General features: G+C 45.5%; 5 protein-coding genes across 9 annotated transcripts; 3 read left to right on the top strand and 2 right to left on the bottom strand.

Annotated features, from left to right (window-relative positions):
• Positions 1–5,044: 5,044 nt before the first annotated feature.
• ENTPD5 (ectonucleoside triphosphate diphosphohydrolase 5 (inactive)) lies at positions 5,045–32,156 on the top strand. The gene is given in 15 exon segments (XM_068165611.1): positions 5,045–6,244; positions 9,367–9,413; positions 9,416–9,643; positions 11,249–11,328; positions 14,728–14,871; positions 15,669–15,744; positions 16,659–16,694; positions 17,560–17,648; positions 22,091–22,170; positions 23,760–23,821; positions 25,102–25,203; positions 26,434–26,574; positions 26,934–26,990; positions 27,766–27,881; positions 28,565–32,156. Coding segments are annotated over 15 exon segments (1,410 nt in total). The 5' UTR covers positions 5,045–6,179; the 3' UTR covers positions 28,652–32,156.
• A 473-nt stretch (positions 32,157–32,629) lies between these two features.
• On the bottom strand, positions 32,630–42,117 carry COQ6 (coenzyme Q6, monooxygenase). The gene is made up of 12 exons (XM_068165612.1): positions 41,949–42,117; positions 41,555–41,689; positions 40,769–40,827; positions 39,575–39,698; positions 39,018–39,148; positions 38,528–38,635; positions 38,363–38,425; positions 37,219–37,326; positions 36,612–36,814; positions 35,146–35,261; positions 34,577–34,743; positions 32,630–32,789 (listed from the first exon to the last, which is right to left on the bottom strand). The coding sequence occupies exons 1-12, from the start codon at positions 42,106–42,108 to the stop codon at positions 32,760–32,762; spliced, it is 1,404 nt and encodes a 467-aa protein (XP_068021713.1). The 5' UTR covers positions 42,109–42,117; the 3' UTR covers positions 32,630–32,759.
• A 188-nt stretch (positions 42,118–42,305) lies between these two features.
• FAM161B (FAM161 centrosomal protein B) lies at positions 42,306–51,266 on the top strand. Of its 2 annotated transcripts, none has more exons than XM_068165530.1 (9): positions 42,306–42,366; positions 42,450–42,691; positions 43,744–44,294; positions 46,587–46,924; positions 47,303–47,430; positions 47,855–48,022; positions 48,517–48,616; positions 49,984–50,114; positions 50,261–51,266. In XM_068165530.1, exons 2-9 carry the CDS (start codon positions 42,543–42,545, stop codon positions 50,376–50,378), a joined length of 1,683 nt encoding a protein of 560 aa, XP_068021631.1. In that variant the 5' UTR covers positions 42,306–42,366; positions 42,450–42,542; the 3' UTR covers positions 50,379–51,266. The 2 variants fall into 2 exon arrangements, with proteins under 2 accessions (XP_068021631.1, XP_068021632.1); XM_068165531.1 differs by having other exon boundaries at positions 42,308–42,366; positions 50,358–51,264.
• A 642-nt stretch (positions 51,267–51,908) lies between these two features.
• On the bottom strand, positions 51,909–80,756 carry ZNF410 (zinc finger protein 410). Of its 3 annotated transcripts, XM_068165536.1 has the most exons (11): positions 76,796–76,922; positions 75,902–76,026; positions 75,321–75,520; positions 63,790–63,925; positions 63,248–63,481; positions 62,735–62,926; positions 60,455–60,614; positions 59,367–59,548; positions 55,296–55,385; positions 54,057–54,182; positions 51,909–53,481 (listed from the first exon to the last, which is right to left on the bottom strand). In XM_068165536.1, the coding sequence occupies exons 3-11, from the start codon at positions 75,351–75,353 to the stop codon at positions 53,297–53,299; spliced, it is 1,338 nt and encodes a 445-aa protein (XP_068021637.1). In that variant the 5' UTR covers positions 75,354–75,520; positions 75,902–76,026; positions 76,796–76,922; the 3' UTR covers positions 51,909–53,296. The 3 variants fall into 3 exon arrangements, with proteins under 3 accessions (XP_068021637.1, XP_068021638.1, XP_068021636.1); XM_068165537.1 differs by lacking the exons at positions 75,902–76,026; positions 76,796–76,922 and adding an exon at positions 80,737–80,756; XM_068165535.1 differs by lacking the exon at positions 75,902–76,026.
• On the top strand, positions 79,307–101,107 carry FBXO33 (F-box protein 33). 2 transcript variants are annotated; one of them, XM_068165534.1, is made up of 5 exons: positions 79,307–79,432; positions 80,269–80,780; positions 89,967–90,077; positions 93,225–93,910; positions 99,021–101,107. In XM_068165534.1, the coding sequence occupies exons 1-5, from the start codon at positions 79,322–79,324 to the stop codon at positions 99,290–99,292; spliced, it is 1,692 nt and encodes a 563-aa protein (XP_068021635.1). In that variant the 5' UTR covers positions 79,307–79,321; the 3' UTR covers positions 99,293–101,107. The 2 variants fall into 2 exon arrangements, with proteins under 2 accessions (XP_068021635.1, XP_068021634.1); XM_068165533.1 differs by lacking the exon at positions 79,307–79,432 and having other exon boundaries at positions 80,230–80,780.
• Positions 101,108–104,052: the final 2,945 nt, after the last annotated feature.

Raw genomic sequence — 104,052 nt, 5'->3', positions numbered from 1 at the left:
TGTACAGGGGCAGAATGACCTCCCTGTTCCTGCTGGCCACACTGTTCCTGATGCAGGCCAGGATGCCATTGGCCCTCCTGGCTGCCTGGGCACACTGCAGGCTCATGTTCAGCCTACCATCAACCAGCACCCCCAGGTCCCTCCCTGCCTGGCTGCTCTCCAGCCACTCTGACCCCAGCCTGTAGCACTGCATGGGGTTGTTGTGGCCAATGTGCAGAACCCAGCACTTGGATGTGTTCAATCTCATGCCGTTGGACTCTGCCCATCTGTCCAGCCTGTCGAGGTCTCTCTGCAGAGTCTCTCTACCCTCCAGCAGATCAACTCTTGCCCCCAGCTTGGTGTCATCAGCAAATTTACTGATGATGGACTCAATGCCCTCATCCAGATCATCAATAAAGATGTTAAAGAGCACAGGGCCCAGCACAGATCCTTGGGGCACACCACCTTTTTGATAGGTTTAATCCCATGTCAATTTTAAATTAAATGCTTCTCTTCCACCCCTCAAGCTTGCCTACTCTACAGCTTTATGCATGCTCTTGTGTGTTGGCAAATGCTGATAAAGGGAGTGAAATCCATGCATAAAAGCTGAGGGCTGAATCACTTCACTATGCATTTCTTACTTCCACTGCAATAACCTCAACAACATTTTCTATAATTCCACTAATGTAACTTTTGGGATTAATACAGTCTTCTTTTTAATCCCAGGGTGAAATGTTTTACAGGCAACACTACTATGTAATATTTGTTGTAGCTCCCAAGTATGTCTGATTAGGTCATGAGCTGAGTGCTTGGTGAAAGACAGTCCCTAGTTTAATATTCTAGTTTATGTGGTTGAAAAGATGGCACAGTGCTAGCATTCACACCCTGAGCTGACTAGTGAGAGATCAGATGACTTATACTGCTTATAATCAACTGCTAGCTCCTCCATACATACCTTTGAAGTGTGTACTAAATGCTCTACTCCATTCACATATCTGTTTGTATGATTCCATGTTACTCTCAAAAAAAACACAACAATCCCACAGCACTGGACCATTACAGAAAGGATTTTTGGCTACAGGACCTGTATTTTAATACCTAGTGCTTTTCCTCACTCTCTGCAAACTGTAAAGAAAACAATCCAGTACATTGGCCACATCTGCTCTTCTTGTCTCTGAAACCCTGTGCTGCCATGCAGACAGGAAAGTTGTTTTCAAGTAAATATTTCTAATGTGCATTTATGACAAACTCACATCTTCCAGCTCTTTCTCCCTAGCTGCTTTCTCCCTGCAAAACACCTTTGTTAATTTCAATTCAGACTGAATTTGGCCATATTCTCTTATCTTTCTGCAATGTCTCTTCCAGTTCTTTTATTTGTTGGTCATAATAGTCTGCCTGCAAATCAGAAATTCTCAGAAGCAATTAAAAGAGAGAGAGACCAATCATTGACTACTGCAACAAACCCCCAGAGCACACAGAACTGAGCTGCAGTGTTTTGTAAAACACAAAGTATTCCTCATTAGAATACTGCAAACTCAGCAGAAGCTTCCCTCCAGTGAAATAACAAGCCCATAAATTAATAAGTAAGCTTAAAGCAATGTCCATAAATCATTGTAGTTGGGTCATGTGCCAAGGTTTTGGTAGCTGGTGGTGGGGGCTGTGTGTTACAGAAGTGATTTCTGTAAGAAGCTGCATGAAGCTTCCTCCATGTCTGACAGAGCCAGTGGCAGCCATCTTGAAGGACTCTCTGCTGGCCAAGGCCAAGCCTGAGCCCTTCAACAACAGCAGCAGCAGCTCTGTGAAAAACATATTTAAGAATGGGGGTTGGAAACTGCACAACTGCAAGCAGAGAAAGGAGTGAGAATACTTGCAAGAAACAACTCTGCAGACACCAAGATCAGTAAAGAATGAGGGAGAGGAGGTGATCCAGGCACCAGAGCAGAGATTCCCATGGCAAAGACCATGGTGAGGCAAGCAGTTCCCTGGAGTCCATGGAGGTTAATAGTGGAGCAGATACCCACCTGCAGCCCATGAAGGACCCCCAAGCCAGAGCAGGTGGATATGATTGCAGGAGGATGTGACCCCATGGGAAGCCCATGCTGGAGAAGGGACAGGACAGTGCCATTGGAGACAGAGGAGCCCACACTGGAGCAGGCTTGCTGGCAGGACTTGTGACCCTGTGGAGAACCCACACTGGAGCAGTCTGTTCCTAAGGAATTGCACATGAAGGAAGGGGCATATACCAGAGCAATTTGTGAACTGTAGCCTGTGGGAAGGACTCATGTTGGAGAAGTTCATGGAGGACTCTCTCCTGTGGGAGGGACCCCATGCTGGAGCAGGATAAATGTGAAGAGTCCTCCCTCTAAGGAAGAAGGAGTGGCAGAGATGACGTCTCATGAGCTGACCACTCAGGGGGAGGAGGTAATCAGGAGTGAAGCCGAGCCCAGGAAGAAGTGGCCTGTTCTGTCTGGGATGGTAATTGCTGAGTGATCTCTCCCTGTCCTTATCTCAGCTCAGGAACCTTCCTTTCCCCACACCCCCTCCAGCTAAGGAGGGGCAGCGATAGAGCAGCTCTGGTGGACATCTGGAGTTCAGAAAAGGTCAACCCATTTATAATCTATAACCTTTTATGATCTTTATAACCTGAGGAATTCCTTGTGGAATGTGCCTGATGGGAGATGACTGTCACAAAGTGCAGATAAGCACAGTTCTGTGTTTCTTACTGAAGACAGATTTCTCAATTCTTTTAAAGAATTCTTGGTTCGATGGCAATGAAGGAATGAGAAGTATAAAATAAGTCAAGGTAGTTATTGTTTATCTCAGTATACATGCAATGTTTTTGCTGTGCCTCTGGCCTCACTGTTACCCTGCTGGTTCCTAGCACTATTTTAGATGTTATAAAATGTTCCCTCTTCTCATACATCAAGTGCTAAAGCCCCCGACCATGTCGGTGCCCCTCCCCTGAACTCATGCCGGGATATTGCTCCCTCCCTCGTACAGACGGGTGAGCAAAATGGGACATCGTGTTCCTCTGTGAGGCAGAGGGTCCCAGGCAGGGCGGGTCCCAGGGGCGAGACCCTGCAAGCCCAGCCCGCCCAGAGCCTCCCTGCCGCCACTTCCCCCGGGCCCTCCGCGCCGCTGCCCGGCACCGCGGCGGGAGGGGCAGAGCCTGCGGGCAATAACGGCGTCCCGCCCGTCTGTGGCGGCAAGGACCCACCGTGAGGCGTTTCACTACGGATGGCAGCGCACTGAGAATCTGTATCTGGAGACCGAGGCAAGTGCGAGGGGCCTGCTCCGCTGCGCACGTACCTTCCCCGCCTTCTGGCCTGGCCCCGTGAGGCAGGCCGTCACGACCGCCGCCTCACCTCCCGCCGCCTCACCTCCCGCCTCCTCACCTCCCGCCTCCTGCTGCCGCCGCACCAGCAGCCCTACGTCGCTCCAGGCTGCCCGGCGGGTGGCTTTAGAGTACTCAGCCCGAGACGCCTCGGCCGTCGCCAGCCCAGCTTCCCACTGCGTCACACCAGCCGTGTCCCGCTTCTCCTCGCACACCGGGCCCGCCTGCTCCACCGGCGGCAGCCTGCGGCAGGAGGAGCCGACGCGACACAGCCACCGACGCCCGCCCGCCATGACCCGTTGCCGTCGCGTCTCCGCGGCAGCCCGTCTCTCTCGTTACGGCGGAGGCCTCGCCTCACGACCGCAGTTACCGGCCGCCACGCCGCTTTCCTCGGGACGCCCGCCGCAACCGAAGTGAGGAACGCGCGGCGGCCCGTTCCCGTGGCAACCGGACGGCGCCTTCCCGTGACGCGCAAGCTCCGCGACGGGCATGTCAGGTGGGCGCGCTGACGTGACACGCAGGACCGGCGAGATGCGGCTCCGCCAGCGCCCCGAGCCACCGGTGAGCGCGCGGGGTGGGGGGAGGTGTGTGACAGCGCCGCGCTGCCATGGAGACCGCGGCCCCCGCCGCCCTGCCCGCCGCCCCAGGGTGAGGAGCGCGGGCGCTGCCGCCGTCCCGCCGGGGTTCAGCCGGCGCGGCACAGGAGCGGGCACTGACCCGTTCCCAGGCTGGGCGAGCCACCCCCCGCCGCCCCGTGCTTGTTCCTCTCGCCCCGGGGTGGGGAGCTCCGCTGGGAGGCGGCTGGGAGCGGCGTGAGTGAAAGCTGAGAAAGCCCGACAGGGTTGCGGCGTTTCCGTTACTCTCGGCGGCACTGCCGCCTGGGGCGGATAGAAGGATGCCCTGCCTCAGCCTGAGCAGTGCCGTGGGTGGGTAGTGAGGCAAAGACGAATGTGGCTGCGAGTATTTCTGGCTGATGTTACCGGTGTCGGCTTCGGGAGGGAGCCCCAGGATCCTGTAGGCAGGGGAAGTTTTTGAGGTGTGTTCGGTGTGAGGGTTCAGGTTGCGTCTGACAAGGAGGAAGGCGGAAAGCTTTGACGTTGAGGTGCGTAGAAGTTCGAAGCCTTCAGCCCTATCAGTGGCTAGGTTTGGAGGTTCAGCCCTGTCGGCAGCTAGACTTGGAGGTTTTACGGTGCACGCTTCCAAGCTGTTCTGGGTGAAGCTCCGGTTGACGCTTTCAAGACTCGCAACTCAGAGCGGCCTGCTGAAATTTAAACTGAAGTTTTCCCCAGACTTGGACTGGAGCCGGCGCCTCTGCACTCGAAGTTTGCCAACACCCGTGAGAGGTTGCTGTCTGTTCTCTAGGAACACCGCTTGCTCCAAGAGAAGACACTACTCGCAGTGTTCGGTGCGGGAGCTGTGAATGGAGGCAGAATCGCCGGCGTGCTGCGGGGGGTCAGCGAAGCAGCCCCTCGGAGAACTGCCCCATTGTAATTAAAGAGGAAAACGGAAAACCCACTTGGGCAGAAATGAGGAGGTTTTATCTTTATAACTTATTCCGATAACGCATGTTTGTGCGTTGATTCTACTACCCGCCCCCCCCCCCCCCCCCCTTTTTTTTTTCTCTCCCTAGAGTTTAAATTTCTAGATCCAGCATTTCAGCCAAAACGTGTATATGCAAAGAATATTGTGCCGTTTTCTTTACAGAGATGCTGGAAAACTCTGCCAGTGAGTTCAGTTGTTCTTTCTATTGTGATTTTTAAACTTGTGTGCTTCTAAGAAGCTTCTATTTTTGCCAAGAAAATCCAAGAATTCCGCTTTATTGTTTTTTTTTCCCGAGGAAAAAAAGGCCCAGAAAGAACATGATTGCTTTGTTTCTTTGAAGTATTTGTCTAGTCATGACTGTTAAGTGTAAAAGCTGCTCATCTGGGAAACGGGTCTTGTTACCACGAGAGCTGCTCATCTGGAAAATAGATTTTGTTCCTGATTTAGTGCAGGAAATTAACTTTCCATTCGGAATTAGTTTTGGCATGCTTTAGCAGTAAGCAACAATAGGAACTGGATAACTTGACCTATTTTGGTTGCTAGAATATTTTCCTAAATGTTTGTATGCTGTGAGTATCTCTCATTATTTTCCAATATTTTCCTTTGTGCCCACGTGTTTCCCAGCCATATTTTAGGAAATGGAAGGGGAGTTTTTGTGTGTCAGGTAGACTGTTTGTCCTCCCCCTCAGAGCAGAGAGATTTCCATCTGCAGGGAGATGCGCCTCTTGCTGTGTTTTGGGGGTTGCAGCTTCTTCTATCAGAAATATTCAGGCATGTGGGCGAGGCTTTCTTGTCTTGAAAGTTACCAGAGTTTCTCTGTCTCTCGTGAACCCTTAAGTGAGGTTGTGCTTTGCTACCTTAAGGTTTGTTGTTATTATTCTGGCATTGGGTTTACTTTTGTTGTTTAAGGAGAGTTTGGTTGGTTTGGTTTGTTGTTGTTGTGTTGTTTGTTTGTGGTTTTCTTCCTCTGCATGCTTTCCGTCTTGGCAGTCTCTGTGCAGCATTCCGTGATTTCCGGCTTGTACAATCTGTGTAACTCTTCATATTGAATGTGCTTCAGCTTTTTGGTTTAGTATCTACACAGATGATATTTACACATGTTCTTGTGGGTTGAGAAATGAGCTTTCCACCTCATGTCACTGAACTCGAGCTGCTGCTGTTGTGGCCATCTGTAATGGTCATGTAAATGTTTTACTAACTCGTTGAACTCAGTTAACTTCCAGCTTCTTGAAACTGGTCCCCTGTAATTACCTAAGCATGTTTCATTGCTCCTGTTGAGCAATGATAAACTCAAACTCGAATAAAGCAACTTGGCTGATGTTTTATGTGCCTCTATGACCTCATCATTTGCCTGATACATAGTCCACTCCCACTAGCTGAAAGAAAAAGGTGAGAAAAAGAAGTGCAGGCGCAGTGTCTCTTGTGGCAGCCCTCTGGCGTGGTTTTAATTAGGAGTCTCTGGAGTGGAATAGCTGTTGCTTCTGTCCTGCTTCAGGTGTGTACCTAATGTATTCACATTTAGTACTGCTCCTCTATAAAGGCAGTAACAGGAGCTGACTGATGGTGACCTGTGCCTTTTACCTGCTCAACTGCTTGCTTATATTAATGAACTCATGCTTGTGTTACTGTTACCCTGTTCTTTCTCTTGCTTGTTCATTTTCTCCACCCTACTGTATGCTGCAGCTAGGAGTTTAAGTTGTTTTAGGGGAACTCTTCTGGAAATATTTCTCCTTCTCGGTAACTAATCTCTTGTCTGTCTACCCCAATTTTTTTCTCCCATTCTTTCTTCTGTCATTTTCCAGATTCTTTTTCCATTGCTGTTTCTGTTATGTTCTGCCTATTTCCCCTCTGCTCATCTATTTTTGTATTTCATGTGGACACTGTTTTGCTGGTGTTATTGATTAAATGGTCTTCACCAGTCATTGCTGAAGATCAATGTGGTTGGTTTGGTTTTTTAATTCTTAATGGGGGTGGAGAAAAATAAATTCCAAGGTTGGTTGTGTAAGATTTTGGTTGGTTGGTTTTTTAAGGTGGAAAGCAAAAAAAAGTCAGAGGAGAAATAGAGAATGGAAAGTATGAAATAATGGTGGATGTCTGAGAAAGACTAGAGAAGGAGACTTGATGGGGTGCTTGGTGCCATGGGTTAGCTGTTTGGGTGGGTTGGATTGGTTGATGGGTTGGACACGATGATCTTGAAGGTCTCTTCCAACCTGGTTTGGTTTTATTCTAATAAAGCTTATTGAGGGAGTGTTTGATGAGAAGCTAAGGCTCATCCACTAGTAGATTTGGCCAGAAAAGTATGTGTTAACGGTGGCAATTGCTTAGATATTTTTGGATCATCAGAGATTCTGAGGCTTGTGTAAGTGTCACATGCCCTGTTTGTAATAGGACTCTGGAGTTTGTTGTTAACTGCAGGTGCTTGTGTTGTATTTGTAATGATTCAGTAAGCAAACTCCTTAAACTGCATGAGGATAACAGCACCTCCTGTGACCACCTGGAAGATAGTACTAACTATTGCACTTGTATGGTGTTAAAATGCCACAGCTTCTGGGATTTTGCTGTGGTTAAGTAAAGGTGAGTAATGCCAGCTACATCTTAGCACAAATCCACAGCTGTGAAACTGCCAAGAGGCTCGGCACCGTTCATGAAATCTGTTCAGGATAAGGCTTTTAAGTTGCTACTGGTTAGAGGGAAGTGTTTACTCATTTCCACACAAAATGTCAATTATTTGGAAAGTACTGCAGCTGATCTGTCACACAGTGACCAGGGCTATTGCCTATCTGTGGATTTGAAAAGTCATTTCTTCCTCTTCTCAGAGTGTACTTCTAAGGCAGAGCAGTTTGAGAGGCTGTGCTGCTACCTACAGCTCTCTGCGTTTATGAGGAACAGAATAAACATGAAGGTCACAGAAGACATGCAAAGTTACACTTCTGCAGTGGGCTGCCTCTTGGGCTTTTTTTTCCACCCTAGAGACAGCTAAATGCCTGAGTGATTTAGACACTTGAGGAATGACCCTAGCATGATATTGGTTACTGAGAATAGGTAAAAATTAATCTCACTTTGCTGTAACTGGGGACAAAGGTGAAGGACGGAACTAATAAAAGCCATGTAAGGGCTAAATCTGGGATAAAAGGTAGTGGAGGATAAGTGAGTTCCTTGGGCGTGGAAGAACGAAGTGTGGAAATAGAGGTTATGTCAAGTTCACATAGAAAGGAAAGGAGAAAAGTTAGGACTAAGAATGAATTAATATAAAGATAGCAAACAAAGATTTCAAGAAAATGAATATAGTGGGGCTGAGGAGATCACTAGAAGACAGTGACATGTAAGGGCTAGAGGTGTGTGAGGGTCTTGGACAGAGCAGAAGAACAGGTTTATGAAGCAGAATGTTCAGTGCTGTGGACGGTTGGATATGTTACCGAGTGTTTGGAGAATGATAAGGAGCTCTTTGCACCTTCTGCATGCTGAGCACTCAGTGTGTATGCCAGTGGAGACAATACTGCATATAGTGGGGCATCCAGCCACGTGCTCCTTCCTCCTGTTAGAAGGCATATAACAAAGCTGTACATTCTCCTTTCTGCCTGGGTAGCCAATGAACTCTTATTATTTCTGTGCCTGTATCTTTCCTTTGTTAGCATTTCTTAGGAAAAAATAGATGCAAAGAGAGAGATGTAAGCAAAGAGGTGTAGTTGGTGGTCTTGGTATCCAATAGTGTGTCACACAGCTTCGGAGCCTTGGCTTGTTTAAGCCGTTATTACAAGCTGCATAAGCAGCTTGAGTGTTCAGGGCAGTTGGTCTAGGTGTGAGAATGTGGTGGGATTTTGCTGGGCTTTTTGTAATTCTGAAAATGAAAACTGTGTCAGGATAAAATGATGAAAACCCAAAATGAAGACAGAAAAGTATGAAAACACTGAGAGGCAAAGCCTAGGGGCACCCTGTTATTTCACTCTCTAATGCATCACAGGCTTCTCTTCGAGATGAGGATGCTGCTGCAAGGATGTGCCTTTACTCTCTGTGTGCTCATCTATCCCAGCAGCTGTTCCTAGCTCAAGATGAAATTCTCTTTGTTTGTGACTCTGAATAACACTTGTGTTCTGCCACAGCATCTCAATCATGTAAATGTTTGGGTAAAGTGGTTCTGTCCTGAGCTTCCCTTTGGCGATGCTTCTTTTCAGAAGAATTTGCCATTTTGGCTTTTGAGAGGTTCTGGGGACCTTCAAGCCAAATTAGAGAAAAAATTCCCTGAATAAAATCAAAATGAGAAATACTGGGAAGCAAACTACTTTAGCTCTTCTGCATTTGAGAAGTGGAGAAAACTTCAGTCTGCAAGAATAAATCACTTAGATATAATTGTAGCGCTAAGTGCAGTAAATCATGTCTTTTGGATGAGGTGCTGAAAAGCATTTAAAGGGCAGAATGTATCTGTACAGGCTGTGCTGTAGTTAGGGTTTTTTTTCTACAGACTTTTTAAGGAGAGAACTCTTGGTAATGTCCACTCCTGCTTTTCTCTACAGGACCTACTACAGCTCTGTGATTGCTGATCCATGCTTGACTGCCTCCGAAGTCCTGACAAGATGGCATCCTCTAGACTTCCCATCCTTCTAGCATTGGCATTTTCCTCTTTGTCCTTTGTTCTTTCCCATTCAAACAGGGAGATGTGGTTTCAGGATTTCCTTCCACCTAACATGTGCCCTCTCTATGCCAAAGACAACACTTTTTATGGCATAATGTTTGACGCAGGAAGCACTGGGACCCGGATTCACGTTTACACCTTTGTGCAGAAGAGCCCAGGTAATACCCTCTGCCAGTCTGGGCTCTTGGAGTGTGTTGACTTATGTTCATGCTTACCAAAGGAGTTGTTTGGGTTTTTTTTCCCCAACACAGCATTTGGGAAAAACTGAAGACTTCTACAGTTTAGCCTTCAAATGGTCCTCTAACAAATGATTAGAGGACACAGTCTCAAGCTGCACCAGGGGAAGTTTAGGGAAGTTTAGGCTCGAGGTGAGGAGAAAGTTCTTCACTGAGAGAGTTGTTAGGCATTGGAATGTGCTGCCCAGGGAGGTGGTGGAGTCATCAAGAAGGGATTGGACGTGGCACTCAGTGCCATGGTTTAGTCTGTGGTCTGTGGTGGTAGGTTGGACTTGATGATCTTTGAGGTCTCTTCCAACCTGTGATTAGTGTCCATTTGTGGTGGTGTTTTACTTCCAAAATGTGGGTTTGGGTTTTTTTGGTGGATCCTTTGAAACTGAGAGACTTAATTCTGGATATACTGGAGAGTTCTGAATTTCCAATGAATTTTCAACCTATTCAGGTGTTTAAATTGATGTCTCATTGATTTGGAAAGAGGCCTATGCCCTTTATTTTGGTGAAGTTACATGTTACCAGCAAGAGATACTTAAATTCTGCATATGTTTATATGTCACATTTTGTAGCAAGTTAAAATCAGTAGATTAAAGAATGATAAGCAGTGAAGGTCAGAGTCATTTCTAGGAGAGTTCCCCTATGCAGACACACCACACTCCAATGTATCTGCTTCTGACACAGTGTGGAGGTGCCTAAGTTGGCTGCACCCAAGACAGGATTCAAGAGGGTGGATTATCTTGGGTACATATAGTCAGCAAATTTGCAAAGGTTGAAGTTTGGTCATCAGGGCCACAGTATCTGTGTGCCTACACGTGATTTCAGCCTTTGTTTGGAAGGTCTAGTGCAACGTCCAGATCTGATGAACTCAGCCTGACTTGTAATTTGCAGTACTTGGAGATAGGTTCTGCACAAAAGCTGCATCTGTTTGGGAATAGCAACTGTTTGGCTCTGCAGTCAAGTGCTTGAATAGGAATAGGAATGGAATGGAATGGAAAAGGAATTAACCAGGTTGGAAAAGACCTTCGAGATCATTGAGTCCAACCTATCACCCAACACCATCTAATCAACTAAACCAATGGCTTGAGCCCAGTCAACTCTGTTCTGTGTTTCTGAACTGGAAGGATCACCTAAGGATAATCATGAGCTGACTTCATGTGAATTGTGTCTTAATGTGAATTTAGTATTTCACAATTAGCCTGGGGACAGAAGGGCAAAGAAATTTTACTAAGATGAAGCAAGTGTCATCCCATGTTGCTGTAACTCATTGTAGTTCATAAATGCAGAGTGGACATACTTCTAATTATAACAGCCTGCTGTTAACAAATTGTTTATGAACTTGGAGGACACGTGGGTAGCATTGTGTGAGATAGGCTCCTGAAGTGAAGGAGCAGTTGCTGGTTTATGAGGGGGAATGGTGGTGTTTGCAAGGGGAAGTCGGTGACAATCACTTTACAGGAGTTGCAGGCAAACTTCTTTTATTTGCAGCTAAGATTCTAGTGGTTGACTGTTACATGCAATGTTTTGTTTGTGCAGAAAGCCTTCCAGAATTAGAAGGGGAAATCTTTGAGTCTGTGAAGCCAGGTCTTTCTGCATATGCTGATCAGCCTGAAAAGGTAAGGCTCTCCTTCAGTCTCTGCAAGTCTCTTGCTTCTGCTAATAGCAGTTGAACTCTACCAAGTTCAACTGCAGGGAGTCCAAAAAAATGCCCAAGTCCTACTGTTGGCTCTCTAAGCCTATTTTTGTGAGTTAATTTCTACACAGTGAAAAGGGAGCTGTTGGTTTATGTATTACATCAGTGGATCAATGACTTAATTGATTGCTTAAATGCTATGTATAACTAGACTATATGTCTTTCAGAAATTTCAAAGACAAAGTGTTTTGGTTTTGCTCTAGCAGAATTCATATTCAATGTTTATTTCCCCTGTGGCTGCCCCAAATATGAGTAAATATATACTCCTGTCTCATTTGCTAGTAGTCTTCTCCATTTTTCCTTTTTGTTGAAATTTTCAGTGCTGGTCGTGTTCAAAATGGGTTTGGTTTGTTTAGTTTAGAAGTCAGTAAGGGATTAAGACTGTGATGTTGCACTGACAAGCAAAGAAGGTGCATTTCTCTGACTCTTAAAAATGTTCAGGTTTTGGGTTTTTTTGGTTTGTATAAATCAGATCTATGAAAGTTAATTTTTTGTTAATAAGTTATGGAGAAGGGAAAGCATAAAGATGGACTTAGGAGGTTAAGCTAGTCCTTAAGTCTATTTTCTGCCCCTATCCTCAGACTTCCAGTAATTTGTTTTGACTAATTTCTATTATCTTTGAGATCATGGCATAGAAGCAAGTGCTCAGTGGTGTGCAGGACTGGCTTCAGTCATGCTCAGTTCAAGTCTCTGATAACAGTTCTAGCTGAATAATGGTTTAGGTACAGGCAGTTACTCTTCTCCTGCCACAGGACTTTTGTTCTTGTGTTTATATACACAGTCAGACAGTGCCATCTTACACTATCAGATGTATTGATTAGCACATACATTGATAAATTTTAATAAAATATTGGAGTGAGTTGCCTTCTTTATTTTCAGATTGGGCTGGTTGTGAGTTTGTGCACAGCACACTCATTCCATGCCACTCTATTGCGTCAGGAGTCAGAAACTGTTAACAGAGAGTCATTAGCCATTGGAATGGGCTGCCCAGGGAGGTGGGGGAGTCACCATCCCTGGAGGTGTTCAAGAGGGGATTGGATGTGGCCCTTGGTGCCATGGTCTAGTCATGAGGTCTGTGGTGACAGGTTGGACTCGATGATCTTTGAGGTCTCTTCCAACCTTTGTGATACTGTGATAATAAAGTGTGCCCAGGTGGCCAAGAAAGCCAATGGCATCCTGGTCTGCATCAAGAATAGTGTGGCCAGCAGGAGCAGGGAAGTTATTGTGCCCCTGTACTCAGCACTGGTTAGGCCACACCTTGAGTCCTGTGTCCAGTTCTGGGCCCCTCAATTTAAGAAGGACATTGAGACACTTGAACGTGTCCAGAGAAGGGCAACGAGGCTGGGGAGAGGCCTCGAGCACAAGCCCTATGAGGAGAGGCTGAGGGAGCTGAGATTGTTTAGCCTGGAGAAGAGGAGGCTCAGGGGAGACTTTATTGCTGTCTGCAACTACCTGAAGGGAGGCTGTAGCCAGGAGGGGGTTGGTCTCTTCTTCTAGGCAACCAGTGACAGAATGAGAGGACACAGTCTCAAGCTGCACCAGGGGAAGTTTAGGCTCGAGATGAGGAGAAAGTTCTTCACTGAGAGAGTCATTCATCATTGGGATGTGCTGCCCAGGGAGGTGGTGGAGTCACCATCCCTGGAGGTGTTCAAGAGGGGATTGGACGTGGCACTTGGTGCCATGGTTTAGTAGTCATGAGGTCTTGGTTGACAGGTTGGACTTGATGATCTTTGAAGTCTTTTCCAACCATATTGATTCTATGATTCTGATCCTGTTGTTGTCACATACAGGGCCAGTCCTGAAGGAAGCTGTCATTTTCCAGATGCCTTGCACTGACAGTCAGACATTTCACAGGCTAAAGGAGGTGCCAGAGGAATGACAGATTAGATACTCTGCTCTGTGTGCTCTAGTAGTCTTGGAGTCAGGGCCTTACATAAGGGGAGTTTCAGGTTTCTCAGTTGCATTCAGTGCTACAGAAATTTGGGTGTGAAACTGTGTGGAAGAGCAAATGGCTCTGGATATTTTTGAGCTATGAAATCTTCCATCATTTCCCTACATCTTTTGTGGGTTGTGGGGTTTGTTTGTTGGTTTTTGGGATTATTTGTGTGTTGGGTAGGAGAGAGAAAGAGTTCACCCCAAAAGAAATTGCTAGAAATGTCACAGAAGAATATTTTTTTCCTAGTGCCAAACTGCAGTTGTGGAAGCACTGTAAATAACTGAGAGCCCAGCAGTGATAGCTGTAGCTCCTGTGGTAATAATTTTACAGGTAGCATTTTAATAGCACTATTTACTATGGACACACCAGAGTTCTTGTATGGCATTCAGTGAAATCTCCAGACCTTCCCCTTGACCTTTGTAACTTCAGTCAGTAATTGCATCATTTAGTTTCATTGCAAGGTGTTTAGGTTTGTCAGCTAATCAGCTTCCTCAACTCCCTTCATCCTTTCCAAAAAATACCTTCCACAGAGAGTGACATTTCTCTCAGCTGAGAGATATCACAGGTTCTAATGAGATGTGTAGAACAGTTTTTGGTCTTATCTTGGGAGCGGGTGAAGTCTCTCTGTTGAATGAACATTGAGCTAGCAGTGTGCCCAGGTGGCCAAGAGGGCCAATAGCATCCTGGCCTGCATTAGGAATAGTGTGGCCAGCAGGAGCAGGGAAGTCATTGTGCCCCTGTACTCTGCATTGGTTAGGCTGCACCTTGAGTCCTGTGTCCAGTTCTGGGCCCCTCAGTTTAAGAAGGACATTGAGACACTTGAACGTGTCCAGAGAAGGGCAACAAGGCTGGGGAGAAGAGGCCTTGAGCACAACCCTGTGAGGAGAGGCTGAGGGAGCTAGGATTGTTTAGCCTGGAGAAGAGGAGGCTCAGGGGTGACCTCATTGCTCTCTACAGCTACCTGAAAGGTGGTTGTAGCCAGGAAGGGGTTGGTCTCTTCTCCCAGGCAACCAGCCCCAGAACAAGGGGACACAGTCTCAAGCTGCACCAGGGGAAGTTTAGGCTCGAGGTGAGGAGAAAGTTCTTCACCGACAGAGTCATTCGTCATTGGAATGTGCTGCCTGGGGAGGTTGTGGAGTCGCCGTCCCTGGAGGTGTTCAAGAGGGGATTGGATGTGGCATTTGGTGCCATGGTCTAGTCATGGGGTCTGTGTTGACAGGTTGGACTCGATCTTTGAGGTCTCTTCCAACTTTAGTGATATTGTGATACTGTGATACTGGTTTCACTAGTGTTGAGAGGGAATTGGGAGGTCTGTTGTCTGTTGTCCTGTAGGAGGAAATAGTAAGAAATATTTTTTTCTTTTTCTGTTTTTTCTTTTTCATTCAGGGTGCTGAATCTGTCAAAAGATTGCTGGACATAGCTGTAGATGCTGTGCCACCTTATCTCTGGAAGAAGACCCCTGTAGTATTAAAAGCCACAGCTGGACTGCGTTTGCTGTCAGAGGAGAAAGCTCAGGCTCTGCTTTTGGAGGTAATACTAAGATCTTGTGGATACTTTAAGTAATCTTTAGTATTGCTTTTCCTGTTGGTCATGGGTTCAACCAGTTGTTCACACTGTTTCATCTTTCATGGTTCATTTCTCCATTCCATTTACCATGAGAGTGTTTCAGCTATGAAAATTGACTGTGATCCCATCGCAGCACAAACCTCACAGACTTCACAGATTTTCTTGTATGGCCCTGAAATCCTGTGTCTTGATTTGGGTGGAAAGCATGGGGAGAGAGAACTATTATAGCCTGGAGAAGAGGAGGTGGCTCTGGGGAGACCTGATAGCAGCCTTCCAGTACCTGAGAGGGGCCTACAGGAAGGATGGAGAGAGACTGTCTACAAAGGCCTGTGGTGACAGGACAAGGAGCAATGGCTTCAAACTAGAGAAGGGCAGATTTAGATTGGATATCAGGAAGAAGCTCTTCACTATGAGGGTGGTGGAACACTGGAAGAGGTTGCCCAGGGAGGTGGTTGAGGCCCCTTCCCTGGAGATATTCAAGGTGAGGCTTGAAGAGGCCCTGGGCAACCTGATCTAGTTAGGGATGTCTCTGCTGACTGCGAGGAGGTTGGACTGAATGACCTTTGGAGGTTCCTGCCAGCCTGGACCATTCTGTGATACTTCTTTTTTTCTTTCCTGGTCCATGAAAGAGGAAGAATACTGCCTGCTCCACACACTTGTTTTATTTCATACTCTAGTGTAAAAGAAAACTTTCTCTATCACTCTCTGAGAAGAACTAGACTTGTAGGACTAAGAAATCTAATCACTGTTTCTTTCTTCAGGTGAAAGAAGTGTTTGAGGAATCACCATTTCTTGTTCCAGAGGACAGTGTTAGCATCATGGATGGGTCTTATGAAGGTACATTTTGTAAGCAGGAAAAAGTAAAGGCAAAAAGAGATACTAGAGAGATCTTATGAATGTGGGATGGAAAGAGAAATGGTCCCTAAACTGAGGGGAATAAACAGAAGGGTTCAACCCTGTTTGAAACAATGCAGTCTGGCTTTACCTAGGTGGTGTTGACTACCTGGTCATCTGTTAGGCTACAAATGCAGATGCACAGAGATTTATGAATTAGCTAGGGAAGGTTCATCTGAAACCTTCTGAGGTTCCAGAACAGGACCTCATCTCAGAAATAATTATGCAGACTAATAGAGGCTAACTAACTGCAGCCTGCTCTTGGGAACTGGTGGAAAAAAGATGGTGTACATGGCAATATATAGGAAGCTTATGTAAAATGCCTCATGAACTCTGCAATACCAGCATGAAAAATAACCTCCTATGAAGAGCTCAACAACTTTGGGGTTAGAGTTGAAAGCATTGTGAGTGTTAGAGGAGAATGAAGGATAATTGGCAAGTAAAAAAAATTGATAATGAAATAAATAATAAATATTCTGATGAGAAGAAAACCTGAGCTAGTAAAGTAGCAAAAGAGGTAACATAAAATACAAGGTGATGTGAAATATGTTGTAGGTTTGGAGTGAGTGATGGTTTTGCAGTGCAGAACAGGCTGCTGTAAAGTTTGGCTGTGTTTGCAGACGGTATTAACTTGGAGAACAAGGAGGTAATAATCCTCCTGTGTGTCATCTGTGATGTTACATTCATCTTATATCCAGACATATGTGTAAGTGGGAATTAACCTCTGAAGTTTAGGGCAACTGTGTTAAGTTAGTAATGATTTTTAGGTAAATAAATAAGGTGTGAAAGGCTGGGAATGGTGGGGAGGAGGCTGTGGGAGTGTTCAGTGGTGACTTTCTGTTTTCTTTTCATTGCAGGAATTTTAGCCTGGGTCACTGTGAACTTTTTGACAGGTAGTTAATTCTATATAACTTCTCTCTCGTTATGAACTTGAGTCTCTTTTGTGGAGGCAGGCAAACTCACTCTTCCTTGGTTGCCATGTCCTGCTTTTTCTCCCCATTGTGGCACCACTGGTCAAGTGGTGAATTGTCTTGGGCAGGCTGTGTTCCAGAGAGTGAGCCACACCTGTAGTAAGAAGGAGGCCTCTTCATCCAGAAGGCCTAGGAGGCACTGGCAAGCTGGTGCCTCTGACATGCTAGAGGAGTGGTGCTGCTAATCTGTTTTAAGGTGGGAAACAAGACTTTATGGTGATCTTCATCCCACTGTGAACTATGCAACTGCAGTGGTGTAACAGGGAATGCAGTGGTGTAACAGGGAATGCACTGGTGCCCTAGCCCTCTAAGACGTTCTGGGAATGCAATCCACTGAAAAGGAAAGAAAATCAATACTCCAGTAGATGTAGGAGCAGGCAAAAAGGCTGCACTGGGTGAAGAGAAAGGATCATATCTGGTTCTGCTCTTGATATCTTTCTTCTCCTACTGTTCTTGACCAGCTGCCTGCTGGTGTCAGAATTCATGTACTCTCCCTGACAGTCTTCTGCAGCAGAGGCTTTTGTCTCTTCCTTTCAGCTTTTGCTGGATGTCTAGAGATTTACCTGCTTTTGTTGCTTTGGAGGTGAAACTGGAATCAAGGAAGAAAGTCCTGTGAATCTTTTCATAATGCCTTCTGCTTGCCTACCTTTTCTCTGTGATACTTTTTGTCTTTGAAGGCCAGCTCAGCCACCTTGTATTGCTGTGTCGTTGTGATGAGATTGTGGCTGTCAAACATGAAGGCAGTGTTTTGCACTTGGAGCTGTTCTGAGCATGATGTTGTTTGCAGGGCAGCTGGCTGGCCAGAATCAGGATACTGTTGGGATTCTGGACTTGGGAGGAGCCTCAACCCAAATCACATTCCTGCCACGATTTGAGGTGAGGAGTGGTTAAATGCACGTGGATCGGGACCGCAGGGCCAGTGGAAAGACCTTTGAACACTGCTGTGCTCTCTGAGATATTTTTTTCCATCACTGTCACAAGCAGAGTGTCTGTGGCATACAGAATATCTTGTGTTTCTGTTCCCTTTGATATCAGCAGTTGGCTGATAGGCATTTGCAAACAAAGGAGCCTGCGTAGCAAGGAAGAAAAAAGAAAGCAAGCAAATGGGTAAAACCAAAGGGAGGCAGCTGGGAAAGCTCCATTGATGCAGACAATTATTTTCTATTTAATAAATGAAGAGTGTTTCCAAGGACTATTCTTGCATACTACATGAATATTACTCTGAGTTTTGTGGGTTTTGTTTGTTTGTTGTGGGTTTTGTTTGTTTGGTTTTGTTTGGGGGTTTTGTTTGTTGTGTGGTTTTGTGTTTGTTTTTCTTTACAATTTCAGTCTGAGAGCAGATCCTCATTAAGTTTTGGAGGTTGTTGTCTCATGGAGAGGAGAGGCTGAGGGAGCTGGGGTTGTTTAGCCTGGAGAAGAGGAGGCTCAGGGGAGACCTTCTTGCTGTCTACAACTACCTGAAGGGTGGTGGTAGCCAGGAAGGGGTTGGTCTCTTCTCCCAGGCAGCCAGCACCAGAACGAGAGGACACAATCTCAAGCTGCACCAGGGGAAGTGTAGGCTGGAGGTGAGGAGAAAGTTCTTCACACAGAGAGCTGTTAGCCATTGGAATGTGCTACCCAGAGAGGTGGTGGAGACACCATCCTTGGAGGTGTTCAAGAGGGGATTGGATCTGGCACTTGGTGCCATGCTTTAGTTGTGAAGTCTGTGGTGATGGGTTGGGTTTGATGATCTTTGGGGTCTCTTCCAACCTTGGTGATTCTGTGATACGGGGCAAATGTCTGTTATAGTAGCTAGCAGTCCCTCTATGTATTTTTTAGCATTTTCTTTTCTCATTGTCTTTGAAAATTCCCCTCTCTGCCCCTTAGCCTCTCTGCTAGATTTGTCATGTCTATAGTTTGCATGGGAAGAGTAGCTGGGGGTTACAAGAGTGCTATAGTATTCTATACTTTGATTTCACATGGACATTAGAAGAGCACTGTAATATTCTATACTTTGATATCACAAAGTTGGCTTTGTCCCCATTTCTTAAAGGCTTCCTTTGCTCAATACTTTTTTTGTTGTTGTTTACAGATATGAAGATTCTCAAAAGATGTGTGGAGACCACAAAAACCACGTGGTTTTCATGTCAGGTTATTTTTGTTGTGCAGTGGCAAGTCATGTTGAAACATGATGTGCAACCTTATCCTGTTCAGCAACGCCTAAAGTACTCTCGGGCCTGTCCTCTGTTCTGTGTTGATAACACCTGCTGAAGTAGGCACTGGACCAACAGGAAAGGGTGTTGCATGTCAGGGTTTTGGAGAATAAATAGAGCTGTGGAGAAGGCTGAACTGCAGCTCAGGGTTCAAACTTCTCCTTGGAGCCTTGCAAGAAAAGGTCGTGGGAATTTGCTACTGACTACGACCAAGGGTGGGAATTTGTCAGGCAGTATGGAGTCTGAAGGGGACCAGCAGAAAGGTTGGGGAAGGACTGTTTAGAAGAGCTTGCAGTGACAGGGCTAGGGGCAGTGGATTGAAACTGGAGCAGAGTTTAGATTTAGGTTGGACAAAAGGAAGAAGTTCTTTACAATGAGAGTGGTAAAATGCTGGAACAGGTTGCCCAGGGTTGTGGTTGAGGTCCTCTCACTGGAGACGTTCAAGATCAGATTTGATGTGGCCTAGGTGGTCTGCTCTAATTGGAGGTGTCCCTGCTGACTGCAGGGGGGGTGGACAAGATGACCTTTGAAGGTCTCTTCCAACCCAATGCAATATGTGAGTCAAGGGCCATGTTGCCTGCTTGTAGGTTATGTCTGCTTCTTGTCTGTATGAAGTTCATACAGAAAGCACACACTTAGGTTATGTTTCTGAAGAGTTTGTCCCATGTGGCAGAAGTGTTAGGGATTTCTCCCTTGGATTTGCAGGTGGTTGTTTGTTTTTTTCCTTTCCAGCAGTTTGAGGCGGTCACATGTTTGCTCTTGTAACAGAATGCTGGAATAATAAGAGTCATCAATTAGATGCAGATAACAAGCAAAGAGAGGACATGCATTGGTGTTTTGAGATAGTGTTATGCTTTTATGTTGTTATTACCAAAGTTACAAGAAACCCAAACCAAATCATCATTATGAAATTGCCTGTCTGGTGCCTGCCTCATTTGGGAGGGATGTGAGGATTTCTGCATTTTTATGAAAGTAAATCATTTAAAAGCCAGGTTTTCCCTTTTCTGGTTTGCAACCTTCTGCAACCTCCTTGGCAAGCTAATTTCTTGCTGCCAATTGGGCCTAGAGTGGGGGGGTGGGGGGGCAGTGAGTCCTAGTGGGGATGCATTGAGGCTTGATAAGGCTGTCTTGGGTGGGGCAGTTGGCCTATTCCTGGGCCTACTGAAGCTTAATGTGTGTGTGTGAGGTTTCAGAAGGTTTTAGCCTAGCAGTGCTGCCTGGTTGGGCTCCGCCGGGAAGCTCGGCCCAAACTGGTTCTGTTTGTTTGTGTATACACACACACGCACACACATAAATACATGTTCTGTGTGTGTGTGTCTATACACAAACATATATTTGTGTGTGTGTGCGTGTGTGTAGACACACACACATAGAATCATAGGATCAATAAGGTTGGAAGAGACCTCAAGGATCATCAAGTCTGACCTCATGACTACTAAACCGTGGCACCAAGTGCCATGTCCAATCCCCTTTGAACACCTCCAGGGACGGTAACTCCACCACCTCCCTGGGCAGCACATTCCAACGGCTAACAACTCTCTCAGTGAAGAACTTTCTTCTCATCTCGAGCCTAAACCTCCCCTGGTGTAGCTTGAGACTGTGTCCCCTTGTTCTGGGGCTGGTTGCCTGGGAGAAGAGACCAACCCCCTCCTGGCTACAACCACCCTTCAGGTAGTTGAAGACAGCAATGAGGTCACCCCTGAGCCTCCTCTTCTCCAGGCTAAACAATCCCAGCTCCCTCAGCCTCTCCTCACAGGGCTGTGCTCAAGGCCTCTCCCCAGCCTTGTTGCCCTTCTCTGGACACATTCAAGAGTCTCAATGTCCTATATCTCTGTGTGTTTGTGTCTAGACACACACACATATATATATATTTTCCCTTTTCCCCTGAATACCCTTTGTTTTTCTGTATATTTTTGTAAATAGTATTCTTATTTCCTATTTGACCTCAGATTCTGTGTGAGTGTTTTTATTTTACTCCTTTGGAGTAAAATACCTTTCTGTGTGCTCCAACCAAGACAGGTTTACAAAGAGAACTCAGAATCTGGGAAGGCCTGAGTGTGTGTGAGGTCAAGGATGTGAGTGGCATTCCAATGAAAATCTGCTAGACACCCAAAACAATTTCAATTTGTTCTTGTTCAGGAGAAAGCCCAGCTGAATATTGCCACATTTCAGCTTTGAACAGGCTTCTGTCTAAGTTTCTACAGTTCCAGCTCTTACTTGGTAGTGGTTTCTTTGGTTTGGGTTTTTTGGTTGTTTTTTTTTTTGTATGACTGGTTACTTGAGGGGTAACTACTGGGATTCTACAGCTTCAATCCTCTCTGAGATTGTGCTGCTTGGCCCGGAGTAACAGTGTGATATGAATACACGGGGCCAAGAAGGGATGGGAGAATGAGATCACTGGCAAAGGATGGAGAGAAACAGTTTGAGATCTCATAGACTGGAAACAAAGGAACAGTAAATGAGCCCTAAACTGGTTCAGATTTACAAGAATATGAAAGTTGGTCTGGCAAGAAGCTAGGGACTGAGTACCAGTGGGGTCAAGGTGCACACAGAAGCAATGCTTTGAAAGGAGGAACACAAGGCATCGAGACAAGAGGTTAGTTTAGAGGAAGGCACTTAATCCAGGAGGTGAAGCCAGGTGTAAGACTTGGAGTCACAGCGTTTGAGTATCAGCCAGACATTTAGCAGAGTGAAAATGTGGCCTGTACTTTCCTTGGAATTTTTAATTCCTCTGAGTTCCTGAACTGAGATGTCTGCTCTGATCTGCAAAACTTTGGAGTGCTTCTGCTGCAGCTGGTTTTGGCCAGGGCTCTGTGCATTTAAAAGCAGCACATAAGTACTCTGGAAAATTCAGGTACCTTGAACTGGAAAGTATTTTCATCCTGATCTGTTGTGCTTCCCTGTTGTACATTGAAGTAACATATAAATATATATAAGTATATAAATAACCTCAGTGTAAAAGAACTACAGATATTAGAGGAGTTGGAAAACTGCTCTTTGTTTTCAAAGCAGCTCAGATGAGTCTGCAGTAAAGCCTGTGGGTGTATCTGTGGTATTACCTCAGTGTTGGTTATTCTTTATTGCATGCTAGAAGCAAAAAGATTTCTTCTTTTACTTAACTTTCAGGAAACTTTGAAGGAAACCCCCAAAGATTTCATTACCTCATTTGACATGTTTAATGGCACCTACAAGCTCTATACTCACAGGTAAGGAGCATAAAGGCTCTTGTTCCCATTGGGGAGATCAATCTTTCTGCAGCCCCAGAGCTACCCACAGATGGCCATGTCATCCCTATTACCAGCTGTTGGGATCAAGACTACTTCCTTTGTGCTTGAAACATTAGCTGAAGTGGAGCATGACATTAGTTGGTTGGAAGCTTTCCAGGGTTGTAGTTAGTGTCACTGCAAGCACACATTAGTTGGTCTGTCACGTGAAGAGGAAGCTCATGATGAGTCACTGTATTTATGGAGAAGAATGCTTATTGATGGATTCAGGGCAAATATCCTGTACCAAGCAGAAAGGTGGGTATTGTGCCAGTAGTCAGAACTGAACCTGGTCAAAGATTTGCAAAGAGGATCTCCTAGAGACTTCTCTTCTTAGTTTGAAATGGCACATCTCATCAGCATCTGGACCAAAAGTAAACCCTATACTGATGTAAACCAAAGAAAGATGAGCAGAGGCAGCTAAGTCCAGACCATGGAGCTCAACAGAGTTTTGAACCAATTGAAGGGGATGCTTGGCCTGGAATAATATGACTGTGCTTGCTGGATTAAACTGATGAGTTTGAGATGTCTGCAGTGAAACCCAGAATTTACCTGCATGACTTACAGTCCAGTTGAAAACTTAACCATCTGTAAAAGAGATGATGTCAGCCTGCAACTAGTGGGGTGAGGATTATCCTCTCAGTTACAGAATATGTTTACTTGACCACAAAGCTGGTTTCATAGTTGTCCTCTCCAACTGCTTACATTTACTAATGGAGCTGGTTGCTCTGTTCACCACTACACTCCATTAGATCACTTAAAATAATTGAGATTTGAAAATCATCTAATAAAAAATGAGGCAGCTGGAGGTGAGTTTAACTCTGGTTCTTCTGCAAAGAAGAATGTCATGTTTGTATTGACATGACAAAAGGGGTAAGTAACCAAACACAGAGGTGGGAATGAAAGACCAACAGGTTTTTAATCTAGCTATCCCTGGAAGTTTTTAAGGCCAGGCTGGATGGGGCTCTGGGCAACCTCATCTAGTGTGAGGTGTCCATGGCAGGAGGGTTGGAAGTGGATGATCTTTGAGGTCCCTTCCAACCCTGAAAATTCTGTGATGCTGCTGAAGCTAATAATATGTAATGACACTGCCACATGCTAGCTTGCCAAGTGTATAGTGGTAAACTGTGGAGTCACAGGTGACTTTCACACAAAGCACAGCTCCTGTTTAGTGAGAGGTTCTGCAGCTCTCCTGCCCGAAGAGCACATAGTCTTAGTGTGTGACACAGGAATGGCCATCCCCTTCCCCATGCACTTCTCCCATTCCCTTTAAGATTGTGCATTTTCATTACTTTCTTGTAGAAATATCACATCAGCTCTCCCCACTTCCTGCAGTTTTATCCATTTCACAGCTCTGCAATTCTTGAGTTCGTGTCACTCTTTTGGTACTTGGCATTATTTTGGCAAAGGGAACTAACTCTGTTTTGTAGAGGAGATAAATTTAGTTCAAGTATTCCAAGACTTAGGAAGAAGCTATGAGTGAAGCATACCAGATGTGCAAGAATTCAAACTGTAATGTCTTTCATTTGCAGCTACTTGGGGTTTGGACTGAAAGCTGCCAGACTAGCAATACTTGGAGCTTTGAATGTGGAAGGTATGTTCATATGATGAAGCCTCCAAGATACTCGAAGAGATGGTTAGTCTTAGCCTTGTGTCAGCAACCCATTTCCTGTTTTTTGGGGGGATTTTGCTGTTATAGATCAGTCTGGAAACAGAGGACCACTTGTTAAGGAGTTGTCTTGTCAGACAGCTGCTTTCCCCTAGATACAGGTTCAGCCAGCAGTGAGGCCCAAGTGCAGATTCCTGACATGGGAACATACAAACGTTATGTAGATATGGCCAGGCACAAATGCACAGCTTTGCAGGCATCCACAGAAACACAAACAGCATGAACAGATCTTTCTCCTATGGATTGCTGTTTAGGCTAAACCCACTTGATAGGTCTCTCTGGTACCTGTCTGGCCTGCTGCGTTCCCCAAGACCTCCTGTTGCATTCACTGACCGGTCCAGCATGAAGTCCACGAGCATATTGCACACACTGCCTCTCACTAGCCTGCATGTGTACTCACATTCCAGAGTCTTTCCAATCTCTGACCCAGGCTTAAAGTTCACCCAGTCTTCCTGGCCAGACCTTGGGCCTTTTGTCCAGTCTCTGTCCAGGACCTGGAGTCTTTCTTTCCACCTTCTGGATTCTAGCTTTCCATCTAGGTGTGGTTGCTTTTTTTAATCCCCTCCATCTTCCCACACTCATGTTCTCTCATCCCTTGATTCCCCCTTTCCCTGCCTTTGATCCTTCTCCTAAACATCCCATAGTAATCTTTGCACAGTTCCACAGTTGTTTTGCAATCATTCTGTAATGTTTGCTGGTTCTGTGAGAGCTGTATTTGCCACAGCAATCATGTTTTCCTCTCACCAGATGCAGTATTTCTGACTGAAGCCTTCAAGGGTAGTGGCCATTGATTAGTGTTGCAGGAGCTCCTGTCTTCATGGCTCAGTTGCTGTATTTGTGGTGCTTATCAGCTCTTTGTCAGGGATTTCATATCTGTGTGTTTGATTTATTACACTTCTTGCCTGGTGTAGTTTAAGAGCCATTATGCAGATATCTTTGCACCACTTATCTCTCATTAACAAATGACAAGCCCAGCTGCTCTGCAGCTTGCAGGACAAAATGGGCACCTTCCAGATATTTTCCATACTGAAACTGGTCCATAATTCATACTCAGTTTGTGCAGCATCCATTGAGTCAGATTTCCCTACATTTGCTTTGAGACCTGAACGAAGATCTTTCGGCCTTTTACTTCCTGGTTCTGCATACGGACTGACAACTGCGTTAAGTTTTACCCTCTCCCACTCTCCCCTCTGGTTTCATTCCAGCTGTGGATGGACAAATGTTCCGCAGCTCTTGTTTGCCAAAGCAGCTGGAGGCAGAGTGGCACTTTGGGGGAGTGAAATACCGCTATGGTGGCAACAGAGAAGGTAAACCAAGCAGACTTCTTGCTGCTTCTAACTTAAGTCTTGTCTCTAGAATCTGAGTTTTCCTTGGCAAATGCTCCATCAGCTACCTTGGGTTATGAAGGATACCTCTCCAGTCATAGATGTGAATTCCTGACAACAATTCCTGGCCTTCCTGAATTCCTGGCCTTCCAGTATCTGAAGGGGGCCTACAGGAAGGCTGGGGAAGGACTTCTCAGGATCTCAGGTAGTGATAGGACTAGGGGGAATGGAATGAAGCTGGAGGTGGGGAGATTCAGGCTGGAGGTGAGGAGGAAGTTCTTCACCATGAGAGTGGTGAGACCCTGGAATGGGTTGTCCAGGGAGGTGGTCGAGGCCCCGTCCCTGGAGGTGTTTAAGCCCAGGCTGGATGAGGCTCTGTCCAGCCTGATCTAGTGTGGGGTGTCCCTGCCCATGTCAGGGGGGTTGGAACTAGGTGATCCTTGTGGTCCCTTCCAACCCTGACTGATACTATGATACTATGAAGTAAAACCTGAAGCTGTAGGGGTAGGTGGCTTGTATTATCTAGGTTCTGTCTGTGATCTCTTACTACAAGTGGAAACTATATAGTAAAGCTTAAGAGTTACTTGTGCAGAGAGGAGAGCTTTTTCTGAGGCTTGGAGCTAAGTGCAAAAGCTCAGCTGTGCTAGGGTACATCAAGTGTCAGGCCAAAATGTATCATTTGTGGAACTGTTTCACAGGATACTTTCCCTAGTGCTGCAAACAAGGTGATGCTGCTACCCTCAGTGCCTAGAGCAAGGCCCCTTTGGTGGCTGATGGTGCTTTGCTTTGCAATGGGGAACACCAGAGCAGAGTTGGAGGTTTAGTGTATGAAGTGGGTTGATAAAATTCGTGTGATAGGGAGGGCAAATCTAGTAAGTGGCAGCAAAATGAGATTCTGCTGACCACAGAACTTAGCAGTGGAAGTTTTGCCTGATGTGGAGGAAGCTTTTCATGCAGTTAATACAGGTTTGCACAGTGCACCTTTCACGTACTGCCATGATCTGCTCTAACCAGTTCCTCTCTATGATGGTGATTTGGAGTCCTTGCCTGCATGGAAGTGCCATGCTGGATTACAGAAGGGATATCTAAGATCTTCTCATGTCTTCTTGTGCTTTAATCACTGCTTCTTCCCTTTTTCATCCCATGGCTGCTGCTTCTTCCATCTCCTGGATATGCCCCTTCGGCTCACCCTATCGGTGTTTCTCCTGACAGGAGAAACAGGATTCAAGCCTTGCTACTTAGAAGTACTCAAGGTTGTCAAAGGGAAACTGCACCAACCAGAAGAGATCCGTGGAAGTTCCTTCTATGCCTTCTCCTATTACTATGATCGAGCAGCTGACACCAACCTGATTGGTAAATTGGTTTGGCATAACCTATTGCATGTCAGGGTGTCAACCAGAAGGTGGCCAGAGGAACCCTGGAGGCTGGAGCTGTGAGGAGCAGGCAGACAGGGAAGGAGGGAAAAGAAATGGTATTGAGAAAGAGGAAATAGACCATATACCTCCAGGGAATGAGTATGTAGCTGACAGTGTGGTTTGATGTTCTGGTAAGACTTATGCTGAGAGCTCCAGTTATACTTGCAGCTCTGCCTTCTGTTACCAACATCTCATTCCTAGCCTAGCAGTACTGAGTTGCACTCTAGGGTCAGCTCAGATACAGAACTCCAATGCTTTCAGGTCCATAATGGTGTTTTCTCACCCCTTCCTTTTCAGATTACGAAGAGGGGGGTGTTTTGGAAGTGAGAGATTTTGAAAGAAAAGCCAAAGAAGGTAATTGTCACAAGACTTGGGGAACTGGTGTGGACAAAAAATAGCAAAAATCTGAATGTGTAGGCAGCATATAATGTGAGTTTGACTTAAAAAGAGTAAGTTTCCTTAACCTTTATTCCCCTTACACCTTGTTATGTCACTGGCCTTTTGTTAGCCAACACCTCTAACTGCTGCAGAAGAACTATGGGATTATGTTTCATAGTTTCATTCAGGGTTGGAAGGGACCCCAAGGATCATCTAGTTCCAACCCCCCTGCCAGGGGCAGGGACACCCCACACTAGATCAGGCTGGACAGAGCTTTGTCCAGCCTGGTCTTAAACACCTCCAGGGACGGGGCCTCAACCACCTCCCTGGACAACCCATTCCAGGGTTTCACCACTCTCATGGTGAAGAACCTCCTCCTCACATCTAGCCTGAATCTCCCCACCTCCAGCTTCATTCCATTCCCCCTAGTCCTGTCACTACCTGAGATCCTGAGAAGTCCTTCCCCAGCCTTCCTGTAGGCCCCCTTCAGATACTGGAAGGCCACAATTGCTGTAATAGGAGATGTACTTATGATGGAGTTAAGAGAAACTGGAAGTACTCTATGGGTTATTCTCCAACACTTCTTGTAGAACAGTTGTGTAGTATGTATCATGTGTCTCATGTAGCTGTACATAGAAGTGGGTGGCTTGTTTACCCAGGCTTTGCCTTGAGGTCAGCTCAAATGAATGAGGTGGGTAAAAGCTCCTTTATGTTGCTGAGATCCCTTTTTTGCTTTTTCTTCCTTCTCTAGTCTGTGATAACATGGAGAGGTACAACTCAGCCAGTCCTTTCCTCTGCATGGACCTCACTTACATCACTATTTTACTAAAGGAGGGGTTTGGATTTCGGGAGAACACAGTCTTACAGGTGAGAAACAAAGTGAATAGAATAGAATTAACCAGGTTGGAAAAGACCTTTGAGATCATTGAGTCCAACCTATCATCCAACACCATCTAATCAACTAAACCATGGCACCAAGCACCCCATCCAGTCTCTTCCTAAACACCCCCACTGATGGTGACTCCACCACCTCCCTGGGCAGCCCATTCCAATGGCCAATCACTCTTTCTATGAAGAACTTCTTCCTAACATCCAGCCTAAACCTCCCCTGGTGCAGCTTGAGACTGTGTCCTCTTGTTCTGGTGCTGGTTGCCTGGGAGAAGAGACCAACCCCCACCTGGCTACAACCTCCCTTCAGGTAGTTGTAGAGAAGGAATAAGGTCTCCTCTGAGCCTCCTCTTCTCCAGGCTAAGCAACCCCAGCTCCCTCAGCCTCTCCTCATAGGGTTTGTGCTCGAGGCCTCTCCCCAGCTTTGTTGCCCTTCTCTGGACACATTCCAGCAAGTCAACATCCTTCCTAAACTGAGGGGCCCAGAACTGGGCACAGTAACACTTTCAGTATAAATCAACACACATTAGTCTTTTTTTTCCTTCCCCCCCCAGCTAATTACCTACTGAGCCTTCCTAGGGTTGTTGCATGCAGTTACTCTCATCATGTGTAACATGAGTCTAGAGGACGGTTAGAAACGATTTTTTTGTCTTCCTTCATAGCTAACGAAGAAAGTAAACAACATAGAGACAAGCTGGACTTTGGGTGCTACCTTTCATCTACTGCAGTCCTTAGGGATAACCTATTGAGCTGTGACATTCCTGTGGACTTCAGCATTTGTGAAAGGCTGAGAAAGCAAATTGAAATCTTCAGGTATGCCGCTGGGCTGGAGCTGATCACAGAGCAGAACATGGGCCAAAGCTTCAGATCGTCACAGACCCTCACCCCCGATCATGCACAATGAGAGTTGCTGCAGTGTAATTCATAATTGTGATTGCCATAAATGATCCAGAAGCTGCCTTCAGAGAGTCAAAAGGCCTGAACTCCCAACAGAGAATCGGTAAGGGGCTCAAAGCCAGCTTTCACCAGCACATTTGTATAGGATCCTAATGCTAGGAGCAGAGAGTACCTGGCACGTGGTGGCAGACTACAGACCCCTGACTTCCCCTCCCCTTGTGTGTTGTTGTTGTTTTTAAAGCATACATAAGTTTGCTTGTGAAATGTTAAATACAGAAACTGAAGGTAGCAGCAGCAGTCATTCAGAGCAGAGTGAAGCACCTTGGATCACTGCCAGCATCAGTGTTCCAAGTACCTGGCTGTTAGCTTGGCTAATAGCTTGGAAGTCGACTCCAGTCTTTCAAGAAGGGGCCTGCTATAAGGACACTTGAGGCACAGTTTTGGGAAAGGTGTTGACCAAAACAGAGGCTGTAATTTAGCAGCAAGCATTTCTTTAGGCAGCAGTCATTTCCTAAGCAGGAAATGCCTGTTAGTTTCTTTTTGCTGCTCATTACAAGTCTGTGCAGCTACAAAGTCCATCTGGCTTCCCAGCCTGACTACTGGATTCATGGAGCATGTGGTCATAGCACATAGCTGTACTGGCACAGCTAGGCAGCAAGGACAGCTATTTAAACTCCACTGCCAGAAGAGATGCTTGTTGCATTACACCCACAAGGACATTAAGGGTGCAGGCAGATGAAGCAGCTGATCCAGTGGCTCTTTGCTGTGAGAGGCAGTTGTTTCCTTGCTCTCAGCAAAGCACCTCCATAGCCACCTTTCCTCTGATGCTGGTCCTCCTCAGGTTCTTTTGTGAACCAATTCACGATGCCAAAGGTTAGTTAAATCACCTCACCCAAGAATCAAGTCTAGTGCTAGCACAAGGCAGACAGGCATTGCACAGCCTGGGAGACCTGGGCCAGTGAGCTGATAAGATCATCACAGCCTGTTCTGTCCAAGTGAGTTCTAAGGTGTGGTTTCCCATCTGGGCTTATTGCTTCCTGCACTCTCCTTAGGAAACAACTCTGAAGGCAGAGCTGTGAGGAAACGAATTGGTTTTTAAGTTGTTTAACAGATGAAAAGAGGGAGAGGAGCAGAAGTAGCTTGGCTTTCTTATCCTGTTTACCTATCCCTTGTCCATTTCAAATAGTTTTAAACTTCATTTATCTTTAATAGATTGGGAGTTGGACCCATAAAATAGTGTTTGTGGCCCGGCATTGCTCTGGAATTATCTTTAATATATACAACAGGTCTCTAGGAGCAGTGCATCCAATAAAAAGGGTTGCAGCTGTTAAGGAAGCCCAAGATTTCTCTCAGAGAGCAAGAAGCTATTTGAGTAGCAATTTAAAGTGGCTCTTGCCATCTTTTTCACACCAAACACATAGAAGCAGTTAAAGATCAGTATGTATGAAAGTGTTTTGTCCAACAGGCTAAAAGCTGGGCTGTAGGATCCTGGTTTTCTTGTTTAACTGGCTGTGGAGAACATCAAGATTGCTTGAATACCTTTAGTCTCCAAGTGCACACCCTGCATTGTCCTAAATAGAAACAGCTACAGAGACAACAGTTGGCAGCTAGCTCACCAAAAATTTCTATCTTCCACTCATCACAAAATGTAAAGATGAAGTTACTCATCAGAAGAATAGAGAGCTATTACTTGTGTGACTAAGCAAAGCTTTTATCCGCTTGGCACATGTCACTGTCAGGCACTTGCAGTTACCTATTTCATATCACACACCTTTCCTACTTCTGTAAAACCAAAGATTGCCCTCATGCTACCTGCTCTGCAGATTGGACTTGAAAATAATCAATTCCCAGCAAGGGGAGGGGGGAAGTAGCACACTCAAGCCCTCACTGATCTTGCCAAGCAGTTGGGAGATACAGAAGTTTCTGCCCTGCTGTGTACTTCCTCGAGTCAGCAGCACAAGTTTGACTGTGACTGATTAAGATACCCCCTTCTCCTCTCTCAGCTTTTATGGCACTAGGGTGCAAGGTGTGCCTTTCACTGAATAAATTCAGTCAGCAACAGCTGCCCATACTCATCCAACCACTGACATCTTGCTCCACCTTCAGGCTGTTTCTTTGAAATACGGATCCTGTGTTCCTCCTTGCCAGAATCTGTTTTGAGATCCATCTTGGGAAATTCCTCCAAACTTCTGTTCCTTCCTCACTAAGAGCTTCTCTTTGAACACAGAAAAAAAGTCATGGCCTTTTCTCAACCACAGCAAACAGTTGGTATTCCCTTCCTATAGTGTCTGGCAAAACTTGGTATATGGTCTGTCTGCACAAGGTGACTGCACATGCATTTATTTTGTCTTCAGGGAGCCACTCTGTTGGCTTTTGCATTCTCAGAGAACACAAAGTGGGATGCAGTAGTTCCTAGCCAGGCTGTGTTACTCCTGAGAGGTAGCCAGTTGAATAGCCCAAAGGTCATCCTTCAGTCTGATCCAGTGCTGTGACAAACTCTTACTAGATCTTGGGGCTAAAAGCTGTAAGCAGCAAGGCTGTCACTGGAAAGGAAGGTGGAGTGTTACACACAGGGAACAGGCAGCAGCAGATCTGCCAACTGGAGAGATGCTGGACCTGAGGAGTCCTTAGGAGTTTGGTTTTGTCTGAGGGGAAGAGGATGGTCTGGAACATGGCAGGTACCACACAGAGGAAGATTCTTTTCTGCTGTCCTTGCCTCAGACTCTGGTGCTAGAGTAGGGGGTAGCTGCTTCCCAGTACCAAAGTTGCATGAAATGGGAATGCTCAGGGTATTATCTGAACTGTCAGCGGTACATTTCGGTAACTGTAGCAAAACTGCTGCTCTCTCTCAGGGGCCTGAGGCTGCAGGCACAAGAAAAACAAAAACTCTGCTCAAAGCTTGCTGTTGCAAGAAATTGCAGAACTGAGCCCCTGCTGTTTACATCTGAATTACTCAAGGTGGGTGGAGGAATCTAGAGAAGCTAGTCAAGCCCTCACCCTAGTGCAATGAGATTATTTATTAGCTTAACTAAGCAGCCTTTTTAGAGAAGAGTTCTACTCACAGCCCTGGCTTTTAATCTCCTCCTTCATAATGTCTTTGAGCTGGTCACTAACAGGAACTGCCTAATACAAGTGACTGGAGAAGCACAAATAATGGCTTTCAGTTCAAAGCTTAGGTTTCATTCTTTTTGATGTTAATTCCTGATCCTGGTCAAGCATATGTGTAAAGCTGGCCCCTGGGCAGTGCTCACGTGATTTTCTGAGTGTCAAATGTCTAAATGCAGGAGGCTGGGGTTTGGAACCTAAGACAGAGTATCTTGAATGTCTATTTTAGTAATTAAAGCATTTTTAACAATATTCAAGAGAGTGTGGTGCAGTTTTCTTTCCTAGATCATCTTCTTGTCTTGCATCTCTCTCTCATGGAGCCCTTAGACTTGCCAGTTCCACACCACTGTTCCAAATAAAGCACCAAGAGCAAGGAAAAGGGTGAAGGGAAGAGCAACTACAGCTGCCACTGTGAGTTGTCTCCCCCTCATGAAAACTACCCCTTCTTTCTAAGTCCAGTGCTAAGAACCCAGGAGTGAGACTGCAGACCTAGAAATCACATCAGAGAAGCCCAAGAATAACCAATCAGCAAAAGCTGCACCTGGCAAAATGCAGCACTGTGCCAAAAAAAGACAGACAGCTGCTTCCACCTCAGTTTTGACATCAGAGTGCCCAAATTAAAAGCACAATGCACATGGCTCTGTGGCTGAAGACATGGTGCTACAGGAAGAGACTCCAAATCCTCTTGGGGAGAGCAGATAAAGCAGAACTTTTGCAGGAAGGAGTGGATGATGTAATACACAGCTCAACCCTTTGCTTTTATTGTTGAGTTCTGTTATTTAAATGTAAGTCAGTCACAGTCCTTATAATGGCAGTGCATTCACTGGTGACTTGCTGTTCCAAGCTGACAACAGATCACTTGCTGGCAAAAGCCATGATTTGCTCCTGAAAGAGAAGAAAAGGGTAAAGGATTTATAAGTTGGCATGAAGCATACATCCTAGAAAGCTGTTAGTCTCCTTCCCCTTTATATGTATTTGGGTAACAACTCTGGGTCAGCTGAATTCTAGCCAAGTGCAGAGCAGCCAGCCCTCTCTGCTGGGAAAGTAAAGAAGTTGCAGCATTCCTTCCCTTCTCAAGACAGACATCTTGCTAGTGGCAGCTGCTCTGCCTTAAGAATTTACTGCTCTTCAGCAGTGTTTTAACTGTGACCATAACATCAAGGAAAAAGGTCACCCCTGTTTAACAGGAAGTGACTTGAATTTGTGAAATAAAAGATTCCTCATGTCTGCATTTGAATCTATTTTGAATGTGCTTATGAGCTTTGAGAGCAGGTGGCTTAAGGAACCTCATGAAAATCCAGCAGAATTTAGGCAGACAGGCTGCAAAGAGGGGGTCTGTGTTCAAGACTGAACCTCTTCACCACTGCCTCTCTCAGGTAACTTCCATTAGAATAGAATAAACCAGATTGGAAGAGACTTTCAAGACCATCACGTCCAACCCATCAACCAATCCAACCCACCTAAACAACTAACCCATGGCACCAAGCACCCCATCCAGTCTCCTCCTGAACACCTCCAAAACAGAGACTTGGACTTTCTACTTCCACACGAGGCAATACTACTTTATGGGGAGGGTGATGGAACACTGGAACAGGCTACTCAGAGAGGCTGTGGAGTCTCCTCCTTCACTGAATAGAATAAACCAGGTTGGAAGAGAACTTTGAGAGCATGGAGTCCAACCTATCATCCAGCACCATCTAGTCAACTAAACCATGGCACCAAGCACCCCATCCAGTTTCTTCCTAAATACCCCCACTGATGGTGGCTCCACCACCGCCCTGGGCAGCCAATTCCAATGGCCAATCACTCTTTCTGTGAAAAAATAGAAATCCTAACCTCCAGCCTAAACCTCCCCTGGCACAGCTTGAGACTGTGTCCTCTTGTTCTGGTGCTGGTTGCCTGGGAGAAGAGACCAGCCCCCACCTGGCTACAACTTCCCTTCAGATAGTGGTAGACAGCAATAAGGTCTGCTCTGAGCCTCCTCTTCTCCAGGGTAAGCAACCCCAGCTCCCTCAGCCTCTCCCCATAGGGCTTGTGCTCCAAACCCCTCCCCAGCTTTGTTGCCCTTCCCTGGACACATTCCAGCAACTGAACATCTTTCCTAAACCGAGGGGCTCAGCTGTCCAGTCACCTGATCCTATTCTTAGACGTCAGGTGCTTCACAGAGCTGTTTTTTCATAGTGCATTTCTGGAATGCAATTCAAGGTTCCACATTTTAATTCTGTAGCAAAATAAAGATGTCTAATGATTTCTAACCTCTAATTACTGATAGAGTTCGTTAGAATAGAATAGACCAGGTTGGAAGAGACCTTCAAGATCATGATGTCCAACCTATCATCCAACCCCACCTAATCAACTAACCCATGCAACCAAGCAGCCTGTCAAGTCTCCTCCTGAACACCTCCAATGATGGTGACTCCACCACCTCCCCGGGCAGCCCATTCCACTTGGATCCCTTCCTTGTGCTGTAGGAGAAAACAGTTACTGCTGAGCTGTCAGTTGTTTAGGAACTCCTCAGGCTCCTTCAGGACACAAAAATCTCAGTGTGAACAAGTAACATTTTCTGAACAAAAAGGTTTTGTGTAAAAAAAAAAATCTCCTCCCAGCTGCTTTGTGTTTCAATGAATAGTCCTGGACTCTTTCTACAGCTCTCACTGAAGTGAGATTCTTACCTTGACAGGAGGCAGGGCGTTTGTGGCTTGCAATCCCCATGTCCTCAGCAACACCAAGGGAGTCAGCTTCGTGGAGTAAAGCCTCTTTAGCATATCAGTAGCAGCTATCAAGGAGACATTGTGCCTCTGACGCTCTGTCTCGAACTTTAAGAGATGTTTTAAGGAGCCTAGAAGAGATGATTGGATGCTTTGGTTAGGACTGCCACAAACAACTGTGCCTCTTATCTCTATAGCAGTCTTCACTGACAACTGAAAACACAGAAAGAGGGAAGTGGTCCCTTTTAATAAGGGCCTCCTTCCCTCAGTTAGTGCTCTTCATCTCACCCCCTCTTTAACTTCCATCCTGCAGAATTTATTTACTTTTAGGCAGCTTTGAGATTTGTGGCATGGGAGCTGCACCCAAGATTCTTTAACTGCTCCACAGCCAACTGGCAGCAAAACAGTTTTGCTTCAAAGACACTTCTGAAGCATGCTTAAACCTGCACAGAGGCCATGCTTGTTCTGGTGTTAGCAGCAAAGGCCTGTCAGACTAATCAGCTCCCTGCCACTCCATTGTCGTGGATCCTTACCCAGATCACTCCCATTGAAGGATGCTGCACGGAGGTGATGAGCTAAACAGGCAATGTCACCAAAGCCCAGGTTCACACCTTGGCCTGCAAGTGGGTGGACTCTGTGAGCAGCGTCCCTGGAGCAAGAGAAGAGAGACATTGATATCCTTTCCTGAAGGAAGCCTTAAGGGCTGGCAAGCCCCAGAAGGGATCAGTACAGCATTCCTCATCTCTCTGCTATGAGCACCACTTTAGGACAGCATACATGCTGCATGCACTACCTCCTTGTGTGCTGTGCTTAACTACCTAACTGCCTCTGCAGCTGCAAGAAGCAAGACAAAGGGGAAGTAACATAAAAGTAGGTGACCAGCCAAGGTCTTCCCTCAGAGGACAGCTCCACATGTGGAACAGGCCTTAATGTTTTTTCCTAAGTGCCCTGAGCACAGCAGGAGCTATGACTCTGGGACCTTTCACAAACACATAGCCATCATGAATGCAAAGAAGAAGTGGAATATCAGTGAACAGAAACAAAAATCAGGTTCTTTTATGACCAGACATACCTGTAAAGGGCAAAGCCATACATATTGATAAAGGAGTTTTAGAGAAATGTTAAGTTTGGGCATGAAATTAAGGTCATGCACTCTGAACAGGCACAGGGTAGGTCACAATGTATCTGAAATGCTATACAGCATCCAAGTACTACTATCAACTACCAGTGTACTGCAGCTGTGGTAGAAAAAAACACATGCAAGCTTAGAAGGTAAAAGGTGAGGCATGTTCCTGTAAGGCACCATGCAAAAGCTTATGGCATCCCATCTGGAACAACTTGTGTTGAAGAAAGGGGGGTTTAAAACTCAAGCTGGTACACGAAGAACAAGGCTGGGGGAAGAACAAGTCCCGCATGGGATACCAGACTGTGTCATGGGACTACACAAACCAGAAAAGACAACTTCCCTCACAATTTACACAGCACACACCGTGGGCAGAGGGCTACTCACACAACAGAACTTTGTTGACACAAGAGCACAGGGTAAAAATTGAGCCTGGATATAAATCACTCCGAAACAATGACTTGTGTCGAACTGTCCAGGGTGTTGGCTGGGAGTTGCTACACTCACATCTTTCCTAAGCACAGGCCCCACTGGCTGGGAGCTGTTACATCACTTCTAAGCACAGGCCCTGCTGGCTGGGAGCTGTTACATCACTTCTAAGCACAGGCCCCACTGGCTGGGAGCTGTTACATCACTTCTAAGCACAGGCCCCGCTGGCTGGGAGCTGTTACATCACTTCTAAGCACAGGCCCCGCTGGCTGGGAGCTGTTACATCATTTCTGAGCACACACCACACTGTCTGGGACTTGGTACACTCACATCATTTCTGAGCACACATCACACACTCACAAGACCACAGGATGTTAGGGGTTGGAAGGGACCTCTGAAGACCATGGAGTCCACCCCGGTCACTCAAGGATCCGCTGCTGACCTTACCCGATGAGAGCCAGGCGGTGCTGGACGTACTCTGTGGCATGCCCCATTCCAAGAGGGAACATGGCTCGGCTCTCTGGCTCTACTTTAGCAATGCTTGGGGGCAACTGTCGGACTGCAGTCCCCGAGGGCTTCAGGAGCGAAAGAGCTGAGCGGAACATGGCCCCGGCGGTATCAATGAAGTCGGAGTGGTTTATGTTGCTCCACTGAAAAAACCCACATCTTTAGATGGTAACCCAAACTACATGCACAAGAGAATCCAGCTGAAAATACCCATCTCAGTATGCCCCAAATACTGAATTTTAGCCACTTGGACAAAACCATACAGTAGAACAAATAAGTCCTAGGGTGCATAAGCTTCCAGCTAAGATGAGCCTACCCTTCCCACCTCTGGGAAACTGAGGGCAGCTTATCTGTGACCTTTGAACAAAACCAATTCAGTCCCAAGGGGTTATCTTTTCTTTGCTATGTGCCTTTTCAGTATCATCCTCACCAGGGGAAGGAACTTGAGAATTCACCTCTCTCATTACTCTTTTAGACTGCTGGGTTCCACTGTATTTTTCATGATTACAGCAGCCAGCCTCATACCTACCACAAGGCTGATACTCACAAAGGCAGAGTTGATGCTATCCACAAAACTTTCCTCGTCAATAGCAAGAAGTTCTGATGCATGCTCGTGAGATGTAGACCAGACCAGAGAGCTGGCAGTGTCAGACAGCTAGTTTAAGAGAACATCAAGGGTAAGTATCAAGAGAAAAAGAAGCAAAAAAACCCCAACAATGAGCAAAGATTTCCCCTCTGCCCTGTCCCACATCAGTCCCCCTGCACATTCTTCTTCCAGCCCAACTTGCTACAATAAAGTGAGAGAGCAGGAAAGGAAAACAAATGCAGTAACTGAAAAGTAAAGGGCAGGTGGACAGACTCTTAAGAGAACTAGCACAGAAAGGCACAGACAGAAATAAAGCTACTAGAAAAGAACAGGCTAAAAAGGGTTACAAATAAATGAGAGAGACCATGAATACAGGCTGGGCAGTGACTGGCTGGAAAGCAGCCCTGAGGAGAGAGACTTGGGGGTGCTGGTGGACAAAAAGCTCAACATGAGCTCTCAATGTGCACTTGCAGCCTGCAAAGCCAATCAGATCCTGGGCTGCATCAGGAGAAGTGTGGCTAGCAGGTCGAGGGAGGTGATCCTCCCCCTCTACTCAGCTCTGGTGAGACCCCACCTGGAGTACTGTGTCCAGTTCTGGAGCCCCTATTACAAGAGGGATATGGAGGTGCTGGAACGTGTCCAGAGAAGGGCCACGAGGATGATCAGAGGGCTGGAGCACCTCTCCTATGAGGACAGACTGAAGGAGTTGGGGCTGTTCAGTCTGGAGAAGAGAAGGCTCTGAGGTGACCTTATTGTGGCCTTCCAGTATCTGAAGGGGGCCTACAGGAAGGCTGGGGAGGGACTTCTCAGGATATCAGGTAGTGATAGGACTAGGGGGAATGGAATGAAGCTGGAGGTGGGGAGATTCAGGCTGGAGGTGAGGAGGAGGTTCTTCACCATGAGAGTGGTGAAGCCCTGGAATGGGTTGTCCAGGGAGGTGGTCGAGGCCCCGTCCCTGGAGGTGTTTAAGACCAGGCTGGATGAGGCTCTGGCCAGCCTGATCTAGTGTGGGGTGTCCCTGCCCATGGCAGGGGGGTTGGAACTAGATGATCCTTGTGGTCCCTTCCAACCCTGACTGATACTATGATGCTATGAATCACCTTACCGGAAGCAGCGCAATTGGCCCCGTGGGAAGGAACCTCTGCCACGCTACGTTATTGTCTGTGGCCTACAACGGAGAGAAGCAAACGGACAGTTACAAACTGGTGACCTGGATCACCTGTTTAAGCTGTTCTGCTGCTTATGGAGGAGTCAGTTAGCAGACTTTCACCTCAGACAAATGAAGAGTTGCCACTACAGCTGACTGGTCATACTGATGCTCAATGTTCTTAATTTCAGCTTCCTTCCGGACTACTGAGTTATGACCATCTGCACCAATCTGCAAAACAGGGATAACAAAGCAACCTCTTCAGCAGCTCCTAAGAAAGACAACATTCCAGTCTACAAACTTCAGCCTGCACATCCACATTTTTGGTTTATTCAGAAGGAAATAAAAGGTAAAAAATAAAAAGGAAAAAAAGTGCCCCAAACCAGAAGAGTTAAACCCTTCTGCCCTTGTCCAGCTCAGCAGAGTCACCTTCATCCGGCACAGAAAAGGCCACACACTGCGTCCCCCAGCAGCTCTCACAGAGTTAGCCACCCACCTCACTCAAGCCCTCCATGTGGGTGGAGGGGCACGCAAGGAATCAGAACCAAATCCAGTGGAAAGGACTTGGGTGAGCAATGATCCTTGACCAACAAGAAATGAGAAGTCTAGTTACCAGCAGTTTGGTCTGAAGTCTGCGTCCGTCAGCTAACTCAATTTGGACCCAAGGGCTCGCGTCACAGCTGGGAGAGGGAAGGGGCCAGGTATAGCCCACTGCTCGGCTTCCATAGAAGACCTCCACCCGGTCTGATGGGAACACAGAGTGCCACGGTCACAGCATGACAAAGACATGACAAAGGAAACATCACTGTAACAGCAAAGGCCACACATGCCCTAATGGCACCCAAAGAACTGACCCTTCCCTCCCCAAGGCAGTCTGCAAGGACAGAGCTGGCCAACCCTTTGTCATTGCACAGCCTGCTCCAGCAAGAAAAAAAAGTCTACATTTGGAGAGACTATGTTTTGAAGAACTACATATGGAACTGCTGTCCTGCTGTGTAACCTTTCAGAAGACAAGTTTCTCTCTCCCCACTCAAGAAGCTGCCTGTATCTCAAGAGTTACTTGTTGGATAAATCATCTTTTTCCCCTCTCATAAAGTAGCACACACCACAGAAAGCAAGTAACTGAAAGCTCTCCACAGTAAATGAAATATTAAAGAAGTTGTCCACTACCTGCTACTGCATCTAACTGTTTTGTGAGAGCAGACATAATGACATCATTCTCCACTATGTAACCCATGTCATCTAAGTCATCTTTCTCAAAAACGATCATGGCTTCTGAACAAGCATCCCACACCTACAAAGGAAAAATACACGACATGAAGCTACACCACGGAGTCCTCTTCCTCAGGGACCACGAATGGATACACCCATCTGAAGAGGGAAAGAATGTGGCAATCTAGAAGCACAGACACATCCTGGACTAGCATCTGTTCCCAGCTGCTGAAGTACACTGTGTAATTCCTTTCATACAGTGATCTAGCTTCACCTTAAAACTAACTGGAAAGAAAGTTTGTTATCCTTACCTCCCTGTTACATCATGAACATATAAAGCTACCCTACCCCTTTGCTGTAGGTTAACCCCAGCAGGCAGCTCAGCCCCACTAAGTCCTTCTCTCGCTCCCCCTCAATGGGATGGAGAAGAGAATTGGAAGGGTAAAAGTGAGAGAATTTGTGGATTGAGATAAAGTTGGTAAACCAAAAGCTGCACCAAAGCAAAGCAAGGAATTAATTCCCTACTTTCCCCTCTCCAGGAAAGCAGGGCTCCATCACATGGAATGGTTACTTGGAAAGACAAATGCTGTAACTGTCCCCCCTTCCTCCTTCTTCCCCTCAGCTTTTATTGCTGAGCATGACACTATATGCTATGAAATAATCCTTAAGTCAGTTGGGTTCAGCTGTCCTGGCTGTCCCCCCTCCTGGCTTTTTCTGCACCCCCACTTTACTGGTGCGGTGGTGTGAGGAGCAGTAAAGGCTTGGCTTGGTGTAAGCACTGCTCAGCACCAACAAAAACATCCCTGTGATACCAACACTGTTTCCAGCACACATCCAAACCACACCATCATGTAAGTTATTATGAATAAAAGTAACTATCTCAGCCAAACCAAATACAAACCTGTATCTTTATTCCTGTCATTCCTGACTAGTACCCATGCCTCCATGTCTACAGCTTCCTTTAGGGAGCAGCCTTTCAACCTGTAACATCAAGATTCTGAGGACTGCTATTTCTGAGCAGGCTGCCACTCCCCAGAATAGTAACAGGAATCATCATAAGCACGATCTGCCCTTTGCATCATGAATAGAAGCACTCCTGAGAATTCCAAGTAGACAGACACACAGGCATGTTTGCAGCCCTAAGTGAGGCACCTGCATTCGCCGGAATGGTTTCATTCTCAGGCTGCAGACGTGATCCCAGGCCCCAAAACCTGAAAAAGAAGGAGGGATGCAGGGAGACACAGGCTCACATGAGACACTGAGACCCCAACAAAACTGAAGCTCACTCCCCACTCTCCTCCTCCCTCCCTGGCTATCAATGCCCAGACTCTGCTTGCACCGTCCCCAGGCAGGGTCAGGTCTGCCTCAATACTTCCACAGCTCCAGCATCCCACATTACTTCATTGTTAACACAAGCCAGTAGTAAAGAAATGAGAGCTTTCCATGAACACTGACTTAACAGTCCACTCTCATTGAGCTATTACCAAGTAATAAAACAGTCACAGAAATGCATAGCCATGGTTGTTTAGAACGTTTCATTCTTCTTAAGGAATCAAGGCTCAAATCTGCCTCTAAAATGAAAATGAATCAGGAGTACAGAGTGCTAAGTGAATGCTTCTTTTGTGAACAGAACATCCCCGATGCCACAGAGAGCAAGTTACAGCCTTTCACTAGCCTAACATCACAAATATTCATAAAACAAATCAGACACCAGAACACAGATCCCTGTAGAGAGGGACACGGATGCGAGAGGATACCAGAACACAGATCCAAGGGGAGCCTCATTTAATCACCACAATGCAGCATACACAATACTGAGAGACAAAGGCAAATAACTCTGAGCTTCAGATGATGGCAGCACATGCTCAAGAGTTTTTCTTTAAACAAAATAAAACCCGTTCAGATATACTGTCTGAAACACAAAGACATCATACTTACTGCTTAGGAGGGTTGCTGATCCAGGGGAGATGGAACTGACCCTGTTACTGTAACTGTCTGGCATGCAATCATATTCTTTCCTAGGACCAGCCTCCAGCAAAGCAATCTTCTTATCTTGGAAGTGGCTATCATGCCCTAAAATAAGCAAGTACATTTTTGGTAAGAACGCTGCAACACCCTATTCCTGTATGCATTTTTGTAACAAAACAGACTAGACGCAAAGCTTAACAAGGAAAGGCCTTTACAATACAGGTTTTGACCAGGCAGGTAAAATTTTGCATTTTAAAGCGGAATGACCATAACCCTCTCACTGAGATACGCAACACGTATCTCATGTATGTGTAACCCCCGGCACCTGCGCCGCGGCCCGGCGCTGGCGAGGTCACAGCCTTACCCAGCACGGCGGCCATAGCGCTCCCGACCATACCCCCGCCCGACACCACCACATCGTAGAGCGGCGGAGCGGAGGCTACAGAGCGGAGTGGACCCCGCGGGCCGGCCCATAGCCGCCCACCGAACGGAACCAGCAGCCGCCTGCCGCACGCCACCGCCATCACAGCGGACGTGACGGCACGCCGCCCGCCCCCGAGCGGAAGTTGCTCCGGGAAACCAGGACAACGCAGCCCGCCGCGGGGCGCGCGCTACCCGCCACACCTCCTCCCGAGGGCCAATGGGCGATGGGCAGGTGCTCTCCGCTTTGAAGTCTGATTGGATTCTTGCAGACCAGAAGGCGGCGCCAGAACACTGCCGCCTTTGCCGATTGGTGGGAGCCGCGAGAGGCGCCGCTGGAGGTCTGAGGCGGCGGCCTGCAGGTGAGGGCAGCGCCGAGGCTGCGGGGAGGAATGCTGGGGTCTTATCCCCGAAACGCGCAGTTCTCAATTGTTTTTCCTTCCAGGTGACGCAGACCCCCACCCCCCCCTCAGGCTGTAACAGAGCAACTCCTGCATCTCCCGCCAAGGAGACGAGAAGCTGGGAGCTGCCCCGCGGTATGGGAGGTCGGGGGTCTCCACTAGAAACCAGCTTACCACACCAGGCACAGTTAAGCGGTGATCTCGGGCTATTCGAAGAGGATGAGGAACTGGAGGGTTTCATGCGGGAGGCAGCAGTCCTGCGTGAAAAGCTGCGGGAGGCTCTCAGGTAGGAGGGGAGCTGGCATGGATGGGAGAATGGCATGTGGGATTCCTGCCACTTTTGGCCAGTGACGAGATGAGGCTTCATGCTCTGAGGTACACGTGTATGGTACCAAAACTCTGTCCACAACTATATTCACATAAGACATGAACAGTGTAAATCCTGTTCCTGCTCGTCAGCTAATCACACCTAAAATTTGCTAGCAGATCACACCTTTCTATCCACTGTCCAGTCTCTCCTTCTCTCCCTTGGGCCTCTTGTCTTTGTGGTCAGTCCAGCTTGAAGTTCACTAGCAGATCTCACACACTCATGCTCTTGCAAAGGAAATAGTTTGAATAACAGACTGCAGCAAGCACCAGGGAAGTGTATGGACCAGGAGACTGTTTACATGCGATCAGCACCTTCTACTCACCCCCTCCCCACCCCCATTTTCCTGTTCTTGGTCCTGATCCTTCCTTTAACCCACATTTATTCCTTCCCTAACTATCTCTTTTTACTCAGTTTCACAATCACCCTCAAACAGCCTATGAGGACTTTGCTGTTCCACTGAGACCCACTATGATCAGTTATGTGCTCTTCTCAAATATCAGCTTCAAAGTTGCCAGGTGAACCCCTTAAGAGTTGCCTTGAGGCAGTTCTTTGCAATAGCCCTTCCATCAGCATTTTCAGAATGCTGGCATTTAGTACTACTTGCTAAGATTTTTGCATCTATGTACCTAATTTGTCTTTTATGTTGAGTAGCTATGAGCCAGATCTCCCTACAATTGGGACTTGCTGGTTTATATGTGGCCTTCCTGGCAATAGAGGGCTACCAACATCATAAGTGGTATTACAAAGCTAAGTAGGCATAACTGCCATTTTATATGTGAAAGTTGAAAAGAAGCAAAGCTCTGCTCAGGAACTTTGGTAGCAAAGCAAAATATAGAGCCTCAGGAGGATGAGCCCTAGGCCTGTCTTTTAATCAGCAGCTCAGCCTCCAGTGTCTTTATTCTAATCAGCAGTGTCTCCCTTCTTTTACCAATTTCACTTATGTCCCCTTCACAATGTCTTTGTCCTAGTCATACATCTGGTAACAAAAGGCAGTCCAGTTCCTTGATTGACCTCACCTTGGACAGTACCTGGGATCAGCAAAAGCCTAAATCCTGCCTGAGGCCAAAAAGTGCTTCATCTCCCTGGATTCCTTCCATCACCATCCCTCAGCCTTTCCAAATGACGCTGCGGGAAGCGCGCAGAAAGTCCCAGTTGATGAAGGCATACATGTTTCTTGAACTAGACAAACACAGAGATAAAAGGCAAAGCCAGGATGAAGTTGAATGTCAGAAACAATTCCGGGCCCAGCCTGTACCTGCCCATGTGTTTCTGCCCCTTTACCAGGAAATAATGGAGCAGAATGAGATTCGCAGGCAAATAGCGACACAGAAAAGAAAGGAGCTGCTAATTTCAACTCAGCGGCCCTTCAGTTTCCTGGAGAAGGAGGAGAAAAAGAAAGAAGCTATCAGACAAAAGTTCCTGGCAGCAGCAACCCCAAGCCAGAGCTCCAAACAGAAGCAAGCCAGTAAAAAAGTTCCTAAATCTACTTATGATCCACTCCTTGGAGACAAACTCAAAGGTAAAATGCCAGGGCTTCTCCTGTAACACACAATCCCCTGCCTGTCCCTCACTGTCTCCATGCTGGGAGGTAGGATCATGGCCCATAGGGCATTACCTGAAGTATAAAGCCAGTATCATTACATCCCCTGGTGTTGCCTAGTCTCCTGTGTACCACTGTCATTACATTTCATCTAGACAGCCTTACAGTACAGGAGAATGTCCTAAATTCAGCAGCCTTGCATCAGTGTTGGCAGCAGCAGTTCTGTACCAGTCCCCAGAATACATGTGTACACCAAGACAGATTTCCACACCCCTTCTGCTGCAAATCTTAACAGTTTGTGAATCCTTCCCTGCCTTGGATTCCAAGCCTAAAGGGACTTGAATGATTTATGGCACAAGTGTGAAAACAAATGTCCGTGGTCCATCTTGGTACTAACAATTTTATCCTAACACAAACAATCTGTACTGCACAGAACCCCTAGAGGAAAAGTATTTCCTGAGTCTAAATCAGGCTCAGTTCTAAATGACAGTGCAGTAATCCAGTCTCCTGCCATTCTCTAATACTACTTTCCCACTTGCTTTCCAACTTAAGTGCTACAACAGGTAGTAGGTGCCAGGACCATTCTAGACAGAGGGACAGACAAAGTAAATATCCTGATGCTCGCCTTCTTTCAGGTGGCTTAAGCCCCCCCAGTTTTGAAGCAAGCACTACAGACTCCACACTTGAATATAGGAACTAAGCCAGTTCTTGATAATTCTCATTGCTTTTCTTACCCTTTCCCCCCTCCACTGTTTCCCAGTATTCTCTTCTTGAGTATATACCAGTTCAGTTTTCATTAGAAAACATCGTGCTGTGGTGTGCTAAATTAAATGGACTATAAAGGTAAAAAAGAGCAAAGGAGACAAACCCCCTGTTCTAAGAAAGGAGGAGCAATGAACATTTCATACCTGAGTCAATGCAAATTTGTAAAGAGATGAAAAAAAAGCTTATTTTTGCAAACAGCAGTATTGATTTTTGTTGTTGTTGCTGTTTGTTTTCTAAAAAGCAAAGACCCAACCCACAGCCAATTGTTTGCATTTAGTGCTGCACAGGAAAGGACTCACTTTGGTGCTATACATCATCTTTCCAGGGGAATTATTTCACAGAAGTCCTAAGATTCCATCAAATGCTCCCTATTTAAAATCTTTTCCAATATAGACAAACACTGCTGGATATCACAGAGGAAAGGGTCAGAGTGGCTGGAGAGCTCCCAAACAGAGAGGGACCTGGGGGTGCTGATTGACAGCTGCCTAAACATAAGCTAGCAGTGTGCCCAGGTGGCCAAGAGGGCCAATGGCATCCTGGCCTGCATTAGGAATAGTGTGGCCAGCAAGAGCAGGAAAGTGATTGTGCCCCTGTACTCTGCATTGGTTATGCCATACCTTGAGTACTGTGTCCAGTTCTGGGCCCCTCAGTTTAAGAAGGACATCAAAACACTTGAACATGTCCAGAGAAGGGCAACAAGGCTGGGGAGGGGTCTGGAGCACAGCCCTATGAGGAGCTGGGGTTGTTTAGCCTGGAGAAGAGGAGGCTCAGGGGAGACCTCATTGCTCTCCCCAACTCCCTGAAGGGAGGTTGTAGCCAGGTTGGGGTTGGTCTCTTCTCCCAGGCAACCAGCACAAGACGACACAGTCTCAAGCTGTGCCAGGGGAAGTTTAGGCTCAAGGTGAGGAGAAAATTCTTCACTGAGAGAGTCATTCGTCATTGGAATGTGCTGCCCAGGGAGGTGGTGGAGTCACCATCCCTGGAGGTGTTCAAGAGGGGATTGGACGTGACACTTGGTGCCATGGTCTAGTCACGAGGTCTGTGGTGACAGGTTGGACTCTATGATCTTTGAGGTCTCTTCCAACCTTAGTGATACTGTGAACAGGCCATTTGGATCACTCAGTCAACATAATGACAAAGTCCCACATGAAAAGTGCGATCCTGATTAATCAACACAACACTTCTGCAAGACTAATGGCACAAGCTACCTAAGAATAGGAGGAGGAGGCCTGTCAGTAACTTACTAGAGTAAGTGAAAGAGATATCTAGAGATTAATGCCTAAGAAATAGATTCTACCATGATTACTCTGGTATCTTTGAAGCTTGTTTTTCCTGGGAGGCAAAGAGAGTGTGGCTGGAAAGCAAGGAGAGGGGACACAGGATGCCTGCTGTCTCCTATACATGTAGCTGCAGCCCTCATACAGAAAAGTTTAGAGTTGTGCAGTGGCAACTTCACAGCCTTTGATGTCACTCATTCTTCTCCTTGCTTTGATTTTGATCCATTAGAAGCTGAACTCTACAGAGAAATCCGCATCCAAATGAGAGCAAAGGATTTGCTTAAGAGCTCCGTAGCTCCCATAGATACGAGCGCCTGTCGGAGAGAGCCTCAGTCCCGAACTGCCACTAAAACTAAGCAGGAAAGACTTGGCTTCTTGCAGGACAAAAGTTTCAGCTTCAAGCCAAGGATTAATACAACAGTACCAGATTTTGAAGGACTTTACTGGGCATTTCAGAGGGAAGCAGTGAGGAGGCAAGAAATCAAAGAGGCAACTCGTATTAAGCCATTCAAGCTAAGAATCTCCAGTCTCCGTGGCAGGCAGAGGCAGGCTAATGACAAGACAAAGGTGAGATGGCTGGGTATTTCTGTGGTACTGCTTTCTCCAGTCAAGACAGCAACTGCTTAATTTGTTATCATGTTTATAGATGGTTAACATCCTGTGACCTCTGTCCTTGTTTTGGGAGTACTGCAGAACATGAGGACAAAACAGAGAACGAAATTCTATACAAAGAGATGAGCTATGACAGCTAAGGCTCAGCCACCCTTCCATACTTATAAGCACTCTCCTTCCCCTCAGCCCCTCTCTGTGTAAATCCCTGCTGATGGAAGAGAGAAGAATGAGTGCACTGTCCATATGCCCCAACTGTTCTTTTTCATAGACCAAGAACAGAGGAGATTCTGTAGTGTAAACACACACATTGAATAAAGTTCCTTTTTTCCCCAGGATTCTCAGCCACTTTCCACGGCTTCAGTGCAAAGAAGTCATTCTTTGACTGGCCTTTCTTCTCTCTCCTCCAACACCCTTCCAGTGTACATTACAGATGCAACTAGAAAAAGAGAATCTGCTATTAGGTGAGTAGGAAAGTTTGCCTACAAGACTACACACCAACTAATGACCACAATGGAAGAAAATATGTTGGTGTTTTTCTTCATCACATCAACCACACAGAAAATACTTTCCCTAAATGTTTCTCTGTCATCTTTCTTTGCTAATTCCTCCTCTGCATTCAACTTGATTTCAGAGCTGCAGACTTACTGGAGGGGTTCAGGAGGAGACCTGACTGGGTGCTTGGTTGCATGGTTTAGCTGATTAGGTGGTGTTGGATGATGGGTTGGACACAATGATCTTGAAGGTCTCTTCCAACCTGGTTTATTCTATTCTATATGTCTGAAATGATGAATGAGATTATGTAATTCTCAGAGTACTCCAAAAGTTAAATTCTCTGCTAGTGTGTAGTCTTGCATGAGCTCATTAGTAAACTTCTTTTCTGTACAGACACTCCCAAGATACCAAAAAGGAAGGGGACAAAGAAGGAAGGAATTGGGTGGAAAAACAGAAAAAGAAATGTCAGGCTATCCAAAAGTCAGTGAACAGCCGAGCAAAAGCTCTGGATCCACATAAAAGTCTGGAGGAAACACACAAGGAGAAGTTGAAACAGAACTGGTTAGTATCCTATTTGGCAGAGAAATAACCATTTACTCTACTCACTGGGGATCATCAGGCAATTCCTTAGGAGGAATTTGGTCTAAGAACTTTCCCAGCCTAACTTTTTTGGCTGTCATACCCATTCCACATTAATGTGGATTTCTTCACAATTTCACGCTGCCCCTTCCATAGGGAACCTTTAGATCAACATTTGTGGACACTAACTTGTACAAACAAGCCAACTGAAATGTGTCTTTTGGTAAAGCACACAAAAGACAAGGTTTTCTGAACATCTCAACTCTGGTTCTCTGCTTGCAGGCTAGTAATAAAGCTTTGCTAATGGGTCACAGCTTGCCAGCAATAGGATTCGGTGTTTTTTTTGCTCAGCTTTTGGAATCAAGAGAATCACCAGAGCTATTTCTTAAGGGGAAAATGGTTATTGAGCATGTATTCTTCTTTATCAGCTGCAGTCACAGGGAACCTGTATTAGACAGACAATTTTTCCATTTCAGGCAAAATATGAGAGAGAGAACAAAGCAATACAGAAAGGAGCTGGAAGAAATGCAGCTGCGAATGAAGGACAGACCATACCTCTTTGAACAGGTCACCAAGGTAACTAGTTGGTCAAAGTTCCAGAGTGTTTGTGGGTGACAGGATGTGTTACTTTTTGTTGAAGACAGGCATTAAGAAATCATCTCAAGTTAATTTGTGAAGGAGAAGGTACAAACAGTTGCACAGTCTTATGCCTGTGCTCAACATTAACAGACAAGGGTGACCCAGGTATTATTTGGATTCTTTCACACCACTAGAAAAGACACTAAAGCTTCTTTCTTGCTTATAGAGCTTTCCAGTCCCTAGTGTATTTTGCAATCAAAATATACAGTCTGAAGAAAGTCAAGGCCTTATGACACAAGAAATGATACAAACAGCTATTCTGCACCTACGCTCTAGAAACTGTAAACTTTTTTACGTCTTAAAAACCTCTCCAGCTGAGCACTTTTTCCTTTGTGCCCCTGGTACCACTAGAAAAAACATTAACAACAATTAGGTTGCTTCTATCACCTTGAAGCTCTGCTATCTGTGGTTGCACTCAGCACATCTCATCCATCACACAGTACCAGCCGCACATCTGTATTGCACTTGAAGTGCAGATATCATCTTTGCAAGGTATTTTTTTCCCCCCTGGGTTTTCTTTTTCAGTTCTGTCACCTTGCAGGGATGATATGTGGTTAGAGACCCAGTGACACATTGATAACATGCTGATTCAAAATGTCTCCATAGAAAGTAACCTTCTGGGTCAGGCTTTCTGTTCAGATGAGTCATCAACGGAGGCAGAGAACACATTTGTATGATAGACATTAGTAACATTTTTGTTTGCCATATTGGCAAGAATTCACTGGTATCAATAGCATTTACTCCTGCTGAGACACGATTTCTATCCTTCTGCAACTGGCCAGTTCCTGTGGTAGTCAGAGGTGACATTTTACATTGATTTGTAAGATATATTTGGAGGCACTAAGGGTATAGAATGCAGGATGCATGGTTTTCAGTTTCATGAAGCTAAGCTGATATGAAGCTATTTCACAGGTGCTCTCCATTTATTGAACTCCACCCTCAGTGCTTACAAATTACAAGCAAACATGCTCCCAGAATTTCTCATAACCTCTCTTTTGCACATAGTCTCAATGTGAATGTCAGGGTCAGACATATGTATGTATGTATGGTGAGACTGGAATGCTGTAGCAGCAAAAGGAAAAAAGAACAGGAGCAGGAAAAAGGGTGCTCTGGCTTTGAGAGACATGAGACATTGTCCTGGTATTCAGTTTGGGGACTGTACTGCATGGATGACAAACATTTTGCATAAGGCCTGTGCAGTCCTCCTGTTCTTGTTAGATGTGTCAGCCATGAACTTCAAAACAACCTCAGTGTTGTGGGGAAGCCCCAGTTCTATGCTTACTGATTCAGTTTTGATTTCACAGCGTGATGCTCGTCAGGGAGCAGAGCAGCGCTATAGACACACCCTCCAGCAGGCTGGGCTAAGTGAAGAATTTGTAAGGGAAAAAGGGAAAGAAGCCACTGACTTGCTGGAAGAAGAATCTGATGTTCACAGGTAATAAAGCCAATGCAGTAAAACTCTTCAGCCTTTGACTAAAAATATTTTCCATGTTCATGAAAACATTCCAGTTTATATCGACTAATATAGGCAACAAATCAACTTTGCTCCTCTTATTAAGCATCATGGCTTCTCTATCTTAGCTACTGTGGCTCCAGCACTCTGTTTCTCATGCATGGGGCAAAGCAGCAAGTAAGAAACACAGAAATTAGCTGTATTAGACAATCATTATCTCTGCAGAGCGTCCAGGCCTTGGGGTGAAAAGGACAACTGTACCATAGAGGAATGAGAGCCTCGAGAGGAACTGAATGGAAAGGAAATGGCAACATAAGGTCTAGCAGAAGAATCCTGTCATCTCTTCATATTTAATCAAGATTCTCCAGGTTAATCCTTGGGAACTTTATGATTTAGGATGACACCTAAGATGTGTGAACTTAGTAAAGGAAAAAAAAGAGACCAGCTGATGTTTAGAGCACATTTTGTCCAGCCCAGCAAACCCTGCAACCTCCCTTAGTCTTCACAAGCACCCACGTGAGCTATTTCACTTTCTTGAACAGGCAACAAAAGTTTTAAAGGTAGAAGGCTTTTAAACAAGGTAGTTCTAAAAAAATACAACACCTTAACTGCTTCAAAAAAGACTCAGAGGGAACTCTGGTTCTTTTCATTCACTCATTACCAGCTCCCACATTGAAAGACTGTTGCTTCTTTCCTAATGAAAACACTCCCATATTTCAGTATTTGAAGCTGTTTTAAGATCCTACCAATTTAGGTCATTGATTTGACTTGAAAAACCAACCAGAATTATGAAGAAAGTCATCATTCAACAGTGCATCACTTTGGATTGCTATGGACATAATTATACCATTACTGTAATATCAAAGATGGATTTCAGTGGAAGAAAGACTAGGGATTACCTGTCAGCATGTTGCACTCAAATGCCTGGCACATCTTCCATGCTGTATTTCATGTATGAGTGGTCTTCCTTTACCTGACAGTAATAATGATCTCAAAATTACCAACCTTAACCACCTGGAATGCTTTCTGAGAATTATATTAAAGCACTCTGAGATGATAAAAAAAAGACTATAATGTTTCTGCATTGTCCACCTTCTTTATCAATCATCCTTTGCAGTATCACTGTTCATCCTTGTCACCTCAATCTGTTTCTGTAACAACAAAACTCATCAGAAATAGGGTACCTGTCAGAGCTACCACATTAAAGATGTTAAGACTGAGATAATGACATTTTTAATCATAACAAAGTACTGGATCCAGAACTTCTGCCCCTGGGATTTCAGGCTGCTGTGTTACACTTCTGCAGAGATCAGTAGGTAGCTGAATGCATTGGTTTGCAGCAGTCTTATTGAGTCAATCTCCACACTGTGAGGCTTAAGCATCCAGAAAGGTTCAAGGAAAGCTGTATCAGTGTACCAGCTTCTACTTAGGTTTAATTGTGTAGGACACACAAAGGCTGTTCTTTCTCCTGCATCCCCTGGGAAAGGGTATTTACATAATATTGTCACCATGCCTTGTCACACTGAAAGAGGAAGGAAAGTAAATTTCTTCCATCCTCCAAATCTGAGGTTTAAAGCCCACTGGACAGTCTCGAGCTGCACCAGGGGAAGTTTAGGCTTGAGTTGAGGAGAATGTTCTTCACAGAGAGAGTTGTTAGCCATTGGAATGGGCTGCCTAGGGAGGTGGTGGAGTCACCATCCCTGGAGGAGTTCAAGAGGGGACTGGACGTGGCACTTGGTGCCATGGTTTAGTAGTCATGAGGTCTTGGGTGACAGGTTGGACTTGATGATCTTTGAGGTCTTTTCCAACCTTATTGATTCTTTGATTCTGTGACTTGTATGATATATCTGGAGCAGTGGGACTGAAGTTATAACCAATACATTTTAAGGAGTAATTACTAAAAGTGGCTGCTGGAAAAGGCAATTTCCAAGTATGTGAAATTTAAAGGAAAACCTTAAGAAAGGGGGCACAAGGGCTTGACTCTACATTAATATGTGGTATTATGCCATATCTCTTTAAAAAATACTAAGGTGACATGGATACAGTAACAGATAAATCCAAGTCTTAATATTGGTCCATAAACAAGAATTACTAAATGGTAATGAAAGCAAAAGCATCAAACTTAGTAACTGAAACTTACTAGCACCTTTCTGCTAAACCAAGTGTTGTTCTAAAGGAGATTTGTAATCTCTTAGTGTATCTGAAATATGGTCTGGAAATAAGGAATTTCCACTTTTGCTCTGGATTTTTGCATTTCATGAAAACATTTAGTTGTTTTTAACCTTTAAATAATACTGCAGTAAAGAAGACATGTCACTGGAGCACCTCCCACCAGCCAATGAGATGGTAACCAAACCACATCAGATCATTCTGCAAGAACCTCCAAATGACATCTTTATCATCATCAGCACTACCTTATCATTCAGCTAGGGAGCAATAAACCCCCAAAGCATTCTCTTCACACCAGAGCTGTTACAGACAATAGCTCAGCAAAGCTCTGTGTTCCTCTTAATGCCAGTTTTGAAGAAAGTCTGTAGGTTAACAAAAAATTCACCTACAACATCTACATGGTAAGACTCATTTAAAAGGCTTGATACACCAGACCCATTTGGGAAGAAAAACCTGACTGGAGACAGCAGGAAAAAGAACATAGCAGTTGTAATTAAATGATATCAAGTAGTACATTTATTTCAGATAGTAAGTCAGTTTCTGACAGTGAGATGTATTAGAATATAGTCTCTGAAGGTAAAGGATGGAAGGAAGGCCTGATACTCAATGTTTGTACAGTGCCTAGTACAATGAGGTCCTGGTCCTTAACTGGGGCTTCTGGGTGCTCCAGCAAAAAAAGAAAACAACAAACCCAAAACAAAAGCAAAAACCAAACCAAACAAAAAAAAAACATAAAATCCCACACTTGAGGCCTTAGGAGAATGGACTGCATAAAGAGTTCTGAAATGGCATTCCACAACGTGGGCTAAATGACACCTAAGCAGTGGACTTCACCTTCTAAGCTCTCCAAGAGAGAAACTTGGTCCGGTAGGTCTTCTCCAACTCCAGTGTTATGAGTCATTCTCCATCTACCCACCTGCTCTGCACAGTAAAAGCAACGTTCACTCATTCCACTGCAACACAGTGAGCCTCTAGGAGGAATAATAGATCCCACTTCAGTCACCACATATAAGAGGGCGGAAAAAAGAGCAGCTGGTCTCACCCTCCTCTACTCCAATAATAGACTCAGTATCTGGCAGGTGCAGAGACTCAACACCAAGGCTGGGCTGAGAGTTCATGGAGATGAGATTCTTACTATGCACTGTAGATTCTTCCAGCAAACTGCTGCCCATCAGTGATTCTATTGTGGGGGAAAAAAAAGGGGGTAAAACAAAATTCTTATGATGCAATGATACTGCAATATAAGACACAATCCCTGCCCTGCTTCACATCACAGACTTCTTTCCTAGACACCTACTTTATCCAATCCTACACTTTGGGCATCCAGCACTCTAGTGAATTTATTCTGTATTTATTCTTTTGAACCTTAGTATGGTAGGATGTCATTCAGGATTGATCTCTTTAAATAACTCTTATTGCATAAAAAAAGAATTCCTAGACTGCTTACAAAAAGACTAAATAACCAAGGGCATAAATTCTGTGTGTAAAAAAACCCAAACAAATTAGATTCATGCTGATTTTGTGAACAACAAACCTACCTGCCCTTTGACCACAATACAGGAATACATCTTTGAATTCTATCCTAGAAAAGGAGAGGGTGAGCAACCCATCCTCATCTCCAAGAGGAACAGTCTTTTATTCCTTACTGGCTTGTGGTCTCCTATTTTCAGGACAGACATCTTCCCCTTTCTGACCACCCACCAGTTCTTTCCTGCACCTCTCCCCCACAGAGAGTATCTGTCCTTCCTTCCTTACCTGGCTGTTCTCGCTCCCTGCTGCCAGCTGCTCCAACTCGGGAGTGGTGTTTCCTCATATGCACATTCCTGCTACCACTCTGGGAAAATGTCTTCCCACAAATTTGGCACTGATGGGGCTTCACTCCTTGGATCAGAAAAGAGGGAAAATATAACTCAAGAATTAAAAAACTGGGAATAAAAGACCTCATCAACTAAGAAGCAGATAATACTGATTTGAAATAGCTGTTGACACCACTGGTGGAAAAAACAAATGAGACCTATTCCCAGTTCCTGGAGAGAAAATAAGCTCCTAGAAGAGAAATGTTTTAGGTATCAGTATTGTCAGCTGTTGGAAAACTCAATCCTGAAAAGTAACATAAAGCTTTCAAATTTGATTTATAAGAAGGAACAAGTTACTTGAAATCTCTTACTCAGCGACACGGAGATACTTGATTCATAGAGGTCCCATACCTAGAATAAAATGACCGAAAGCAAGGACACAGAAGCATGGAAGCTGTCTCCTGGCATCACACAAGAAACTGCAGCACCTGGTTTACATTTCTGAGCAGAGACAAGATGATGACTTGCCCCTATGAAAGGATAGTCTGTCATGTGCCTGGTACACCAAGTATGATGCCTGCACATTTGACCTGAACAGCATAAAAGCCAAGGACACAGAAGACATACAGAGAGCTTGGGTAGTCCTAAAAAAATTGCTGCCCCCAATAAAATCTCCTCTTCCTCAAACAGCCACATTTATCATGTGCTGATGATACTGAAGATAAATCAAAACAGAAGCTTTGAAACACCTGTGAAATACATTTCCAACTATTATAAGCACATAGTATTGAAAAATAAAGGAAGATGCTACCTAGGGCAGAAACCTGCTCACGAGGGGGTTTCAGATTTGAATGGCTTTGGTTAATATACACTGGTGCTAGGTTCTCTCTTGAACAATAAAATGGCAGCTATGAAACAGATATCCAACTTCATGACATTTTAGAAACAGGGTAAAAACCACATTTGAAAAATGTAATTTGAGTAGCAAGGTAAAATTCAGCCACAGCTGAAAAGATTGAAGGGTGCAGGCTACAGACACCACGGAGGAAACTGAGAGACACCATAACCAGAAGTCCTGTAGAAACCAGAGGATTTTTCTTAAGGAAATACATAATTTAAAAAAAAAAATAAAATCTAAATTTTGTAGTAAAAATATTTTTCTCAGAGAGGTCACAGAATCCCAGACGAAGACTCTTACCTGAGTGGACAACCAAATGTTTCCGAAGGCTGGAGTATTCGGCAAAAGAGCGACCGCATCCCTGCGCCTCACACAGAAAGGGTTTCTCCCCTATAAGGGAAACAGTGCTTAGATTTGGGGAATCACAACTTAGAATAGAATAAACCAGGTTGGAAGAGACCTTCCAAGATCATCGTGTCCAACCTATCATCCAACACCACCCAACCAACTAACCCATGCAACCAAGCACCCTATCAAGTCTCCTCCTGAGCACCTCCAGTGATGGTGACTCCACCACCTCCCTGGGCAGCCCATTCCAATGGGCAATCACTCTCTCTGTGTAAAACTTCCTCCTGACCTCCAGCCTGAACCTCCCCTGGTGCAGCCTGAGACTGTGTCCCCTTGTTCTGGTGCTGGTTGCCTGGGAGAAGAGACCAACCCCTTCCCGGCTACAACCACCCTTCAGGTAGTTGTAGAGAGCAAGGAGGTCTCCCCTGAGTCTCCTCTTCTCCAGGCTAAGCAGCCCCAGCTCCCTCAGCCTTTCCTCATAGGGCTTGTGCTCCAAGCCCCTCACCAACTTTGTTGCCCTTCTCTGGACATGCTCCAGCAAGTCAACATCCTTCCTAAACTGAGGGGCCCAGAGCTGGACACAGGACTCAAGGTGTGGCCTAACCAGTGCAGTGTACAGGGGCAGAATGACCTCCCTGTTCCTGATGCAGGCCAGGATGCCATTGGCCCTCCTGGCTGCCTGGGCACACTGCAGGCTCATGTTCAGCCTACCAACAACCAGCACCCCTAGGTCCCTCTCTGCCTGGCTGCTCTCCAGCCACTCTGACCCCAGCCTGCAGCACTGCATGGGGTTGTTGTGGCCAATGTGCAGAACCCGGCACTTGGATGTGTTCAATCTCATGCCGTTGGACTCTGCCCATCTGTCCAGCCTGTCAAGGTCTCTCTGCAGAGCCTCTCTATCCTCCAGCAGATCAACTCCTGCCCCCAGCTTGGTGTCATCAGCAAATTTACTGATGATGGACTCAGTGCCCTCATCCAGATCATCAATAAAGATGTTAAAGAGCAACTTGATCTGATTGTCCAAGTCTCTGAGAACAGCATGGATCTCTCTAACTCATTCTACCCTTAGGCCTTACAAAGTTCAACAGAAATTATGCATGTGCTTCCTAAGGCTTTTACAGCACTCTCTCCATTAGCTTTCGAGAGGAAACACTGGCAGGCTTTCTAAAACATTCTTAGATCGTGGTTCACTGAAGGGCCTGCTGTTCCTAAATAGATCTTTCAAGTATATAAATACCAAAAAAGCAATACAAAAGCACCTGGACTATGATACAGTTTCTATGTGCAATTCTTAACAACCAGCTTTCTGTTTCACACACTCTCAGGATCCTGTTTCTTCTTCTGCCTCTCCGTGCCAACACTCCCATTAACTATTCCCCTCAATATCAGATTCTATAGTTTATTTCAGATCAAGCTGAACTTGCCAAAATCCTGTGAGAGATGAGTCATTTCTGTGTGGAGGAACAATTGAGGGCACAATTTGTCCTCACTGGCTGAAATTTGTTATTTTTATACAACAATAGCTGTGGAGATGTATTTGTCTAAGTGATGATAAACTGGGAGGTGACTACAGTAATGCAGTGTTAGTATAGTGAGTCTGTTCTAAACAGCCTCCTAAGAAAGCCTTAAATAAAACCAGAGGTAACTTTTGCCTTCAACATCCCACTACAGAACTCAAGTTTAACACTTATGATATCAAGTAGTCTAGTTAAAGAGAAGCAGCAAGCCCACAGGAGATTCAACAAGCTATTTCATTGTCTAACACACAATTCTGAGTAAAGTTGGTGTTGGGTTTTTTTCCCCCCTACTGCGATTTTTGCCTCAGCTTCTTATCTACTATAACATTCAACAGATCTGAGCAAAAAGGATCAACACAGTATGTTTGGTTTGGCATTACAAAACTATACAGCAGATTCTCAAACACTCATTGCACCTTCTGGCTTGCTATAAATATTTCAAACTTTGCAAGAAGGAAGAAAAAACTACTGCTGACAAAAATAACAGCACACAGTTGCAGCTATTAGAAGCTCAAGACCCATTTACACCTGCAGTTCTGTAACACCTTGGGTTTGACTAAACTCCTAATGGCACTCTGGCAATTTTCAGTTAAGAAACTTATTTACACCCCCAGAAGCTACAATTCTGTTGGTCACAGAACACTTGCTCTGTCATGGAGGACTGTGCATGTGTCAGCTGGGCCTATTTATCTCCAGCTTGGCTGGGAGTTTTAAGTGCAAAGGAAAAACTGCTTAAACTCTAACTGCTGTTTCCACGTATTCATGATTTTTTTTCCCTGGTGTACATAATTTTAAACTACACTCCAACATCTGCCCCCAAACCTACGCTCCAACATCTGCCCCCAAAACCATGTGCTCTAGCTAGACAGCAAAGTCTTTAAAATAGCAGCTTTTTGGCGTGTGTGTCTCCAAGCCACGCACCAGACGGTGGTGTTTAAGTAAGACAGAAGGCACAAACAGCTGCTGGCAGCCCACATCATCTGTGATTGCATTTGACTAGAGGGGGCCTTGTGCTCTTGCAGTTGTCAAAGTCATTTTGACATGTTAACCAACTGTAATGCAAGGCTACATTCCAAGGTCGTCAGGGAATCTCTACCAATATTCTAAGAGGCTTGAACTGGGCTAATTGTTTAAGTGGTGTGATAACCCTGAGGCTTAGAAAAACACAAAGCAAAAAAAATACCCAACCAAAAAAACCCTCAAAACCCCTAAAAACTATTAGGATATTCACTATGAACTTTGCAAACTGTTAAACTGCTGATCATTTCAGCAGTAACTCACATGCCTCTCTCACCTTTCTAGGATAAAAACACCTAAAACGCTTCGTGCAGTTGTCAAGAGGCTGGCAGACCAGCTTCTAAAAATATTGGCAAGGCAGGATCAAATTCTCCAGAAGAGACAGCACAAACTGTGTGTGAAATACAGCAGTATGGGGGAAAAAAAATAAATCTTGTTTTATTCAATACAAAAAGCTGAGCAAGAGTTAAGAGTACAGAGGCTCCAGCATATGGTAGCACCTCAAATTAGCATCAGCACAAACAGAGCAGTTTGCATGCCAAAATGCTGTCTTTTAATTATTGCCTTTCTCTACTAGAAATTGCTGCTATATTTTTGCTACTCATTCCACTCTATTTCTTGTTTCCCTAAATTTTCCAAATGTAGTCATTCTATAAGCACTGTAGAATGGTCTGGGCTGGAAAGGACCTCTGAAGGTCATCTAGTCCAACCTCCCCTGCAGTACACAAGGGCATCCTCAACTAGACCAGGCCACCCAGAGCCCTGTCAAGCCTCACCTTGAATATCTCCAAGGATGGGGTCCCAACCACCTTCCTGGGCAACCTGTTCCAGTGTTCTACCACCCTCATAGTAAAGAGCCTGTTCCTAACATCCAATCTAAATCTGCTCTAGTTTGAAGCCATTGCCCCTTCTATCACCATAGGCCTTTGTGAAGGGTGTCTCTCCATCCTTTTTGCAGGCCCCCTTCAGGCACTGGAAAGCTGCTATTAGGTCTCCCCAGAGCCTCCTCTTCTCCAGGCTGAACAACCCCAGCACCACAGGTAACACAAACTAGCTAGATTCACCTAGATATAGTAGCATCTGTGACTCCACACTGGAGAAATATCTGAACTGTTGTGCCTTTCAGGAATTTAAAATAGCTTCTCTACCAAAAACTATTACAGCAATTGTGTTTACTAAACATTCCCTTGAGAACAGCCTCATCTCTCCTCAAGAAAAACATACAATCCTCCCTCCAAACAACTTGAGGTGGGGAGAAAACCTGCTGAGCATGGGTCTGAGCAGAGTATAGCACCAGGGTGAAGTTATACAGGACAGTAAAGGAGTCAAGCAGCAGATCAATGTGAATTGATAGAAAAGAGACATTAGTGGAGGGCAAAGCTAAACAACATAGCAGTCTGAAAAGTTTGAAGATGGAGGAGGAAATGGTTTATTCCTCAGTCAAGACCCCACCTCTGCAGACCACAAATAGGTGAGGTCTAAAACACACCAGTGTGAATTCGGAGGTGGTTCTTCAGGTTTCCAGCTGTCGTGAACTGTTTCCCACAGCCCAGTTCTGTGCACACAAAGGGTTTTTCCCCATTGTGAGTTCTCATGTGCACCTTCAGCCTCTGCAAGACGTAGAAACTTTTTCCACAGCCTTCTGCTGGGCAGGTGAAGGAGCGGTCGTTCCTAGAAAGCAACAGAGCAGCCGTTTCATCACCAGCTACCGCACTGCAGTTTCTCATGAGCACTTTATCATTATCATTAAATAAAAAGCAAATACATTAAAAACAATACTAATTGTATCACAAAAGGGAAAGGCTCAGATGAGGTGACTGAAATTTCACAGCATTCCTATGTCATCTGCACTGCTTTACTAAATCATTCCAGGTAGGGAATAGGCAAGGTAATACGATTGAAAAGGTACAAACCCTTCCAGCGGGCCACCCCGACACCTAGTTGCTTAGGACTAATTTAGGTCACTTCATCTGAGCTAGGTGTCGGGGTGGCCCACTGGATAACTTTCTACCTTTTCAATCATATTACCTTGCCTATTCCCTACTAGAATGATTTAGTAAAGCAGTGCAGACGACATAGGAATGCTGTGAAATTTCAGTCACTGGAGGATCAAAAATTGCTGTGTGTGTACATAAAACATGCAGTTACTGCTGGCCCTGTCTCAGGGCCAGGTGACAGGCTCACATCTGTCCCAGTTTTTAAGCTTCACGTCCACAATTTACCTTAGAGACTGCCAATTTCTTAGCTAACAAATCATTAATTTGTCAGAGCAAGCAACTTTGTTCAAGGATATATAAAAACATGATAGCAGCCTACAAGTTCTAATGTTCACTATAGCAGAGGTGACAGTGATGCTCCTTATTGAGTACATTCTAAGCCAAACACTACCAAGGACCTGCAAAAAATAACCTCAACCTAGGCAAAGTGCTTCAACATAAATGACCTAAAGCAAGCAACAGGCATTTCTAAGGGCAACACCAGGTTTTCACAGCTTGTCTGTACCAAAAATTAACGCTACTCCAAAGACAGAGCACCGTCCTTCAAAGCCATGACAAGAGAGAGCTTTACTCTGCTCACCGATGCGTTTTCAGGTGATACTTGAAGTGAGCTGGCCACACAAACGTCCGGTCGCAGCCCTCAACTGTGCACTTCAGCTTCCTTTCCATGCGAGACAAATGAGGAATGGGGCTAGAGTCTTTCTGCTGCCCATCTCCTGAGCAAAGATGAACATTTTCACCTGGAAGAAAAAGCCCACCAAAACTAGGTACAGATTACTATACTGTGTCATAGAATCATAGAATTGCTAGGGTTGGAAGGGATCTCAAGGATTATCTAGTTCCAACTCCACTGCCATGGGCAGGGACACCTCACACTAGATCAGGTTGCTCACAGCCACAGCCAGCCTGGCCTCAAAAACCTCCAGGGATGAGGCTTCTACTATCTCCCTGGGCAACATGTTCCAGTGTCTCATCACCCTCATGCTGAAGAACTTCTTCCTAACATCCAATATGAATCCATCCACTTCTAGTTTTGCTCCATTCCCCTTGTCCTATCACTACCCTAGTCCCTCACCAACTTTCTTGTAGCCCCCCCTCTTAAGATACTGGAAGGCCATAAGAAGGTCTCCTCAGAGCCTTTGCTTCTCCCGACTGAATGAGTCCCAACTCCCTCACTCTGTTCTCGTAGGAGAGGAGCTCCAGACCCCTGACCATCTTCATGGCCCTTCTCTGGACACGTTCCAGCATGTCCAGATACTTCTAGTAATAGGGGCTCCAGAACCAGACACAGTACTCCAGGTGGGGTCTCACCACAGCAGAGGCTGTGCTGCTCTTGATGCAGCTCAGGATGTGATTGGCTTTCTGGGCTGCAAGTGCACACTGGTGGCTCATGTTGAGTTTCTCATCCACCAGCACCCCCAGGTCCTTTTTCTTCAGGGCTGATCTCAAGCCAGTCCCTGCCCAGCCTACATCGGTGTCTGGGATTGCCCTGACCCAGATGCAGGACCTTGCACTTGGTCTTGTTGAACCTCATGAGGTTGTCATGGGCCCAACTCTCCAGCCTGTCAAGGTCCCTCTGGATGGCCTCCCTTCCCTCCAGCGTGTCTGCTGCACCACACAGCTTGGTGTCATCAGCAAACCTGCTGAGTGTGCACTCAATGCCACTATCCATGTTGCCAACAAAGACATTAAACAAGACTGGTCCCAGTACTGATCCCTGAGGGATTCCACTTGTCACTGGCTTCCACTTGGACATGGACCCACTAACAGTCAAATTTAATAGACAAAGCCAGCATCAAAGGAGATACAGGACTGCAAAGCAGGTATGTCCCTGACTACTAATTATTTACTGTATCACAGAATACATCAGGTTGGAAGATACTTTCAGGATCATCCCATCCAACCCTCAACCCAGCACTGAAGGGTCAATGCTAAACCATGTCCCTAAGCACCAGATCCATATGCTGCTTGAACACCCCCACTGCCCTGGGCAGACCATTCCAGTGTTTGGTAATCCTTTCAGTGAAGAAGTATTTCCTAATATCCAGCCCAAACCTCCCCTGGTGCACCCTATAACCATCCTCTAGTCCTGTCACTTGACAACAAGGAGAAGAGGCTGACCCCCTGCTTACTCCTACCTCCCTTCAGGTAGTTGTACAGAGCAATGAGGTTGCCCCTCAGCTTCCTCTTCTCCAGACTGAACAACCCCAGCTCCCTCAGACACTCCTTGTAGGTCATACTCTACAGCTTCTGTCTAGCACATGACAGGGATGAGACCCAGATTTGCAAACCTTGCCAGGTCCATAAGCCATTCCCAACGAGCTGTCTGTACTCAAGCAGGTGCTAGCAGACAAAGCTTATTGTAAAAACAGAAAGCCAATGCAACATGCATCAAAACTGTAAGTATCAACCAAGAGACTTTAATTATCACCCAGGAAACTCTTTCTGAAAGCATCTTAGCTCAAAAACAAAAAAGATACTGCAGTTGTTCCTCCAGAAAGCTGAACTCCAAACCCACTGCAGCTAAGAAAGTATGAATTACAGTATGTATTAAAAATAGAGCCTTGAAAGTGAAAATGAAAGCTTAAACACAAGCAGTCAGAAAGAAGACACTCTTAGCAAGTACCAGAGAACAGGCAGACAGCAATGGAACTGCTGGCTCCACTCAAGTTCATTCCCTGAGAAAAACTGAGGAGCTTATTTATACTGCAGAAAAAATACATGGCTGTGCTGTATAAAACTGGCATTGCTGATCTGAAGATGTCAGAACAGACAAAGCCAAGAGAGAAATGAACAAGCTGAAACTAGAGGCCTTGTATGAAACACTCAACTTTTGAGACAGAATCAGGGGATTTCATACCATTATTGCTTGCTTTGGCATTCTTAGCAAGCTGTGCCCGAGTGGCAGCAATCAAACTGTCATGGGCCAATTCTTGCACTCGCAGGAACCATGGGGTACTGCTGTCTGTGCTATCATGAGAGAGAAAGTCATTCCCAGAATCTTCTGCTTCATCTTGAACAAACACCAAGTGCTCTGCTGGAGACCCCAGCCCTAGAAAAGAAGACAACTTCATGAAACATAATAATACTAACATAAGAAAGGGATGTTTATTTTGCTTCCCAGAGCAAAAGAATCACAATGCAGACTACAGTGCAACTACAGTGTAGTAGCACAGATCCAGCAGCTGCACTGCGGTCTGCACTGACCTCTACACTGCACAAAGCTGTTGATGATTAGATGCTCCTGAAATATCCAATAATGCCCACCAAGTTTTGTGATCTTTTCCCTTCATAGGCAGCATGGACATAATTGTATCTCCTGCACCCTGCTGTCTAAGACATATCCAGAAGAGATGACAAACAGAAGAATTACCTGCTCTTGTTAGGTTGAGAAGAATAAATGAAGTGCTGTCACTGGGCTGGAGGTCTTGCAGTAAACTGGAAGTCTCTGGAGTTGACAGAAGTTCAGGTGATTTCTGTACATTCTGTGCCCTTGTTTCCTCTCCATCAGGGCCCACATTTACCTGAAGACTTCTCAAGACAGCAGATGAAGAAATATCTTTGGAAGAATTAGTGTGACTTGGAGAAGTGAGATCTCTTTCATCATCTAGTGAAGAAAGTGAAGCCAGAGTAAATAAAAGTATAAATGGACTATGACTAAAAGGTTATCTATGAAGTTATTTCTCTAGTTAAAAGATAAAAAAAAAAGATTAGAACTTGAGAGAAATTAGAGGGGGAAGGAATTTTCTAACTAGTCAGCTTTCACTACTAAATGAGAAAAGTTTTAGTCACCCTTCTGAACTTGTTCTTCCATCTCTGGAATGCTTTATCAGCAAGAGGCAGTGGACCACAGTGGCGCGGTAAAGACAGCTGTGTGAAGGGCACGATTGCAAAGACCTGACGCATAGATTTTACCTGGCAACATGAGTCTGTTGCATTCTGAGGTCTCAGTGACAGGAAGGAGAGAAAGACAGGTGATGTCTTTTGGTTCTGATTCCACCAGCCCTTGCCCCAGTGGAATAGAAGTGTTCTGAACAAACTGAACCAGCAGCTGAAAAAAAGATACTGAGGATTAGGTCAAAAGCAGCACAAAACGTTTAAACTAAATGATTATTCCCTACTGTCTTGTAGGAAACACTGAGGTCTTTTCCAACCTTATTGATTCTATCAAACCAAATGGAAGCTTTGCAATTCACATTTGTCATTAGACAAAGAAGGAATTGTTTAGATTTGTCACCTCTGAAGGATCATTGCAGACTACTCTGAAGGCTCATTAGGCTATATTCCTTTTTAATTAACCTTTTACCAAGACAAATTTTATCAATATATGCCATTTTTTGAAGCCCATATTCCCTTTTTCATTCATCTTTTACCACTTGATACATTACCACTTGATAAATTACCTTCCAAGTGAATGCTTTCCACACCCCAGCTTTGGTACAATCATTGTCTTTAACTACTTAAAGAAAGTGTTGGTTGTTTTTGCTTGTTTGAAGACAAAAGGCAAGCAAAAGACTAATTGTAAAGATATCTAGCCAATGGCTACTAAAACCAAGCTGATAATTATCAGAGAAATAAGACTGGGGTGACAAGGGGGAGAACACAGCCAGCCTTACTGATCCCTATGAGGAGAGGCTGAGGGAGCTGGGGTTGCTCATCCTGGAGAAGAGGAGGCTCAGGGGTGACCTCATTGCTCTCTACAACTATGTGAAGGGAGGTTGTAGCCAGGTAGGGGTTGGTCTCTTCTCTCAGGCAACCAGCACCAGAACAAGAGGAAACAGTCTCAAGCTGCACCAGGGGAAGTTTAGGCTCGAGATGAGGAGAAAGTTCTTCACAGAGAGAGCTGTTAGCCATTGGAATGGGCTGCCCAGGGAGGTGCTTAGGAAGAGACTGGATGAGGCACTTGGTGCCATGGTTTAGTTGATTAGATGGTGTTGGGTGATGGGTTGGACTCGATGAGCTCGAAGGTCTTTTCCAACCTGGTTAATTCAATTCTATCCTATTCTAAACTGGATACTCTTAAGACTATAAAAGATTGGCAATTAAAGTCATAGTCCTTAGTGTGAAACCACCCACTAAGGGGATTCAACAGTAGAAACCCTCTCCAGAATATTATGTAAAATAAGGGAGACTGTTGCATGAAAACTTATAGATCTTGTACTCGGATGTACTCCCCAGGCAAGACTTTGGGACTAAACAAGAGACTTGTGGATTGTACAAGGCTTATCACACATTGTTTCAAGGAAAAGACCAAAGGCAGGACAAAGAAGGAATCGAAGAGGATCAAGGCAGAACAATCACAGGGAAATGGAGAGGTAAGGATAAAAAAGCCTGAGTGCATCTTAGTAGGAAGTTGGTCAATTCAGTTGTCTGGCACAGCCTAACCACTGTGGACTGTTCTTTCGTCTCATAAAACTCCATTCCTAACTGTTTTCTGCATGATCCTGCTCTCTAGGGCTGTGTGAATTCTAAGCCAGACTAATTGGCAAGCAGAACAAGAAGTGCATGGACATAGCCTAGAGAAACCCATGAACGTCTTCTCTAGGCAGCAACCCTTGGAAACAGAATTAGGTACTTCCTGCTGCCGGTGTTTATGTGGGCAAAGTTACAGCATTCTACCTGTGTTTAACTGTTTGGTGTTTATGTGGGCAAAGCTACAGCATCCTACCTGTTTTTAACTGTTTGGCACCAGTCACTCATGTACAGTGAAAATTGTACTAAACCTCACTAGTGGCTGGACCTAAAATCAGAAATAGGGAGCAGTCCTCATCTTGATGGACCCAAGAGGTGAGAGATGCCCGAATCATTCAGCTATCCATAATATTGGTTTAGCTCTGGCAACACACAAACTACTCCTGGCTAACTCCAGAAAAATCTTGAGTTGTAAAAAAGGAACCTGACATTTGAAAGGGAATTTGAAGTCAGAGACATGCCTTTCCTTAGCCTGAAAGTCTTTCCCATATTTAACCAAGTTCTGAGCAGCAAAGCATGTACCTTGTTTATTCATTCTGTCCCCTTGACAACATCATAGGCTTTTGCCCAGACTGCTGGATATTATGCTGGACTCCTCTTTATCTCCAAGGCACTGAAATGAGACTCTGTTTTTTTCCTGCTACCAGTGCCAAAGCAGCCCATACTAAAATATTTTGATTAAACAAAGGAAGCGCTGCTGGGAGTTAGAAGATAACACAGATCTTTTGCAATGGACTGGAGTAATTCTTCTGTGAACTCCACAAGGGGCTTTTTTTAAACAAAAACACGGTCTCAAATCCCTTCCCTGCACAGAATTAAACTTCTGCAGACCAGAAAGGCTGAAAAGGATCAGTTTTAACAGACCCAGACACATAATCTCTATTTAAGAGAAAATGTGCCTCAGAAATCCATGTATATGGTCCATTTGTTTGGATGTAAGTTCTGTCCAACAGACTCACTCCTGTACTAACAGTCTCAAATTCAGAATAAACCTTAATTTAGAATAAACCAAACCAGGTTGGAAGAGACCTTCAAGATCATCGTGTCCAACCCATCAACCAATCCAACCCACCCAAACAGCTAACCCATGGCACCAAGCACCCCATCAAGTCTCCTCCTGAACACCTCCAATGACGGCGACTCCACCACCTCCCTGGGCAGCCCATTCCAATGGGCAATCACTCTTTCTGTATAGAACTTCTTCCTAATACCCAACCTGAACCTCCCCTGGCGCAGCCTGAGACTGTGTCCTCTTGTTCTGGTGCTGGCTGCCTGGGAGAAGAGACCATCATCCACCTGTCTACAACCTCCCTTCAGGTAGTTGTAGACAGTGATAAGGTCACCCCTGAGTCTCCTCTTCTCCAGGCTAAGCAGCCCCAGCTCCCTCAGTCTTTCCTCATAGGGCTTGTTTTCCAAACCCCTCACCAACTTCATTGCCCTTCTCTGGACTCGTTCCAGCAAGTCAACATCTTTCCTAAACTGAGGGGCCCAGAACTGGACACAGGACTCGAGGTGTGGCCTAACCAGTGCAGTGTACAGGGGCAGAATGACCTCCCTGCTCCTGCTGGCCACACTGTGCCTGATGCAGGCCAGGATGCCATTGGCCTTCTTGGCTGCCTGGGCACACTGCAGACTCATGTTCAGCCTGCCATCGACCAGTACCCCCAGGTCCCTCTCTGCCTGGCTGCTCTCCAGCCACTCTGACCCCAGCCTGTAGCACTGCATGGGGTTGTTGTGGCCAATGTGCAGAACCCGACACTTGGATGTGTTCAATCTCATGCCGTTAGACTCTGCCCATCTGTCCAGCCTGTAGAGGTCCCTCTGCAGAGCCTCTCTACCCTCCAGCAGATCAACTCCTGCCCCCAGCTTGGTATCATCAGCAAATTTACTGATGATGGACTCAGTGCCCTCATCCAGATCATCAATAAAGATGTTAAAGAGCACAGGGCCCAGCACTGATCCTTGGGGCACACCACTAGTGACTGGTTGCCAGCTGGATGTGGCACCATTCACTAGCGGTGTGGAATTGTTTTAGGAATTGTTTAGGAAACTTTGACAGAAAAATCTCGTGTTCTGCTGCTGTATTCATGCAGAGCATGCCTGTGCACTGAGATGGTTCACCAAGGACAAAAGAACCAGAGTAAAAACCATCTCTCCATGGCACATTTCAGACCAAACATTCACTAACAATTTCATTATTTGGTAGGTTGTGACTGTCATAGTTTTTCCACTTGGAACTTCCATCCAATGCAAATTAATTCTATAGCTGACATCAGCCTTTAGAACCCCTCCCACAACAGGACAATGTTCATGAAATTGAAAGAAACTGCCAAGAACAGTTAACAGGTTGGGCTCTGATTTCTCTAGGCTTATTTCCTCTCATGAAAACACTAGAAATATTGATACTTCCTCCAAGTTTTACCTCGGAGTTACTGCTGTCAGAGCCCTGAAGCTGTAATTGCTCTGAGTGGTCTAACTTGGGGCCCCATTCACACCCCTTCCCCAGGGGCTCCCTAGTCCCTTCCTGAGCTGTGTTGTAGGTTTACCTGTCTCAAGCCTTGTCTCCTGGAATGACCTCAGATTTCTTCTGCATCAGTATCTCTGGTATGTCTAAATGGACTCGTTAGATAGATCCTAGGTGTGCCTCCTCCAGGGCTGTGGATGGACCCTGTTTCCAGCACCCACCTCTGCCTGCTGTGCTCAGGTGCTGCCCATTGGAATGGGCTGCCCAAGGAGGTGGTGCAGTCACCATCACTGGAGGTGTTCAGGAAGAGACTTGATAGAGTGCTTAGTTGCATGGTTTAGTTGATTAGGTGGTGTTGGATGATAGGTTGGACATGATCTTGAAGGTCTCTTCCAACCTGGTTTATTCTATTCTATTCTAGTATTGTACCCTGTCACTGCCTGGGTGGGCATCACTCTTGGCTCCGAGCTCACCCTCCTTTAAGAGCAGTCTGTCATCACTGACAACTATGAACTTAAAAATTAAGTCTGAAGTCATTCAGATGCCACCTGAACTTGCCCACAAGCCAGACTGCAGTTTGAAAGGTTAGATTTTTTTCCTCTTCCTAGGTATAAGATTATCCAGAAGCCCTAGTTGGAAGAGGGAACTATTGTCAAAAAAATACGTAGGCAGTAAGACAGTCCCTCCCTCAAGGCCATGCAAAGTAATCTAAGATTCTAAAAGACAGGAGAAAAATGGGTAAAACCAGAAGAGAATCAGAAATAACAGAGCAAGGCAACCAGGAGAAAGAAGTTTGGACTAGAAAAGGTGAGCAGCAAGGCTGTTCTGTATTAGTGCACTGCCTTTCATTTAAAAGCTGTTCATGGCCCCGACAGCTGCCCACCCCACCACAATGCACTTATTTTAGAGTCTGCTCTCTTTTGATACAGAAAGCCTTAGATAAAACTGTCCTCCTACAATAGGAAAGCAAACCCTCCAGTTCCACACAGCAGCTTTAAGTCCCTAGGTCAAAGCAAAATGCAGCACCCATAAGCAGAAGAAAGATCCTTTTGACTTTTTAATTACTTTGTAAAGTAACAACAAGGTAGTACAGAGAATGAAAGGGGGGCAACACAACTAAACAAAGAGATGGGGATCATGCTCACTATTAGAATTTGGAATAAACCCCACCCACCAAAGCAAACCAATCACAAACTCTGTATCAAATCATTCAGAAAAAATAAATCTTTTCCGGTTACAGTTCTGCCTTGGCAGCTAAGTACTTTCATAAATCTTCCTTTTCAAGATCATTGAATACCTTTTGTGACAACTACAGCAGCTCAAACATGAGGGGTGGGGGAAATAATTGCAAATGCTGTCATGCTTTAAGTTTCATTCAGTTTGGTTTTGCATCTGAATGGAAACAGGAAATTGGAAGGGTATCTGGTAACCAGGCCTTCAGCATACAGGACTGCTAAGGAACAGGTGAGGTGGCATTTAACAAGTCCAAGTGCCGAGTGCTGCACTTTGGACATGGCAATCCCATGCAGAGCTACAGGCTGGGGTCGGAGTGGCTGGAGAGCTCCCAGACAGAGAGGGACCTGAGGGTACTGATCGACAGCTGCCTGAATATGAGCCAGCAGTGTGCCCAGGTGGCCAGGAGGGCCAATGGCATCCTGGCCTGCATTAGGAATAGTGTGGCCAGCAGGAGCAGGGAAGGCATTGTGCCCCTGTACTCTGCATTGGTTAGGCCACACCTTGAGTACTGTGTCCAGTTCTGGGCCCCTCAGTTTAAGAAGGACATTGAGACACTTGAACATGTCCAGAGAAGGGCAACAAGGCTGGGGAGAGGCCTTGAACACAAGCCCTATGAGGAGAGGCCGAGGGAGCTGGGGCTGTTTAGCCTGGAGAAGAGGAGGCTCAGGGGTGACCTCATTGATCTCTACAACTACCTGAAGGGTGGTTGTAGCCGGGAAGGGGCTAGTCTCTTCTCCCAGGCAACCAGCAGCAGAACAAGGGGACACAGTCTCAAACTGTGCCAGGGGAGGTTTAGACTTGAGGTGAGGAGAAAGTTCTTCACTGAGCGAGTCATTCATCATTGGAATGGGCTGCCCAGGGAGGTGGTGGAGTCACCATCCCTGGAGGTGTTCAAGAGGGGATTGGACATGGCACTTGGTGCCATGGTCTAGTCATGGGGTCTGTGTTGATAGGTTTGACTTGATGATCCTCGAGGTCTCTTCCAACCTTAGTTATACTGTGATACTGTAAATGCAGAGATACACAAACTGTGATAAACTGCAGATGAGAGTGTAACGAAGAGCAGAACTCCTGGGACACTGATGGATGGGCCATTACAGGACAGACAGAATGACTTAAATTCAAGCAGAAACTGTGTAAGAAATGGGAACATTATTATCATGGCTGTTCAGAACACATCTCACAGGCAAGAGTGAGCTTCTTATGGAATATGTGGGAACCAGGTAAAACTTAGTAACAAGATGTATTAAGAGGAAACTGGGAATGTGACAAACTTACCACTTTTTAGGGAAAGGATCAAAGGCAGGGAAAGAGAGGGGACAAAGTGGATAGGAGAGGAACAACCACAGGAAGGGGGTGGGGGATATGCTTCAACCCTGGGGGTGTTTAAGAGCAGGCTGGATGAGGCTCTGTCCAGCCTGATCTAGTGTGGGGTGTCCCTGCCCATGGCAGGGGGGTCGGAACTAGATGATCCTTGTGGTCCCTTCCAACCCTGAACGAAACTATGAAACCATGCTAGCAGGCTGCAGGTTAGTGCACAGCTCTGCCACTCCTCACTGTAGTCTGTTCTGTCCTCTCAAATGCTGTTTGCTCCTAAACGGGTTTCTAAGTACTTGATCTAGCTAACTTCACACTGGACTAGCCTGTGAATAGGAGGAAACCACGTTCTGGAAACCCAGGATCCCAGCCAGAGGACGGATTAAAAAGCCCAGGGCCTAGAGACTGATATTGGAAGGACTCAAGGTTTGACAGAGGCTGGACAGATGCATGATTGTGAGAACCCATGTCAGTTGCATGTGTGATCTCCTAGCAAATTTCAAGGCTGGTTACGCAATGAGTAGGAAGAAAATTAGGCCATCTGTGATCTTCGTGTTCCATGTGAAGGCCACTCATACTTGCAGGTGCCTGTAAAAGTACTGTACTGCCACGTGTTAGTGTTTACAGCCATACATATCTATACTATCTGCACGTGCATGGGCACATATTTGCAGTTCAGGCTCAGTCTCACTTCTCTGCACACCTGGGAACAGCCCTGTAGTCTTGTCTGAAGGATTAGGAGGGGAGGAATCTCCTGGATGCTACAGCTGATCAGATCTCATAACCAAATTATATCTGATCTCACAAACAGGATCCAGAGAGGACATAAGTATTCCCAAGACGGTGACTACAGAACCCCTGTGTGAAGGGACTGATCCTTCTGCATATATGCCCAAAGTGACAGAATCTGTAACCAAGCAGACAGAATAATTTGGGGCACTTAAATAAGGATAATCAGGGAAACCCAACATACAGAATATCAACAGAATACAAAAGGAATAGAGTAAGAGGTGCGAGGTAGCTTTACTCCACAGCCAAGAGATCCATTGGAATTTGAAACACATTTTGATATTGATAATTGCAAAAGCACATCCTCAGGTAAGAGATGCAAACTTTATAGGCCAGACATGAGTTGTACAGAGACAACCCATAAGCCTCAGATGGACAAAATGGGCCAAGTTCAGCTGCATCTCACTATGAAGAATTAAGGGGTTGTTTTTTTGGCTTTGCCATATCACCCTCCTGAATATACCCTCCTTTTACTCCTTCTGCCAAAACACTTCAGACCTCTGAAAATCCTATATGTAATGCAGGCAGAGAGCCTTAGGGGGAAAAAACCAAACACTCAAAACCCAACAAGTATAACAACAATAACCAAAACAAAACACAACAAAACCAAACTTGTACAGAAACAAATTAAAGTACGTCCCTCTGGGAGGGACCAAGTTGGTTTCCCTTCTGTAACAGATGCCCTTCACCAGGTGATTCAAAAGCCAAGAGGTGTCAGGGAGCTGCTTTGTTGAAGGAAGGAGTGGCTGGGAGGGACAGGGCAGGATGGTTCTTGGGCACTAACTGTCAGATCTATCCTCCCACTGGACAGCTAGACTAAACTTGTAATCGATACAGTTCCTATTTCAACGAGGGAACCACTGAAAAATAGAGTTCAAGAGGACAGTTAGACAAGAGGAAGTGGGGGTGGGAAAAAGAAAGGCTGAAGCTGATGGGTGGGGAGGGCAGGAGGCTCATTGGCTAGAAACTAGGATGCCCTCCTCCCATACAGCCTCTGGAGAATTAACTCATTCACCAGAGTCTCTCTTTGCGAGGCACTGAGGAGAGAAAGGAAAGGCTAAAATACCTCCCTCCACTCCTTTTACAATAGCAAACTCCATTTATAGATCAGAGCTGTAGTTCACTTAATCGTGCTAGACCTACCCAGCAGCAGAAAGCACCCTGCAGTACAGCAGTGTGGTAGAGGTGGCTGAAAATATCTGCAATTGTAACAAATCACCCTGAAGGCTCAAAGTATGCAAAATACAGATCTTATCAGCTCCCCACGGAATCCTGCTAATACAGCTTTGGGGGCAGGGAGCCCAGGAAACAAAAGCAGATCTATCTGCTTGCACAAGCTGCCTCCAAACAACTTTGTAACAGCCTATGAAAGGAGGATTCTGCTCTACTCGAGCATTAGAAGATTTCCTGGCACGTTGGTGGCTTCATTAGGGATAAAAATCGCTAGCAAAGAAGCTTATGCAATCCATCTGTAGTGCCTTGATTAATATCATCTAGATGTTATACAAATACAGTTAGCTCTTAATTAATAGCTTTCTCACATGGTAGAGCATGAAAGGATATCTGCGGCTATCACAATTATGGTGCCATGGCTCACCAGAGGATATAAAATCACAACTGACTTTCAGAAATACTTGAAGTGCTGTTTAGGAGAGGTGCAAAAAGGGCATCTCCCAATTGCACATCAAAGGAGTAGGAAATAGTACTAACCTCACACTCTCACAATCAGAGCCAGAAAGAGGGTGTGTACAGATCTGGCAAGCGATGATGCAAATCAGTCTCATTTTGTAGTATAAAATAACCATGATCAAGAAGACAACACCTATGGAAAAGATGCCTTCTGCAACCACTGTAGCTTTCACACTTCCAGGGTATTCCCACTGAGGAACAGCCCACTCTGTTCTGGGCATGCCGGGAAGAAAATGCAACTCTGCCATGGGGAAATAGAGCTATTATGTAAACATGCCTAATTAACAAATACCTTACTGGGGTCAAGAAAAGACACAGCCCACTTACAGCTTTTTATTTGAGCAACCAGGAAACAAGCATGCCAACTATTCTGGTCCTTGGCTGTCAGAAAAAAATCTACTGGAATCCACCCACTCACAGACTGCAGTAACAAAGTCCCTCACCTTCTCCTTCAGAACTGGCATCAACCCAAGGCAAAGGAAAGGAAATCCTTGCAGCCCATGCTGAGACTGCTCAGGGCCACTATGAATTTGAAGCTACTTTTCCTGAATAGTGTGATTGGATGGGTTTCAGCTGCTCTATTAATACACAAATACCTTTCTACATCACGTGGCCTGTGACAAATTATCAGAATGCATCACCATATTCTTTACAGTACCGTGTTAAGATACCTGTAATATTGCATGTAGACTGAAAAGGTACAGAAATGTCAGTAAAACCAAGTTTAAAAACTTGCAAACTTCCTCAAATGATACTTCATAGCATTCTTCAGCACTCTGACCTTAGCCTTCCAAAGAGGTAAAGCTGAGAACCAGAAAAGCAAGGACACAAACAAATAACAGTTCTCTGCACTTTAAAGTGGGAGAATGTATAGATAACTGTCTAACAGCTGCTCATCCTAAAGGACAAAGGCAAGAAGAGGGAAACATAATAAATGGAACACACTGGTCAGTTGTGTTCAATGCAATGTTCTATTTACCAAATTATGGTAACAGTTACAAGGACAAGAAGCCCTCAGTGTCCATCAACAGACCACTTGCTGAAGTGAAATCTTGAAGAGGTTCAACAAGAACTTTTGTAACTGGGAAGAAAACAAACTTGTCTTGGGTGATAAGACCAAGGAAGCTTAGTATCTGATGCAACAGGGACTGCGTGATGTACAAAACTTATTATGCAATGTTTAGAGGGAGGATCAAAGGAGGCATCAAGGTGGGTAAGTGGAGAAAGAACCACGGGTTGGGGGAAGAGAAGAGATTCCTGTTGCACATTCACTGACTGCTGGTCAGTATACTGCTGTGTTTGAGCACTGTGATCCCTTCTAATTACTGAACATATTCCTAAATATTCTACCTGACTGTACTGCTAGTGAACATCTAACTGACTAACATGTGAGGAGAACACAACTATAACCTGAAAATAAACAAGCCAACCAAGATGCTGGATAAAAATCTGTGTCTGGGCACATACACCAGGAAGACTTTAGGCCTGGCATTGACCAGAGACATCTGTGAATAGAATAGACCAGACCAGACCAGGTTGGAAGAGACCTTCAAGATCATCGCGTCCAACCTATCATCCAACACCACCTAATCAACTAAACCATGCAACCAAGCACCCTGTCAAGTCTCCTCCTGAACACCTCCAGTGATGGTGATTCCACCACCTCCCTGGGCAGCCCATTCCAATGGGCAATCACTCTCTCTGTGTAAAACTTCCTCCTGACCTCCAGCTTGAACCTCCCCTGGCGCAGCCTGAGACTGTGTCCTCTTGTTCTGGTGCTGGCTGCAGGCAGAGACCAACCTCTGCCTGTCTACAACCCCCCTTCAGGTAGTTGTAGACAGCAATAATGTAAGCATGCAGGAGAGTTGAGTGACGAGGGTATAGTCCACTAACAAATTTTAGTGTTGCTTGTGCTCACCTATTAAAGGTATTAGTAGATGTGTTAATCTGTTTGTGGCCAGCTGCACACACACACACATCACTGAAATCCCTTGGCTGTGCTACCAGCTGAGCCTGGGAATAGTCCAGCAGCCTCACACTGAGCAGCCAGGATCACCTGAATACTGCTGCCTACAGTGCTAGAACTTTCCAACTGCTTAATAGAAACACAAGCCCGTTAACAGCCAGAACTGGCTGATGCTAGCAGAATAATCCACACTCCCCAAAACCTAGTCAGTTTGGTTTGAGGGAAGGAAGTAGTCAATACAGTAAATAATTCTAGTCTTGTAACAGAAAGAGCAATATAATAATGAAGAAACCACAATGTAACCTGAGAACAGACAAGAGTATTGCCTGACACTTGAAAGTGAGGGGGAAAATACTACAGTACAAATCAAAACATGGAAGCATTAAAGGTTCCACTGAAAACACATTGAGAATTCTCAATAGGTAAGAAACAGACTGAGCAAACTCCTGGAGCTTTATCTAAGTGTTGCCCATAAATATTTCTGAGACCCAAACCCAGCTCATAACTGCTCACCTCAGGTTTGGATTCTAGCTCATCCGATAACATTGATTCAAGTGTCCAATTCCTGCAGCTGTCCTCAGCAAGGCACAGTTGTTGTTTTTTTTCAGTTCAGAGAGAACCACACTCCCTGCTTATTCTCATATTTTCCTAAGCATAAAACAGTGTGGTGGTCCTTCTGCAAGAAGCTGTGTTGTGCAAATATTCACTTTAACCTAAAACAACAAAAGAGAGAGGAACCAAAAAAAACTAAAGCAAAGCAAAACAAAAAAGAAGAAAGCAGAGGTTGTATGCAACCTTAAAATATACTTTGAACCACTGGGAAAACTCATTTACCCAGGTTCCTGCGTTTTCATTGCCACTGAGTCAGCAAAAGAACATCCTAACACTGCAAAGCTGATTTTTCAAAGGCTCTTTGCCACCCTTTCTTTGCAGTAGCTCATTTCCAAAGGAAAAAATGAATTGTTTGTCCTGGAAACTTCGGGGATTAACTAAAAATCACACAGGACATGCAAGTGACAAGGAGGCTGAATTCCCAGCCTGCAAAACGGTGCCATTATCAAACTGTTGATGGAAGCCAAGCATACAAAAACAACCTGTCACCGTGAAACCTCTGGGTTTTTTGTCTGTTAAGATGTTTCTGCTTATGCTAAGCATCTCCACGAACACAGGTGGGTTATCAGTTGCTTCACAAATGCCCATACATTGTTTCTTCTTAGGGCTACAAAGGAAAAGGAGAAGGTTCACAGCTATTTTTGCCTACTGGGAAAGCACGCAGACACTAGCATGGGAGAAGAAAGTGAACTTCGTACAGTTCTTTTCCGCCTGTTTGCATCATAATTACAAATCCACTGAATATTTTTAAAAAAAAGATAATAATAATGATGAGAGTACTGGATCAGCTACAAAGTGAACCTACAAGTGTTCCCCTAGCACTCGTGAAACCGAGCTGTGGGGCACAAGGTACCCCAACAGGAGCTTCGCCTTCTACTGTGTGGGGACACGACACCAAGCGCTCCGGAAACCGCCACCCGGACCCAGGCGCGCAGACAGGGTTCGGGAACGTTCCCGCTTGCTCACCCGCTGCCCCACCGCGCTCTGCACCCGGGGGGGACGGGCCCCGAGCGAAACACGGGGACAGCAGCCGGGGCTGCCAGGCCCGGCTGCCCACACCTCAGCCGAGAGGGTACAAAGGCAGCCAGGCGGACAACCGGAGCCCGGGGGCAACAAGACGAAGACCTCAGCGGCACAGGGCAGGGCGGAGCGCCGAGGCCTGCCTCGGACCGCGCCCCTCCCCCCTGCGGGGCAGGTGCGCCACCCCTCTCCCCCCAGCGGGGGCCGGACTGCCGCCCTCAGAGGCGGCCCCCAGCAGTAGAGGGAGCCAGGCCGCCCCGCCCCTGCGCCCCGGACCGCTTGGCTCTTGTGCCCCACGGAAGGCGACGAGTCCGGGAGGAGCTCCCAGGCCCCCAGCTCCCCCCCTCCCGCCTTACCGGCATCTCAGCTGCCCGGATGTGACGGAACCTCCGACTGGAAATGCCGATGGCTCGGGGGTGTGCGCCTCTCCCCCAGCTCGATGGTGAGAGCCGTAAGGAGCGCCGCTTCCGGCCGCCGCCCCCAGTTCCGGCCGCCGCCTCCAGGGCTCCGTGGCGGCTGCGCGGGCAGATAGCCCTGCCCCCGCCTCCACGGCTGCTTCTACGCGGCAGCGCCGCCTGCCTCAGGGTCTTCCCGTCGTTCCGGCCTGGGGCCGGACTTCCCGAGGAACCTCCACAGGGATTAACGTTGTTCTGTGCGTGGAGTTCCCGCCTGCCCCGCGAGCAGGGATCTTGCCGTTTCCCTCGGCCCCGAGAGACAGAACAGTCGCAGTTCCATGTCTGGGTTTTCCCCGGTTCCATCGCGGTCGTCACCGGGCTGCAGAGTACAGCGGGTTTCTTCAAACTAAATCACCGCAGGAAAGGTGCTATTTCAGTTTGTTACAGCACACGTGGAAACTATTTTCTTACCGGTACCTGGTTTCTTTTTTTGCTTTGCTCTGAGTTGGTGTATCCTTGCAGGTGGTGATGGAGAGCTCCCGAGCTCACAGCATCTCACTAAAGACACATACCAAGTTACCGATTCCAGAATGTCTTAACAACGTGCCCTAAACCCAAGAAGGAACTGAGCAATTCAGAAAGCCTGCACTTTGGCTTTTGCTCATTAGACTTATTTTTGGTATCAGCACACGAGCAGGAAAAATAGGAGCTCCTGCAGCAGCAGCGTTGGCAGCTTCTGGTCTTGACATGAGCTGCTGAACCAGTGACCTTCAGGTCTGGTAAACTTTAACTTAGTTATGACTGGTGTGTAGCATTGGAGCCACGTGTGACTCCTGACTTAGGACAGCTGCTCGTGGGACGTTACTGGCACTGGTAAGCAATGAGAATCCCAGCAATATGAAAGTAAACCAACAGGAGCTGCTGAGGATGGCAAAATAAAGTTCCCTACGGCTCTCTATGCACACAGCCCATTCTTACCCATGGTGGACTGTGCAAGAACCTGCGGTCACTTCTTAAGAAATGACCATCATCATCTGCCTGTAAACTGCTTTGAAATGGCTTGCTCTTTTCAGGCATTCCAGCATGTGTAGCATGGCTCCTCTGACTTTTGGTAATTTGAGATATTCCATCAACTTGCAGTGACTGCATTAGTACTAACAAAAGCCTGCCCCATGAAACCAACTCTCAGTCAAGCTGAAGAACTGGCAGCCTCAGTGATTTGGTTGTCCCCGGTGCCACACTGGCCATGCAGATAGATTGAATCATGTAATCTCACAGTCTGGCATTTATCATGTCAGACCACGTGGCCGTAGTTGTGATGACCTGAAGCTTTAGACAGATGCATTTATTCACTCAAGCCTACAAAACTGAAGGTAACGTCTCCCAAGATTGGAGTTTCTTTAACATAACCTCAATAAACTGGAGCTGAATAAGTGACCATGCAAAGGTCAAAGACCATTGTGCTTATTATCACAGGCATGAGCCCAGCATTCCAAATTTGCTGGCCCAATATAATCCTTAACAAAGGCAACCAGAAATGCAGAACTTTATATTTTTTTTCTTGATGACAGTTCAGTAATCCCAGGGCACTGAACTGTAAAGCTTGATTCTGTTATACTAAGATACTCAGCGATCTAGGAAGTCCTTTGACTCATCGTCAGCCAAACCATGTGGAATTGTTGAGTAGGTATTAAAATTTGGAGACGTGTAGGCGCATAAGTTCCTTTCATTTGCATCCTTCTAGGTTAGATGAGTTTGGCTGCTTCAGAGCTTGCATCTTGACTGCCTGGGGAATTTTTGTCTTATCTGATAGGGGAATCTGCAGTGCAAGTAGCACAGCACTTACCTGAACTGTTTATGTGGGTCCAAATTACGTGCACAGGTGTGTGAAGCAGCACTGGCCCCAGATGAGAGAGTTGTCCCACTGGGAATTTCCTACAGTCTTACTTTCTCAATAACATCTGCCCCTCTGGGATCCTTCTCTATAATCAAGGAAAAATAGAGGACTCAGTCATATTTCCCCCATGACCAGACTGAAGAAAACAAACCCCTGCTGAGACAATGGCTAGTCATGGAGTGAGTGGAGAGTGGTGTTCAAAATTGGATTTTCGGTAAATTGGTTTATAAAGGGACCCTACTCTGAATGCAAAGAGATGTCTTTATTTCTCTTAATGCATCTTTTGCTCTTTCACGTGTACATTTCTGTACAGTCAGCTATTACATTCCTATATAAAAACATGTGCTTTATTCCCATATGCTGGCAGTACTCAATTTTCTTTCAGCATTTTTAAAAGCTCCAAGTACAATAACTTCCCTCTGATGTTCAGCCTTTCCAGCATTAGTGTGCAACAGATGCTTAAATTCTTTCCGAAGTCTGTATGTACACGGTAAGTTACGTTTCCACACTTACAGATGATGTTGGCGTGGGTACTGAAAAGCTCGTTAGTTTTAACAAAGTGAGAGAACTAAGATTTGGAGCATTTCCTTATGTGTCCCAGTCGTGTCCAGTTCTGTCACAATGTGGGACTCTGTCGCGCTTCCCCTTTCCTGCGCAATCAGCGCGTTTCCCGTAGGGGCAGCTGGAATGCTGCTAGTTTCGCGGGTTAAAGGCGTACGTGCGGTCAGATACTGGCCCCTAAGCCGCCACGACCCGACAGCCTTTCAGTTTTCTTGACCACAAAGCGCCCGGAGCAGGCGCGGCCAGTGGGGGCTCTCCCGCGCCTGACCCTAGCCTGGGCCTGGCGTTCTCACAGAGAGCGGCGGCGGCCCCGACCCCGGCAGCTGCGGAGCCCGCATGGACCTCGCCCCCGTCCCGGGCCTCCCGCCGCACTGCGTTGGGGTGAAGAAGGCAAGACCGGCCCCCTCAGAGAGCCGCGCCGGTGAGGCAACCTGGCATTCCCGCTCCCCTCGACGGCCAAGCTGCGCTTCAGCCCGTCGCTCCAGCTCCGCTGCGGGGCTGGGGCGGAAGCACGCAGTCTCCGCCACAAAGTGTCAGGGCTTGCGCTGCGGAACAGGGCAGGGCGGTAAAAGCAGCCCTTCGCTGCCGGGACCGAAGGGTTAACGCCAGACTTCCCCCGAGGAGCCTACACTAGCTCCGCCTCCCATTCCACCCGTGGCACGCTCCATTTTTCCCGAGGGGTAACTCCTCCTGTCTCCGCCGCGCAGAAACAGGGCGGGGCGCCCGCGGCGAGTTCACTCACACCCAGCGGCGGCGCGCTGGGTGGTAGGGCCCGCGCGACGCCGGGCAGCTAGGGGACTCGGGCCACCTCTCCCCTCTCGCGCCCCTCCCCGCCACGCACGGCGGTGGTAGGGCCCACCCCTCCCCTCGTCCCCCCCGGCGGCGGCGCTGTTGGTGCGTCCCGGCAGCAGCCGCGTCCCGGCCGGCGCCCGCCCCCTCCGCCTTGTCATTGATGTTGTTGTTTTTGTCGCAGGAGCCGGAGGCGAGGCCGGGGCTGCCGCTGCCGCCGCCTGTGGTCGCCGCAGCAGCAGCAGCGGGGCTCGGGCCGGCGCCGGGCATGTCGGTGTGCGGGGAGACGGTGGGCGCCGGCTCCCTGCCCAGCGAGCTGGTGGTCCACATCTTCTCCTTCCTGGCGGGCCCCGACCGGCTGCGGGCCTCGGCCGCCTGCTCGCACTGGCGGGAGTGCCTGTTCTACCCGGCCCTCTGGCCGCGCCTCCGCCTCAGCCTCCGCGTCTCGCCGGCCGAGCGCCCGCGCCTCGAGTTCCTCATGCGCAAGTGCGGCTGGTTCGTCCGTGAGCTCCGCGTACAGTTCGCCGCCGACAACTACCCCAGCGGCGGCGGAGGGGGGGCGGCGGCGGCCGTGGCGGGCGAGGGCGTCGCGGCGGCGGGCGACGGGGAGGCGCCGCCGCTGTGCCCGCGCTGGCTCGACTTGCTGAGGACCTACCTGGAGCTGGTGCTGTGCGTCCTGAGCAGCGTCCGCAACAACAGGTACGGGCCGGGCCCGCGGCGGGGGAGAGGGCCGCGCCTTGCCTGGCAGGAGCGTGAGGGAAAGCGGCGGGGCGGGGGGCGCAGGCGGAGCTTCGAAGCCCCTCAAGTGCTTCGCGGGGCCGGGGTCCGGCCGTCCCGTCCGCTTCCGCAGGCGGGAGCGACGCCTGTGGGTGACGCGCGCGTGCCGGTCCCTGCCGGGGCTGCGCCTCAGCAGCCCCCCGGGGCGGGAGGAGCCCCGCGTAGGCGGCCGGGGTAAGCCGGGGGGGTGTTCCTGTGACTGCGAGTTGAGCGGAAGCGCCCTGCTTGAAACTACCCAGTTTTTATCCTGTTCTGTAGTTTGATGGCGAATATAAACGCAGATCTTCAGCTGGTAAACGGCTAGTCAATATGCAGCGCAGATACAGCCGCAATAATAAAAACTTACTCGTTCTTTTGAAGGACGAAGGAATGTGGCTCAAAACGAGCAAGGGAAAAGCTGGGGATTTTCAGTTCGATGCCTCTTTTGCACCTTGCTCCTGTAAGCCTCGCTACAGACAGTCTTTAAACCTCATGACTGAAGGATAATTAGCATGAGAAATTAGTGGAGGGGTTAAAATTAAAGCGCTGGTGCTTTTCTGGAGGGAAAGGGATGTATTATTGCCCCACCATCGTACTTTCGTCTTTCCAGATGTGTGGGGTTCTGCCTTTGAAAAGCTGTACTTGCACGCCAGCTCTCGTTATCTGCTAAACTGAGATTTGGCTCAGTTTTTATGAGGAGGAGGGTTTTGTCTTTGTTTGTTGAAAAAAATGCTTCAGACATAGGAGTTTCTTGATCAAATTGAATTAAAATAGTAGAAATGTTTTCCTGTGGCTTGGACTTCAGATGTGTTTAGATCCTGCTTTTCCACAGATTTACACAGGTTAGGTAATTTTCTCAGGCTGAACTCCTTTAAAATGAAAACACTGGCATTCTTTTTACCCTGTGTGGGTGTGATCAAGATTTATTTAAAAAGAATTTAAAATCCTAATACGTGGCCTCTAGTCAGCACCTAGGACAGAAAAGCAAGAATATTACACTTAGGTTATGATGTGCTTGGAAAACCATGAAGCTCTGAGGACAGGAAACGGTTAATATTATTTCCCTTTATTGTGCATATAGTTTCAAATGCTAAAAAAAAAACCCAACAAACAGCTGCAAGTATTTCAAGGTATATTTAGGATGCGTTGTAGATTGCCTTTGGAAAACTGTCTGCAACTGAGTCATGGTCTGGTCACAGCCCCTCTTTGTTTCTATAGGAATTAGAGAGTGGATTGAGGCCTTCCTTCATTCTTTAGTTTGAATTGTAGCAAGAGAACCTTAAATGTAATTCCTGGTTGGTTTGAAATGAATGCAAATGCGGTATATGAAGTCTCATTTTCAGTTCCTCTGCTGTGCCTAGCAGGTACTTCCTGTAGTGCAACTGCAGCGTTTGAGAGTTACAAACCTTACTTCTAAAAATGGCTCATCAGTCCCAGCTCCCCTTTATCTCAATTTATTTCTTGCTGTGTGAGTCCTCGGTGTGCAAATAATCTGTCTTGGATTGATCTTAACTGTTGAATCTTTGGGAAATCCAGTTAATGTTGCAAGTGGAAGAATGCTGAAGAGACATTGGTGATTATCTGAGGCAAGAATAACTACACGGACTTTGAATTTTAAAATGAATAGTATCTGCAGGAGATCTTGCCTGAGGATTTTTTTTTTTGCTGGAAAAACTGGAATGTTGGTGTTTTTTTTTAGTCTGCCTCAGAAAAACGTGAGCCTGTCAAAAGAGAAGACTTTTGGTGTGCTTGTTCTTCTGCGAAAGCTTCCTTCTCCGTGTCCTTATTTGAAACTTGTACAAGGACACTTGCTTTCTAAAGTAGCTCTTACTGATTCTGCATGCACAGAGTGGCTCAGGACTGCCTGAAAATACTCTGTAGAAGGAGTCGTTTCACCAGTACCTGTCCTCTGGTTGATCAGTGTAATTTCGGTCATCAACTTTGATTTTGTTTATTTTACTTTGTTTTTACTGTATTTTCTTGCTGCCTTCAAATGACTTTCATGCTGCTTTTTTCTTCCTTCAGGAATGTATGAGTGAGGAACATGGCATACCTGGTTATGATAATCAGGCTTCCATGTGCATTGAAAAAATTAGGGTGAGAGAATTCATGTGAAACGCTTGACCTCTTGATTCAGATTTACTTTCTGAATAGTTAATTTCCCCCCTTTACCAGAGGAGGTTTTTTTGTTTGTTGTATTGCTTTTCCTGCAAGGTAACTACTTTGCATTTAGTTTGCATATAGAACATAGGGTTTTAGCTCTTGAAGTAGACTTTTGAGATTGAAACAAGGTGGGGAGGGGCATTAGCATATGCCAAATTGCTGCTTAGTCCTTACTGTGACTGCACGTCTGAACTGCAGACATTGTCACCTGCCTGATGGTGGTTTTGTTCAAGTAATGGCTGCAGCCTGGTCACTTTATTTCTCTGCTTCTGTTGATTCATCCATAACTCGAGGGTAATTAATACTTTCTTCTTGTGTTTGCTGTTTGCATTGTTTACATCCCATACGTGGGACATCTACTGTAATTTCCAAAATAATGGAAACAGCACTGCTTTTAACTTCTTCAGTGGCTGAATCCCTGTAAATGCATTCTTCTTGGAGTTAAGTTTAAAGCTGGATGGTTCTTTCATAACTCCTGTGAGCTCTTATGACAGCTTCTTGGCAGAGAGGTTGAAAGAACTTCCATCTTACACTTCAGAACTAGGGAGGGAGAAATCTTACTTTTGTGAAACATTATGCTGTTTCTTAACTGTGTAGTCTTGTGTAGGCTTTTAAATGTGTTATTAAGCAATATAGTAGCAAACCCCCTTCTTGCAGGGAAAAAAACACCCCAGCTTTAGAATTCACTGGTCTCTTCCAGTCAGATGTGTTCTATGTGTGAAAAGTAATGACTAAAAATAATTTCTAGATGCTCTTTTGGGTAGAGGAGAATGATGTTTGTTTTGCCAATAAAAGTATTTTCTCTGCAACTTGCCCTTTTATAAGAAAATCTATGTTAAGTCTAGAAGTGACCTTTACTAATTGTGATGGAATGAAGGAAGTACCCACTTGTCTGCAACTTGGTTTGAAACCAATTGATAATATTCTGCCAAGTATCGCTGCTGACAGCCAGTTATCATCCCAAAAGGTACATTCAAGGTCTTCCTCATATTTGAGGTAGAGCTCAGGGTGCGAACAGTTTTGCTAAGTAGCAGCATATTACTCCCAAAATGTAGTTTTAATAGTGCCAGGGCCTTGATGAGCTCTAAAAATCTATCATTTATTTAATTAAAAGGTGCTAAAGCAGCATTTATGGTGATCTGTAACTTTTGTATGAGCTGTTGTGTTTATGACTGTAAATGAGGCAGGAGAATGAGGCATGCTATTGTTTAAACAGTTGATGATCTACTTCCTATTTAAAAATAAAAGGGGGCAGATGGGATAATCTGCAGCAGTATCAGGAGGGACAAATTGTTTCTCAGTGACTCTTAAGATATTCTTATAATCTGCATCTTCTCAAATTGGTCTTTCAAAGCTAAATTCTGGATGGCAAGTGGGAGGGCGACAAACTTTGTGTGAGTCATTTCAGTGCGGCTAATAAGTAACTGTTGATCATTCAGCAGGAGAATTCTGTGTTTTTTAATGTAACTCAAATCCTCTAGCTGCTTACAGGAAGATAGGAAGGTAGTGATTTCCCCACCTCCCCCACACCCTCCTTCCTCAACAGTCTGTTCATTTGTGTGACTGTTTGACCTTTGCTATGGAAACTAAAATGCAGATTGTAGTAAATCCATGGTATCTTGGTGAAGTATGGTATCAGTCTTAGGAGTCACCAGAAATTGGTAAATCACTCAAAACAGTAGACAGGCTTTCCAATGGCTCCTTTCTGAGCAGGTCCTGAAATTGGCCCATCCTGGTATCATAAGACAATATGTGCCTTACCACTTCATTCATGCTGAGTGTAAGCAAGGGCATTTTATTTTTTACCATTGGGTGTCTAAAAAGACCAACCAGAATTGAAGGTGCAGCATATTTCTAGTATACTTTTTGAGCTGCTGGAAAACAAAGGGTTTAGAAATCCTCCCCTCCCCCCATATACATTTTTCCCCAGCTGTGTGTAAGGGTAGTACAGAGGACTAAGATGCCACTAAACTGGGCCCCTCAGTTTAGGAAGGGTTGTTGACTTGCTGGAGCGTGTCCAGGGAAGGGCAACAAAGTTGGTGAGGGGTTTGGAGCACAAGCCCTATGAGGAGAGGCTGAGGGAGCTGGGGTTGCTTAGCCTGGAGAAGAGGAGACTCAGGGGTAACCTTATTGCTGTCTACAACTACCTGAAGGGGGGTTGTAGACAGACAGAGGTTCGTCTCTTCTCCCAGGCAGCCAGTACCAGAACAAGAGGACACAGTCTCAGGCTGTGCCGGGGGAGGTTCAGGCTGGAGGTCAGGAGGAAGTTTTACACAGAGAGAGTGATTGCCCATTGGAATGGGCTGCCTGGGGAGGTGGTGGAGTTGCCATCGCTGGAGGTGTTCAGGAGGAGACTTGACAGGGTGCTTGGTTGCATGGTTTAGTTGGTTGGGTGGTGTTGCATGATGGGTTGGACACGATGATCTTGAAGGTCTCTTCCAACCTGGTCTGGTCTATTCTATTCCATTCTAGCTTTAAGCAAAAGATTGACAATTCTAAGCAGTTTTACTTAAATATTGATTGTTTTATTAACTCTCTGAAATAAAGGTGAGGTGAGAGCTAAATGCCATAGGCATTGTATGACATTAGTGTTGGAACTGTGCTCAGATTTGTTGATGGTAATAACTGTGCTGTGGGTGGAAAAAATGATGTTTTCATTGCTTAAGTTTTGAGGTGGAGAACTTCTCCTTACATCTCTGTAGCACACAAAATGGCAGTCAAATCGATGTAGTAAAAATGTGTGGGATGCGTAGTGTTTCATGTGTCCTGTAGCTTAGTTGCTCTAAAATTAATACCTGCTTACAATAGCATTTACTGGGCGGACGAATAGCACCAAACAAGACCTGTGTGTGAATATGCAGATGATTCAGAGTCACAGAATTGTCAGGGTTGGAAGGGACCTCAAGGATCATCCAGTTCCAACCCCCTTGCTATGGGCAGGGACACCTTCCACTAGATCAGGTTGCCCAGAGCCACATCCAGCCTGGCCTTGGAAACCTCCAGGGATGGGGCTTCTACCACCTCTCTGGGCAACCTGTTCCAGTGTCTCACCACCCTTATGGTGAAGAACTTCTTCCTGATGTCTAATCTAAATCTCCCCTCCTCTAGCTTGGATCCATTCCCCCTAGTCTTATAACTACCTGATGCCCTAAAAAGTCCAAACCCAGCTTTCTTGTAGGCCCCCTTCAGATACTGGAAGGCCACAATAAGTCCTCCTTGGAGCCTTCTCCTCTCCAAACTGATCAATCTCAACTCTCTCAGCCTGTCCTCACAGGAGAGGTGATCAGCCCTCTCATCATCCTTGTGGCCCTTCTCTGGACATTTTCTAGAGAATGTTCCATGTTCTGAAGATTGCATTTTGTCTCATAACTCTCAGAATTAAGTCACTGAGATCAGGAGATAAAAGCTTAATTACAGCATTGGCTGTGAACACTGTCTTTTGTAACAGGTGGACGTTTCTGCTGCTTTCCCTGTCATACCACACTATTTCATATAGCTTTTGAGGAAAGAAGAGTCCGAAATACTCTTGCTGGTGGTGCCAGTGTCTTTAGATTTCTCTGCCAAACTTAATTCTTCAGTATGATCAAGCACCAACTTAATCAGATTTATAGAACATTGAGCGTCTTGTCAGGGCTCAGTTTATGTTTCTCTGTCATCACTATGTAGTCCTGTATTTAAAATATTAAATATTAAGTTGCTAGAATTTCTGAAAAGGTTGTACAATCCAAGTAATTTCTCCAGTATTTGTGTAACTCAGTATGAAGCTTGTAGATCTTGCTGCTGTTGTTCACCTGTAGGAGAAAAAAAAAAGTAGGTTAGTGGTCAATGGTAGGCTGATACTGGTCGATGGTAAGCTGAACGTGAGCCTGCAGTGTGCCCAGGCAGCCAATAGAACCAATGGCATCCTGGCCTGTATCAGGACCAGTGTGGCCAGCAGGAGCAGGGAGGTCACTCTGCCCCTGTACACTGCACTGGTTAGGCCACACCTTGAGTCCTGTGTCCAGTTCTGGGCTCTTCAGTTTAGGAAGGATGTTGACTTGCTGGAATGTGTCCATAGAAGGGCAACAAAGCTGGGGGGGGGGGTTGGAGCACAGCCCTGTGAGGAGAGACTGAGGGAGCTGGACTTGCTTAGCCTGGAGAAGAGGAGACTCAGGGCAGACCTTATTGCTCTCTACAGCTACTTTAAGGGAAGTTGTAGACAGGCAGAGGTTGGTCTCTTCTCCCAGGCAACCAGCACCAGAACAAGAGGACACAATCTCAAGCTGTGCCAGGGGAGGTTAGGAGGAGGTTCTACATAGAGAGAGTGATTGCCCATTGCTGCCCAGGGAGGTGGTGGAGTCACCATCGCTGGGGGTGTTTAGGAGGAGACTTGATAGGGTGCTTGGTTGCATGGTTTAGTTGATTAGGTGGGGTTGGATGATAGGTTGGACATGATGATCTTGAAGGTCTCTTCCAACCTGGTTTATTCTATTCTAACTGCAGATAGATTTCAGGAAACTGGTGTACAGCTATTGAATACAGGACCTTCAAAAGAAGCCAAGTGTGTGTATATATATATATATTTAATTATTTTGTTTGTGTGTATGGATAACGATTCCATACTGAAATTCATACTTAGTAACTGGAAAACCTGACTACTTGGGACTCTTTTTCCCTTGTTCCTGCCCCCAGCCTAAGTAATAGAATAGAATAAACCAGGTTGGAAGAGACCTTCAAGGTTATCATGTCCAACCCATCATCCAACACCACCCAACCAACTAACCCATGTAACCAAGCACCCTGTCAAGTCTCCTCCTGAACACCTCCAGTGATGGCGACTCCACCACCTCCCTGGGCAGCCCATTCCAATGGGCAATCACTCTCTCTGTGTAAAACTTCCTCCTGACCTCCAGCCTGAACCTCCCCTGGTGCAGCCTGCAACTGTTATCAGCTTATACTGTGGAGGTAGTGAACTTGCACCAAAGTTTCTCTGTTTTAAGCAGTGTAATTTAATTGCATTATTTGAGGGTGCATTATTGCATCCCCCAAACTGATCTGAAGTATTAGCATGTGATTTGTAAGCCAGCAGAAAGGAGGATTTAAGTGACTCAGTTGTCAGCTACAGGTTAATTGGGATCCACTTGTTGAAGATGAATGTCGACTTGTATCCATTTATGATGAAACTGGGGTTTATGCCCTGTTAATTACCAAGTGCAGACTAGTCTTTGCATGTTAGGAGTAAATCTAATTTACAGCATGTATAAAGGAAAGAAAATGTTGACTGGAAACTTACTTCAAAAAAAAAAAGAGATCTTGAAAAGAAATGCCACATAGCTACTCTGCAGTTATTTTCATTTTTCTACTCCTAAAAAAAGACCAAGCAAGAGAAGAGGCAAGGCAGAAATAAACCGTCTAGGGAAACGAAAACTGACTGTCTAGCACACTGAATCATGTCCAGCATAAAATTCTTCTTCTTTCACATCTTTTTAGGCATCACTTCTAAAAATTACAATTGTGCATCACGGTGGGCCACTAATCCTCTTCTGCTCACTGGTGGGAAATACTCAAACATCTTCCCCTGCTTTGACGTTACAGAAATTAGACACTGATTAGGGTGTGAGGAGATTACATATTTCTTGTCTGAGGTTTGTATTGCCTCAGCTGAGGCAGGTTTGGGCTCCCATTTGTAACCCAGCTGCAGTACTTAAGTGCTCAGACAGATTTGTTCCTGGTTGCATTCCACTTGGCCATTAAATGCAGTGTTGTGTTAATAGATACTTGAGGTATTCATCTGTGACACTTAGTACATATGTTCCAAGGATTAAAAAGTGCATGAAAGCACTAGTAACAGTTTTCTTTAGGGCACTGGCTCACTAAAAATACTCCTGTGATGGCTGAAAACCGGCATTTGTTTTTATAGCTGGATTTCAGCAGTTGTCTTCCCATTTATACTTTAGTCCCATAGAACCGTAGCAAATCAATGCCTGTATTTCAGGACAGTAGGCTGGGGGGCAGGTGTTGATCTGTTAGAGGGTAGGAGAGCTCTGCAGAGGGACCTTGACAGGCTGGACAGATGGACAGAGTCCAACGGCATGAGATTTAACACATCCAAGTGCCGGGTTCTGCATATTGGCCACAACAACCCCATGCAGTGCTACAGGCTGGGGTCAGAGTGGCTGGAGAGCGGCCAGACAGAGAGGGACCTAGGGGTGCTGGTTGATGGTAGGCTGAACATGAGCCTGCAGTGTGCCCAGGCAGCCAAGAGGGCCAATGGCATCCTGGCCTGCATCAGGCACAGTGTGGCCAGCAGGAGCAGGGAGGTCATTCTGCCCCTGTACACTGCACTGGTTAGGCCACACCTCGAGTACTGTGTCCAGTTCTGGGCCCCTCAGTTTAGGAAGGATGTTGACTTGCTGGAATGTGTCCAGAGAAGGGCAACAAAGTTGGTGAGGGGTTTGGAACACAAGCCCTATGAGGAGAGGCTGAGGGAGCTGGGCTTGCTTAGTCTGGAGAAGAGGAGGCTCAGAGGAGACCTTATTGCTCTCTACTACTACCTAAGGGAGGTTGTAGCCAGGTGGGGATTTGTCTCTTCTCCCAGGCAACCAGCACCAGAACGAGAGGACACAGTCTCAGGCTGTGCCAGGGGAGGTTTAGGCTGGATGTTAGGAAGAAATTCTTCACCGAAAGAGTGATTGGCCATTGGACTGGGCTGCCCAGGGAGGTGGTGGAGTCACCATCACTGGAGGTGTTTTAAGAAGAGACTGAATGGGGTGCTTGGTTGCATGGTTTAGTTGATTAGGTGGGGTTGGATGATAGGTTGGATGTGATGATCTTAAAGGTCTCTTCCAACCTGGTTAATGCTATTCTATTGTCTCAAAACAGACTACAAGTTCTTTTTAATAACACATTCTTAGGTCTCAGCCAGGATGATTTCTCAGACTGTTTGAATTTTGTGTACAGACTCCTTTTCATTTTGTCGTTTTATAGGAACCTCCAGAAGTTAAGTCTCTTTGGGGATATAAGCATTCTGCAGCAACATGGAAGTATATCGAATACATACCTCGGCAAGGTTGACCCTGATGGCAAGAAGATTAAGCAGTAAGTTACATCTGTAAAGTATCAAATACATTACAATAACAAAGACAGATACCAGAATACAGATTTTTTTCATGTCTAAAATAGGTGAAAGAGAATGCTTTAATTTTTTTTCAGTAGGATGAGAATTTAAATTCTTGAACTTGAGTTAATTTCTGTTCCCACTATTTACATGAAGTAGTCTGGTTTTGTGGTTTGCTTTTGGGTTTTTTTCCTTCCCTTCTCAGACAGATGAAGCCCTTTTTCTTTTTCCTCTTCTCATTGTGTTCTAGAAACAATATTATGTTAACGAAACAAAAGGGAAGGAGGGATAGGGGGTTGTTAGCAGCACTTCTACTATTTACTGTACATGAAGAAATTAGAAAAGGAAGTGATCTGTTGTATTTCACAAGCATTGAGGACATGTAGCATGTAAACTTGAAACATAAGCATCAACTTACTTGAAACTGCATTCAAAAACTGTGTGTGTGCTTGCTGAATTCCTGAAGTCTGGGGAGACCTTATTGTGGCTTTCCAGTACTTGAAAGGGGCCTACAGGAAAGCCAGGAAGGGACTTTTTTACAAGGGTTTGTGTTGATAGGATGAGAGGGAATGGATTGAAACTTGAGGAGGGCAGATTGAGACTGGATATCAGAAAGACTTTTTTTACAGTGAGGTTGGTGCAATGCTGGAACGTCTTGCCCACGGAGGTCATGGATGCCCCCTCCCTGGAGGCGTTCAAGGCCAGGCAGGATGAGGCCAAGAGAAATCTGGTCTAGTGGAAGGTGTCCCTTCCAGTGCCAGGGCTGTTGGAACTAGATGATCTTTAAAGTCCCTTCCAACGCAACCCATTCTATGAATGGATGTATCTGGGACTTGCTAGTCTTTTCCTACATGAAGGTAAATCTGGCAGTGTTTTATTCGGTGTTCTCAAGTTTTATTAGCACTAGCAGCAGACCTGCTTCAGAAAGTAAATCTTTATGGTGCCTCAGTCTTGTCTTTTGCATTTGGGGTTAAGTTGCAAAACATGAATACTGATAACTGACACTGAAAGATACTGAACAACCTTTGGAGGTAGTGTTACTGGTAGTTGAGGATTTTTGAAGTCTTTATGATGATAAATCTTACTAGCTGTTTGAGGAACTGCAAATAAAGCAGTCAGGGAAGAAAATGGGACACTTCCTGAAGTCTCTGTAGATAGCATCAAATCACTATCATTCTTTTAAAAGGCTGTTTCATGCAATTCCCACAGGGGGAAAACCCACCCTACAGCTCCAGAGTTCTATTTTTGTTATGTTGTGTGAGTACTAGTACAGCTGAAGTTGTATCAGAAGCACAGTTTAAACAGCTGTTTTAGTGCAGTGAGGTATACAGAGGATAGTATTCTACTGACATCTCAAAAGTGATTTGTCATCTTTCCGGTTGTTCTGTAAGATACTACAAGCACTGTTAAGATTGACAAAATAGAATATACCAATTCTGCAACCATTACAGTACCTTTCTTGGATGGGGGTTGGAGGGGAGAGGGAAGAATCATTGCCACTTGGAAGAAATAAGGGTGGTTCCCGTGGTAGAACCTTCTTCTTTGGGAGCTTGTCAGAGAATCTGCTTTCAGTTTTAAGCATTGTCAGGAATAATTCTGAAAGCCAGACAAACAAGACCCCCAGACAAACAAGACCCCCAGACAAACAACCCCACAACAAGAAAACCACCACCGCCAAAACCCACCAAACCAACCCCAAACCAAACTGTTGCCAGGATCAAACAGGGCTCATCTAAACTGTAGAAGAATTGAGGAATGAAATAGCAGGCCTGCACTATCCATGACTCTTGACCTGTTGTTTAAAGCTGTGTTCCATTTGTCACAGTTGCCAGTCCTCAGTTTAAAAAAACAAAACACTCAGAGGAGGTTTGGAAAAATTGAGGTCTTTAAAGCTGCTGACTATGCTAGGCAAAACCTTGGGAACTATTTTGAGGTGTTTAATAGATAGAGTAGCCAGGCTAACTTTTCTGCTTACAAAGAGAAGTCAGACCTTGCAAACCCAGTGCATTCTTAGGAGAAGGAAGAAAGGATATGTAGGCAAGGGAGACGATGAATAAGGATTTGCAGAGAGGGAGGATGAATATGGATTGGTCTTTTAACTTTCTTGCAACAGAAGGATTATGGGGCATCAAAGGTAGTAGGTGGCATGTTCAGAGCAAGTAAGAAGAGGTCTTAATTACTGTTCCTAAATTCTTACTTGGCTCAAAGAGGAACCTAGACAAATTGTAGAATTGAAGTGTCTGATGGTTACTAAATACAGAAAGCCACGTCTGGGTCGGGAGCTCTGTGAGTTACGAATTTTTTGAGACCAAGATGATACTTGAAAAGTCTCTCCATGTGCTTCCCTTGTTCTCTTGCACCTCTTGAGGCATTAGTGTTTGTCTGCTGTCAGTTAGGATACTGGGCTAAGTGAGCCTTTAATTGTGTCTGGATTAAAAGATATGTCTGTGAGAATAATAGCATCATCCGCACTGATCGCATGAGATCAAAATGTTACCAGGTTCAAGTGGTTTTGGTAAAACTCAAACCTGTTGACACTTGAAAATCCAGTTAGCTGTACATTTGGAATTATTTAAGGAATCTGCTTCTTGCATGTCTGTTCTTTGCCCTTTAATGAGCAAAATCAAGGAGGTAGTTTGACATGATTCTCAAAGTGCAGAAAATTGACTTGAAGCAAGCTTTCATTGAAAATGACTTCTTACTTTTTCATATTGAATTTGCAGCTCCAGAGAGGTTAGCAAATACGAAAAGCTGTTTTCAAAAGCAAGGGCTGTGTTTTAAAAGCACTACAGATTTTCTTATTTGCATAACCTTAAAATGTGTGTGGGAGGGTGTTAAATGTATGCTGGAAAATACGTGAAGGTTCCTAGTGCGTCGCTGTTAGTGAAAGATGAAGTACATTTCTCTCAGGATGCTTTACAGTGTTAACCTCTTAAGTACAGTGAAGGTTAAGTTGCTGTGGGAGGTCTGCAGAGCCTGGTTCTTCCTCTGTGGTTCACAGAAACTGTAATAATAGCACCTTGCTGCAGAATTAGGCCAGAAATGAAAGAATAAACTAGAATGGTGTACCTAAGTGGTGAGACTGGTCCGTGTCTAATGGGATGATTGTCTCTCTTGTTTACTTGCAGAATCCAGCAGCTGTTTGAAGAGATACTAGGCAATAGCAGGCAATTGAAATGGCTGTCTTGTGGGTTTATGCTGCAAATAGTAACTCCCACATCATTGTCCTCCTTATCAAACCCCATAGCCAACACCATGGAACATCTGAGCCTCTTGGACAACCACATCCCTGGTAATACCACTCTCATCACTGCGGTTGAGCTGGAGCGCTTTGTAAATCTGCGTTCTCTCGCTTTGGATTTCTGTGATTTTACAGCTGAGATGGCAAGAGTCCTGGCTGACAGCAACCATGTGCCTTTGCATCGACTGTCTCTCCTGGTCCACAGTGTTTCCATAATGCACAAGTCATTGGACAGTATGCCGGAAGATGAGAACTGGAAGGCACTGACTCGCAACAGCGCTAACCTTCGGGTCTACATAATGGCCTTTGATGTCAAGAGTGATGATATGTTAAGGATTCTTAAGCCCAGTATCCCCCTAGAGAGGATTCACTTTGACAGCTACATCACTTGTGTTTCAGGGGCCGTTGTTGACCTCATATCCAGGCAGTATGACAAGTTCCTCACTCATTTTATTCTAATGAATGATGTGATAGATATGTCTGGCTTCCCAGATCTTAGTGACAACCGCAACGAAGATCCACTTGTCTTGTTAGCCTGGAGATGCACCAGACTCTCTCTTCTAGCTGTTCATGGTAGGTAATACATTTCATGGGTGTAGTATGTAACTTTGAAATACTTACCACACTTCAGCCTTTCTAATCATAATGTGTTTTGGTGGAGCGATGGTCTAAAGTCTGCTGCATGGTTGCTGTGCATGCTGTTGTACTTCATACTGGTATTTTCCTGTTTGAAAAGACAAAGCTGTTTATTATGTGATGTCTAGAGTCCTGCACCTGGGGAGGAATAACCCCATGCATCAGTACAGGTTAGGGATTTACCTGCTGGGGAGCAGGTCTGCAGAGAATAACATGGGTGGACAAATTCACCATGAGCCAGCAATGTGCCCTTGTGTCTGAGGAGGCTAGTAGTATTTTGGAATGCATGAAAAAGAGCACGGCCAGAAAGTTAAGAGAGGTTCTCCTCCCCATCTACTCTGCCCTAGTGAGGCCACACCTGGAGTACTATGTCCAGTTCTGGGCTCCCCAGTTCAAGAGGGACAGGGAGCTACTGGAGAGCCCAACAGAGGGCCATGGAGATGATGAGGGGACTGGGCCATCTCTCTTAAGCAGAGAGGCTGGGAGACCCTGGGACTCTGTAGCCTGGAAACAAGCAGACTGAGAGAGGGTCTTTCATTTATATAAATATTTAAAGGGTGGAGGTCATGAGGATAGGTCTGGGCTCTTCTCAGTGGTGCCCAGTGATAGGACAAGGGGCAGTGAGTATAAAATAGAATACAGGAGGTTTCACTTGAACTTCAGGAAGAGCTGCTTTACTTTGAAGGTGATGGAGCACTGGCTACCCAGACAAGTTGTGGATAACCCACCTGGATACATCCTGTGCAGCTTGATCTAGATGACCCTGCTTTAATAGGAGAGGTTTGCCTAGATGATCTCTGGAAGTCCCTTTCAACCCCTGCCATTCTGTGAATCTGTGTATGAGTTCTAAACACTCTTGTAGCTTGCTAACTTGTATTAGACAGTCGCATAGGATTTTATTAGGCTGCTTACAGAAATGAGGATTGCTAAGAACTGGGCATCCCACGAGGTTCATCCTGTAAGTGGTGTACAACATGCGAGTTCCACCAAGTGGGGCTGGTCATGTGAGCGTGAACACTGCAAATGTTTGCTAATTTACTGTGAGCTCGTGCTGGCAGGATTAGGTGATTAGGGGCTCCAAAATTATGGGAAGGAAGTCTGTTACCAGTTTGGTAAGACTTTGCCTGCAGTCAAAGGCTGAAAATTCCAATAAGGAGCAGGTTGCCTGGCTGGATGCATTGGTTTCACCAGTAATACCAGGACTGGGTTTAACCCATCTATTTGTTTGCGCTGTAATTGGAAATAACACTTTCAAGGTGTGCATTTGCATTCAGCTCTCGTTGGTATAGTACTTGCCAGAAGTTACAGTAGTATGGCAAATTTTTAAGGCACCTGCAACTGAAATAATGCAGAATAGTTCTTTTTGTTTGTGCTGGAATCAGCTTCCCAAGACCAAGTTTGCCAGTGCACAAAGGAGTTAAGTGATGACTCTCTGTTGTGTTATGTAAGAATGAATGAATTGCAGGGGAGTGAATCCTCAGTCCTTCAGCACAAATAGGAGAGACCTTCAGCAGTGAGGGTTGTACATTCAGATTTCTATTGGCTTAAGTAAAAAGGTCCTGCTATATTTGCTGGGAAAGGTTTTTCCACTCTTTTACTGAAAAATTACAGGGAGGGGAAGAAAAATAAGTTCAGCTGTTTGTCCTTTCTAGTTTCCAGGTCTGACAGGTTTTGGTTACTGCCACTGTCACTAAAGGTGGATTTTAGCAGATTCTAGCAGTTTCTTTCATTTGGATTCAAGTCTGAGGAGCTTTAAAAAAACCAACCAACCAAAACAAACCCCCCCATTTGTTACCTTATCTTCCTACTACAAAGAATTCCTCTCATATATTATCTAAACTTAAAAAGGTGATAAAATTATCTGAATATGATTTAGCATAAGTATCATTTAATATCAGCATATGTCTGTTCAGTAGGAGGTAGTAGTCTGTGCAGCAAATCTCTCCTGCAGTTTTGTCTGGCAATGGTTGTTGCTGCATCTTCTTTCTTTGGAGAGATGCTGTGCATACTTGTGAGAGGGAATGGCCAAATACCTCCCTTGCTCTGATGCTGGGATTCGGATTATTTCCCCTTTTCTCCCCTTCTTGCAGCAGAAACTAGCTAAGCTGCTTACAAATGCCTCCTGATCTCTTTAAGTTGTGAATGACTTCTCTGCTACTGCAGCATAAACATTTTTCTTTTGGAGTAGCAATTGAGAAGAATGGGACCAGGAAGAAAGATCTAGAGTACTGTGATGCTTCAGTACAGCATCTCAGCCTCATGTTTGTATTTTCTGGTTTTGTGTTGTCATGTATTTTCTGGCTTACCAAATAATGGGCTCAATTGGTCATATTCTTCATGATACCACCAAACTTTCTTCACGAAAAAAGTGGTGATTTTATTTAAGGTGTCTTATTTCACTTCATATGTAGGTGCTCAGATTTCTTCTCCTGCCTCCTGAAGTGCTTATTCTTCAGTTGCCAGTGCTTGTTGGTTGGTTTTGCTATTAGTTTGCTCCAAAAAAAGCTTTGGTTTACTTCTAGTTTTGGCTACTACTTGTCACTGACCAAAGGAAGAGGGGAAAAATATACCCTGAGGACACTCTTTTCCTTAGGTGCTTCAAGATTCTCTTCTGTCTTTTGTGGGAAGTCATAGTATCTTTCCATCAAGCTAGAACCTTCTGAAGCAAAGGATAGCTGATTGAAGGCTGTTTAAAAACATTCTTGCAGAATGAAGGAAGGGTATGAAAGGTGTGTGGTGTTCACAGGATGTAAGGGGTTGGAAGGACCTTTGGAAATCAGGTTTAACCCTCATGCCAGAGCAGGACCATGGAATCTAGTGCAGGTCACGCAGGAATGCATCCAGAGGGGTCTTGAAAGTCTCCAGAGAAGAGACACAACCTATCTGGGGAGCCTGTTCCAGTGCTCTGTGATGCTTACAGTAAAGAAGTTCTTCCTCATGTTGAGGTGGAACTTCCTGTGCTGTAGTTGATATCCATTGCCCCTTGTCCTGTCACAGGGCACAAGTGATTGGGATAGGGACAGCAGGGTAGTTGGAGTGATGTGATCTGGCACTATGAAAAAAGAAGCACAAACCTACCTGTGGGGGTTGAAGCCTTTTTTTTTCCCTTTTATATTTTTTTTCCCTCAAGTAAAGGACACATCATTTGTTTTTTTCAAGACTTTGTGTTGTAAACAAACTGTTACCTATGAGATTCCCAGTTTTAGTCTGTCCATGAGCAAAACTGAAGTGGAAATTTGTACTGGCAAGACAAAATGAATTATGGTGAATTTCTATGGTGAATTCCCATGGTGAATTTCTTGTTCTGTGATATATATAGCAAAGTGATCATTCCCTGTTACCTTTGAATACTTAGCTGGCCAGGAGATTTTTGGCTGCCAGAAGGTTACTGAGAAACTTCAGACAAAACTTTTGAAAGCAGAGTTGATGAGATTAAGATGAGAAGATGATGGTTGCTCCAAAGCAAAAGTCAGGATCTGACTGTGGGGGGAAAAAATACAGCAATATACCTGAACCCCAAGGATGGTATAGGGGTCTTAACTGCACCACACTTCTTGTTCCCTTCATTCATGCATTTTTGTGTCCTGAGTTTCTTTGGGAAGCTCCTTTACCATCAAGATAACTGGAAGGTGTTGTGAGCTCCTTCAAATCCTGATAGGGGGAGTGTCATCTTACAGGTGGAATTTTCCATTTGGTTTAATGTCCTGCAGCCTTGACAGCTGCGTCTTCTGTGGACAGTTGTGCTGGAGGTGAACCATCAGCAGATGAAAATTGTGGGGAATTCATGCATTGCTAATGGCTAATACACCAGAAATGAGCCATATGGGTGCCTGCAGGCCTCTGTGGAAAACCTGCCCTGAGCAACCTAGTCACAGGAAACATTAGAGAAAAGCAGTAGGAAAGAGGAAAGGAGAAATTTTCTAGGTCTCTTATCACTTTGGTATGAGTTTTCTTCAGTCTGTAGCTAGCTGTCTCATTTTGACCCATTCTGATATAGAGCACATCAACTGCGTTGTGGAAGACCAAACCACAGTTGTTGTTTCTTATTTCTGAGTAGCTTAGCTTTTCCAGTTAAAATAGTGTGCAAATTGCAGCTTTACTTGGATTCCAAGTGAGCATCACACCAGGAGACTTAGCACCTGTGGGAATGGTGATGAAGGCAGAAATGAACCTTTTCTTTTGCAATGGAAGAGTTGTCTTGGCAGAGCTCCCACAGAAAGGGAAATTCCCAGATCATCTGTGGTTTGCAAATAAGGAGTTGTTCAGCATTTGCCTTAGCCAGGGTACAGAGGGCTAAAAGGTAATTGGGGGGTGGGTGTTTTAGAAGGGGGGGTGCCAGTTTATGCTGATGGTAGGAGGAAAAAGCCTTGTAATTATGTTTAACCTCAGGCAGAACAACCAGATACCTATAGATTTTAAATAGCTTTGCTTTTAGACCCGTGTGACCAGTTTCCTGCAGATGCTTTTGGCTTGTGTGTGTGTTGGGGTGGGTGGGTGGGTTGGTTTGGGGTTGGTTTGTTTGTTTTAGTGTGTTGGGTTTTGTTTGGTTGGTTGGTTGTTTTAAGTCTACAAAAGCAAACTTCAGTTTGGGTTTTTTTTTTCCCCTAGCAAAAGCACAGTTTTAAACCAATCCTTTTAATACAGTCTCTTAAAATAATTGATTACTCACTTTTTCCTTCTGCTTATTTGTACTACCAAGTAGATCACAGGAGGTTTGAAATTGTAATGTGAGTTATATATAAATGTAGATATTGTGAGTTGCAATAAAGAAGTCTATTTTCCGACCCTTTTCTACAAGTGGTAGGGGGGGTGGAATCTGGAAAGGCTTGGTCAAGCTACCTGAAATATTTGCGGTATTTCCTTATTGAGAATTTCACCACTTGCAACAAAAATCAAACAACCAAAAGCACCCAAACATGCTGTAGGGACATTCCACCAGATGGAAGATAACAAAAGAGGTTGTGAAGGCTACTGGGATATTCTGGTATCAAGTACTTGCTTCTAGGAAAATAACAAAGCAACTTTGTTTTCTTCTCTGTCCCTCCAGGTTACACAGTTTGGGCTCATAACCTTATAGCAATTGCTCGTCTTCGTGGCTCTGACCTGAAAGTTCTGGAAGTCACAGAAGAAAGCATCGATTTTGACCAAGGAGAACTGGCAGATCAGGATGTGGATCCAGTACACAATCTCATTGAGCAAGTATCTCTCGGTTTGGGTCGACCTTGGCATGCAGTCATGGACATAGAGCTGCTCAGTGTCTTCACTGAGCCAACCCGTCACTTCTACAGAGAGATGCAGAGCTTCAGCGAAGGCATTTAGCTCCCTATTTACAATTCCTGTGGTTACATATGCAAGTAGGGTCCTATTATGTTTTTTCAGTAGCGTGAATTAACCCCTTTTGTGCTGTGTTTAATCAGTATTAGCTATATAGAATTATATATGTGTATTCTACTTCTTGATCAAAGAACGTAGTCGGGTATTGGTTTAGAAGCTGAAAGTGGCAGTGTTTAGGGTTTTCACGGTTAATGGACTTGTCTACCAAACCTTGGAGAGATGCAGCCAGAGGCTGGCTGAGGTTGCCAGCTAACTTTATTTTTATTGAGTAACTGTGTTTTGAATTATTTTCTTATTGTATCGGAGTTCTATGCTCAGGAGCTGACTCCTTAATACCCATATCCATAGCCCAGTGGATTTCTGTGCTCTCGTTGTGTGCTTAATCTGCTAGCATGCTACTTAATAGGCTTAAAGGAAGAGAAGTCTCTCCAGGGCTGTTCATTGTTAAGACTCTCCCCTCGCTTTATTTCATGTGCAGGTTCTGAAGCATGACTTAGGACCACTCTCAGCTGTTAAGCAGTGATGTGAAACACTAGCTTTTCAGGTATCTGCACTTCCAGGTTCACTCCATAAGCCGTAGTCTTTTGGATTCTTTGCAAACTCTTCCTCGTTTACTCTCATGTTCTGTCATCTTCCTTAAAAGTTAGCTTTGGGCCAAAGTTTAGGAGCGAGAACGTGCACTCCGACGAGGTAAAAACGTAACAGGGAAGGCTTCAACACAAAGGTATGCACCTGCAAACCAACATTAGTCGTGAAATCCCTAGCAACCAAGTCACTGGATTTTCTCTGTCAGCGCCTGTGTCAGCTGCCAAAGAATAGATTAAAAACGAAGAAGTGCCCACATGCTGGCAGGGGCAGGCCAACTTCTGGCCAGCCAGTTACTGCTAGATTGTAATATATAAGGTCGAATTTCGACCTGTGGTACACAGCTGTGCTGTGGCTCAGTCAGCAACCTCAGAACTCTTAACAAACATGCACCTGTTTCACTGTGAATAGTGAATGTAAAGGAAGGAAAGGAAACAAATACAAAGCTTGTTCTATCACAGGTATGAGCTGCTACGATGCATGAAGAACATTCCATGAAGTATGTTTTAAAATCTTGTTATATCTGAGAGGCTTTAAAAGCCGAACTCAACTGTTTCAGGGCAACCGCGGTACAGACGTGGTCTCTGTGAGACTTCCACCTGACCCCAGTTTTAAGTGGTACGAATGTTGTGCATTTAATGTTTAAAGGACAGTCTGCAATAATAAAAAGTTTTAAGTGGCCAACGTGGGTGCCCAGCAGTGCTGAGACCTGGCTGCTATATTGTAAGCTTTGGAGATAAAAAAAACCATAAAAAAAAGATAAAAAAAAAAAGAAGAAGAAGAAGAAGAAAAAATCCACACAATTTATGCAACAGATGTCCAGATATGATTCTATTTATGGAGAAAAAAAAAAAAAAAGAAGTTTATATGTGTTTTACAAATGGTTTTACCATCTTCTATTACAAATGACCTTTTGACAGGTGTGCGCTGTTTTGTCTCCAGTGAGCACATACCATGCGGATTTTATATGTACATCGGTAGAGTGAATCCACTGGCACAGTGTGTGTATATGCCAGATGTGGTGAGATTTTACCTTGGGAAACGTGATCAGCCTGAAAAGCAAACACAACAGAAAAAAAAAACCAACCAACAACCAACCTACTCCTGACAGAAAATGTAAGGAAACCAGCTGAATGTTTGAGTTGATGACTGATGTTGTATGGTTTATGTTAAATGTATATTCTTTTAATCAACGAATAAAGCGTTAAAAATTGATGGCTGTATTAAAATATTTTATGGTATCAGCATGAAGACTTTTTAGGATTTTAAAAAGCAACCTCCTTTTCATAAGCTGTGTGTAACTGGTAGCTCCCCTTGTGTTTAGGGTCAGCAGAAGAGTCTTCAAAAAAATCAGCAGTACGGTAATTTTGGAAGGGGGGAAAAAAAAAAGCCAACCCAAAGAGAATTGGCTGAGTTTTGTCAACATTAGTTTGGTTGGGTTTTGGTTTTAGTTTGGGGTTGGGTGGGGGTTTTTATTTTGGTGGTTGGGGAAAGGGGAAGTATGCTTTGCTGAAGATCAGCCGACCAGACCAGTTAACACAACCAGTATTTCATGACTTACTAGACTGCTACAGTAAACTGTGGACTGTAGAATATAGAAGACTTTATTTTTGAAGAAATTCCTGCATCCGTTGGCAATTGCTTAAATCAAAACCTAATGTGCTCAAGAAAAAAAATGTGTAGTACTTCTTTGGTGTCCCACTATTAAATAGATTCTGAATACCTGCAAATGCTTCGGTTTGGCGTTTTATCCCCGCTCCAGAGTACGCAGCGCTGCATCCCGAATGAGAGAGCTGCAGATGCCTGCTGAGCTGTCGAGGAGCTGTCAGGCCCTGCAGTGGCTGAGTGTGCCGTGACAGTTGTCAGAATGCCTGCTCAGTGTGTGTGTCTGCGTGTGCCAAGCATGGATTTGGCTTGAACTTCTGCACTTTGTTTCAGGATAGAGTCCAAACTGCTACCAAGTTTTAGAACTGGACTGCTGCTTGTGGGAGCAGTCTCCCAGATCTTCTAGATTTGGTGAGCGTGATCGTTTACCAACTGACTGAAGGAGTGCCAGGGGAATAAAGAGAAGGTAAATACAGTGACAGCTGCTCCTGTTCCAGCAACATGAAATAGCAGGATTTGGTCTCAGAGCCTTTCAGGGAGCCTCTGGAGGGAAGTTTATGTAGCAGTTAAATCTGATAAGGGTTGTCCAGCATCATCTGGACCTTAACTGTGGCTGTAAGATCAAGATTTCTGGTTTCTTCCATGTGGCTTCCTGAAGCAAAGGCTGGTTTCCAGTCGCAGGCTGTTAATTGTCTCTCTGCAGATTACTTTGTTTCTATGAGTAACTGCCTTACTTAACACAGCTGGGAGGTAACTTGTTTACTTTTCTGTATGTAAATGAGGCCCTCTCTTTAACCTATTGCCTGCTTTGGTGTTAATGATTTTGATCTTCAGAGGTAAGACATGGTAGAGAGACGTGCAGTCCTTCCATTTGCTGCAGCTTTAGCCACAGTGTTTGATGGAGGCTGTAATGAGTAATGAGTGGTAATGAGTGTCTGTTACTCCAGTGATGATTTTTTACATGTTTTTTGATTTAAATTTTTCATGCAGTCTGAAATCTTCATCACTGGATGTGGCTTGTCTTCCAGGCACAAAATCAATGTACTTACACCAAGGCTACTGTCGTCTTTCTTACAAGTCTCAGGAGTGCAGCGAGGTGTGGGTGTGTAGTGAAACCCATACCTTGAGCAGTGCCAGAGAAACACACTTTCATTGTTGCCTTAGGAATACTTAGAAGTTGCTTTTGTTGTTTGTATTTTCTAGCAACACTATGACTTAGTGATATCAGGAGGAAGAGATTGAAGCTGAAGCAATCTGGATTGCTTTGGATTGTGGGATGTGGAGGTGCTGGAATGTGTCCAGAGAAGGGCCACAAGGATGATCAGAGGGCTGGAGCACCTCTCCTATGAGGACAGACTGAAGGAGTTGGGGCTGTTCAGTCTGCAGAAGAGAAGGCTCTGAGGTGACCTAATTGTGGCCTTCCAGTATCTGAAGAGGGCCTACAGGAAGGCTGGGGAGGGACTTCTCAGGATCTCAGGTAGTGATAGGACTAGGGGGAATGGAATGAAGCTGGAGGTGGGGAGATTCAGGCTAGATGTGAGGAGGAGGTTCTTCACCATGAGAGTGGTGAAACCCTGGAATGGGTTGTCCAGGGAGGTGGTCGAGGCCCCGTCCCTGGAGGTGTTTAAGCCCAGGCTGGACGAGGCTCTGGCCAGCCTGACCTAGTGTGGGGTGTCCCTGCCCATGGCAGGGTGTTGGAACTAGCTGATCCTTGTGGTCCCTTCCAACCTTGAATGATACTATGATACTATGATCTAAAATCAAGTGTTGGGAGACAAAGGTGTACCCAATGTGGAAGGTGCACTTGCACTTGGGAGTGAGACCTTACAAACTGTGAGCTTGCATAATCCCATATGAGATTTTAATTATTCTTCTCCCCTCTGTTTTTCCTAACAGGGCTGTCAGTTAGCCTTGCTGCATTGTAGATTCAGCAGCAGGACTTGGAACACAGGCCTTTAATTGTTAAAACTGAACTGCTTTTTCTTTCAGGGTGGAAGAGGGACTTAAGAGTCAGTAGAAAACAACTAATTGGCTAAAAATGCTCCAACAGCTGAATTAAACTAACAGTTAAAACAATTTAACATGGATGATGCTTCGTCATGTCTGTTGTCAGAATTTGTTGTCAAGTAGCTAAAGTATAAAGGTTTAGCTAAGAGCTTCTGAGGACTAAAGTGGAAGGGAAAAATTGCAGGAGTGAGCCATGGAAAAGTTCTGCAGCTGAATTAAGCCTAGGTGGAGATAATGGTAGGAGCAGGAATACTGACTGGGAAAGAAGCAGCTCCCTTGGCAGCCTTGACCCAGGCAAGTACAAAAAAAATGGGTTGGGAGGGTTTTTTTTGGTAACTTCTAATTAGGGGGTGTGGTGGCTGCATTTACATTAAAGGCTGAAGCTGTGTTGTGTGTGTGGGGATGGCAACGGAGCTGCCCAGTGCTGCTACTGCAAGTGGAGGCTTGTCTGTAGAGTTTCCTTTGTTATCAGAAGAGGTTCCTTAGCAGATGGCTGCATTGAGTAATGACATGGTTGGTTTTCAGGTTGAAACTAAACTGTTGGACCA

Source organism: Melanerpes formicivorus, unplaced genomic scaffold, assembly GCF_026170545.1.
Source record: "Melanerpes formicivorus ecotype bairdi unplaced genomic scaffold, bMelFor1.0.p_v2 SCAF_90, whole genome shotgun sequence".
Taxonomy (NCBI): domain Eukaryota; kingdom Metazoa; phylum Chordata; class Aves; order Piciformes; family Picidae; genus Melanerpes; species Melanerpes formicivorus.
This window is presented reverse-complemented; position numbering and strand designations above follow the sequence as displayed.

Coding starts and splice junctions, on each gene's coding strand:
- FBXO33 (XM_068165534.1), top strand. CDS start 79,322: ATGTGTCCCAGTCGTGTCCAGTTCTGTCACAATGTGGGACTCTGTCGC. Junction 79,433..80,268: donor GCTGGAATGCTGCTAGTTTC/GCGGGTTAAAGG, acceptor TTGTCGCAGGAG/CCGGAGGCGAGGCCGGGGCT. Junction 93,911..99,020: donor CTCTCTTCTAGCTGTTCATG/GTAGGTAATACA, acceptor CTGTCCCTCCAG/GTTACACAGTTTGGGCTCAT.
- COQ6 (XM_068165612.1), bottom strand. CDS start 42,108: ATGGCGGTGGCGTGCGGCAGGCGGCTGCTGGTTCCGTTCGGTGGGCGG. Junction 39,149..39,574: donor ACAGTTAGATGCAGTAGCAG/GTAGTGGACAAC, acceptor TGTTCCCATCAG/ACCGGGTGGAGGTCTTCTAT. Junction 32,790..34,576: donor ACGCCCTGCCTCCTGTCAAG/GTAAGAATCTCA, acceptor CTTCTCTTTCAG/GAGCAAATCATGGCTTTTGC.
- ZNF410 (XM_068165537.1), bottom strand. CDS start 75,353: ATGTTATCGGATGAGCTAGAATCCAAACCTGAG. Junction 60,615..62,734: donor TGCCAAAGCAAGCAATAATG/GTATGAAATCCC, acceptor TTTTTCTTCCAG/GTGAAAATGTTCATCTTTGC. Junction 55,386..59,366: donor CCACCTCCGAATTCACACTG/GTGTGTTTTAGA, acceptor TTTCCCTTATAG/GGGAGAAACCCTTTCTGTGT.
- FAM161B (XM_068165530.1), top strand. CDS start 42,543: ATGGGAGGTCGGGGGTCTCCACTAGAAACCAGCTTACCACACCAGGCA. Junction 46,925..47,302: donor AGGCTAATGACAAGACAAAG/GTGAGATGGCTG, acceptor TTTTTTCCCCAG/GATTCTCAGCCACTTTCCAC. Junction 47,431..47,854: donor AAAAGAGAATCTGCTATTAG/GTGAGTAGGAAA, acceptor TTTTCTGTACAG/ACACTCCCAAGATACCAAAA.